Here is a 143075-nt window from a genome sequence, read left to right on the forward strand (position 1 = left end):
GCTGGTGGGGTGTGGCCAGTTGTTGGCTGGCTAAGCTGGGGGGGCGGGAGGAGCTGCAGAGGCATCACATCAGGACCACACAGGTGTCCCCTCATCGGGTAGTGAAGACCTGTGCAGTCGAGCCATCCTTATGTGGATGTTGGCAGTGATTTTAGTTTTCTGATGGTTTGGGGCCAACTTGAGGTAATATAGGTGAAAGGTTTTATTAATGCTAAGAAAGGAGAAAGGAAGGTGATGATGGGAGGCCCCATACAGTTCTGGAGTGTTGGGGGTGGTGACAAGGAAGGAACCAGCCATGTGACCAGCAAGTCAGAGAAAGCAGATCTTGGGAACTGGGAAGCATGAGGACCCTAGAGCCAAATAGGGTTGGTTTGGGCTGGAATTGGTTTGGGTTCATCATCTGCGTGGCCCTGATCTCTTTGGGTGTTGTTTTCATCTGCTGACTAGAGGGTTGCCCATTTTAGAGTCATTGTGGGCATCAAAGGGGAGGGTTTGTGTGGACTCTAGCACGATAGAGACATCCAATGACAACCTCTTCCCTGTTTTGCTTTTGCTTTCAGAAGGCATTGTGATGTAATTGTTTTGGGGCAGTAAAAGCATTAAGCAATTTAATATTAAGAGTCAGAATATAGGGCAGCCCGGGTGGCTCAGCGGTTTAGCGCCACCTTCCACCCAGGGCCTGATCCTGGGGTCCCGGGATCGAGTCCCACATCAGGCTTCCTGCATAGAGCCCGCTTCTCCCTCTGCCTGTGTCTCTGCCTCTCTCTCTCTCTCTCATGAATAAATAAATAAAACCTTAAAAAAAAGAGATAATATATATCATTGAGTGTATACCTTTGTGAATTTCCCAATTGGAACATTGTCTTTTTTTTAAGATTTTTAAAAATTTATTCATGAGATACAGAGAGAGAGAGAGAGGCAGAGACACAGGCAGAGGGAGAAGCGGGCTCCATGCAGGGAGCCCGATGTGGGACTCGATCCCGGGTCTCCAGGATCAGGCCCTGGGTGGAAGGCAGGCACTAAACTGCTGAGCCACCCAGGGATCCCCTCCTCTTTTTTTTAATTTTTTATTTTTTTTTAAAAGATTTATTTATTTATTTATGATAGACATAGAGAGAGAGAGAGGCAGAGACACAGGAGGAGGGAGAAGCAGGCTCCATGCAGGGAGCCTGATGTGGGACTCGATCCCAGGTCTCCAGGATCAGGCCCTGGGTGGAAGGCAGCGCTAAACCGCTGAGCCACCCAGGCTGCCCGGAATATTGTCTTTTTTTAAAAAACCAATACCCCATCTGTGTTCTAGCCCATGGGCCCTGAGGATCTTGAGCGTCAGTGGAGGCAGGAGGGTCCCAGTGAGCAGGGGAGACCCTCCTGTACGTCCCCACATGGACATTCTGTGAAGCTGTGTGGTGGCTGTGACCATGTGTGACCATGACGAGGGCAGGAGAGCAGCTGTTGGGACTTCAGTGTGGCTTCAGTGTTTTCTCAACAGAGAAAAGCATGTAGGGAGGCCATGATCCCTAGAGGCCGCCAGGGTTCGGTGCTTAGCAAACCTCATTCCCCATCTTACAACAGAGCCGCTAAGTAGGGATGTGCTGTGATAACCCATGTGCTGACGGGCCTGGGCCGCCTGGCAAAGCCTCTCACCAGGTCTCTGCGGACAGGCTGTGTAGACAGAGCGGGAGAAGCTGCTGGCACCCAAGTCAGCAGCAGCCCCCACAGTGCTGGAGAAAGAGAAGCAGATCCGGGCCAATGTATGCAGCACGGCACTGGGGCACAGTCATGGTGGATGTTTTACTGAGAGCTCTCATCAGGTCAAAGAAGTCACCGTCAGCAGGTGCGTAGTTGGCAAAACTGGGGGTGGGGGTGAGACTCGGCATAGTAGAACTCACGCTGTGAAGGATCTTGAGCAACGGACAAAGATTCAACGTGCACACACAGAACCCCTTGTTCTCTGTTTTTTTTTTTTTTCTCTCTTTAAGATTAAAAAAAAAAAAGTCACAGAGAGAGAGAGGCAGAGACATAGGCAGAGAGAGAAGCAGGCTCTCTGCAGGGAGCCCGATGTGGGAGTCAATCCCAGGACCCCAGGGTCACACCATGGGCCAAAGGCCGATGTTCAACCACTGAGCTACCCAGGTGCCCCCATCTGTTATTTTGGAGGGGATTGTATAGGGTAAGGATTTGGACACAGTGACTATCATGAGGATCACCAACTTTTATTCTATTCCCACATCAACCCTGAGAGAGAAATATTATCTCTCTTTTGCAGATGGGGAAACCGAGATGCAAGTTAAGTGATTCACCCAAGGTCACCCTAGCAGGTAGGTGGTGAAACCAAGACAAAGACCAGGTCTTTCATTGCAACCCTAACTCTCTCCCCTCTTCCAACCTTGGAGTTTTTTTTATTTATTTATTTATTTATTTATTTATTTATTTATTTATTTATTTATTTATTTATTGGAGTTTTATTTTATTTTATTTTATTTTTCAATTTTTATATATTTATTTGTTTGTTTTTAATTTAAATTCAATTTGCCAACATATAACCCCCGGTGCTCATCCCATCAAGTGCCCCCCTCAGTGCCCGTCACCCAGTCAGCCCCACCCCCTGCCCTCCTCCCCTTCCACCACCCCTAGTTCGTTTCCCAGAGTTAGAAGTCTTTATGTTCTGTGTCCGTTTCTGATATTTCCCACACATTTCTTCTCCCTTCCCTTATATTCCCTTTCAATATTATTCATATTCCCCAAATGAATGAGAACATACACTGTTTGTCCTTCTCCGATTGACTCACTTCACTCAGCATAATACCCTCCAGTTCCATCCACATTGAAGCAAATGGTGGGTATTTGTCGTTTCTAATGGCTGAGGAATATTCCATTGTATGCATAGACCACATCTTCTTTATCCATCATCTTTCGATGGACACCGAGGCTCCTTCCACAGTTTGGCTATTGTGGACATGGCTGCTATAAACATCGGGGTGCAGGTGTCCCGGCGTTTCACTGCATCTGTATCTTTGGGGTAAATCCCCAGCAGTGCAATTGCTGGATCGTAGGGCAGCTCTATTTTTAAGTCTTTGAGGAAACTCCATACTGTTTTCCAGAGTGGCTGTATCAGTTTGCATTCCTAATCTTGGAGTCTTAAAATGGAAACAATCTCTGGCCCAAGATGGGTCCCTGGACAGTTTTGCTTTCAAGATCCCCAATTTGCTCAATTTGTAGAAAACAGGCATATTAATTTTCTCCCCTTTTTTTTCCCTCAAGACAGTTGATACTATAAGCGAGGTCCATGGGTTAAGTCATTTAAAACTCTTTACTTCCCAAATAGCACCACATAAATAGAATATATGTTTAATTTTATTATTATTATTATTATTTTTTAGACAGAATGAAAAAAGTGGTGGAAGGGCTGAGAGAGAGGAAAACGAGAATCCCAAAGAGACTCCATGCCCAGCATGAAGCTTGATGTGGGGCTGGATCTCACAACCCTGAGATCATGACCTGCACCGACGTCAAGATTGTTGCCGAATGACTGAGCCACTCAGGTGCCCCCCCTCCCCAATATATGTTTAAACTACAATAACCTCATATTTTGAATAGGTAATACATGCTCATGGTATGAGATTCAAATTCTACCAAAAGATGAACAGTGAAGAGCAAATTTTCCTTTCAGTTCTTTCCCCCAGCTGCCTCCCCCATTTCCTTCCTAGGATACAACACTAAGCTTCTCATGTATCCTGCAAGAGATGCCTTTTCTTTACATACACAGGTAAGAACTTGTGTGCATATTTTTTTTTCTCAAATGGTGTCATGCTCCACACAGTTCTACAACTTGCTTTTGCACTTAATATACTATATTGAATTATGTGAAATTACTGATATCCTACCATTTTTGACTCTGCCGGAAATCTTTCAATATCAAGCATGCAAGGAACTGGTTCCGTCCTTTAAAAATAATAATGAAGGGTGACATACGTAAGCCTTCACAAATCCTGAGTGTCCACTCTCCTGTGTAACCAGTCCCCAGAGTAATAACTCAAATGTTATCAGCATCCAGAAGTGCCCCACAGTCACGACCGCGTTCAGAATTCTATATAAAAGCAGTCATCCAGTACGTTCTCTGATGTGCCCAGCTTTTTTTGTTGGTTGCATAATAGTCCGGGTTTGGAAGTCCCGTGTGTTATTTAACCCTATTGGTCCCAGCTGATGGACGTTAAGGCTGTTTCTAAGCTTTCACAATTGGGATCAGTGAACAACCCTATAAATAGAATGTATTTTTATTTATTTTTTAAAAGATTTTATTCATGAGAAACAGAGAGAGGCAGACACAGGCAGAGGGAGAAGCAGGCCCCTTGCAGGACGGGTTACCAGGATCCCAGGATCGCCCGGTGAGCTGATGGCAGACACTCCACCGCAGAGCCACCCAGGTGCTGTCCCTAAACTCCCACAATCTCCTGAAGCCGAGATCCTAATTCCTACTGCACACAGTGTCCGGAGGAGAAAGGGCCTCCTCATCAGGGCCTTTCCAGGGTAGGCCCTGCTGAGGGGAGGGAGGGGAGACGCAGGTGAAGGAGGAGGAGTTAGGACTGGTGCCGATTCCACAATCCATTGTCTTTTCTGCAACAGTGTCTTCGCTGAGACTTCATCTCAGGAAAAAGGTTCAATGCTTAGAAGCAGAAAGAAAGGTAGAAAAAGAAACGGTTTGAAGCAGCCGATACAATGGATGTAAAACCCTGAACATAATGCTTTTTTGGGTTCTTGTCCATCGTTCTGCTTTCCCCGACTGTCCTTTTTTGTCTTTTCCAATCACCATTTCCCTCGTTAAAATCACTTTCAGGCCAAGGAACACTTTTTTTCCTAAAGTCTTAAAATTCATTTTATTTTCTAAAAAAATTTCATTTAGATTCCGTTTGCCAACGTGTTAACACCCACCCAGTGCTCATCCCTTTTCTAAAATTCTAATCACAGTTTTTTTTCAAGCTTTCTTGAGATATGCCGGGCCGCCGCGTCCGTGGAAGGTGCGTGGCGCGTGGGTTCGGCGCCGGCCGCCGTTTAGTCCGCGTGGGGACGTGCCCCGCCAGGACGGCGCGCGCGTGCCCGGGGTGCGCACTGCACAAGCTGGTGGCTCGAGGCAGCCGCAGCCAGATCCCATCCCCCCCCGCCCCAGCCCCTGCCGCGCGGTTCTGGCCCCGCGGCCCCGCGAGGTCCGGTCCGGCCCGCCGCGCGCGTCCTGAGGTCGGCGGCCCCGCTCGGGGAGGGCGGCCCCGGGCCCAGAGCGCAGCCCCGCCCCCGCCCCCCCCCCGCGTGCCCGCCAGTCAGTCACCGCCCTGGGGCGCGGGCGCGGGGGGGGGGGCGGGGGCGGGTGCTCGGCGCGGGGGGGGGCGGGGAGGGTGCTCGGCGCGGGGGGGCGGGGCGGGGGCGGGGCGGGTGCTCGGCGCGGGGGGGGCCGGGCCGGGCCGGGCCGGGAGCTGGCGGGCGCCCCGAGGTTGTCGCGAGGAGCCTCGCCAGGGGTGAGCGCTGTAATCTGAACCAGCTGCGTGCAGACCGAGGCCCCATTCGCATTGTTTAACATACTTAGAAAATGAAGTGTTCATTTTTAAGATTCCTCCTCCAACTGGTCTAGCGCCGGATCCCTGAGAGGGGCTAAGCGGAACCAGGTGCTCTCCGAGCGCGCTCCGCGGCGGCCGAGGACGCAGGCTCCCGCTGCCCCTCCGCGACGGGCTCGCGCCCCCGACAGCAGCCCGGAGCCCCGGGGACGCAGCCACAGCCAGGGCCGCGGCTGCAGGCCCCCGCCCCCGCCCCCGCCCCCGCTCCCGCCCCCGGCCCGGCGCGGCCCCGGCCCCCGCCCGGCCCCCGCCCGGCCCCCGCTCCCGCTCCCGCTCCCGCTCCCGCTCCCGCTCCCGCTCCCGCTCCGGCTCCGGCTCCGCGCTGTGGACATGCCAGGACTCCAGAGGTAGGTGCCCCGTCCGCCCCCCAGGCCGCGGAAGCCTTAGGGGCGCCCGGCGGGCGGGCTCGGGCGGCGTCTCCCCGTCGGAGCCTCCCCCGGGAGCGGGCCCCGCAGCGGGGGGCGCGCGGGCCTCCCCAAGGGGCTCCAGCCGCGCTCCAGGGCCGCCCGCGCTCGCAGCGCCCGAGGTCTCCCGGGGGCGGGGGCGGGGGCGGGGGCGGGGGCGGGTCACCGGGCAGTGACCGGCCCGAGCCGGCGCGGCTGCCCACCCCAGGTCGGGTCTGCTCGCGGCCCGTGCGGGACCCCCAAAGGGCACACGCGACCCAGAAGTCTCAGGCCAGTGACACGTGGGGACGGCGGACAGAACATGTAAGCTCGCGTTTTGCGCTTCTTTACGGAAATCGCAGTTTGAGCCGGGGAATCCGTGAGCCTTGAAGGACCTCACCCAGGGGATACCTGCGCGGCTTTTACCTAGCAAACGCTCGAAAACGTCGCTGCTTTAGACAGACGGACGGTGGGGGGCGGCCCTGTGCTGACACACGCCCTGAGCCGCGGCTCGCCCCCTGCACCCTTGCACCGCGGGCCGCTGCACGAAATGGGCGGGCCTGCCTGTTCTCGAAAGTCCCAGGGACCGGTGACGAGCATCAGAGTCTCTCCTGGACTTTCTAGAAAGCCTTCATCTTTAGGGTTTCTGGGGTTGTGCACGACAAGGTATCTCTGTTCGTGAGAGGGGGAGAGCAGCAAGGTGGGAGTTCCCTCATTTTCAAAAGACCCATCTTCATTGACCCCGTGGCTCCTGCCAAGGCCAGGCTTCAGGCTGGAGCGCTCAGAGCAGACCTGTCAGGGGCTGCCCCCGCAGGGTAGGGCGTAGTGGGCAGACGGGGCTGGGGGGTCGGGGGTTAGCATGCCTTTTCCACTAGCTCCTGGAGCCTCCCGCCTTCAGTCAGGCTGTTCCGTCTCCAACATAAACGAGACAGGATTTTATAACCTGGCGAAAGGAAACTTCATGTGAAGAAACAGGAAAACATTGAAATTCATAATATACAGCTTGGAAAATAAATTTGTTATTGTTCTCTCATTCCTTCCAGATATAAATCTGGCCGTCACAAATATCAAACAGTCCTGGGATCTGGCTCTGCACTTTGTAAGGTCAGGGCTGTCTCGGGCATTGGAAGACCTGGCTCACGCAGGCACTCAGACAAGATGAGAACATGTGGACTCTCAGGGTCTTTATTCTCTGGATCGGGGGCTCGAGGAAGGAAGTGAGCCCGCGTCTTCTCGCACCACATCTCGGTTCTGCCCTCCCCGGAATGTCAGCTCAGTGCCAGGGCCCTCTGAGCCCTCGGGCTTGCTGGTTCACGTGAACCTTGTGTCACGCACTGAGTGGCATCTATCGAAAGTTCTTTTTATGGAGGGAGGAGTTGTAGAGTAGAGGTGTGCGCTGATAGTGGCAGGTCTTCAAGGCACCTCCTCCAGGAAGCCTTCTCAGACGGCCCTTTCCTTGCCCGCATCCTGGCTCACGTGGTGCTCCCGGGGCCTGTCTCTAAGTGCCCTTGCCAACGTGTAGAGATGGTACTGGTTCAGGTGGCACTCCCGCCAGCTCCCCAGGGCGGCGATGGGGTCACAGTTTGGTTGCTCTTCTGTCTAGGATCTGTGTTGGCAAAGAGCACTCATTTGGATGAATCATTACAGAACTAGGCACTAAAATAGCACTAAATAGCTCTTCATTTACATAGGTTTTTTTTTAAGCCATTGTCATCATTTTTTTTAAAGATTTGTTTATTCATTCATTTGAGAGAGAGAGCGCACGCGTGCATGAGCAGGAGGGCAGAGGAAGAGGGGGTCTCAATCAGACTCCCCTCTGAGCACGGAGCCCTTCATGGGGCTCAATCTCACAACCCTGGGATCACGACCTGAACCGAAATCAAGAGTCAGACACTGACCAACGGAACCCTCCAGGTGCCCCTACAGCATCGGGATCCGGTTTTGAGTTTAGGATTGGGTAGCATTGACTGCCCTTGGTGCAGTCGCACGGTGGGTCTCCAGGACTCTTCTCATCTTGCAAAACTGAGACTCCGTCCTTGTGAAGCACCGCCTCCCCCCGCCCCGCCCCTGTTCTTCCTTCCCCTGTGCCCCCCCCCCCCCCCCGCGTCCCTGTCCAACTCTCTCTAGGCCTTTAGCTGTTCATGGCCCTCAGGTAAACACACTTGGAGGGTATTTATCCTTCTGCGGGGGGTCGTGTCCCGAGCCCGCGTCCCCCGTCCAGGGGCTGTCCCTGGGGCGGCCTGGCTCCCGCCGCAACTCCCCTCCTTGGTGAGCCGACGAATATTCCGCTGCACGCACGCGTTGCTCACCCACCCCTCCGCCCCGGGACCCTGGGGTTGCTTTCAGCTTCGGGCTGTTGTGAATGACACTGCTGTAAACCCGGGTGTGTGGATACCCCGTCAGGGCCCCGCTTGCACTTCGTCTGCGTGTTCTCCAGGGCGTGGAATTGCTGGAGCCTATGGTACATGCGGTTTTAATTTCCCGGGCGGCTACCACCCAGCTGCACCATCAGACTTCCCCTCCGACTGCGCACAGGCTTCCAGTGGCTTCACATCCTTCCCAACATGTGCTGTTTTCTGCTTTTTTTTTTTAAAGAAAATACTGTATTTCTTTATTATATTTATAGAGAGGACAAGCAGGGTAAGCGGCAGAGGGGGTGGGAGAGGCAGGCTCCCTGTGGGGAGCCCGATGTGGGACTCGATCCCAAGAACCCGGGGTCATGCCCTGAGCTGAAGGCAGATGCTTCACCGCTGAGCCCCACCCCCACCCCCGGGCCCCTGTTTCTGCTCTTTTGATTATAAGCCATGCTGACAGATGTAAGGTGGCATCTACACTGCGAGGTTAAGGCATATTGGCCACCACGATTTTGTTGGATGGAAGCTTGTGGGTGCCGAAGCCTGGGAGGTGCAGGCTCCGGGAGGTTGGGGGTGGCGGGCCTGCAGGCAGCTCTGGGCTTAGGGGACTTCCCGCCGACCCCCGTGTGCCCCAGGGCTCGAGTGCTTCACGTGGGTGCCTGCCTCCTCCCTCGAGGGTGCTGTGGGCTTGGTCACTCCTGAACCCGTTTCAGGAAAAAGACGTTCCAACCTCAGGCAAATCTTGTGTGAGAGGTAGAGACGGCGCAGTCGGTCAGTACATTGGTCATGCCACAGGGGTGGGTTTCAGACTTTCTCTTTGAAGCAGCAAAGCCTTTTACCTAAAAAAGAAGAGTCATCTTACACGTTATCCCAACACTGGAAACCAATAGAAGAGGCGTGGTTTTGTTTGGGGCGATTGGGGGCATCTGGAGCCCTCTGACCTCTGCCCCCCCATAAATACACAGGGTGGAGTCCCCATTGCAGGATCATGGGCAGCATGAGACCCATGTTTGTTCCCAGACCTGGATTCTGGAATGATCATGGGTATTTATGTATCAACTTCTTGCTCCCCGCAGGATTCTCACCGTTACCATTCTGGCTCTCTGTCTTCTGAGTCCTGGGAAGGCACAGGTATGATTTTGACTTTGTTTATTATCTAGAAGCATGTTAAATATCGGAATGAGGGTGTCCAGCCCTGCGTTTTGGAATCCCAGGGTGGGGGGGGGGGCAGAGGGGGCGCCACAGCTCACCTGAGCTGAGCTCCGTCCCTGCATGCAGGGGGCAGCCAGGCTCTGAGAGGCGGTTGCCTGCCCCCGGTGACAACGTCGTCATCTGTAAGTGGCAGGGCTGGGACTTGAGGGCTCTGATCCCTAATCTGAGACTGGGAATGGGATCCTCTGCCTCCGTGATGTCTTTCAGGTCTTGATTCACAGTGTTGAGAAGTCAGAGGTGCTGTGGTGCTTGGGGGCGGCGGTGCCCTTCGTGCACGTGGCCCATGTGGGACTGTGTCTCCACAGACGCGCATCCCCAGCGGGAGGGGGGTCCTATGTCTGGGCCAAGCCCCTGGCAGGAGTGTGGAGGGCTGGGGGGGGAGGCTCAGGTGGGGGCCCGGACTTTACGAAGCCATGTCTATGTTAGCCTTGGGGGCTGTGGGTACATCCCTCCTGAAAACTCAGAGTGGCCTCTGTCTCTAGCTCAGAAATGAGTGAGGCCTCACCACGGAGCAGGGCTAAGGGTGGGGGAGTATATTTTTTCGCTTCATATTACGAATTTCAAAATAGATTCAGGCTATTAGGGATAGACAGGGTCTTGGAGGGGCCTTGGAGTTTGGTGGTCCAGCCTCACGGTGACAGACGGTGACATCCAGGCCCAGGGAGGACAGGGTCCCGGGCTGCACGGTGCATGTTAGGCCCTTTGCAAACATTGACACTTGGAACCGCCTGGAAGGAGGCACTGTCACCCCCATTCACGGGTGAGGAGATAAAGGCAGAGGAAGTTGTAGGTGAGAGGCTGATGCCGGGCAGGCTGGTGGCTTTGAGCCCTCACTGGCGCTTAGCGGGTAAGCCAGGCCCGGACATCTGTCTCACGGTTTCCCGAGCTTTATGGCACAGCCTCCTGGCTCATTGCTCCTTTTTTTTTTTTTTTGCCTTGAGGCCCTGAGCCTCCGGATCCCTCCCATGAATACAGGCTGACTCCATCATCTCCAAGCACCAGCCCATGGCCCTGGGAAGCCAAGCCCTGGGAGCTGCAGGGAGGGCCAGGGAGGGGATCCCCATGGTCAGAAGCATTCCTTCTCCACCTCGCCTCCGAGATCTGTCAGCCCCATGACATTTTTCTGAGGCCGTAAAGCTGTGCCTTGAGGTGCACGTGAAGACCACGACCCTTGGGGACTGTTGAGGCCTATTTCTGGAAGCATCTTTGTGTGGTTGTTGTGCCGAGATGCAAGTAGAGGGGTTTCCCCAAGTCTGCTTTTCTTACCAAACCCACCACTTTGCTGTGTGTGCAGCTTTCAGGGTGGAGGGTGCGGGGAGGGGATGTCACAGCGGGCAGGGTGCTCACCGCAGTCCCTGACAAGGGGTCACGTAGCACCTGGGGTAAGAGTGATTGCCCTTAACCGCAGTTGTAGCCATTCTTGGAAAGAGATGAATACAGATGTGCCTCATCCCCATGCAGACCAAGTGTGGTTACTGCCCTTCATAGCTACAGCGGGAGATAGCCCCCAAATCTGCTACAATTGGGGGTTTTGAAGCAATGGTGTGGGGGGCGGGGGTTAAAGAGTGATGCTCAGTGTACAGTGATGATAAAAAATACTAAGAAGAAGGGGGGCAAATAGGCCTTATAATAGGTGTTGGTGTTACAGATGCTTTTTTTTTTTCTTTACTTAATTTCCGGAACTTTCTGTGATATCCTTGTAATACTTTTACATTAAAAAACAAAAAACAAAAAACAAAAAACCCGAAGGACTACAAGCTCACCTCTGTCTCCTTTCTCCTTGCCTGCAGCAACAATGCACTAATGGCTTCGATCTGGACCGCTCGTCAGGACAGTGTTTAGGTACGGGGCCTCCGAGGATCCTGCGCTGGGGTGGGGGATGTTTGGTGATAGACCCGATGACAGGGCCATGTCTGTCTCGGCCGTTGCTTGACATAATGAAATCTGTGTTGGCCTGGATCGTGGAAGAAAACAGGGCCACAGAAGGTGTCAAGTCAAGAATGGCCTTTGGTCAATCACCTCCTTTGTGGGTAGTCCTGCGTGGGGGCAGGAAGGGCCACATGGATCCGTGTCCCCGGGGCTCTCCTGCATTCGCTTCCTATCTGCTGTAACCAATGGCCACAGATGTAGTGGTTTAAACAACAAAAATGTATCTCCCAGCTCAATGATCTGTGGATCATTATCTATGTTATTGGTAGGTCGGAGGTTGTATCGGGGTCTCCCAGGCAAACATCGAGGTCCAGCAAGGCTTTGCTCCTTTCGAGGAGCTCTCGGGGAGACTCCCTGTCCCTGCTCACTGGTGGTGTTGGTAGAATCCACTTCCTTTTTTTGGAAACATTGAGATACAATGGACACACCACATTGTGTGAGCTCAAGGTGTAGGACTCATTGGTGTGACACGCGTATGTGTCACGATGATCGCTGCCGCAGCCCCTGCTGCAGCTCCGTCACACCACACAGTCACCTTTTACGGTGAGAACGTGTGAGATCTGCTCTCTTAGCAGTTTCCAAGTGTGTCAGCGACCCTCACGGTGCTGTACGCGAGCTCCGCAGTACGCACACAACTTACAACCGAGACTTTGTTCCCCTCACCAGCCTCTCCCAGACCCCAGCCCTTGTCAGCCACCCTTTTACTGACGATTGTTATGAGTTTGGCTTTTTTGATTCCACATATAAGGGAGGTCGTGCAGGATTTGTTTTCCTGCGCCTGGCTTATCTCATTTAGCGTAACACCCTCGAGGTCCATCCATGGTGTTGGAAATGGCAGGACTTCCTTCCTTCTCTCTCTCTCTCATGGCTGAAAATGCCCACTGAGTGTGCATGTGTATGAATATGTGTGTGCGTGTGTGTACCTTGATATAAACACATCTTCACCTTATCCATTCCTCTGCTGACGTACACGTTGGTGGCTTCCACGTCTTGGCTCTTGTGACCTGCCCTGCAGGGAGCATGGGAGTGCAGGTGTCTCTTTGAGGTTCTGCTCTCATTTCCTTCAGATAAGTACCCAGAATTGGGATTGCTGGACCATATGGTGGTCCTATTTTTAACTTTTTGAGAAACCTCCAGACCACTCTCTGTAGTGGCTGCACCAGTTTGCATTCCCGTGGCATTCTGTTTCCCACGGTTGCAGGACTGGAGCCCCCAGGTCCTTGCTGGCTGTCAGTAGAGGACTTTCCCTCCTCATCCCCTGCCTCGTGGTCCCCTCCTCCATCTTCAGAGCCACCACTGTGAGTTAAGTCCCTCACAGGCTCTGGATCTCTTCTTTTCCCATTGTCACATCTCTCTGACTGACCCTTCTTGCCTCCTCTTCTGCTTTTAAGGACTTCTGTGATGACACTGGGCCCACCCACATAATCCCCCCACATCTCAAGGTCAGCCGGGTAGCAGCTTGAATTCCACCTGCTACCTCATTCTCCTTTACTGAGTAGCCTGATGCTGCCACCAGTTCCGAGGATGAGGACTGACATTTGGGGGCTATTCTCCTAGTACGTCATCTGGTGGAAAAGGTAGACCTGGACAGAGAGAACACCGTACGTGCTGGAATAACAATCATTGCCGAGTTAAGGCCAGAGCCATGGGCCCTACAGAAGTAGGGGAGGCAGTGATGTCTTATGTCAGGGGTCAATAAAAAAAGCCTTCATGGAGGCCACATTTGAATCTAGTATTTTTTTTTAACGTTTTATTTATCAAATGAGAGACATAGGCAGAGGAAGGTCCTGGATCCCCGGACCCCGGAGTCATGCCCTGAGCCACTCAGGTGCCCCTGAATTGAGAACTGAGGGATGAGTAGGATCCTGAGAAATGGCATTCCAAGTGGAAGAAACAGCAGAAGTGAAGACCGGGGTGGAAAGGACACTGCGAGTACAGAATAGTTTGCTGTGGCTGGAGCATAGCTCCTCTACCAGGACAATAAGGCAGCCTCACTTGCTCCCACCTGGGGGGTGTATTTAGCTTTTTGATTATATTTTATGGAAGCCAGGGCCTGTGTCTTCCTGGAGCTCACATCAGCTAAGACCCAGAGGAGAGACACATGGTGCCCAAAAGTGATGAGTGGTGAGGAACACAACCCTGCTGTGGAAAACCTGGGCGTGCACTTTGATTAGAGGCACTGGGGGACGGGGATGCGCCAGGGGCAGAGAGGGGGGCAGCGGGCCATTGTTTTCTGTCCCACTGGCCTTCTCAAGGGGCTCAGGCTTACGGCTGCAGATGGGGCATCTGAGCCTCAGCATTTCCCTTTCCTGATGGGCCTTCGTGTGCATTTCTTGGAGGAGCTGCTTGGGGTGAGCCATCGGGCTTCCGACATGTGTCCCCCAGGCTCTGGCCCCTGTGGAGTGACCCCAAGGCTGCGACAGGGCCCAGCGGGTAGGCTCAGATAGTGGGCTGCTATGCTGGAGCCAGAGCCCAGGGATCCCCTGCCCCATCCTTGCAGGGCCGATTTTTCTCAGGAACCTGCCTCCTGCTCCTGGCCCGATGAGCAGAACATTAGCCTGTCTGGAAATGGGCCTGTTGTGGGCTCAGTGTGAGCTGACCTGCAAGGAAGCCTCCACTTTGCCAATAGGTGGCTAGCTCTCAGCCAGGCCTGACGTCTTCCTGCGTGCAAGTGGCTGTCTCCCGTGCCCAGCTGTTATTTGGAGTAGAGGTGGGAGTAATGATTAGGTCTGTCCCCATGTTTCCCAGGGGCTCAGGGGGGCCGCTGAGGTGTTACTCACAGAGAGATCCTCTAGTTTAGTATTTATAGATTCCTTTTTCCTGTTTTTCCTTCTATTCATGTTAATTGATAGTGTTTTTACTTGGGCTTCAAATGGGGGTGATAATACATGTTTTGTGGATATGGCCCAAATGGTGATGTGGTCTCTGATGGTGATGCTCAGGTGACGCTGGTCAGTGTGATCCCATTTAGCCAGCATGTGAGAGTCCCTGCAGTGATGAACCAGGGACTCTCCTCAGCGTCTGGGAGCATGTGGTGGTGAAGAGTGTCTTGGGGTCTTTGGCTTAAATATGCAGCACATAGGGCATGGGCAGGGAGCTGCTAACACTCATCCTTTCCGTGGTCCTTCCAGATATTGATGAATGCCGGACCATCCCTGAGGCCTGCCGAGGAGACATGATGTGTGTTAACCAAAACGGCGGGTATTTATGCATCCCCCGGACAAACCCAGTGTACCGAGGGCCCTACTCGAACCCCTATTCAAACCCATACACGGGTCCGTACCCAGCAGCAGCCCCACCACTATCAGCTCCAAACTACCCCACCATTTCGAGGCCTCTCATATGCCGCTTTGGATACCAGATGGATGAGAGCAACCAGTGTGTGGGTGAGTAGCCTGGCATCTCCGGCTTCTGTGCTCTGGTCAAGTCCTAATCCCGCCACAGTGAAGTCCTCACTCACGAAACAGTGACTTCTTACTTTCTATGAAGTTCCTTCACGTTTAGCAGCCCGTGTCTCTGGGAACCCTCCCAGCCGGGAGTAGCTTGGATTGATGTACGTGAGGGTTCTTCATCCAGAGAGCCAGTTTTTCTTTATTTTCATCTGTCAGTCTCTCTGTCATCTATCTATTTAAAGACGAAGTTTATATTTTTTCTGTTTGATAAAAAATGCTTCTGGTTTCACTGAGTAAATCCCAGAGAGAAGATCTAGAAAGGACCAGCAGTTTCTCTGCAACACTCCTCACCCTCGAATGGAATGTATACTCTTGAAATAAAAAGTCCTGAAGGCCACAGCCAATTGTTCTGGAAAGAGAGTGGGTTCCTTGGGTGGGTGCCAATGTTCTTTTGGCTAAAATGAGCCTCACTGATGGTAATTCACAGCAGGAGTAGACCTCTGGGAAGAAGGCGACCAGAGGCTGTGAGGCCCCCAGGGGGTTGGCAAGCTGTTTGATGCCCTGGTGAGCTTTGGTATCTGTGGGCCAGGGTGGGCCTTGGCAGAGGGTTACCTGGGATCCACTCTTGGTTGCTTTGATGGTTGGACCAAAACCTTTGTAACTATTTCCAACTTTGGCAGATGGTCTAGAGTTATGATGGACTTTTTTTTTTTATCGTATGCACCCCATATCCAAGATCATTTTGAGCCTGAAGCCCCATTATAGACATATTTATAAATTACATACATGTCCTGTTATGCTAATATGGTTTGAGGAGTGTAATGCATCCGTTCAAAAATAGAACATTTTAGAAGATGTGATAGAAATAAATGTGCCTTGAAGCTCTGATAATTCCTTCTGATGTCCTCAAAGGTCTGGAGACCACTGGTGAACCTAGTGAGTTTTTTTTGTTGTTGTTGTTGGTTCCATTTCAGGGCTCTGAAGCATTGAGCTGTTAGAGAGGCTGGGTTGGTTATTTCGTGATGTCTTCTATACGTTCATGCAAATGAGTGTCAGTCACATTGCCATCTGGATCCATGCAAATAGTATGCAAACAAGTAGCCTGCAGAGCTGTGAGGGGAGAACTTCTCCATTCTTAGGGGTTGCGAGGGACATGGGTTGTGTGAGTGTGTGTGTGTGTGTGTGTGAGAGAGAGAGAGAGAGAGAGAGAGAGAGAGAGGCGGAGGAGGAAGAGAGTGAGAAGGAGGGGTGAGGCAGGGAGGGGAGAGCTGGTTGGTGGTCACTCTGAAGGTGAAGAATGTGGGGTCGAGTCAACCCAGAGATGCAGTTTGGTGGAGGAGGAGGTAGCACGCTTCTTTATTAACAAGCAGCAGAACCGCTGTAACTGGAAGGGACTTTACCAATTGAACTCCAGCCTCCTCATTTTGTAGGAAAGGGAGCCTGGACTCCAGCGAGTTTGTAGTGACAGAGGTAGAGTGGGAGTCCACTGGGCTGACTGCCAGTATCTACTTTCCTAACTTGGCCGCATGACCTGTCTTGTCTGGTAGAAAAGAAATGATCCTGAAAGAAATGCAGAGGAGAGATTGGGGTGGTGCTCCTCTTCCAGGATGCCTGCCCTGTGGGGCTGGATGTACCAAATGTGCAACTCTAAGGGAGGGAGGGGGTGTAATAACCCACTGGACTTCGGGAGGGGGCCCTCTGTGGTGCAGGGTGCCTGCCTGATGTCGGGGGCAGCCCCACAGGTCCCTCTGGGGAGAAGCTGGGACTGGCGCATGACCTCCTGAAGCAGGCCTCTCTCCCCCCACAAAGACTTCTTTCCAGGATTGCAGGGCCCTTGAGAACAGGGACGGGGCTGGGAAATCTAGTCTTCTCCCGGCCCTCGTGATGTCATGCAGCTTTATGGCTCCCAAGCTGTCACATGGGAGCTGCCGGGCTTTCATAGTGGCCCTTGTGTAAGAAGAATAGAACCAAGGAACCCTAGTGAGACTTGGCCTGGGGCCCACCCATCTCCAAAACGTTCAGCATTATGCATTCATAAGCGCTGAGTCCCTTCAACTTCCCTTCCATTTCCTGCTGCGCAGAGGTCCTTCTGGGCATTGTAAGAGGTGGCGTCACAGGGGCGGGGTGACCGAAGGGACCAGGAAGGGAGTCAGTTTCCACCTACTGTTCCCTCCAGAACAAGGAGGTGAGAGGTGGGCTTGAGAACAGGCAGGAGGGAAGCAAGGCCTAGGGATGGTCGGCGAGGGGAAGGTGCCAAGGGGGGCCATTGTTAATGAAAGAGGAGGAGGTGAGGACGGGGTGCTCACCACCGGGAGGAGGAGAATGTGGTCTGAGCTGGTGGAGAAAGCATGGAAGGAGCAGTGTGTGATTGGAAAGAACTGGGAAACGTTCCTGAAATGCAGGTGTCCTAGGGAGGAGGGCCACCTCTCCAAGGGAGGCTTTTCCTCCTCCCCATCAGGATGAGATGAATAAACAAGAGTGATGCCAGCAGTGGCATCACATCAAGAGCAAACACTTGTGCGGTGTGGTGCGGGGTGCTGGGACGTGTACACGTGAACTAACACGTTTATGCCTCACGGCCGCCCCACATGACAGAACTGTCACTATTCCTGTCATACTGGTCAGGCCCTAGAACCCTTGGAGGAGGCCAGGAAATCTGGCTGAGGCGCAGTTCGGGGGTGAGCTGGGATGTGAACCCATTAGGCCCTGAATGAGGCTCAGCAAGGTTAAGGTGTGTTCACCTCAGAGAGTCTGCGTTGGAGCTCTGATTAAACATGAGCGCCTTCTCTTGCCTTTTTTTTTGTTTTAATTAAAATTTTTGTCCTGTCACATTTTGAACATAGAGGCGGAGAGCAAAATGAGTACCACCTGTTTTCCATTCGATTGCTATAATCAGCCTCGCTGGTCCTTTCCCCTCCCCCAGTGGATTCATTAGAGCAAATCTCAGGCATCATATGACTTTACCTTTAAATACCTTAGAATATATCTCTAAGAGATACAGATTCTTTAAAATATATCGCCCCAACACTGTTATCAAACCTACAAAAGTCAACAATAATTCCTTTTTATTGTTCAATATCCAGATGGTGTTCAAATTTCCCTGGTCATGTCATAAATGTCTTTTTGCCCCTGTTGGTTGGTTAGAACAGGATACAGATAAGGTCCAGGGGTTGCATTTTGTTGACAAGTCTCTTAAATTTCTCTGGATCTTTCCTGTCTCTCTGGCCATGTGTTTTGTTGATGAGGCAGAGCGGTTTGTCCTGTACAGTTCTTTACCTTTGGGATTTCTCTGATCACGTTTTTGGGGGCGGGTATTCAACATACTTCTTCACGCCTTCTGCTTTTCCGTGAACTGGTAATGGTTAGATCTAGAGACCTCATCCAAGACTGCTTCCTAGGCAACATCCCTGTTTTTTTGTCTTCCTTCTGCCCTGGTTTGTCCTCGTGAACTGTGAGACAATCTGCTTCAAGAAGCAAAAGGGCATTTTCCCTGTGGCTTCCTTTCTCTGAGTTTTGGACTCAGTTTCAAAGAAGCTGTTTCCACTCTTGTGTCCAAATTAGCCCATGACCCCTCGCTGCAGGCCAGGCATGGCCGGCTCAGAGCACGTGTCCCCTGTGGCCCTGAATTTCCTTCTTGACTTCTCTCTTTTGGATTCTTCTTTGGAGGTGACTAGACCCTGTCCCTTCTGGAACAAAATCTGGTTTTGAGTCCCCCAACCCCTAGAAGTAAATCTGGATCACCCAGGACACTTGCAGAGTGAACAGCAACCCAAGAATAACAGCCCATGAGCCAAGAGAATTTTGAGTCCCCAAGAAAACTGTCATCTTGGCTCCGTGAGTGGGGTGGGACTTGTGGCTGGTGAGGGTGGGTCTTTCAGCTCCCAGGCCCCGGGAGCTCTCCCGACTGGTGCCGGTGATGGAGAACCAGAGGGATGCGGTGAGTGATCAAGGAGAAGGGGGCTGCTCTAGGGAAGCCTTACCTTACCTACCTAGATGCACCCAAGGCACAGACTGAAGTGAAAGCAAACACATCCCCAGGGCTGAGCTGCTGGAAGGCCTCACAGAAGTAGCGTGCTATGGGGTAACCACTGTGGGCGCTGAAGGCTCAGAAAGAGGGGAGCTGAGCCGAAGGGTTGGGGCACCCATGGGTGGACCTTTGGCCACAGTCCCTGACTGTTGGTGTCACTCATTTGTGCGTGTGTCCCCTTTGGGGCTAAGCTTGTCACCTCCCCGGGTGGACATTCTTCATCTGGCTTTGCCAATCAACTTGGCTCAATGGCAGATTTAGGGACTCCACCGGTGACAAGTGCTTGTGGAATGTTCTGTGGCTGTGCAAGCAGTTTTTCACTAGAGCCCTGCTCCCCCGGGGACCGCGGGGGCTCTCCCAGTCGTTTGTGAGGTTGTGAGCAATGACTTTCTTCTCCCTCCTGGCCCTGGGGATTTGTCATTGATTGAAATGCTTGGGCAGGCAGGTAGGGACATGCATGGATCCTTCTGGAAGATGGGTGGTGCTAGCCTGAGGCTTTCCTTGAGCTAGTTTTCCTGAAAGCCAACCTTTTTTTTTTTTCCAACATTCAATATGTTGAATGTGACTGATGGAAACAGAGCACCTGTTGGTGTCAGGCTGTGGCCGGGCCACAGCCCGGGGGGGCTCTCCCTAGAGTTTACGGTCAAGGAAGGGAGATGAGACACAAGAGAAGCAGCTGAAATACTAGGTGGCCCGTGGCAGGTCCCTGAGACAGTGAAGAGAAGGCAGAGATAGGGAGGTCATAGAAAGATTCATAGGGTCTGAAAATGTGCTGAAGGCCTCATTCTTTAACACCTTTAAAGTGACCTAGAACCGAGCTGGTGATGCACCCACCTCGCACTTTCACGCCTTTGCCCGGTTCTGGTCCCTTGGTCAGATTCTGCTCTGAGACCCCAGCAAATCCAGGTTCATTTAGACTCTGAACCCAAGCAGTGAGGAGTCCTTTCACCATGACGCTGGTCCCCAGTGGGTAAGGCCAGGCCAGGAGCACCTGTCACCATGTAGAAGTTCCTGCAGGCTTTCCCTCCGATTTCTTATACCGGCGTGGGCTGATTTAAATCACATCCTTGGGGACAAGGCCAGAGGGAAAGTGAAGGTGGCACCGGCCGCTCGGTTCTCCAGCTGCCGAGGGCACTGGGCATAGGCAGGGAGGAAACGGGCTGGGCTCAGGCAGGGGCTCCACAGGCGGCTTCGCTTTGCTGTCCTGGTGCACCAGGCTCTGCACGCTTGTTCACCTGTAGCCGGACCTTGCTACAGGTCTTGAGGAGCAGCTTAGCATCTCTGCACCTCAGGCTTTCCGTCTGTAAACGGGGAGAACGCTACCGGCTTCCTTCCATAGGCAGTTTGTGAGCCTTAAATGAGATTTTCATGTAAATGGTCAGGTGTGGGGGGTGGCTCATGGGAATGGCTCATGACAGGGCAGTGATCGTGATAACTGTTGTCAGTATTTCCAGTCCCAGCATTCCGTTAGGAATTCTCCTGCTCCAAAAAAAAAAAAAAAAAAAAAAAAAAGGAATTCTCCTGCTCCAAATCCCTAGTCCTGTTATTCTATCAGCGTTTATTATTTCCACTGGGTATTGGGTTTAATGGTGCATGACTTTTGGAGGATTGAGGGTTGGATCCTTGACACTGGTTGGCATTTGGGATCTGCAGGGAGACCTCAGCAGAGAACGGACTCTGGGCAGCTCTTCTCCCAGGGAAATGCAGGTGGTGCCTCAGCAGGTCTGCGGTGAGGCCTGAGGTTCCAGCTTCTTTGGCAGCTCCCCAGTGAGGCAATGCTGCTGGTCCCAGAACCACGCTTTTTAAGCAAGGCTGTAGTTCATCTGTCTATTCTTAGATGAAACTGCATTTAAAAATACATGAAGAGGTGCCTGGCTAGTTCAGTTGAGCATGTGACTCTTGATCTTGAGGTCATGAGTTTCAGCCTCACGCTGGGGGTACAGATGACTAAAAACAAAACAGAAAACAAAACACTTAAATGTTAAAACTTAATATTTATTTATTTATCTTAAAGATTTTATTTATCCATGAGACACAGACACACAGGCAGAGGGAGAAGCAGGCTCCCTGCAGGGAGCCCGATGTGGGACTCCATCCTGGGACCCCAGGATCATGCTGTGAGCCCAAGGCAGATGCTCAACGGCTGAGCCACCCGGACATCCCAAAACTTAATTTTTACGATATAATCCCCATATTGTTTGAATCTCTTAGCAGGATATATTATTTTTATTTAAAAATGAAAATACCACCAATTTTTTTTAAAGTGTAAATCAGGGCAGATTGTTTGGTAAAGGGACCAGATAGGACATTGAGAAGAACTGAACAGTTTCGCTATTTCTTATCTGTGGGGCAGACAGAGGTCACAGGGCCTTTGTATAAGAAGAAAGGATGGTAGGATAGTAAAGCATCTTAGCTTGGGGTCTGCGGCTAGAATTCAGGGGATCTGTTGTCACGTTTTTCACCCACTGCCATCTAGAGAGGTTTGTCACTGTTTTCCATTGAGTAGGCAGTAAGCTGTAGGCCCTGCGCAGTACTGGGACAGTATTCGCAGGGGAAACACATATTTATATGTCATATCACAGCTGTAACAGTTCTTCTGAAGTGCTTGAAGTGTTTGGCACAACCTGAAATACCGTTCTCACTAATCCCTCCTTCAGCACTGTACAATATGCTGAGCTGCTGTCCCGTCTTGGTGTTCCGTGCCCTGACCAGGGAGCACATATATGACCACGACATGCTTTTGTTGTAGAGAGATTTTGTTCAGTGCCTTCATTGTGCTGGGTCTCCCTTGCCATCCCGTGAATTTAATTTCCTGCCGCTCACAGCATTCTTCTGAGAAGGGGCCTGTGGGCTTCATGGGTCTGTAGAATGGGCATGCTGCCTGCACACCACAGTCCTCCGTTGTCTGGAGGAGATGCTCTCTGGGGCCTCCTCCAACTCAAAATGTTCTGCTTTTCTGAATCATCCCAGTCCTTAGGAAGACAGTCTGGATTTTCCACTTGTGCGTCCTGGTCCGGGGTGCTCACTGACGTGGCCTTGCTCTCCTCCTGTGCTCCAGCTGGCACGTGTGCTCGCTGGCGTCTGCCAGGACTGTGTCTGCCCTCCATGGACGAGGAATCCCCCCCTAGCCATAGCCTCAGCTGCCGGGCCTCCACGCGGGGTGGGCATCCGCTGCGGGCCACGCCCAGCCCTGGTGCGGTGGGGAGTGGGCACTTCCCCAGGGCCCAGCGGAGCAATTTTCTCAATGACCTATAAATTTTTCTTGGCTCTCACCTTATGTTCTCTGGTCTGGTCCCGTTTCTTTCAATTATCGTCTGTCCTGGAATTTGCCAGTTGTGTGTGGAGAGCAAGTGGTGTTGCAAGAGGATGGAGGAAGTGTGAGCCTTCAACAGCGGGATGCTTCAGCAGTGCCTTTGGTGGTCGCGGCAGAGGCGGGTGTCTGGCCGCATGTCTGGAGGGGGCCTGAGGGGGGCGGGAGGGCAGGGTTACCTGTCAGGGCGGGCCCGTGTGTTTGAAGTCCTGGGCGGTACGTACCCTGGTGCATCCGTAGATGTGTGATGCTTCCAAGGGTGTTGAAATAGAGGAAGGTGATCGGAGCCTCCCTTCTGTCTGCAGGACTAGGTGTACATTGCATTTGCAACATCCCGTTGATGGAAGTGGATCAAGTGCGCTGCTGGCCAGCTCTGGAAAAGAGCCACACGTGCAGGCCTTGAACCTGCGTGGCCGCTTCCGCAGCTGTTCTCCACGGTGCATGTGTGCTTGTGTGCACATGGCCCTTGCCCTCGCCCCAGCGTGTGCAGGAACACGGTGTCTTGGGAGCTCTTTGTGCCACCAGAAACACAGGAAAGGAGATAAAGGATATGTAGGAAGGCAAAGGATCAGTGTTATAGAGAGTGTGGGCATGAGCACAGTGGACGTGATTCAGGTACCACATGAGCCATCGCGCTCAGCCTCGGGGAGACATCACTCCAAGGCTCCGGGGCTAGTACCTGCTGCGAGGGAAAGAAGGGTGGTCTTTACATCCTCAAGGGACCTGGAGGGAGGGGAGTGAGGCCAGAGAGTGGAGGGAGCTAGTCAGATGTGGGCAGGAGCTCGGGCTTTAGATTGAGATACGTAGGGTCAGATCCCATCCTGTGGGTGGTCGGGTGCCGCGTGCTACATCCGTGAGGGGCCGTCTATAGGATGGGGTGAGAACGCGTGTCTTATGGGGCTGTTCTGAAGCTTGGCAAGGACGCCCTGAGTGCCTCGAGTGCCTCCTGGTCAGGGGCACACTCCCCGAACCATGGCTGCCGTGGCTCCCTCCACCTCTGCTCCCCTGGGAGTAGCAGCCCTGCGGCCTCACACCTAACCATCCCTACCCTATTCGGTGAGATGTGGGGCTGCACATCCTAGCTGGGGGGGGGGGGCTGGCAAGGGAGGAGGAGAGGCTTCCCGACTGTGAGCCCTGGCGATTCTCCCCCTCTGCGCTGTGACCCCCCCCCTCAGCTGGATGGGCTGCCTTTGGTCCGTCCTCTGGGCCCCTCAGCCTGAGAGAGCCGAAGGGTGACAGGGTACAGTGTCGCTCACTCTCCGGCTGCCTGCTTCTCTGGACACATGGACACGCAGACAGAAAGGCGGACTCCAGACCCCGTGTGAAGGGGGTGGTGCGGGTGGGCCGGGCCAGCCCCTCATCAGGGGACCCTCTGCTGCAGCCCCAAGTGTGACAGGGCAGGCAGGGACCCATGTGCCCTCACGAGGATGTGGGCATTGGGGTTTGGGGCCCCGGGTAGGGGCCTGGGGGAGGCTAGAAAGCTTCATGGCTGCAGGTGTGGTGCCGGCCGTGCAACCTCTCAGTGGGTGACTATCGAAGGAATGAGTGAATGAATGAATGAGTAGAAGGAGGCGGAGCGTGAGCACTGCTGCACCTGGCAGTGAGGCAGGAGCCCTCGCTCAGTTCCTAAGTCAATGGCTCCTGACTCGCTTGAGCACAGCCCTGTGCCTGAGGCTCCTGTTTGTCTTGGAACAGGGGCGCGTGCTTGGGGAAGGGTCCCGGCCGTGTCCCGGGGCTGGCAGGGACACCACATTCACAGGATTCCTTCCCTCCGAGGCCTCCGACATCAGACTGCGTGTCAGGGGCTGCCCTGCTCTTCCCCTCGGCTAGTGGGCGCTGGGCCAGAGGGGAGCCGGGGACAGCCAGTGCCGGGCCCTGCCCCAGACTGCAGCGTCCGGGCAGCCAGGGAGGCAGGGAGGCTTTGGGGCCTCGGCGGTGCCGTCTGCCTCTGCTTCCAACCAAGATACTGGCGGAGCCAGAGTGCCAGCCAGAGCTGATTCTTGAGCTTTCACTTGCTCCGCGGTCTCAAAACCTCCCCCAGGAGTCTGTGAGGTCAGACCCTGCAGGCCTCACATCCGGAATCAGTAGGAAATTGGTGTCTTCAGCGGTTCCCGTGGGAAGCAGGGGATGGTGATTTGGGGGAGATCATATTAAGCAATGCAAAGACATGGAAAAACCCTTGAGTCTACTTCCCTCCCGTTGGGGATAAAGGTAAGTCATCTGTTTTCTGCCTTGGAGCTAGGGAAGGGGACGCTGGCCCTGCTGGGGCTGCTGGGGCCACGCGGAGCACGACGGGGACAAGGCCATGAGGGCAAGTGGTGAACTCAGGGTGAACTGAGTGACCACAGCATCCTGTACCATGTCTCTGTCTCTGGCCCATGCCCCATAACCACGATTGGTAGGCATTTGCGATCATTTATTCGGCGACTGTATCAAGGAGGAACTTGTATTTTCAGCCCCGGATAAATCCTCACTGAACCAGCAGGAAAGCTTACGCGGTGACCCGTGTGTACAGGGTTCAGATGAGCAAAGGGGAACTGGCCGTGTGTCCCTTGTCCACGCAGGGCAGTTTCATCATTAATGGACTTGGATCGGTCGTTTATTGTGTATGTGCAGGGTCTGTGCTGCGCAGCCGAAAATCCGCCAGGCGCCGCTGCTGCCCAGGGTGCACACGCTTGCCAGGACGGGGGTCAGAGGAAGGAGGGAGCCTGACACCACTGGGCAGTTTGTGCCCAGCGTCACGGTACGGCACCCAAGGCGGGTGGGCGAGTCTGCGTGGGGACAGGTGTACATGTCCGCGTGTTCCTGGGGATAAACTGTCACTGGACACTTCTGTGGGGCAGACACTGCCAGGGGCTCGGAGGGGACATGAAGATGCGGAAGCCTCAGTCCCTGCACATCTCAGCCGGGTGGGGGTGTGCAGGGCTGGGGGCATGAACACAACCTAGCAGAGGCTTTGCCTGAGCCACAGGCCAGTGGGTGCTGGGAGCAGCATCCCCAGGGGCTGGAGGAGTGGCCGCACGGATTGGGAATTCTGCTCAGGAGTGGGCTGATGCCCCCCCAAGAGAACCTTGGGAGGACTGAGTAGGATCTACGCCCGGGAGGAAGGCAAGTATTTGTGGGTGAGGTCACAGCATGGGCACAGGTGTGTGGGGCAGGAATCCTGCTAAGGGCCGGCCTTGGTGCAGAACCTGTGGGTCATGCCCCTGCCATGATGCCCAGTGTGTGGCAGCAGCGTCAGGGTGGGTTGGCGGGGTGGGAGGGTGGCAAGCATGGGAGGAGAGTGTGGGAAGGCCAGAGGGAACTAGGCTGGGGGTCTTGAATGCCATGCCAATGGCTGAGGCCCTATTCTGTGGACTTGGGTTTTTGAGGGGTGGGAGCTGTGACTTGTGTTTGAAGAAGCTCCTGGGTCAGGCCCAGGGGTCTGGGGTCTCCGTCTCAGTCTTGCCACAAGTTCCGTGGGTGGGGGCAGCTCCATCCCTTCTCTTCCTGGGCTCAGGCTCCATTTCCCATCTGCAGGAGAAGGCCTGGCCCATGGTGTGGGCTGCTCGGGGCCCTGAGCACTCAGGATGTGGACTTGCTCACAGTAGGTAGGGGAGGGTGGCTTCTGGAAGCAGGGAAGATCTGGGGGCCTTGTCTTCTCGCCAGAGGCTTGAGGCAGAGAGTCTTACATTTCGTCTGTGCTCTGGGGCGTGGGCCACTGACTGGGCCAGCTCGATGCTGTGCCCTCCGTCCTCCGAGTCCTGGGGGAGCCTCCCTGGAGGCTGGGGGCAGAGTGTGGGCCTCCCCAGTCCCCCCAGTAAAGGGGCCTAGGGGGGATGGCGGAGAAAAGGCTCTGACCGCCCGAGAGTGCACCCAGTTCAGTTCAGGGCATGTGTAGCTCCCAGGGGGCTTCAGGCAGTCAGTGAGGCCCAAACTCCGGGGAAGCCAGACCAGCCCCTAGCTTCTGGGGGTGGGTGCAGCTGCTGCACCCAGGCCAGTCTGGGCGACCTGCCCCTCCACCCCGCCCCCCGGCTCCCAGGTGCTGTGGTCTGTTGGCCACCCCCAAGGCTGCAGGCCCCTGACTCCCATCCGTGGTCATTCCCACGTGAGCACCCCTCACTCTTGTAGCTGCACTCCCACCCGCTCATCACTGACTCTCCAGCGGCCCGGGAGGCAGGCTCAGGACTGTTTTCCACTTTACGAACACCTGGAAGGCTCTGAGACTGTTCCCCGTGTCCCCCTCCCCGGTCTGCGGGGCAGGCTGGCCGGCCAGAGAGCAGGCATGTGGACTTTCAGACCCTGCCCCTCCATGAGATGCCTCTGGGTGCCTTTGTTTAGTTTGTCTTAAATTTTAATTCCAGTTAGTGTAAATTCAGTTGTTGCAGGAGCACAACGGATGGGTTCGGCACGCATCACGGGGGTGCCCTGCCCTCTGGGATCCACTAGTGTGTTCTCTGAGGTCAAGAGTCCACTTCTTGGTGTGCCTCCTTCTATTTTTCCCCCTTTGTCCATTTGTTTTGTTTCTGGAATTCTACGTAGGCGTGAGCTCACACAATATTTGTCTCTGAGTTATTTCGGGTGACGCCACACTCTCTAGACCCACCCATGTTGTTGCAAATGACCAGGAGTCCTTCCTTCTTACGGCCGAGTCATGCTCCGTTGTATGTACACACCGCGTCCTCTTTGTTCTTTCATTGGTCGGTGGGCACTGGACCGTTCCCATGATTTGGCTACTGCTGGTAACGCTGCCATGAACATCGAGGTCCACAGATCCCTTTGAGTCTGTATTTTTGTATGCTGCGCCGTGATGGATGTGAACTATATCAATACCCAGTAGTGCAGTTGCTGGGTTGCAGGGCAGCTCTATGTTCAACTTCCTGAGGATCCTCCACACTGTTCTCCAGAGCAGCTGCACCAGATGCATTCCCACCAGTAGGTAAGAGGCTCCCCTTTCTGCTCATCCTCACCGACACCTATTGTCTCCTATCTTGTTGATTTTAGTCCTTTTGATGGGCTTGAGGTGGGATCTCATGGTGGTTTTTATGTGCTGAGGATGAGTGATGCTGAGCCTCCTTCCACGTGTCTGTTGGCCACCTGGGTGCCTTCTTTGGGCGGGTTGTTCTTTGCTTTTCCCAGGCTGCACTGGCTTCCTTTCTCTTCCCTACTTCAGGGCCTCCGCTCCTGCTGTTCCCTGGGCTGGAACTCTCTGCTGCCTCTTCACAGTGCTGCTCGTCCCCTCTTTTCAGGCGTCAACTCAGTTTATAGGTCTTCCTTCCTAAAGAGCCCTTCCTGGGCCACTGTGTCCCAAGTAACCCCGCACTCACTCTCCACCACAGCCCTTGCTATTACGTGTCACAAACCTGAGTGTGCACAAAGATCATCTGGAGGACTTCGAACAGTTCCTGGGTCCCACTCCTACTGATTTAGTAGGTTCAGGTTGGAGCCTGGGCTTTCAAATGATGCTAAGGCTCTGGTCTGGGGACCGTACTCCGAGGACCACTGATCGGTAACTATCTTTTAGTTAGTTAGTTAGTTAGTTAGTTAGTTAGCAAATTTTTATTGAGGTGTGATTGATATACCACATCATATGGATTCTTGGTGTGCGGCACAAGGGGTCCATTCTTGGCATATGGTACTGCCTTGTCTAGTTCACATCCATCACGGCTCAGCATTTTTTTTTTTCTGGTGCTGGGAAACTTTGAGATCTACTCTCTTAGCACTTTTTCAGATCTGTGGTGCGGTACTATCTGTGGTCACTGTGCTATGTGTGGCCTTCCCATGCCTAACTTATCTTATAACCAGAGGCTTGTACCTTTTGACCCCTTTACCCCGGAGCTGGTAAACACCAGTCTGTTGTCTGTACCCATGAGTTTAGGTTCGTTCTGTTTTTTTTTTTTTTTGTTTTGTTTTTTTAATTTAATTCAATTTCATTTATTTATTCATGAGAGACACACAGAGAGAGGCAGAGACACAGGAGAGGAAGAAGCAGGCTCCATGCAGGAAGCCTGATGTGGGACTTGATTCCAGGACTCCAGGATCATGCCCTTAGCTGAAGGCAGGTGTTAAACTGCTGAGCCATCAGGCATCCCAGTTTCCTTGTTTGTTTGTTTAGGTCGCACATATCATGTGGTATGTTTGTCCTCTCTGACTAATACCACTTGGCATGATGCCTTCATGGTCCACTCATGACCCGTATATATGGACAGACCATGACTTCTTTGTTCACCCTTGGATGGACAAGTAGGCCATGTCTGGTCGTGGCTGCATTTGTTGCTTTGTGTCTGTCCCGCCTCTCATTTCTGTGGCTCCTCTAGCCCCTGGCCCGACGCTGGTGCTGGACAAGTATTTGTTAACTGAGTATTGACTGAAGCCTTGGCTGTAATTGTCAATTGTAATCGTCCCACACCTTAAAAGGAAAGAAGTCAAACAAGGACAGTGACCCTGGGGGTGACTAAGTCTGCTCACTTTGCCTCTGTTCTCTGACTTTTTGTGCCTGAGCTTCACATAAAGGTGGGTGTGAACTTCAGCACAGGTTGCATGGACACCGTTCGTCACATCCCAGGTCAATGGTCTGGGCTCCCCAAGCTCAAAGGAGGGTTGTCAGAAACACAGCCAAACGCCACAGGACATCTCGGGGTGGGGGTGGGTGAGTCTGGGCGCCTGCCCCTCTGGGGCTATGCTTGAAGCTCAGCTCTGGCCTTGCTCTCCGGGTGGGGAGGAGCCCGCATGACCCCCCTTCTGTCCCGAGCAGATTTTGGGAGGAGGGGGTGTGGGCACTGGCCGCGGCCCGGGGCTTCCTTCTGTGCCCAGCACATTGGCCCAAAGGGAGGAAGGTTTGATTCTGGCCTGTCAGGTCCCTATTCTAGGAACCGCGGGCCCCAACCAAGGCACGCTGTGAGTCTCTTGGGAACCTACTGAGTAAGTGAATTAACGTTTTATGACTGATTTGCACACAACACTTCTCATTATTCCCAAATTGGTACTTTCTGAATTTGTGTCTGAGGCCTCCTCCTACCCTTCAGTTTCAAAAGAACAAAGTTGAGATTTTTGCCAGATGAGAATTGGGTTCTAACTGTAAAATTTGATCTTCCCTGGCAAGAAGAGCTGGAGATGAGATCTGAAGTGGTTGTAGAACCCCTGAAGGTATCATGGGGACCGTGTGTGTGTGTATGTGTATGTGTGTGTGTGGATGCGTGGGTATCGAGGGTGGGCTCGGGCCTAGCAGGCTGACACTTCACCCTCCGGTGGGGGCAAGACTCTATAGAGGACTCACAGGAAAGGGAGTGTGGGGGTGTGTTGGGGGGGGTGTAGGGGTGTGCGGTGTGTTGGGGGTGTGTGTGGGTATGTTGGGGAGTGTAGGGATGTGGGGTATGTTGGGTATGTTGGGGTGTGGGGTGTTGGGGGTTGTGGGGGTGCTGGGGGGGGTGCTGGGGTGTGTTGGGGGGTGCCAGTTCCTGTGGAGATGACCATAGGCCCCGGGCTGTGTATGGTGGCACGTGCAGTCCTGCCCAGGGAGCCAGGGAAGTCTACATGGGGGACATGCATGTATTGGCTGGAAGCCAGGAGAGGGGGGCTCAGAGGTGCCTGGGCAGCTCTCCTGTCAGGTCACTGCGGGCGAGAATCAAGCCCAGAGCGTCCTGGTTCCTCGTCCCAGGGAGTCCTGGTTAGTGGCAGGGTGCCCGAGGCAGGTCCCTCTCCAGTTTCATCTCCTCCAGCCCCTGGGTTTACAGAGAAGGGAAGCTCTGTCAGCCCTTCTGCCCTCATCTGAGCACAGCGGGTCAGTGGAGGAATCTGCAGACGGGGCCCTCAGCATTCTTAGGCCCCCACAGTTCAAAGAGAATGACTCCTTGGGCCAATCTCGAAGAGACTCTTCAATCATTTCTTGAATCGTGGCATTCTTCTGGCCCTGCTCTACGAATACTCCTCCCTCCGCCTCCAACCCAGTGACCTTCTGTCCCCTGGTTTCTTGGCTGGGAGTCTTGGTCTGCTGGACAGAGCACAGCAGTTTCAGGCATGGGGCCCTTCCCACGAAGCCGCTGCCGCACACCCTGGAGAGCCGGACTGTGCAGGAACAGCTGGGGCTTGGCAGAGGCTGATGTCGAAAAAACAAGGCTAATCATCTGCAAGCATTTGGTTCCAGGATGGCGTTTAGAGGAAGAATGTGCTGTCAGATAAGGCATGTCACCCATTTTGACACAAGCCGACTCACTTGAGGATCTGTTCTGAAGCATGTCCCGGCCACGTCTCACTGTTACTTTGCTCTCATGAGGCCTCCCACCTGGGTCCCGGGAGATGGGGATGCCAGGGATGGCCGGCAGAGATATGGGGTGCCTGAACCCTGGGGCCAATCGCCTTTGCTCTCCCCATTGTGCCTTACGCCCTTCTGGAACTTTCTTGTGCCTCAACATGGAAATGGGTGGGAAGAGCCACTTTAGACCGGTCCGTTCTGCAGAGATTCCCGGGAAACGCATTCTGCTCTCTCCCTTGGCGCTCTGGCACTTGACGGCAAGTACCCACATTGGGACTCTGCTTCAGCAAGGGCGTAGGGCACTTTGATCACACGAGTGTATTAATGGTGGTTGCAAGTCACAGAGGCCCAGCTCAAGGTGGTTTAAGAAGGAAAAAAAAATTAAATAGCAAAACGCATAGACGTGCACACGCGCGTGACCCTATGTGCCCACATGGTTTATGTTTCCATCACTGAAAAGTCCATGAGTAGAATCCGGCTCAGACTGAGTTGGATCTGAGGGTTCAAGGGCAGTTATATGGACTTGGGTTTTTCTCCCCTTTTCTCCTGTCTCTAAATAGCAAGCTTTCTGCGTCCTCAGGGAATGCTCCTCAAGAGGTAGGCCTGGCAGCTGCGGGCTTCTAACAGTTTAGGGACCGGGAGGGGGTGCCCCAGGCCCAAGGCCTGCAGCACGGGGATGCAGCAGGGCCCTGCTTCCAGCTCAGCACACTCGCCCACCCCTGAGCTCCTTGAGCCGCTGGCAGCAGGCGAGGCTGTCGCTTCCTGAGACCGCGGCCCACGGAGGCCACCCTGGCGAGGGACGTGGGCCTGAGCGCACACACTGAAAGGCGCTTCTCCTCGAAGAAATTCAGGCGGTGATGGCCCAGCGGCAGTTTGGGTGTCGGGTGCACAGGGCTGTGCCGGGGCTCCTGGTTTCCACATGGCAATGGAGGAAATGGAGGGCTGTCAGTCTGCCAGGAGCCAAGAGCGATGGGTAACAGGTGCACCCTCCATCCGCTGGCTCAGCCTGCACTCTCCTGCACCCCTGTGACACCGGAGGACCATCACCGGTAAGGGAGGAGGGGCCTTAAGCCGCTGTCCTCTGTGCTGCCCACCTGTTCTCAGGTGCCAGGTACGCAGGCTGCCCCTCAAAGGTGACCAACTTTCCCTGCGGTAACAGTCGTGAGGAGGGGCTCCTTCTTGGCCTCCTGCCCTCCGTGGTAGCAAATCTCAGGGACGGCCTTGGCTTTCTCATCTGAAACACATGGATCCTGTTTATGTCAGAAGTTTCTCTGCGAGAGTGTGATGTTGGAAGGTGCTTGATGGGTCAGGTACAAAGCCATAGGTAACCAGGTATTCCCTAAGACTGGTTTCCTTAGGGTCACTGACCTGTGCTCTTTCACCGGTGTCCTATGGGACACTTGCAAAGCGCAGGATGGCTGCCAAGAGCATCTGAGACTGGAATAATGGCCCAGGGGTGTACCCTGGGCCCCTGACTGAGAAAGAGACTCTCAAGAGCCATCGAATAACACTTTTCTGAACATGGACCCATTTCATGTTAGGAATGCAGTACTGAGTTTGCAGAAACAGACTGGAATCTTCCCTACAAGTGTTTAATGGAGAGGCACCCGTAGAAGGACCACAGGGCCTGGACTGGGATATTTGGGTCTCACCCCAGCTCTGCCTCTCATGAGCTCTGTGACCTGAGACCAATGTCTTAAGCTTTTTGCGTCGCCGTTTTCTCTTCTGTAAAATGGGAATAACAACTCCAGCCCTGCCTGTCTTGCAGAGTTATTAGGGATGCAGCAGATCCTTTAGTCCTTATAAAATCTACAGGACTAGAGAGGCAAACCAAGAAACAGACTTTTTTTTTTAAGATTTTATTTTTAAGTAATCTTAAAAAGCTCAGCACGAGGCTTGAGAGCTCACAACCCCGAGATCACACGCTGCATGCTCCACCAACGGAGCCTGCCGGGCGCCCCCAGACTCTTCACTGCAGAGAACAGGCTCATGGTTCCAGAACAGGTATGGGGAGGGATGGGGGACTAGGTGATGGAGATGGAGGAGCGCCCTCATGATGAGCAGCCGGTGATGTTTGGAAGTGTCCAATCGCTGTATTGTGCTCCTGCAACGGACATTACACTAACTACCTGGAATGTAAATAGGAGCTTCACAAAAATCTACAGGACTAATTGTCTCCAGAGCTTTAGAAAAACTTTGCTCCATTATCTATCTGGACGTATTGTAGCTGTTAGTCCGTGCTGGTAAACCACAAGCTGGATTGTGGAGAGGATTTATGCCATGTTCGCTATACACACAACATCACACATGTAAAAACCGGAAGCTTCTGACCTATGCACATGGGAGAAGCCTGCCCCAACCCCACGGGCCCATGGGCCTCTCCCCCGCCACCCCCTGCATTTCCTTCCAAGGTCGTCTGAGGCTCCTTTACTTCATTTGGCCTCGTGTTTCTGAGATTCCCATCTGGGTCCTTGCATGTAGCTGCAGTTCAGCTCTTGCTTTGTTTGGTGTCTTTGCTGCGAGGCCACACTCATGAGGGGTGAGGCCTCATGTTCTTAATTGCATTTCCTAGGCTACTAATGACATTGGTCATCTTTTATGTTTATTAAACAATGTTTATTTAAATTTAATGAACTAACACATAGTGCATTATTAGTTTCAGAGGTAGAGTTCAGTGATTAGTCAGTTTTATGTAATGCACAGTGCTCATCCCATCACGTACCCTCCTTCATGCCTGTCACCCAGTGACCCCATCACCCACCCCTCCAGTGACCCTGTCATTTCCTAGAATTAAGAGTCTCTTATCATTTGTCTCCCTGTTAATCATGTTGTAGTATATTTATTGGCCATTTGTGTTTCCTCTTTTTGTGAAATTGTCTGACCCTATCTTTTGCTAATTTTTCTATTGAATTCCTTTTCCTTTTTTGTACTTGTGATTTGTATGAATTCTCTATATATCTGGGTACGAATCCTTTTCCAATTGTATAGGTTGCAAATATCTCCTCCCAATTTGTGACTTATCTTTTCAGTATCTTTATGATATTTTTTGAGCAACAGACATTTCAATTTTAATGTAGTTGAGTTTATTAATCTTTTCTTTTGTAGTTAGTGTTTTTGTGAGGGCTTTTTTGAGAAATCCTTCTCCACCCTAAGATTATAAATATGTTTCCTGATGTCGCCTTTTAAAAGTTTTAAGGCTTTGCCTTTCATGTGGAAATCCTGGATTTTATTTGTTTAACTGGTGGGAAGCACAGATCCAGTCTCACTTCTCTCCATATGGACAATGAGTAGTCACCTCAACGATTTTTATCAAGCAGTTCCCCCTACCCCCTTACTTTGTAATGCCCCCCTGTTTTACCTGCCAGGTCCATACCTGTGTTATGTTTTTTAGGGTGAGGGAGGGGCAGAGGAAGAGAGAATCTTAAGCAGGCTACAGTCAGCACAGAGCCCGTTGTGGGTCATGATCTCATGACCCTGAGATCATGACCTGAACTGAAATTGAGAGTCAGATGCTTACCCAGCTGAGCCACCTAGACACCCCACCTGTGTTGTATTTTTCTGTTCTGTTCTTTCCCACTGACAATTTGTGCACCCATACTTCTCAGTGTTTATTATAGTGTTATAATAAGTCTTATTATCTAATAAGACAGGGTCCTGTACTTTCTTATTCAGGAATGTTGTTTTTCTTGCACCAGGTGCCTTAAAACAAAAACAGAAACACTCTGTAGAGATTTGGGTTATAATTTATCAAGTAAATCTGAAGTGATTCCTATATTTTATTGACTCTTTAAATCCTTGATCATCAAATCTCTTCCCTTTTTAAGGTCTTTAATATCTTTCAATAAGGTTTTATAATTTTCTCTGAACTGGTCTTGCACATATTTGTTAAGATTCATTCCTAGGAATCTTACATTATTTGTTGCTATAGTAATGGTATCTTTAAAAAAATTTAGTATTTCCTTTTGTTGTAGTATATAGAAATGCAATTTATTTTTAAGTATTGAACTTATATCTGGATGGATTGCAGAATTCTCTTATTATTTCCAATTCTTTGTAGAATATTTTGAGTTATTGTAACAATCACACTATCTATGAATAATGGGAGTTTTGGTTCTTCTCTAATTTTTATACCTTTAATATATTTTTCGTGTCTTACTGCACTGGCACTTGATATGATGCTCAATATAGGTGTGACAGTGGGCATCTTTGTTTTTTTCCTGAAGGTGGAAGAACTGTGCCTAATGACCCTTCATTAAGAATGAGTTTTGTTGAGTTTTCTTTCTTTTTTTAAAAAAAAATCATTAGTGGGTGTTAAATTTTATTTTTTTCTACAATTATTGAGATAATTATATGCTTAAAAAATCTGCTTATGTTGGGAATTACACTGATAGGTTTTATTAAGCCGCCTTTTATTCATGCCTGGGATAACCAACTTAGTCATAGAGTATGATTGGCTTAAAACGTATTCTGGGTTTGTTTGCCTAGTATTTTGCTTAGGATATTTTCCTCAATGTTCTGTATGTTAAAATGGCCTGTCATGCTCCTTTTTTTTTTTTTTAAGATTTTATTTATTTACTTATTTATTTAGAGAGCATGAGTGGGGGTGTTAGCAGAGAGAGAGGGAGAGAATCTTCAGTAGATTCCTAGCTGAGTTCAGAGCATGACATGGGGCATGATCCTGCAACCCCAGGATTATAACCTGAGCTGATCAGACACTTGAACAACTGAGCCACCGAGGCACCTCTGACACATTCTTTTGAAGATTACTTTTGCTGTGTTTGGTGTCAACACAGTAGTTTGGAAAAGTGAGATATTCTTCCTTTTCTCTGGAAGGCTAGAATGATCTATTCATGGAAAGTTTATTAGAATTTGCCTTAAGATCATCAAGATCTCTTGCTTTTGTTTTTTGGCTTGGTTTTTGTTTTTTCTATGGGAAGATTTTTTTAGCTACTGATAACAATTTTCTTAACAGTTATAGGACTATTGGAACTTTTTATTCCTTCTTAGGTCAGTTTTGCAAAGCCATGTTTTTCTAAGAATTTGTTCTTTTAAGTTTTCAGATAATTTGTGTCTTTTGGGGGCATTCTTTGTATTCTCTTTTGAATCTTTGCTGAATCTGTAGTTCTGTTGCTATTTTCATTCCTAATATTGCTCTTAAAAATGCTAAAGTAATATCCATTTTATTAGCCATTTAAAAAAAAAGCAGCTTTGGCTGTGTTGATCTCTATTTCTTTTATCACTTTTTTATTTCATCATTAATTTCTGCTCTTTTGTTTATTACCTTCTTTCTAATTTTTTGGATTTCTTTGTTCCTTTGCAAACTTCTTAAGCTGGATTCCTAGCCCACTAATTTTAAACCTTTCCTCTTTCCTAATATTAACATTTAAGACTACCTTGTTCTCTTTGTGTTCTCCAAGTTTGGATATGTGGCATTTTAATTGCCACTGAGTTCCAAGAGTTTTCTGATTTATTGTGATGACTTCTTGTGGTCCATGATTTGTTTAATGATAAATTTTAAATTTCACACATAATGGAGGTTGGTTTATTTATTTATTTTTGTTGTTGATTTATACTTAATTGCATTGTCAGTAGAGAATATGATCTGTGTGATGCTAATTCTGCAAAATTTGTTTGGAACACGGTTTAGTCACTCTGGTATCCATAGTGCCTAGCACAATGCCTAGAATGTAGAAATTGGTAAATGTTTGCCGAGCTAACGAATGATGAATGAATGTCTAGGGACCAGGCATTCAAGGAATTACCTCTTTCTGTGCAGCCAATTTGTCCATTCTATATTTCAAAGTAGCCTGGCAAACAAGCACCGGAACTATACCGGCCCTCCAAAACTGTCTTCTGTCCTACTCTCTCCCTTCCTCCTTTGGCCTGGGAAGCAGACACTGAGTGGGTGGGTGAGAGGCTGCTTGCAAAATTGGTAGCATGAGACCATCAGAGCTAGTCTTAAATGTAATGGAACTGGGTCATTGCTTTCTTGTTTGTTTCTCCTGTGACCTGGAGGAAAGTATTTCCTCTCTGATGATAATAGTCTCTAAAGACGCATATTAAAGTAACATCTCCTCCAAGGGAAATTCTTACCTCATTGAATCCCTGAAAGTAAGTATGCCCAATACCCCTGTTAAAGAAATGGCAAAAATGGACATAAACCTAGTTAGTGATGAGGCTGTTTGAGTCCCTGATGTGTACTTTTTGTTCCCAGTTCTGTCCATTTCCACTTCATTGTTATTCCTTAAAATAACAGGGGATAATACTTTGGACTTGACTCAGAGAATATAAGCATTTGACTGAATTCTGCTTCTCAACGGTCATTTGAAAACAAAGGATGAAAAATGCATATCCATTCTGTGCTAGTCAATAGGTGTTGGTTAAATGAATGAATGAATGAATGAATGAAAATTCCTTATGTTGATGAGTACATTTTCTCCTTTTTGAACCAACACCACTTTGCCATGTGAAGGAGAAAAGAGTGAATCATTAACTTCTCTGTCTACCTAAGCTTTTAAGAAGCCTTTCAAAGATGCCTATGAATAGGTCTTGAAAGAGAGGTAGAGGGAAATATTAAAACATTCTTATTTCAGAGTAAATATCAGGAAAGATGGCAATGTTTATATGTTATAAGAAGATTTATATATAGCAACAACATTCACATATTACAACGTGTTCATATACCGTAACAATGGCCATGCATTGTAATAATGTTGATATAATAGACACTTGACTCGGGGCTGACCAGAAAGCAGGTAACTCCGTTGTGCTCCCCATACTTTTTAAGCAGCATCAGGTAAGAAGCTCTTCCTCATCCAGGTCACCCTACCTAGAGTTTTCTTCCTACTTTGTAATAGTCTGGTCTGCAAAGACCTGTCCTCATTCTTATGCAGAGGCAAGTTGTAGGCATCTCCTCCTCATGTTTATGTCTTTTCCTCTTGCGTCCTCCAGAGGGCCTCCTTAGCTCTGCATAGGTAAGAGGTGTAGACTGTGATGACGACAGGAAACTCATCTGGAGCATAGAGGATTCAGATTCACCAGCCTTTCCAGATAGAAGAGACCTCAGACCTTGCTTCCAGAGGAGTAAACAGGCTGAGAAAGACTTGCTTGAAGGCCACCCTTGAGCTAGTGGAAGGTTCTGGACTAGAACCTGGCTTTCAATCCTTTTTCACCTTCTTCTAAAAAGTAGACTCTATTCCTCTCTTCCCTTTCTTCCTCCTCCTACTTGACATGAAGCTTACGTAGCAGTTAAACTTGACTGGGGGCCACTTTCATGCCAGGCACTGATTTAAAGGCTTTATTTGCACATGATCCTCACAAAACCCCAGGAGTATGTTCCATGGGGAAAGCCAGGAAACCAAGGCTTTTAGAAGCTAAAAACAAACAGAAAAACAAGAAAAATACTTGTTTCAAATCACACAGCTAAAAAAAGTGGGCCAGCAGGATTTGAAAGGGATCTAACTCCAAAGCCTGTGTTCCCACCAAACTGTGCTGTCCTTTGAATTGAATTACCGAGTCGGAGATGCACCATCACAGTCTAGACCTCTTCATTCCTGCGTCCTCACCCCGCTCCTTATCTCTTCTACCCTCCATCTTTCTCCCACTCTAGCCCCTTCCTTGGGATTCTCTGCTTCTATGTGGGGAGGCCCAAGTCTTGATCCCCTTGTGGAGAAGGAGGCTACAGAGCAGATGTGGGCTTTGAGGATAAGGGTTTATTAAGCAATTCAGGAACTTGCCATATGCTTCTTCACTGGGATTTTGTTTCAGGTCACAGGTCGACTATATCTTTGGGTAGAAACAACTTATACAATTTAGAATGAAATTAAATGAAGAAATAGGCTTCAATTTACAGATACTAACTTTTTTATTGTGGCAAAAACATATAATATGAATGCTCCATCTGGAACATTTTTAGGTGTACAGTTCAAGTGTTAATTATATTCACATTGTTATGAAACAGATTCCCAGAATGTTTAAATCCTGCAAAATGGAAACTCTATACTCATTACCTACTGACTGCCCATTCCCCTCTCCTCTCAGCCTTTGGCAGCCACCATTCTACTTTGTTTCTATGAGTTTGACTACTCTAGATACCTCATATAAGTGAAATCATACACAATTTATCCTTTTTTAAAAAAATATTTTATGTATTTATTCATGAGAGACACAAAGTGAAAGCCAGAGACACAGGCAGAGGGAGAAACAGGCTCCTTGCGGGGATCCCGGTGTGGGACTCGATCCCGGGACCCCGGGGTCACACCCTGAGCTGAAGGCATACACTCAACTACTGAGCCACCCAGGTGCCCCCCAATTTGTCTTTTTGTAACTGACTTTTTTCACTTAGTGTAATGTCCTTGAGGTTTCCATGTTATCCCGTGTGTCAGAATTTCTTTCCTCTTTAAGGCTGAATAATATTCCATTGCATGTGTATGCCACCTTTTATTTATCCATTTATCGATGGACATTTGGGTTGCTTGCACCTTGTGGCTGTTGTGAATAATGCTGTGAACATGGGTGTGCAAACATCTCCTCAAGACCCTGCTTTCAATTCTTTTTTCTTTAAGTAGCCTCCACACCCAGCGAGGAGCCCAGTGTGAGGCTTGAACTCATGACCCTGAGATCAAGACCTGAACTGAAATCAAGAGTCGGGGCACTTACCTGCCTGAGCCATCCAGGCGCCCCCTCAATTCTTTTATACGTATATACCCAAACATGTAATCGCTGGATCATATGGCAATTCTATGTTTAATTTTTTGAGGAGCTGCCATACTGCTTTCCACAGCATCTGCACCATTTTACATTCCCACTAATAGTGCATGAGGTGTCCAGATTATCTACATTCTCACCAATTTTAGTTCTTTTCTTTTCTCCCTCCCTCCTTCCTTTTTCCCCTTCCTTCCTTTTTATAGCAGCCATCCCAGTAAGTGTGAGGTAAGCAACTCTGTTTTGAATGAATATTCTGTGCCAGGCACCCTGCCTGGAGTACAGGGCTACAGAGATAAATGCAATGTGGCTCCTGCTCTTGAGCCACTCGGGCTCGTGGTTGGGCTAGTTCAGTGTTTCTGCAAGTATATGTACACTTGCACCAGCATCGGCTGGATGCCTGTTAAAAATACGGATTCCTGGGACTCTTTCTAGGCCTCTTGAATTTAGAGCTCTGTTAATGTTTAAAAACAAGCCTCAAAGGCAATTCTAACGCACACCATTGGGCTAGATCAGTATTTAATCTATCCGCACACTAAAATCTAACATGAACCTCTCCAGAGGTTGTGATATTTATCTGGTGTGGGGTGGGCTTCTGTGATACATGTTAGAGCTTCCCAGGTGGTACAAACAAATGTACAGTCACGGTAGAGGAACATTGTTGGAAAGGATGATTTCTAAATTCCTTCTGGTTTTAATATTTTGCCACGGGCAGCGTTTTATAGTTCAGCAAATACTTATTGACTTGTCTGTGCAAAGGCTGAGGGTCAGTGAGGGTATGAGGGTTGAGAGCAGACTGGGCTCAAGTACAAAGGCTTGTGTTGTGTCCTGGGCCATCCTTACTGACTACTAGAGTAACTTTAGGAATGTTTCCAAGTCAGGAGAGGGGGACAACATGGAATCCTAATGAAGAATGTCTTCAGAGAGGAAGGGGGAGGTTGACTGTGCCAGATAATACTGAGAAGTAGCAAGGATGAAGACGAAGCCATTGGATTTGACATTGTGGAAGTCATCGGTGACCTTGGAGAGAGCCTGTAGTAGGATGGAACAGCTGGAAGTCTGCTGGGAGGGAGTTAGAGAGGGAGAGGGAGGAAGAGAGGTAGAGCTGTGATCACAGACAGCAGGTGTACAGTTCAAGTGTTAATTATATTCAGGCAAACAAAGCTTGAATATAGATGTCCAGCTTCGAGGACGTCTGTGCAGAGGGGCACAGACAATTGTGCTCACTGGGAGTTACGGGAGGCCATTTATTTTTGTTTTTCATTAAAACTTCCTTCTCTACTGCTATTAACTCTTATCAAAAAAGCATTTGTTGAGAACCCAGCTGTGTAGACTCCTATGAGCAGACTCTTGACCCAACCATGTAGAATCAAGGATCACATTTTTTTTCAGGCTCACCTATGGTTTTTAAAAAAATATACAGAAGTCAAATTGTTGTGACTGAAGCTAACTCAGAGAGCTCATCAAATCATAAAACCTAATGTTATGTGTTCCAGAGCCATAAAGGGCTTAGGACTTTTGTGGGGGATCACTTGAGAGCCAATACACGTGCCCACATGCAGGAGAGGATGGCTGTGTTTTTATTTTTCTTCCTCATTGTCTTCATTTTTTTTCTTTTCTTTTCCCCTTTCCAGTTCTTTCTGCTCCTGTTTTTTCCTGCTCCTCCTCCAGCATTTTTGTATATTACTGTATATTATAGTGTGTTCTGCAAATTTACTGAATTTTTTATTAGTTCTTTTTTTAAAAAAAAAGATTTTAGGGATCCCTGGGTGGTGCAGCGGTTTAGCGCCTGCCTTTGGCCCAGGGCGCGATCCTGGAGACCCAGGATCGAATCCCACGTCGGGTTCCTGGTGCATGGAGCCTGCTTCTCCATCTGCCTGTGTCTCTGCCTCTCTCTCTCTCTCTCTCTCTGTCTCTCTGTGACTGTCGTAAATAAATAAAAAATTAAAAAAAATAAAAAAAAGATTTTATATATTTATTTATTTAGAACATGAGCAGAGAAGAGCAAAGGCAGAGGGAGAATCTCAAGAAGACTCCATGCTGAGCATGGAGCCCAACATGGGGGTTGATCCCACAACCCTGCGATCATCACCCAAAATGAAATCAAGAGGCAGACGTCCAACTGACTAAGCCACCCAGGCACCCCTGTTTATTAGTTCTAATAGTTTTTTGGTTGAATCATTAGGGTTTATTTGTTCTAATAGTTTATTAGTTCTAATAGTTTTTTGGTTGAATCATTAGGGTTTTCTATATATAAAATCATGTTGTCTGCAAATAGTGGGTTTTACTTTTTCTTTTGCGAATCATTTGGTTGCATTTTATTTCTTTTTCTTGCCTAATTGCTTTGGCTAGGACTTCCAATACTATGTTGAATAAAAGTAATGAGGGTGAACATCTTTGTCTTATTCCTGATCTCAGAGGAAAAGCATTTAGCTTTTCACCATTGAAGTGTGACATTATATGGGTGTTTGTTGTATATGGTTTTTATGTTTCTTGTGTTACATCACCTCTATACCTGCTTTGTGGAGAGTTTTTATCATAACGAACATCGAATTTTATGACCATATGATTTTTGTTCTTCATTTTGTTAATGTGGTGTATCACATTGATTAGTTTGCAGATATTGAACCATCTTAGCCATAGACTAAATCTCACCATAGAATAAATCCCATGTGAATAGGGGAATGATTTTTTTAATGTATTGTTGAATTAAATTTGCTAATATTTTGTTGAGGATTTTTGCATCTATGTTCATCAGCGATATTGGCCTGTAATCTTTTTATGTGTAATCTTACCTGGTTTTAGTATCAGGTTAATGCTGGCCTCATAAAATGAATTTGGAAGTGTTCCCTCATCTTCAATTTTTGGAAGAGTTTGAGAAGGGTATGTGTTAAATCTTCTTTGAGAAAGGGAGACAGAACATAAAGACTTCTAACTCTGGGAAATGAACTAGGGGTGGTGGAAGGGGAGGAGGGCGGGGGGTGGGGGTGAATGGGTGACGGGCACGGAGGGGGACACTTGACGGGATGAGCACTGGGTGTTATTCTGTATGTTGGTAAATTGAACACCAATAAAAATTAATTTATTAGAAAAATAAATAAAAATAAATAAATAAATCTTCTTTGAATGTTTGGTAGAATTTACCAGTGAAGTCATCTGGTCTTGGACTTTTGTTTGTCAGGAGGTTTTGGATTACTGATTGAATCTTCTTTTAGTATCAGTCTATACAGATTTTCTATTTCTTCATGATTCAGTGTTAGAAGATTACATGTTTCTAGGAATTTATCCATTTCTTCTAGGCTGTTAAACTTGTTGATGTATAATTTTTCATAGTAGTCTCTTATGACCTTTTGTGTTTCTTTGGTATCAGTTATAGCTTCCCCTCTTTCATTTCTGATTTTATTTATTTGAGTCCTCTCTCTTTTCTTAGTGAGTTTAGCTAAAGGTTTATCACTTCTGTTTATCTTTTGAAAAAATAAACTTCTAGTTTCATTGATATTTTATTTTATTTTTTTAGCTTCAATTTCTTTCTGCTCTGATCTTTATTATTTCTTTCCTCCTACAACAACTTTGGACTTTGTTTGCTTCCCTTTTTCTAGTTCCTTTAGGTTTATTGGGGAAGGGTCATAGGAAAACTCTGGGCCAATGTGCAACCATCCTTCAGGTCCACAGGGGAGACCACCTACATCTTTTGACTAGTTCCTGTTTATTTGTATTAGGGTCTAAGCTAAGCTGCTATAACAAAAAGACCTTCAACACACTAGTTTAGATAAGAGAGAATTTAAATATTCCCTTATGGTACAGTTCAGAGGCAGGTAGTTCAGGGCTAGTTGAGTGGCTTGGCCAAACTCAACATGTGGCTCTCACTTCTGGATCCAACATGGCTGCTCTGGCTCTCACCATCATATATACATTCCAGCCAGAGGGAGGAGATAAGTGACAAGGGTACCACACACTCATTATTTTAAAGTATGACTCTGAAGTTGTTATGCAATATTTTTGTTTGTGTTCCACTGGCCGGAATTTAGTCATATAGTCCCAGTTCACTGTAAGGGAAGCTAAAAAATCCAGTCTTTAGTTGGGAGAATAGATATCGGAAGACAGTATTCAATTGCGCAGCCTCTCCCACATCATATATCTAGATCCACCCAAATAGCTTCTGCTCCAGGAAGTCTGTTTCTCCTAGAAGTGATCTCATTCTTTGCTCCAGGACGACACTTACCATAATGAATTATAATTATCTAGTCCCTTATCTGTTCCCTACTAGACTATAAACAGACATGACCCACATGTCATTTATCTTTGAATCCCTAGTATCTACAGCTGTATTGGTTCATGGTGAATATATGTGGCATAAATGAATCCTGTTTAGCTTTCTATCAATACTGGGACCTAGGCACTTTGTTCTTTATGGGGGTTGCTAGAGGGGTCTGGCAAGTCAGTTAGTTGGTTGGCCCCACATGTAGTTCCTTCATCTCCCTGCCTTTCACATCAGAGAAATCAGGAGTTTTCTAAGGACCACAGAAGGGTGGATATAAAAGGAAAGCCCCTATTGCATGGGTGGGTAAACATGAAATTCTGAAAAGTGTTTAATTAGTTCAAATATTTATTTTATGCTCAAATGATAGAATACAACTCTTACCAAGGTGGAAGGGTGGGGGGAGCAGGTGTGGCTATTTCAGCCCTGTGCTGTTTGGGGTGGGGCCTTCTCTTCCAGACTTTCAGGATGTGTGGCCCCCCTCAGCCAGGAGACAACATCCCTAGTATCCTCTACCCAACCCCTGTGGCCCCTACATGTTATCGCCTCTTCCTCCTATGCCTTGAGATTTCACCTCCTCTTGAGTTTTAGCCTTAACAATTATTCGCCTTGTTCTGGGGTTGTCTGCTAGAGATGGGAGCAGGGTGGAGGGGTGGGGGCAGGAGAAGAGACATTGTAGGTTGTTCTCAGGATGAAATATCTATATTCTTAATCATTTGCTGGTCTATTGCTTGTAACTAGTCATGTTGAAAGAGCCAACTGTCACCTCCCTCCCCTGTCCTAGGCTTCAAGGAATAGGAGTATGTGAAGGAACTATTCCTCTACATCATTGATCAGTGTCAAGACCTGCCCTCACCTCCCAGATCTGGGACATTCCCAGGTATATGTACTCATAGCCCTCCGCAATGCCCTCCACACGTTTGTTTCTGTTCAGTGTCAATCTTCCCCACTGGTCTGCAAGCACAAGGAGGGCAGGTGTAGTGGCTCAATTTGACAGATAAGAGAGCAAATGCAGGTCAGTGACATGTACAGTGGCACCCTGGTTAGTTAGTGATGGAGTTAGAAGTGGTGGCAGGGTTTTGGACCTCAGATGTGGGGAATAAAACATGCAAATTTTATTATCATGCTCTGAGAGTTACCTGGCAGGGAATGTGTGTTGCTGACGATAGACTGGTTCCTTGGAGTGAGTTTGCACACCTGGGTATTCTCACAGGCAGCACCAGGCTGAGCTTTTGTCCTGAGCCTGAAAAATGGATCAGATTTCCTGGTTGTGCCCTAAGAGGCCCTGTTGGAGCCCGTCTTCAGGCTGGAATGAAGATGTATCTTTTCCCTCCTCTGGTGTTCTTCCTTCTTATGATTGTTGAAAATAAACTTTGTCCTTAACTAGATAGACATCCAGCTCTCCAGGAGGAAAGAGGAAATATAACTTACTGCATCAGGCCAAAGCACAGAGCCTTTGGAGCTTGAGGACACTTTCAAATCAGCCCTGGGCAAAGTCTGGGATGGGAATGAAGCCCCGGGGAACTCCTGGCTGAGGCCTGAGGCTTTACTGGAGTTGGAGCCGAGCCATCTGCCAGATATCCTTCAACCCATGGGAATGAGATGTAGGCTACAAAGGGAATGGGTGGTTGAACTGGTTTCCTCTGATGCCCTGTGCCTTACTCACTCTCCCTCTTGCTTTCAGGAAACTGTGAGAACGAAATACCTTCATTCAAATATAATTTATTTCCATACGCTCCATCATGGCAGGCACTGGGTTAGGAGCTTAAGATACAAATGTGAATAAGACCCAGTTCTGGCTTTAAAGAAACTCTGTTTAGTGGAGGGAGATGGGCCATACACCGCTCACTATGTAATACAATATGAAGTGCTATAAAGCTAGATGTGCTTAGCACATGTTTGAGTACGAAAGTAGGCTTGATGTGCTGTGTTGCTGAGGTGCCAAAAGAAAGCTATGACATTTCTAAGGAGGGGCTAAAAAATTCTGAAGAGTAGAGCCACATGATCATTTTTGTGTGTTGGATAGGTCTGCAGGTTGTGTTTAGTTTACTGTTGGGGAGAGACTGGAGGCCGGCAGACTAGTAACAAAGTTCTTTCAGTCATTTAGAGAAAAGACAGTGAAGCCTTGGAGTCTTCGGGGGGTGATATTAAGAAAGAGGGCAGTTTGCAAGATTTCCAGAAGGAAATTGTGTGAGAAGAGGGAGTTGGGGGGATTGAAGACTGGCTGAGGTTTCTAGCTCGGGATACTAGGACACAGTGATGCCCTTCACCGGGGACAGGGAGATCAGAGACTATGGCCCTGAGGGTGACAAGGAGGTCAGGACGTGGGGCAGGAATAGGCTCAGAGGGGGTGAAGAGGAGGAGCCTGTGGGGAGACACCTTGGAGATTCTTAGATTCAAGAGCTGTAGGATATCTAGACGGTGCTTGTGGAAGAGGGGCAGTGTGCATCAGAGGAAAGACACTGTCCTTTCTTCTAATTGGAATCTTTTGCACTTTTTGTCATCACTTTGGGGCAGTATTTCTAAGAACTTCATTAATATTCTGGAAACTAAGTTTACTCATAGGAAAGCAAACACCATCAGCACACTGAAGGAGGGGAGAACTTCTGAAGGCACACAATGCTTTTGCCCAAGGCGCCATAGCAGCAGGCACTCAATTGCAGGGTGAAATTGAATAATGGCTATTTCTGTATAGCAGGAAAGCCTTCTGTCTGGTATAGACTGTGCTGCAGACTTGTTTAATAAGACTCCAGAAATCTGAATAGTATATAGTAACCCATGGATTTGACTGTAGAGAAATATCCACGTAGGACTCGTTGGCTTGATATTTGAACACTTCAGTTCTCTCCTGGACACTCTTGAACAGTCTTTGAAACTCTGAACAAGGGATCCCTGGGTGGCGCAGCGGTTTGGCGCCTGCCTTTGGCCCAGGGCACGATCCTGGAGACCCAGGATCGAATCCCACGTCGGGCTCCCGGTGCATGGAGCCTGCTTCTCCCTCTGCCTCTGTCTCTGCCTCTCTCTCTCTCTCTCTCTCTCTCTGTGACTGTCATAAATTAAAAAAAAAATAAATAAATAAATAAATAAATAAATAAATAAATAAATAAATAAATAAATAAAAAAGAAACTCTGAACAAGTTGCACGGGATACAGGACTAATTATCACTCATGATAATCCAGCACCTTGTTATGCAAAATGTGGCCCCTGGGCTGGCAGGGAGCTTGTTAGAAATGTGGAATCTACCAAATGGGAACCTGAACTTTAGCAAGCTCCCCACTGACTCATATGCACATTCAAGTATGAGAGGTACTGGTCTGGCACAGCAAGTTTCAGATACAGTTTTCCATTGGTATCCAGATACAGTAGCTAAACAGCTCTCCAAGCCTCAACCCCAGATGTTTGGATTAAATTAGGTAATGCTCTCAGGTAGTAGGTTTGGGAACCACAGGTAGTAGCTAGGTTTGGGAACCACTGGCTTGTATAGGTTCAAAAGTCCTTCTCTGTTGATGGACAAATGGCACGATTTTAGTAAATGGAAATCTAATGTGAGCTCCATGTTTGCCTGGTTTACGATCATGATATGAACTAAAGCCTCAATCCCTTAAAAAAAAAAACATGTCTAGACTGGCAGTGAGCAGCCTTGGCTCCTTACTGTCAAGACAGTTTGATTCATGACACTCAAGAAGGCAGATATGTGTCATCCCTTCCTCATCCCCTACCCACCACAGCTGCTGTGACCATTCACGCATTGGCAAAAGTTGAATGCGCTTGGCCAATTCTCTGCCTGTTTTGAAAGCAGCTAAAGTCAGCTGATGTTTACTGAGCACTCTGATGAAAATAATTACCCAGGACCAAACAATGTGATCTCCATTAGTTGCATAGTTTGTTTCTGTAGAAGACCACAGCTAGAAGGGGCCTTCCAGAATTCTCCTCCATGCTCTCATTTTATGGATAGAAAAACAGAATCCACAGAGAGGTCAGAACTTGCATTCCCAGCTGGTTTCATCCAAGAGGAAAGGATTCTCTGTTGTTTGGAAGAATGGACCACATATTTGTTACCTAATTAGAGGCAAAACATGCACAAGTTTTGTATCCTAAGCTTAATATCAAGCATCGAGAAAAGTGCTGGAAATACAGAAAGATCTGGTTCCTAATTGTTGCCCAGGACCCATCAGACACATGGAGCGCAGATGTCCTGGGATTTCAACAAGCGAGTTCTCGAACGCTGAGGTCTTTAATTAAGCAGGTGTTTGGGAAGGAGGTCCTGTGGAGCTTCCAGCCGTGGCTGGGCTTGTCTCGCTGAGAAATGGCAGTGACCCAGTCCAGCAGCGGGCCTGAGACTGGTTTCAGTGGGAGGCCTAAGAATGTGCCATTGTTACTTTCTTCTTTCTTATCAAAAGCCCCATTAGCTTGAGCAAGGAAGGAATAAAAATGGGCTGGGAAAACATGTTGTTTCACTGGGCAAAAATTTACTACCAAGGAAATGATTTTGCCATTTCCAAAAAAGGCTTTTGAAAAGGTATAGCCTTCCAAATACTTCTGGACGGTCTCCCCCTGTGTCACCCAGTGAGAATGTTTTCCTTTGGCCAATGACTGTTCTCACATAAGAACAGAGACATTCCTCTGAGGTCGTGTACGCAGGTTCGCCAGGGTGACCCCCTTGCTTGTTCACAGTATCGGAGAACCGAAGACACGCAGGAGGGAGGAGCCATAGGTGGGGTAAAGGCTGATCCCGCTTTGGCTGTGGAATTCAGTGAGATGCACATATTCCTGGGCGTCTGGACGTCTGGACGTCTGCAGTTACAGACTTGTAGATGGACCCGGAGATGCCAAAGTGCAGAGAGGGAGACTGACCCCCGTAAGGGAACGTACCCTGCCCTTTGGCACTTGTGTCCCCATCTCCTGCTGGGTGTCTACTGCTCCGGGGGCGGGGAGTCCCTGGCTCTGGCTACGGTGGAACGAATCCTGCCCCGCAGCCCGCGGAGCCCCAGTGCTGTCATTGTGCTGTCTTTGGTGAATCCCCGGTCAGAGCCTGCAGAAGCAGAGGCTGTGCGTCGCCCCTTTCACGGCTGTTAGAAATAGCACCTCATGTGGGAGGGGGGAATAAAATCCCCCAGGGGTACCCTGCCTGTGCTGGGTGGTGGTGATAGGATCTGCGCACACTTTAACCTATGGGCCCTGCTTCGCTCCATTTGGCAGGACATGGGAGGGTCTGGGAGGCTGATGAACTTGCTCCGTGGTACTTACTTACCAAGTCCGGAGTCTGGATTCACATCTAGCTCCGCCTGCCCCCGAAGTTATTTTTTACGCACTAACCCTTCCAGGGGAGGTCTTGGCCCCTTGGTCTTTTTCCCTCTTAGGCTTTGGGGCGGGAGGGGGGGCAGGATGGCTTAGGAAATGTTCTCCTCGTGGGCAGGGATGAATCACTGGTTTTTGTTTTGCATTGTTTTGCAGTTTTTAAAGGACCTTTAATTTCAGTTAGGATGTGTGCTATGAAAACGGTTTAAGTGTTTTCCCTTTAACTTTCAGGAATGAATGTGGAAATGGAAATGCGTGTTGGTATATGATAGCTACATTCACATATAACTAATAGGTGGCATACACGTGCGTGCTTTTTATATTCCATCTGATTTATGCATATGTACAGCAGCATGTTTAGTCTGTTGAGATCTTTATATAATAAACCCATGAACCAGCACTCAGACTGTGGTCCCTCCCCGTGGCGTTGCCTGAGTCAGCCTGGAAGACTTCATTTGTTTTGTTGTCCGGGTTGTCAGGCGGTTGCCTTCTGATGTCTTGCAGCCAGTTTCTCCATCTGCCGCCTCCGTGAGATCCCGCCTGGACCTGACGGACATCCTTCTTCCCACTGCCTTAGCGCACCTGATACTTTCTGTCTGGCTGAGGACCTGAGATGCAGCTAGCCGTGGGAAATCCCATAGGAGCATCCCGAATCTGTGGGCCGCTGTCCTGAAGTGGGGGAGCTCCCTGAGGCCAGCGGCCTCGTGAGGGGGCGTCAAGGAGCTGATGGATTTTGCTGACTTTCAAAAGTGAGCAGTGGTTTCAGATTGAGGATGTTTCCAGTGAAAGCCACTCTGGAGACATGTGAAGGAAGGGGTGCCAGCCCAGGCAAAGCTGCAGCACTTGGTACAGAGGATGGTTTCTCCTGGGCAGGTGCAGCACTGGCTGTGCTGTGCCACCAGGTCCTGGAGACGTGCGTGACCTCTGTCCTCTGGTTCCCAGGGCACTGGCCATGTGGACCCCAGACAGTGCCGCACCTGTGGAGAGATGAGCCATGGGGGCGCTGATAGAGTCCTCCAGGTGCCCAGGGAGTTGACCAGGGCCACAGCTCCCAGGAGTCAGCCAGGGGGCGGGCCCAGGACACCGAGGACACAGATGGTCCCCTTCTTGGAGGGAGGTGGAGGGACAACCCTCCAGCCACCCTGGGGCTTTGGGAGGCCACATACGTGCACACATTGAGCCATAGTGAGGGAGGGAGGGAGGGAGGAAGTAGATAAAGCACTGAATGAACAGAGCACACTGGTTTGGGAGACTCTTCATAAGGGTCCCACAGGGAAGAAAGTAGCGGGCGTGGCGTGAGCATGACAATAGTGATGCCTACTCAGGGTGCCGTAACTTGTGATTTTCCACGGATGCAGAAAGAGACGCGTTACCAAAGAATGTCCCTGGAGTGGTTCAGTGTCGCTTTCCTCTTCTGTTGTTGAAGTCTGATGTATGTAATGTAAGCGACTGGGCTTGAGCTGGAACGCGTGGTGAGTCACTGTGCCCTGGAAGATCCCCACAGCAAGAACCTTCTGGTCTCTGCTCCACCGGGTGTATAACCTAACCCCGGTGGTTTTGTGGGTTGTTTTTAAAGTCCACACACCCCAGGACGCTGGCTGGGGCAACTTATCTGGGGACTTCAAGGCCATAATGGGTGTTGTTCATGTGTTCATTCATTCGTTCATTCACTCATTCATTCATTCACCAAATAATCATTGAACATTTACTTGGACGCAGCAGGACACTAGGTTATGTTTTCAGGATATAAAGGTAAGATGCACCCTCCAAAAAACTCCAGGGACTTGTAGGAGTCTCCAAAAAAAAAAAAAAAAGTATATATTGACATTTCATTTGATGAGCAAGTGAGAGTTTAAAATACAGTTTTTCCTTGAACGTGTGTCAGCAGACATGCAGTTATTCTAATCAAGTGAATTCTTTAACTCCGTAAAAGCAGGGGAGGTTTTTTTTTAAACAATGAGTTTTAAAGATGCGGTTTGTAGGCTCACCTAGTTTGCACGCACCCTCGGGAGTGTGCATGTGAGCCGCGTGCCTGCCGGAGCCCGCTGGGCCCACTGGCGAGGCTCTGGTTTTTCCCTGCAGGAGGCCGCCGCCGCCACATTGTGTGTGTCACAAGTTACACAAACACAAGAGTCTTGAGAACCTGCTCTCACCACGTCTGATGGCTCTTGTCCCCTTGGGTCTCTCTCTCCCTTTAATCCTCTCTGGGCGGGAAAAAATGTGCACAGATTCCTAAGGCCATGCTGTTCCCAGGGCACAATTGCCATCATCCATCACCCCCTGGCTGGAAAAATGTAAACATGTGCTGGCTGATAGTGGTGTTATTTATTATCATAGTGTTCGATATGGATTTGGGCAGGAGTGGCTGCCGGCCAAGCATTATTCGCTGGTCCCCCTGGGAGGCTTCGTGGGGTGGGCAGGACTGGGGGTGGAAGGGAAGCCGAGGGCAGAGGCAGGAGCTCTTGCAGACAAGAACAGGTGGGGGTTTGCCACAGAGGCTTGCCACAGGGGCTGCACGTCGTCATGGGGCCGGGGGGCGTGGAGGCTGCCAGCACCTTGGAACCAGGTTCTTGGAGCCTTGGTGCCTAGAGGACTGAAGCCTGGTTTCACCCGATGCCCACACCCCTGATCATTTGGGGTGGGGTGGAGATTGTGTAATGGTGTCAGGCCGATGTGCCGCAGGTGACCCGCAGGTGTCACCTGGGCCCCCGAGGCCGTGGCTTACCTGACCCATGGTTCCACTGAACCCGTTGAGGCTACCTCTTGTGCTCGCAGCAGGCAAGACTCTGGGCCGTCGCCCACGTGGGGCCCCAGGCGCCCCCACGGTCTGTGAGGTGCAATGTCGAGAGGTAGACAGTTTTCCAGGAGGGACAGGAGAGGCGGTGAAAGCTCAACCCTCTTTTCTGCACCTAGGTATCACCTTCTTCAGCTCCCTCTGGACCCGCACTGTTCTTGCGGATATGACCCTTGTCCTTCCTGCCACAGAGGGCTTTGGCGTAGGTGGGCAGGGAAGCCTGGGCCCTTAGCTCAGATCTTACTCTGTCAGCACAGTTTTTGCATCTGTAAGTAGGAGGTGTGAGTCCTTCTCCCAGGGCGATTGTGAGAATAAATGTGGCAGCATGTGTGAGGTGTCATATGTGCATGTGGCATCTGCACACAATACACTGCAGATGGAGTACACACAAGACTTCTGCAGGCCACATTACATACCACACATGCACATGACACACATGTGGCCTGTGTACACCACATAGGCATGCTGCACAGGCTTAGTGAGTAGCTTTTATTTTTTTTTTAATTTTTTTCCTAGACTTTATTTATGTATTCCTGAGAGACACAGAGAGAGGCAGAGGGAGAAGCAGGCTCCATGCAGGGAGCCTGATGTGGGACTTGATCCTGGGACTCCAGGATCAGGTTCTGGGCTGAAGGCAGGTGCTTATCCACTGAGCCACCCAGGTGTCCCTCAGTGTATAGCTTTTAATAGTATTTCCAATTGCAAGTGGTCCTTTTGGAGGAAAAGATGGAGATGAGCCAACCCGAAGGCAGTAATGAGGGGAGCAAAAGGCAGGTGCCCTGAGGAAGCACAGACAGGAAGGCGGGCTGACAAGGAGGGGAGGCGCAGGTGCAGGGCCGGGCAGAGCCGGGCGCTTGAAGGGTCACGTGCAGTGAGTTAATAGATGAATGTGTAGGGAAGCCAAGGGATGGCTGTGGGCAGGTGGCACTGCGTGGAGGGCAGCGGGTCAGCCCTGGGGGCTGCAGCTGCAGGGAGACCACAGGGCCCCGTGAGGCTCTGTGGCAGAGCAGGAGGCCCAGGCTGAAGGATTTCCGTGGACGGAGGGTCCGATCCCACGGCTCCACCACTCCCTTGCTTGAGCGGGAGCTGTTCCCACGCAGGTGCACCACAGACCCCTTAACACCTGAGTGAATGCGCCCATGGCCAGATGTGTTTTCACATCGAGTCATGGTTGTTTTCAAGGTGACCTGCCTTCAGAAAGGGATAGGACAGGAGGCTAGACGAGTCCCCAGGGATGTGTGTAACCTTCGTGGCCGTTTTCTTCTGTGGATCTCCAGGCAGCACACGAGGTCTGCCCCCCACAGAACAGTCAGGGCTTCCGTGTGGTATCCACCAGGGAGGCACCTCCATCTCCTTGGATGGAGCCTGTAGCCGGTATCACCTTCGCAGCGGGACAGGGAAGCAGCTGGCACCACCGGTGGCTCCAGGGCTCTGGGTAAGTGTAGGTGACCTTGTCTGGAACATGTTTGTGTTACAGATGTGGACGAGTGTGCAACGGATTCTCACCAGTGCAACCCTACCCAGATTTGCATCAACACAGAAGGAGGCTACACCTGCTCCTGCACCGACGGCTACTGGCTTCTGGAGGGCCAGTGCTTAGGTAACCGCTCTCTGGGGCTTGCAGGGACTCTGGGAAATCAATGGCTGCGGGTGGCGTTGTAGAACCAGGGCCCAGCCGGCTGGCCTGAGGGTGCTGGGCTTCTCTTGGGTGGGGGCCAGCGGGGTAGGAGCCTACGGAGCTTGTCCGGCCCTTTTCAAACCACCTGTGACTGTCACTGTCAGTGTCAGTAGCGGAGTTTTTTTTTTTTTTAAGATTTTATTTATTCATAAGAGACACACACAGAGAGAGAGAGAGAGAGAGAGAGAGAGAGAGAGAGACAGGCAGAGGGAGAAGCAGGCTCCATGCAGGGAGCCCGATGTAGGACTGGATCCAGGGACCCCCGGATCACGCCCTGGGCTGAAGGCGGCGCTAAACCACTGAGCCACCAGAGCTGCCCAGTAGCGGAGTTTTTGAATGTAATGTTTAAGGGCCCACAGTTGGTTTTCCATAGACTCACTTCCTGTCTTCAGGACGTTGGCATCCCAGGCAGGAAGTGATGAGGGGTGAGGATTATTCTATCTTAGGTCGACATCATAGTGAGGGGGGGAACCCTTGCTTAGTCACAGAAACATTCCAAGTCCCAAATAAGGATCAGAAGATCCTGACACTCCCCCACCCCCAATACCCACCCCCCAGCTGTGGTCTTTTTTTTATTCCCAAGGAATCAGTCATTGCCAGTTGAGAATTTTGCCCCTTGCAGTTGGCATCTGCTATCTGATCTCTCGGTTTATTTTTACTGGAGGGTGATTTTCCTTTCTTCCCCTCTGGTTTTGCTCCAGCCAAGTGAATGCATTCATAGCAATTGCTTGCTGTCACTTCAATTCTATTTCTAGGGTGTGATTTCTAATGCTGTGTTTCCTTGGAAAAGCCTTAGCAGTGTAAGTTCTCTAAGACACTGTTCTGATGCCCGAAAAATCCATCCTGGAGGAGCCGAGAAACAAATCCAAACAACATCATGGAAACAAAAAGAAAGAAAGAAGGTTCTTTTTCTCCAAGACACTCCTGATTAAGACTTGAGTATTGGTTGGCTCTAGAGCCCTGCCCAAAGCATCTTGGGGGCCTGACAGGCTAGACTGGACTTGGCGGGATTCTCCTTCCTGGGCACAGGCACTGAAGGGCGGGCTGCACACGGGCATTTGTGAATATGATGGTCACTGCATTTTAACCAACCTTAGCGATGATGGAAAATTTGATGCTACTGATTTGAACATAAGCAGATCAGTGTGAGTGAGTTATTTGTGTGGGAACTTAATATGTCGGCTCTCAGAGCTGGAAGGGATGTTAGATATTATGTCATCCAATTTTTATAGAGTTGGAGACTGAGACTCAAAGAGGGGGAACATTTTGAACAAAGCTGAGGTGAGTGAGTTGGGCCTGAAATCTGGCTCCTCTCTCTCAGTCCAGTTTTTCCTCCAAGGGAAAGGGGAGGCTAGAGAGGACTGGGCAAGCAGGACACGGGCCCCATGAAGGAGACTTCAGGGCCGGGGGCCCCTTCCCCATCTGAGGGGGACCAGGACCTGGGACACCTCCCCCCTTGGGAGGGCTGTTCTCTCCCAGAGGGCTTGAAGCTTTGGGGGGGATGTTCCTGGAGCCCTAACGTGGTACCACGTGCACAGCCTGCTCACACTCCACATCCTAAGTGAAGATGTCTCCCAACTGTGGCTTAGCTCATGCCTTCTCCTGGCCACATCTTCTTTGCCTTCCAAAACCTGGATTCCATCCCCGTCTACCACCCCTTCTGTGCACCTTGGAGGCTCTCGCAGAAAAAAGGAGGCACTGGGGGCTGCTTTTCCTGCAAGGTACCCTGAGGCAGAGGGGGGGCCCTTGCCGGCCTCAGTGACTGTGCCCTGACCTGGGAACAGTCAGGACCAGCAACTGTCAGTGTGCTTTCCCAGCAGGTGCTGCAGAGTACTCGGTGGGGTCCTAAGTTCCAGGTGGTTGCTGCTCAGATAGAGAACAGAGTCACAAGGGCTAAGCATGGCCTCTGAGGGGCTGAGCAATAGGTTAGGTGGAGGTAGGTGAAGGTAGGCTCGTTTGTGGCAGTGCATGTAGAAACCAGGTACAAGGACAGGTTCTGAAATGGTCTCCAGGGCCCTGGCTGGATTCTGGTTCCAGAGGAACCGGGGACCCAGGAGAAAACCTCTGGGGGAGATGGGTATAATGTGATAAGGCCCAGTTACTGCCGCAGTTGGATCCACTGGTCACAGCAGGTGCCTGGACAGGTGAGGACTTGGTCTCCCTCTGTGGGTGTCACTTGAGGCATCCCATCCCACAAGAGTGAATCCTCTTGCCCATCAACCCATTCACTTGGGGTAATGGGGACTGCTTTCCCAATGACATCAGGCTCCCCGTTGACTGGCACATGTCAGCAGCAAGGACAGGTTGCCCAGATCTGCTAAAAGCAACCTCCATTCACCCACAGAACTGCTTGCTCAGGGTGAGCCAGCCATGGCTGGGAAAGGTGTGCTTGCCCAGAGTTTTAGTTCTGCTCGGTGCAAGCAGGAGATCCAAGGTGAAGCCTGGAATCCTTGTATCACTGGATTCGTCAGTCTCCAGACTGTGGTGCTGCTGCTTGCCAGGGCCCGCACTTGCTCTTATTCCTGAGAGCTAGACAGATACGGCTAACAGCTGGCGAGAGGTCTGTTGGAGCACAGCTGTGCACTCCTCTTGCACTCTCAGCCACTTGTCCCTTCCTGAGGTGCTGAGACATCTCTTCAGAGTCTTAGAGTAGACTCTTCATGTTGGGTAAATCTTAGCATCGAAGATTGGAGTTGGACAGAATCTTGGAGGCTGTCTTGCCCCACATCCTTGTCTGAGCAGACATTTCTTCTACAACTTTCCAAACAGGTGCAGGTGTTCATGGGACTGAGACAGGTCAGGAAGGGTGGTGGGTGGATGGAACCTTAGACCCTGGAGTGCATCACCATCCCTGACATTCAGTGGGTCCTGGCTTCCCCTTAGTTCCCCTTCCTCTGATGGTCCTGCTCTCGAAGAGGTGGGCAGGCATGATGCTGGGCGTGACCCCTTGATTGGGAAGAAATGTCTCACCTTGCTAGTGTTTCTCTTTCCAGACATTGATGAGTGTCGCTACGGCTACTGCCAGCAACTGTGTGCAAATGTTCCTGGATCCTATTCCTGTACGTGCAACCCTGGCTTTACCCTCAACGAGGATGGAAGGTCTTGCCAAGGTATGTGACGCGAACGATAACTCGAACACGATGTGAAACACTAGACGCTGTCTGCTCCAGAGTCTGACAGTTTCTGTGGTGTCTGTTCTTGCTCATGGTCATTGTGCTTACAGAACCTTGAGGTCCAAACTAAGGTTATGGGAAACATCTCAAAAAAGCACCACAATCATCCATCAACTGGGGCTTATGATTTCATGGATTTGCTTCTCTCCATGTGTCTACTTTCCAGAAGAGGTCTTGCCAGCTTTCTGGGCTAATTGGAAATTTTCACACATGTCCTATAGCCTGAGTTCAATTTTTGATGCTTGGGGGGCGGGGTGGGGGCTGTGTGTCAGGAAGGGCTCTTGAGCCTTGGTGAATTACACAGTAGACACCCTCTGTGCAGGGGTTTCATGTGCAATTTCCATGGCTCTCCCTCCAGTTTTCCCTATGACCCATGCTAGCAGGGCCTGTGCCTTAGCAGAGTCCAGGGGGTGATGATAATTTACGATTCAGCATTCCCCACAAAACCGAGTGAAACAGAGGCCCCTGGGGGCTCAGCGGTTGAGTGTCTCCCTTTGATCCTGGGGTCCTGGGATCGAGTTCCACATCGGGCTCCCTGCAGGGAGCCCACTTCTCCCTCTGCCTGTGTCTCTGCCTCTCTCTCTGTGTCTCTCATGAATAAATTTAAAAAAAAACCAGTGAAACAGGTTTGTTTTTGTTTTTGTTTTGAGAGAGAGAGAGAGAGAGCAAGTAGGGGGAGGAGGGGTAGAGGGGGAAGGCGAGAGAGTTTCAAGCAGGCTCCCTGCCCAGCCTAGAGCCTGATGTGAGGCTGGATCTCACCATCCTGAGACCGAGCCCTGAGCGGGAGCCAAGGGTTGGACATGCAGCCACCTGAGCTGCCCAGGTGCCCCGAGACAAAGGCCTTCTCGGAGTTTTACATGATCACTTCAAATACTGATAAGTGAGAAAACACAACACATGCCTTCTGCAGTCTCCATCTGGAGGTTTCTTCTGCCCAAGAAGTGAATGGAGGCTCCAGGCCCAAGGAGTCAGTGCCAGAGCTGCCCGGCCCCGCCCCGGCTGGGCCTCTAGCCCCCTGCCTGGCTCTGTCCACCGTGGAGGTGGGACTGGAGACGCAGAATGAAGGCTTTGTTTGGAACTTGCCACCAGGTTCTGCAGGGCCCATTTCCTTGTCACACCATTTGAGGTCTGGCGGAAGGCTTGGCGCCAGCTGGTTGGAAGATATTATGTTTCCATTAGCTTAATCGTATCTAAATCATTGGGTAAACAGGAAGGCATCAGCCCTTAAAGGGGCTGATCCTGGACTCTTTGTAAGTCTTTCCTCCAAAGCTGGTTCTGCTTATTGTTCCAGAAGTCTCCACCGAGTTCCTCTTGCCAGGGGAGGCGATTTTCTTCTGAGAACCAGGCGGGCCCTGGAGGTTGAGGGAGCTGATGGGACAGGGGGCCCTTCCTCCCCCCGGGCCCTGGGTGCTGGGAGGAGCACATAGGGCAGAGGCGGCTTCTCTGCGCGGGGCCGGGCTGGGAGGGCAGTGTGGCTTCCACCCAGAGGCTGGCGAGGTGCTTCCAGCACCCAGAGAGAACAGCTGACGCCCGGTGTCCTTCAGGCATCTCAGGGACAGGCCTGTGATGAGACGCAGGTGAGACACCTGGCGGTGCCAAGTCCACAGCGCGCCAAGGCCTGCACACCGGCCCCCAGCCACTGGGACATTGCGTCAGCAGTGTCCTCGGCCTAAACAGGGTGTTATGTTCTCTGTTCAGAGTCCTGGAATCCTCCTGCTTCATTCAGCAGGGCACTCGGGTGTGCGGGACCTAGGAGGCACAGGGCTGTGGGACTGTCGCTCCACAGGGGCAGCTGAGAGCTTAGAGAGCCAGGCCACAGCTCCCTCATCCTGGTCAGCGTGTGGCCGGAAGCCAAGGACACCAGCCCTAAAACTGGGCAGTGCCATCCTGCCTGGACTTTACTCCAAGGCCCACCGCCACGGCATTTCCTGGCTTCTTTCTGGGGTGCAGAGCCTCCAAGCTCTGTTGGGGAGACTGGGGTCTCACTGGGCCCTCCCTGCAGAGCCCCGCTTTTTGTTTTGTTTTGTTGTTTCTTTCTTTACTCCCTCTAAAAGCTCCAAGGAGGCAGGAGTTGTGTGGGCCCAGGACCAGCTCTCCCCATTAAGAAAAGTTCAAGCTGTTCCCTATGAAGGTGTCTCACTCTGAAAACACCCAAACTGCTGTCCAGAGCCTTAAGAGGTTGACCTGGACTTCGAAGGGGATAGAAACTCTCTCAGCTGGGACTTGGGTCATTGGCATATAGGGCTAGGGAGAGGATGTGCTTAAAAAGGGTCAGCCAGTGCCAGTACAGAAAGGGGCTCCCTCCTTCCCCTCCCCTCACCCCGCTGAACTCTGCAGGATAACTCATGGGTGTTATGGGGGGATCCCCAACTCAGGCTCCAGTTCCAGCTCTGGTCTTGTCACTTCAGGGACTTGGGCATATCTCCCAACCTCAAAGCAACCTTGAAATTATTGATGTATCAGGGATGTACAATCAAGTGCACATTAAAGGCACATTATTTCATAAACGTTGCCACCTGTAGACCCCCATGCAGCCATCACCACACTCAAGGTGATGAAATATTCCATTATCTAAAAGGTTCCTTGTGCCCCTCTGTGGTCCTCTCCTTAACCTACTGGGCCTGTAAGACAGGGCTGTGGTCCTTGGAAGGGTTTGGCACATGTGAGATCCTTTGGTCCTAATGAATGACATTGTTAACAAGCCATTGTCTCAGCTCAGGCTGCTGTGATAAAATACCAGACTGGGTGGCTTAAGCAACAGGAATTTATTTTCTCATAGTTCCTGAGGCTAGAATCCCAAGGGCAAGATGCTAGCACAGTCAGGCACTTGTGGGGGCTCTGTCCCCGGCCTGCAGATGGCTGCCTTCTTACCATGTGCTCACGTGGCTGAGGGAGCAAGCGTTAACCCTCTGGTGTCCATTCTCATAAGGGCACAGTCCTATCGTCAGGGCCCCGCCTGTACGACCTCATTTAACCTTAATTACCTCCCAGGTGCCCATCTCCAAATATAGTCATGTGGGGGTTAGGGCTTCAACATAGGAATTTTGGGGAGGGACGCAATACAGTCTCTAGCAGTGATAGACTTGTTACTGGAAGGGTCATGGTTATTCGTTGACTTGAGATTTTGAGGTCAGTGGTGGTGAGGGAAGAGCCAATCAGCAAGATAATGCAGCAGGTGATGAGAAAGAGCAAGTGTCACCTGGAAACTCCTGTGGCTGAGCCTTGGAGCCTGGCCTTCCTAGGGGGAGTATGTGGCTACATGCATGCACATGGGTCTGATGTGTACACAGGCCTTCCAACCCTTCCAGCCTCTGAGCACAGAGGCCCTGGTCCTCCAGGGAACCCTCTGGGGTCTGCGCTCTGGATCTGGTGGGTCCTGGCTGAGATCTTTGGAGCCTGGGAATCTGGTCTCCTGGTGTCAGCAGATTTTTTTTTTTTATAAATTAATTTTTATTGGTGTTCAATTTACCAACATACAGAATAACACCCAGTGCTCATCCCGTCAAGTGTCCCCCTCCGTGCCCGTCACCCATTCACCCCCACCCCCCGCCCTCCTCCCCTTCCACCACCCCTAGTTCATTTCCCAGAGTTAGAAGTCTTTATGTTCTGTGTCCCTTTCTGATATCTCCCACACATTTCTTCTCCCTTCCCTTATATTCCCCTTCACTATTATTCATATTCCCCAAATGAATGAGAACATACAATGTTTGTCCTTCTCCGATTGACTTACGGTGTCAGCAGATTTTGTGGCCGGTGCGTTTTCTGCCTCGTCAGTGGGACTGTTCTGTTGTGAGGATGGCCAGTGATGGGTTGTTGCTTTCCACAGACGTGAACGAGTGCGCCACTGAGAATCCCTGCGTGCAAACCTGCGTCAACACCTACGGCTCTTTCATCTGCCGCTGTGACCCAGGATATGAACTTGAGGACGATGGCGTTCACTGCAGTGGTAACGGGCTTTGGCGTTTAGTGACTTCCATCTCTCCTAGGGGGCTGAGGGAGGCGAGGAGAATAAGCACGTCCTCTACAGGTGTTTCCTCTCCTTTCCCAGACGCATCCCCAGTTTGGGGTATTTCCCAGGGCAGTGGGGTCATGACCACACCAAGCAGAGATGAGTCACTTCCTGGAAGATGGAGTAGGACCCCCTCCCTTATTACTTGGCTTTGAGTGCAGAAGCCAACGGAGCTACCCTTAGGGTCTGACGTGGGGTGAAGAGGGAAAGGAATCACCTGGGTTTGTGTACTGGTTTGAATTATCTGTCCCTACCCAGCGCTGACGAGTCCTGGGGTAGTGGAGATGGTACTCGCAGAGGGAAGTGGTGTCAGTATAGTAGGTCTCTCATGGGGGAGGGTGGGCGGGGCCCTGAATGAGTGAGATCATGTGTGTAAGGGAAAACACTCCGTGCACCTCTGGACGTCTACGGATGCACACGGCCTAGCTCCAGGCCGGGCACACAGCGTGCACACGATCAGCGGTGCTCAAAGCAACCGTGACTGAATGTTGAATGAATGAATTCTTCATCATTTGTGAGAACATACTGTGGCTCTGTCAGCCTTTCATAAACCCCTTCCAAGACCAAGAAGCTGTGATTCTCCTCCAGCGCTGTCTTATGAATGCCGTTCTGGATTCCTTAGGAAACCTGTAATGAGAACCTAGTAAGCTCCTACACGCCGTGAGAGTGGGGATGGCCTTTCACTCCCATGAATCCTGGTGGCCTCCTGCGCGGAGCCACGGCCAGCTTGTTCTTTCTTCTGTTCTTCCTGCTTCCCCTTCTTTTCTTGTTTTTTTTTTTTTTTTTTTTTTTTTTTGTAAATACTGTTTTAAAGTCAACCCCGTTGCATCCACTTTTGGCCCTGTGAGCGATTGTGAGTTGGCACAGTCCAGATCAACGAGATGTCCCGCTGTATTCTTCAAAATAAGCGAACCCTACCCGAGGGCGTGAAAATCTTTGTCCTGCTGAATGGAAAGTTCCTTCATCCTGGTTTCACTGTGACGGGAACTGACCCAGGTCGTGAATGAGACTGGTCTGGTAGCTTCACCGAGGCCCGGGGTGCTGTGGGGACAGAGCTCTCTGAACAACCGAGCCCCCCTCCCCAGGGCCCAGGAGGCCGGAGCCCAAGCAGCAGTGGCAGAGAGCTTGAGGCGGATTAAATGTCTGCCCCAGAAACGAAAAACGTAGCTTCAGGCCTGAAAAGCTACTTTCCTCCTAGATTTCAGTTCCTCCCATGGCCCCCTAAGGACTAAGAGTGGGGAAAGGTTGGCGTTATGAGGGGGATTATTTGTTTCTCTGGGAGTCTGTACACATCCACGGGTGTTTACCGACCATCTGCAGGGGTGGTGCCAGAGGGTGGTGGGAGACGGATGGAGCTGTTTCAAATCCTAGCTCCTTTCAGTGCTTTCCTTGGCCAAGTCACTAGGGTGGCCATAAAGATGAGAAGAACTGGTGACCTGTGCTGTTCCATGTTAATTTACTTTCTCAGGCAGCCTGGGTGGCTCAGCGGTTTAGCGCCACCTTCAGCCCAGGGCCTGATCCTAGAGACCCGGGATCGAGTCCCATGTCAGGCTCCCTGCATGGAGCCTGCTTCTCCCTCTGCCTGTGTCTCTGCCTCTCTCTCTCTCCCTGTGTCCCTCATGAATAAATAAACAAAATCTTAAAAAAAAAAAAAAAAAAGAAAAGAATTTACTTTCTCTGGGCAGAAGGGTAAGAGACTTCTGGCTACTCAGAGACTTTTACATCCCTGGTGGTTTGGGAAGGATTTTCACATGACTCATTTACCAGAAATGGTCCTCTTCTCCTCCATGACACCCACCTTCCACCTTCCTAAGACTTAGAGTGACCCCTGGCCACCACAGGCTGTCGGGTTGGCCCAGGATAACAGTGCGACACAGGGACTTTGTTTTCTGCATATCCCCTTTCTCTGCTCCTCCTCTTTTGCAGGAACTGTAATTCTCAGTGCTACCGAGGCTAGTACGGCCCATCTATGCAGCACCAGCTCCTTTCTGGCTACATCCTCTTATCTCTCGGGGACTTGCTAAGCTGAGCTGATCCGGAAACCATGGCAGGTTGTCACGTCAATGAGTGAAAGTGGCCTCAAGGGTGCTCCTGTCCAGAAGCCAGGGTTGTATTTGAGCTTTTTGGTGGAGACAAGAGCCAGGGCCCTGGTCAAGCCCTGGGGATTGCAGATCCCAGGATAAACCGAGTGGGCCTGGTGGGGCCCCTCTCTAGCCAGCAGGAGGTGGAGGCAGGTGCTGCCTTCTCTGTCTGCCCTGGAGCAGCCCCCAACCTTAGAACTCCTCAAATCTGCTGATTTTAAGTCCCAAGCATGATCGCTGAGGGAGACATTACAGCATTGTGTTGACCAATCATAGGATCTGGAAGCCGGCTGGCTGGCTGGCTTCAAATCCCAGCTTTCCTGCTTACTCGTTATCTACAAACTTAGTCAAGTTACCTAACCTCTGCAGTCCTCAAGTTTTCCTTTATAAGATGTAGCTAGTGATAGTGCTTCCTTCATGGGGCTGAGGTGAGGATTAAACCAGATGCAACATGGGGCGCCTTGCATCAGTGGAGCATGTGACTCTTGATCTGGGGGCTGTGAGTCTGAATCCCATGTTGGGTGTAAAGGTTACTTAAAAATAAAATCTTTTTTTTTTTTTTTAAATAAAATCTTTTAAAAAAAGATTCATGAGAGACACAGAGAGAGAGAGAAGCAGAGACATGGGCAGAGAGAAGCAGGCTCCATGCAGGGAGCCTGATGTGGGACTTGATGCCAGGACCCTGGGATCACATCCTAAGCCCAAGGCAGACGCTCAACTGCTGAACCACATAGGTGCCCCTTAAAAATAAAATCTTAAAAAAATAAAATAAGATGAGGCACGTGAAGCCCTCGGGAGCTACAGGTTTTGCCACCACTTGTGTGGGAGATGTGGATGGAATCTAGGAACATAACAGAGATCCTGGAGGATACTCTCTATTGAGGGGCTGAGCCCGGACTGGGAGTCCTGCAGGGCCCCGGGGAGGGGGGGTGCAGGAGGGGAGCTGCTGGAAGCAGATCCTGCCTAGCTGAGCATGCTTTAACGTTTCATGTCAGCGTCCCGGGCCTGCTGGCTCCTAGGCCCTGCCCAGAGACCGCTGGGAGAGACGGCAAGGCGTTTCTCCTCCTCTGACAGGGGAGGCATTAGGCACAGAACACCCGGGATCAGCCAGTGGGGGACAAGCCGCCTTGTTTGCACTGACACCCTCCCTGGGTGATTCCAGCCTCCAGTGGTCTGGGAGGGAGGGAGCAATCCGAGGACATGTCACATGGGGGAACTGGTGAAAGCAAGTTTTCGGGAAACAATAAATGAATGTTTTCTTTGGCCCGCGTATCGAATGAGGCTCAAATGGGGGCTGTGTTGCCAAACTCTGTGTGTGAGGAGGAGCTGGCTCCCCCGAACCGCCCTCTGTGTCTGCTGCCACAGCCTCCAAGTTCAGTGGCTCCCGCTTCCCGTGGCCCCACGACCTGCTGGGGCAGGCGGGTCTGGCGGGGAGGATGCACTCACCCACCCCGTACCACTGCGGACTTTTCTCTCTCAAGGAGATTTTTGGACACCGTGGACATCCCCTGACCTCCTGGATATGTCCCTCTTAGTTGCGATTTTTAGAAATAATATTGTTTCTCAATTTTAGGGTGACTTGAGGGCCACTGGCACTAGTGAAGTGGCCCTTTCAGAAGACTGGGGTCAGGGGATGTTTCTTGGGGTCAGGGGAAGAGCTCTGCACCCAGAAAACTCCAGTGGAAGTGGCAGTCATATTTACCTGCTGGGCAGAATGAGTCGGTGATGAGTAGATAGTGTAGCTGAGCCAGAGAGAGTGTTGGAAATTGGGAGACAGGCTTCTGCTCCCTGTCGGGAAGAATATGCTAACAGTTAGAGCCGTCCACATGTCAGCAGGTGTCCTCGTGGGTCATGAGCTCCCTGTCACCTTAATGTGCAAGAAGTAAACTACCAACCTCATAGCAACAGACATGCCACCATCTGTGTCAGGAGAGTGTGAGAGCTGAAGAGAAAACCAGTGACGCCCCCAGCCCCGGGTGGTCTGACCGACTATGAGCAGCAGGTGTGACTTGTCGCCCCCAGATATGGACGAGTGCAGCTTCTCTGAGTTCCTCTGCCAGCACGAGTGTGTGAATCAGCCCGGCACGTACTTCTGCTCCTGCCCCCCTGGCTACATTCTGCTGGAGGACAACCGAAGCTGCCAGGGTGAGGCCGTCCAGAGGGTCCCAGCTGGGGTGGGGGTCACCCGGGAAGGAGGCAGGATGTGGGCAGGAGTGGGTTCCAGGGGCTCCCAGGGCAGCAGGCTCTGGCCGGGATTCCTGGCTGCCCGATCCCATGACCCATTCTCTGGCCTCAGAAAGGACACGGCTACTTCTGCTTCTATGATGAACTCCACAGACATGGGTGGCACCCCAAAGGGCCGGTCCGGCCGCCCCAGGAAAGTGTCTATGACCCCTGGGAGGACCCCAATTAGCGTTTCTCTACTGATTCCGGGAGCATGGCCTCCAGGGGAACTCACACGACTGACTGCCGTGTCCCTTTAAGAGTCAGGACCCCAGGCTGGGAAAGGGTGCATCTCCTTCGATGGCTGCTTGGGCAGATTCCTCAAGCCCCACGGCCCACCTGCTGGGCCAGTGCAGGGGCAGGTGGTGGCTGAGCCTTGACCCATTTCCGCTCCTTGAACCTTCCTTACCTGAACACCAAAGGCAAGGATTCCCCATGTCATGTCAGTGCTGGGCAATAGAAATGTACAACCAGTTACAAATAGGAGTCTTATGCGAATTTTAAAAAAATAGGTACCATTAATTTTAAGAAGATATTTTATTTTATATATTATTTAATGCAGTATGTTTACAATATGTACTCGATATAAAAACTGATGAGATACTGCATTCTTTTTTCGTACTGAGCGGTGGAAACCTGTGCGTGTTTTCTACAGACGGCACATTTTAGTTGTTGGCGGCCACGCCTCAGGGGCTCAGTAGCCACCTGTGGCCAGTAGCTATCGTACCAGATGATGCGCGATTCTATAGTAAAGGCCCAGGCGACCGACCCCCACAGTGCACACATCTCGGAAGGCGCTGTCCCGTTTTAGCCTCTCCTCTACCCTGCATTTCAGATATCAACGAGTGTGAGCACGGAAACCACACGTGCAACCTGCAGCAGACTTGCTACAATTTGCAGGGGGGCTTCAAGTGCATCGACCCCATCCGCTGCGAGGAGCCATATCTTCGGATTAGCGACAAGTAAGTCCTGGGAGAAACAGGAGTGTGGGGAGGGCCAAGCTCCAGAGGCTGCCAGCGCGGCGTGAAGGACAGCGGTCCTGCTGGGGAACTGCACTGCCCAGAGACTGCTGATTGCACACACCCACAACCCAGGACATCTTCTGCCCTCCTGTCTTCCCGTCAACATATTTACTACCCCGAGTGACACCCATTCTTTGCCCTGGAGACAAAGGGATGAGTCGGACCCATGCGTCACGTCTTGTAGGAGCGCAGCATCCCACAGCAGTTTTCAGCCTGCAGGGTGCCTCCTGCCCTGAACAAAAGCTGGCAAAGGAGGACAGGGCCCAGCAGGTGGGGGTCCGTTGCAGACGGCTTCGTGTGTAGCTAAGAGCCGCTCTTCCAGCCGCCCTGGGCCCTTTGAGGCTGAGCTGAGTGTTGGAAGGCCCCCCACCCCAGCTTCCAGGGCTGGTTCTCCCTGGGATCCTGCAGGCCACCCTCACCTGTGCCTGGGGCGTGGACCCAGTTCAACTCACAGCCCGCATGCCCCACATGAGGTCCCCCGCATGCCACTGGAAGCTGCCTGCCTCTGGGACCTGTTCCCTCACATTCCAGCCACCCCCTTCCAGCTCATTTCCTTGCTCCTAGGTCCTGTCCTCCTGCCAACCTGCGCAGGGCTGACCCTCACCTCTGCTCACACTCTGGAGTGCCCAGCCCCCTGACTTGCATGCGCCCCTTTCTGCCATGTGGAAGGCATTTCTCCCACCGCCACACAGATACATCCCAGATCTTGGCACCACTACCTCCCCCCCTGACCCCCCCCCGGCTATTTGTGATCCTCCTCAGCTGCCAGTCATCATGCCCTCCTGCAAGCTTCTTCATTTAGGGAGCAATTCTTTCTATGGGACACCTGCCATTCTAAGGGGCCATTTGGGTACCAGGGACATTTTGACTTGGCTATTTTGATCAGCCTTGAAAAAAACCACAACTTTAGTAATTATTTTTATACATTTCTTTATTAGATGTTTGTTGAGCTCCTGTTACGGGGCAGACACTATGCCAGGTGCTGTGGTTTTTGCTGTTATGATAAGGGAGGAGAAAGACATTTGGCACATTGTCCCATAAGTGAATACGTGATAATGGACTGGGATGGGTGCTAGAAGCAGGAGGAATGGGAATTTACGGAAGGAAAATGTCTAGACTCGGGAGTCTAACAGCCCCTCTGAGGCAATGACATTGGAGCTGGAATGGGAAGGTGAGTCCATGTGAACAGAGTATAAGAACAGAGGGAACAGTATGTGCTAGGGTTACAAGGTGTTGGTGAGCTTGGTGTCTTCAGGGGACAGAGGAGGTCCAGGGGCCTGCAGCCCTACTGAGCGAAGGGGGCAGGGGTGGGAGGGAAATTCACAGAGGCCAGACCCCATTGGTCATATAGGCTAAGGTGGGTGTTTAATTTTTAGTCAAGTAGCAAGGGGAAGGGGTGACCACTGGAGACTCTTCAAGCAAGATGAAAACAGATCTGGTTTTTGTTTGATGATGGGCACTCTGACTGCTATGTAATGGCCTGAAGCGGGAGGGAGTTATTAGAAGGCCATCCCAGAGGTCCAGGTGAGACGATGGTGGCCAGTGATTAAGCAGCTGAGGAAGGGCGCTTGGATTTGGATGGTGTCTGGAGATAGAACCAACCAGTGTTTGGAAGCTAGATGGGAAGCCTGAGGAGAGTGACAGGAACAAGACAAGGCTGACTCCTAGTTGTGCCCATCAGAGCGTGTCCTGACAGATGTCCTCATCCCGTGGTAGCTCTGACCCCTGGGGGGTCTCTTGGGGGGAGGTGAGAGATGGGGTGCCGAGGGAGACATGCAGGGGTGTCCACAACAGGCAGCCCTTGGGAAGAGAATCGTGACATTGTATTACAACCATGCCGTGCTGGTGTTTCACATTAGCCACTTTGTAGTAGAGACATTTGTGTCCATGATTTACTTCTCCTCTTGGAAGATGGACTATTTGAGGTCAGGATCTCATTTATCACTACGATTCCAAAGCATCTCACACGGGTTCTAATACATAGCTAATTTAGAGAGTTCAGAGCTCTTGTGTACCGAACGCCAAGATGAGGTGATGCTCTACACAGAGCAGGCCACGTGCGTGGGGAGTGCACAGGGACCGCCCGATTCCTGCCCATCTAATGTGCTTCCTCACTTCTAGAATTTCGTTGTGAGTACACATGTCTGGGGAAGTGAAGGGCTAGGTGGCCAGTGACGTGTCTTGCCCAGTAAATGTGCGACAAATGTAACACGCATTAGAGAAGGGCCAGTGTTCTGCGAACCAGACATGTGGGGTTTCTGCCCTCATGGCAGGACTATCTGATTGGTCAGAATAGGCCATTCTCTGGGAAACAGGGAGTTTCACCTACACTCTGGTGAGTTTTTAGAGGAGACCCAGGGGCAGAGAGGATCTACAGGTACAGCATGCGGAAGATAAAAGCAGGGAGGCTGGCTTTCCAGTGTCTTAGTGAGGAAGTAGGTATAAAGGAGCATCTGGAAAGGATTTGTCACATTCTCACGCAATTTCCCTCCTCAACAGCCGCTGTATGTGTCCTGCTGAGAATCCCGGCTGCAGAGACCAGCCCTTCACCATCTTGTACCGGGATATGGATGTGGTGTCGGGACGCTCCGTCCCTGCTGACATCTTCCAAATGCAAGCCACAACCCGCTATCCTGGGGCTTATTACATTTTCCAGATCAAGTCTGGCAATGAGGGCCGAGAGTTCTACATGCGGGTAAGAGGGGATGGTTACCATCTTCCACCATGCTTGTGTTGTTAGCCTGCCACATGCTTCTAGAAACAGGAGAGCAGCTGAGAGGGGCAGGTGTGAGGAGAGAAAAGGAGAGTAGGGGGCAGTGAAGACCTCAAGGTTCTGATTCCTGTTACCTTCTGGGCAGCTCTATGAAAACTGCTTCTCCTGGGTGAGCCCCTGGGTCCTCATTGCACAATGAGAAGTTAGGCTGAGATGCAATCTTCTGCCTGGAGGAGATGCTCCCATATCTGGTTGTCCATCCACTCCTTTGACAAATACTTACCACCTGCTCTGTGCTTCCAGCAACTGAAAATGGGGTAGCAGAGGAACCATCCCCCAGATCCCTGCCCTCGTGGCGCTTACGTTGCAGGAAATGTCATGGTGTCCTCATAGAGGTGGGCACCATCTGTGGCGTCCCAGAGTCACCATCCTGGCTCTCTCCTTTGCAATGAAGTAAAATGAAATGAAACCAAACATTAGGTTACTTCCATGGCACCAGCCGTGTTTCAAGCACTTGGTGGTCACCTGGGGCAGTTGTGTTAGCTCAGGTGAGGAGCATGCCTGTTGTTGCAGAAAGTTCAATGGGATAGCCCTGACTGTGTCAGGAAAAGATTTTAGGACACGTGTCCCCCAACATATTTGCTTCTTTGTTAATTCCTGTGCTGCTGTGCTCTTGAGCTTCACCTCTGGCAGTGCTGGGGTGGACGCACCTCTTTGGAGACCCTCCGCTTAGAACGATGCTTTTCATGTTTCGGTGGGAATTCGGGCACTGGCCCAGCAAGTGGATTCTGGAGCTTCCTGTCCAGAGAGTCTCTTCCAGATGATGGTGGTTGAGGCCTACCATGTCAGCGTCCTGTGGTCACTGTGACAAATCACCACAACATGGTGGCCTAAGATGACAGACGTTTATTTTCGCATGGTCCTGGAAGCCGAAACCCTGAAGTTGCATTCACGGAGCTGAAAGCAAAGCTCCCAGAGCCACAGCCCCTCTGGAGCTCTAGGGGAGAAGCCCCGCCTTGCATCCTGCAGCTCACCACCGCAGCCAGCATGTCCCCACCTGTGGCCCTATCACTTTAGCCCCTGCGTCCTCGGTCACAGTGCCTCGGCTTCTTCGTGCATCATGTCCCCCTTCTCCGTCCAGCTCATGTAGGATTGGATTCAGGGCCTGCCCAGATAATCCAGGATAATCTCCCCATGCCCAGGGTCTTAATTTAGTCACAGGCTAAGATCCCGTTTCCTTTAAGGGAATATTTACAGGTTGAGGGGATTAGGGCCTGGCATCTCCAGGGGCCCTTCTTCAGCCAGGGATCCGCATCTCTGCACATGCAGCGTGCGGCCCCTGGGGGCACTGTGGCGGGGTGGGGGGAGCTCTGGCCCATGGAAGCTCGCCCACTTGGAAGGGGTTCCACCTGCCCCAGGGCCTGGGAGAGGACCACCAGACCACCACCTCCCTCCCTCCTGGCGGAATCTTCCCATCCTTGCCTCAGGGGCTGGGATGGTCTAAAACCAGGGAAACCTCAGAAGCAGTGGTTGGAACAGATTTGCAAAGGTCCCCGGGGCTAGTCCCCTGGTACCTGCAGCCTCACTGAGATGCTTTTGGCAAGACCCTCCTAGGACCGGGTCCCAGGTGATAACATGGTCTAGGAGCCAGAAGCCTTGGGAGAAGAGGGACTGAGCTGAAGGTAGAGGAGCTTCTGCAGGATGAGGACGGAGCTGCATTTGTGTCTGTGCTTTCTGTGCTGTCCTGCAGAAACCTGCATCCTGGGAGCTGCTCTGGTCCTGCGGCCTTTGGGAGCATAAGCACCCAACCCCCCACCCCCGCATCCTCCAGTTCAGCCTCTTGCATTTGTACAGACACAGAGGGTCCCCATCACAGGGCACAAAGATGCCCCTTTTGGGGATTTATTTTTTTTATTTATTTTATTTATTTTTTTTATTTATTTATGATAGTCACACAGGGAGAGAGAGAGAGAGAGAGAGAGAGAGAGAGAGAGAGGCAGAGACACAGGCAGAGGGAGAAGCAGGCTCCATGCACCGGGAGCCCGACGTGGGATTCGATCCCGGGTCTCCAGGATCGTGCCCTGGGCCAAAGGCAGGCGCCAAACCGCTGCGCCACCCAGGGATTCCCCCCCTTTTGGGGATTTAAAATACCACCAGTGATACCTCTTGCCTTGCATTTTTTCCCTCTGAGCAGAAAAGAAGATCATCAGAAGGTGAGCTTGCCTGGGCAGGATTTCAGTCGCTAGAGCACCACCTGCTAGGATCCCTCCAGCCCCACGCGGTCCCCGTGTGGCTGCCTGTATGGGGTCCCCAGTGGCAGTGGGGGAAGCCGACTGTCCTGCAGGCGGAGTGGACAGGAGGGAGGAGCCTTCCCGGAAGCTTCCCCTAAGGACTTAGATGTCAGGGCCCCTCAGGGACCCTTGAGACTCACAGCACTGAGCTGTAAGCTGGTGCCCTCTGCGACACTGACTAGGGCCCGCGTTCTTCAGTATTTACTCAGAAGAGGCTGTCGGGCCTCTGAGGCTGAAGGAACTCAGTGAGGGTTTGCGCCCCAGGAAAGAGAACAGGCACCGTGATGGGCCCTGTGCAGCCCCGGACTCAGGGGCAGGGAGACGGAGAAATGTGCCTGGGAGTGGGCCTTCCACCCTCAGTGGAGCCAGGCTGACCTCTTCCCTTGCTTTCCAGCGCTCACTAGCTGTGCGGCCTCAGGCACATCACCTAACCTCCCTGGGCCCCAATTTCCACATCGGTAGAGAGTGGATCATAGTATTTGCTTTGGGATTAGATGGGATCAGCTACTTAGCCCAGTGCCTGGGACACAGAGCGACTGTTTCCATCCCACTGGCAGCGTTAGGCGAAGCTAAAACCCTCAGCGTCACTAACCCCCTCACATTGCGGCTCCAGACCTGTGCACTCCTGGGTGCTGTGAGTTACCCCCGAAGGGCTGGCAGGCATTCCGAGCTGCTGTGGAGTTGTCTCCTCCCACATCCAGACCAGCTGCTTTCAGCAGAAACCTTACCCCTCTGCCTCTCGTGCAGTGTAGCTTCTCCCCTTCCCTGACCAGGGGTGAGGATTCTGAGCCAGCTTTCCCTCCCCCCCACTGTTCACTGTGCTGCCTCTGGCTCCTCCTCCAGGACCCGGGGGTGCAGCTGCTGGGCGGGAGCATTAGGGGGACCCGATTCTCACTAGACTGTTGCCTTTGTAAGCAGGCGTCAGTGCTGTGTCTGCGTTACGGGGATGCTTTGTGGCTTCTTTGGAAGTTCCCCTGAAGATGTTGCCCTGGCCATTCCCTGGCATGGGCATCAGGGCCCCTCCATGGGGCCATTGGTCACCCCGAAGCACCCTCACCATCCTCTGGCGCTCTGTCCTGCACACACCTCCCAGGGGCGGGGAGGAGGAGGTGGCGCCTCGACAGGGCAGGTGCCCCAACAGGTCACTCCCAGCGCCCCTCCCCTTGCTGTGGTTCTAGGTGGTGGGGGTGCCCTGTGTAGGCTTCTCCAGGACAGTTGGGACTGTTGTCTGCACTCCTAATGCCAGGGGAACCACAGCCCTGGATGGTTCCCATGACCCCCATCTGGCTTGAGTTGGGGGCTGGGAAGGGTGCTTAATGCAGCCTGGTGGTAAGGGGGCCCAGAGAGACAGAGCTGGCCGGGGGGGCCCCCCCTGCAGGTGGTGGGTAACAGCTGCAGGAGCCCCTGAGCAGCAGGGCGCAGCCAGCATCACGCCCAGTGCCATCCCTACGTCCCTACGTCACTCCCTTTATTCTTCCAACCATCCTGTGGCTGGGGCCTGATGTGTCTGTGTGACTGTCCCAACGTCCAATGTGGGCCTGAAGCACAGAGAGACAGAGGCTGTGTCCGTGGTCTCAGAGCGAGGACACACTAGAGCAGGACTTGAATCCCGCAGGCTCATCTCCAAATCTATACCCACTCTGACATTTCTCCTTAGGATGTGCAGTATTTTCACCTGCTCTTCTAGCTTTGAGATTCGGCAGAAATTGAGATGACTTTAACATCCAGTAACGGTAGAAAGTGTTCAATAACCAGTTCAAGTGTTCAGTAACTAGTCTTAGTTATTTTACATTGATAGCATTGATTCTTTTTTTAAGATTTTATTTATTTAGTAGAGGAAGACAGAGCAGGTGTAAGCAGGGGAGGGATGCAGCGAGAGGGGGAGAGAGAATGTGAAGCAGACTCCACTCCCAGCATGGAGCCCAACGTGGGGCTCGCTCTCATGACCCCGAGATCATACCTGGGCTGAAACCAAGAGCTGGGTGCTCAACCCACTGAGTGCCCAGGCGCCCCTGAGAGCGCTGCTGCTGCAGCTGCCATCAGGAGACCGTGAGCTCTGGGCCCTGGGCATTGGCAGTACTGGACGGAGCATGGCGTGTAGCTGGGGCTTGCTGGCCCTTAGGCCTTCCCACTGAGATGCACCAATTGCCTTACAAGCACACAGCACACGGACCACATACACCCACGTGGACGCCCGGGCTCATGTGCATGCAAACACACACCCCTTCCACAAGCACCGTGGGCAGCCCATCTCACCCAGAGCCCCAGACAGGGGACTGGGGACTGGGGACCTTGGCCAGGTGACTCAGGGACACAAGTTGGGCCAGGAGGAGGAGCACGGTCACAGGTTCAGACTGTGCCAAAGCACGTTTACTCCGTGACACCTGGACCAGGTGGCCGGTCCCGGGAATGGCCCCACTTGCTGAGGTCAGACAGTGCTGCCGGGCAGCTGGCTCCGGGAAAGGCCCGATGATGCTGAGAAGCAAGCCAGGAAGACACACATGGTGGGCAGCTGGCAACCTCTGCCATGGCCCACGGGACTTGTGCCTTCTCTTGTCACATGCGTGGATTCAGCAGCGTGAACTGTGCAGCTTTGAGCCAGGCACTGAGAGTCCAGAAACAAACAGGATGTGGCCTGGGGGAACCCACACGGGGTGGGGGGAGGACAAATGGCCAGGCAAACATGGACAATGTCAAGTGGTGGTTCTTACCTGGAGCCGCGGCAGAGGAGGGTCAGGAGATTGAGATGTACGGAGACTGTATCAGAGACTGTGGTGGCCAGAGCAGAACAGGGGGTGGGCTTCAGACACTGCCACCTAGTTTGGTGATCTATGTACACTGTAGGGCCATATGGATTAAATAAGGGATGTGCCCAAGGTCAAAGCCGAACGCCAGGGCTCCTAACCCCTCCCCAGTCATCATCACCGTTTTGCACCAGTGACCATGAAGCCAACCAATGAGCAGGGGCTCTGGGGAGGCCTCTTTTCCTTGATGCCCTTGGTTGTGCCCCAAAAGCCTAGTGAGTCGTGGAGGCAGCTATCCTCAGCCTTCCTGACAGGTGCTCGAGGGCTCCTGTGTGCTTGTGGCCCTGGCAGGCATCAGACCTGCTGATCCCTTAGGGTCACTTCCCAATAGAGAGGCAAGAACCCTCTTATTCTCTGGAGACCTTTACCAGGCAAGCCCAAGGGAGCACCTTGGAGGTTCCCAGTTGCTCTGTTCCCCTCCCGGACCTCAGCCTCCCTCCCAAGGGCTGCCCGTGCTCAAGGTCCTCAACCCTTGGCCTTTGTTCATGCAAACAGCACAAGCTGCCAAGGTATTTGTCTATGTAAATGCCGTGGGCATTTCCCTCTGTGGCTGTCTCTTCTAAAGTGCTGGCCCTGTGCCCCGAGAAAGTTTTGCAAGAGTCCACAAGGAAGTCTGCACGATCCTCTGCGCAAGGAGACGCCAACTGTGCTGATGCTGATGGGAACAGAGGGAGCAGATGCCAAGAGGAAGTTTCAGTGACGTCGGGCTGATGATAGCCTGTGGACAGGGGAGGTCTCGGTTCCTGTCTGCCCCGCCCTTGCCATACTTGAGGCAGCTCTTGGGGTTGGTAGAGCTTCATGGGGAGCCCTCCTTTTGTGGAGACAGATGAAACACTTGGTGTGGCTTTAAACAAGCCAACCATCTCGATTTTGCAGGCCTGCTGCTTTCAGTTTCTGGGCACAGTGTTGGGCTCTGCAGCCTCTCCTATTCTCTCACGCCATTCCCTCCCCAGGAGCCTGCCATCCAGCCCTGCACGGACCATGGGCGTCTCTCCCTAAGGGCCGTGCTAGGGAGAAGCAGCGAGGCACACAGCAGCCTCTTGTGATAGTTGGGGTGTGGTGGGAAAGGCCTGGTGTCTGGGCTCGGGCAGCACCTCTGCCCCTGCTGGTCAGGTGACCCACTAGGCCTTGGTTTGCTTATTTAGCAAACAGGGAAACAATGAGACATGGCTGTGGGATGGCAGTCCTCATCCCCAGATGGGGTCCTGGGCTCTTAGAGCAGCACTTCCCACTATTGATGTGCCCCGTGAATCAAGTGGGGAGGAGTCCTGCTACAGAGTCTGGCTCGGTTCTCAGGTGTCAGGTGGGGCCTGAGATCCTGCATTTCTCACTGGCTCCATGCTGGTGCCAGTGGTACTGGTCTGGGGACCACACCTTGAGTTAACCAGGCCTTTCGGGGCTTTTTATAAGGATGAAATACATGCAGGGCTCAAGCAGGCCTCACAGATGGCAGGGCCTCAGTGGATGTCTGCCCTTTTGCTCGGGCTTCTCAGAAGTTTTAGAGCCCGATTCAGCAGAGGAGAGACGCTCACAGGAAATCATTAGGGCCTCAGCATTGGGGTCACAGAGGGGTGAGGCTGGAGGGGCGAGAGGCTGTCTTGTGGGAGCTCCGGCAGGGACTACATGTCAGAGGCCCCAGAAGGTCGATCAACATCCACTCGGGTGGGTAAACTTGGAACGAGTCCCTGGAGTTGTTGGTTTAGGAAATGAGTGTCCTGGGTGCATCGGAGGCTGGGTCGGCTACACTCCCTCATTTTAGAGACGAGGCCCTGAGATGTGAAGGGACAGCCCCCTGCTGTGAGCTGTTTCCTTCAGGATAATACTCGCTGAGCACTCACTGTGTGACGGGCCCGGGCTGGGTTCCGGGGATGCAGTGGCAAAAACCCTGACCCCAGCGCTTGTCCTACAGAGCTCGCAGTCTGGGAGGGACTAGACGTCAGACCTAGACCAGTCCCTGTGGACGACGACGCACGATGACAAGTGCTTCCCACCCCAGGCAGACTCGGTGCAGTGGTGGGGGGTCACCAGGTGACCCGGACTAGGTGGGGGGATGCAGAGAAGGCTTCTCCAAGGAGGTGACCTTGCAAGTGAGCCCTGAGGGCTTAGCAGGACCGAGCCCGCTGGGATGTGGGCAAAGTCCGGGGAAGAGAGTGACTCCACAGGGATGCAGCTGCGCTGCAGTGCTGTCGGGGGCGGCAGGGGGGTGAGGGCGATTGGGGCTGCAGGGGCCCCTGCTCTGGGGATGGCACGAGAAGCCCCACACCCCTGACAACAGCTGTCCCCCCTTCTTTGCTGTTGATCAGTGGCGTCTGGGCTGCAGCTCATATGCCCCTGGCGCCGGCCAGGCCTTCTCTAACCAGTGTGCTCGCCTCTGTCCACAGCAAACGGGTCCCATCAGTGCCACTCTGGTGATGACACGCCCCATCAAGGGGCCCCGGGACATACAGCTGGACTTGGAGATGATCACTGTCAATACTGTCATCAACTTCAGAGGCAGCTCTGTGATCCGACTGCGGATATACGTGTCGCAGTACCCGTTCTGAGCCGCGGGCTAGGGGCCCTGACACTGCCTCTCACCAGCACCAAGGGGACAGGAGAACGGGAGGAACGAGGGGGAGAGTGGAGTGAGGTGGAGGTGCCGCTTCTCTTGCTGGCGGCCCCCAAGGAGACGGCCCTGTGTCCTGACCCTGCCTGTGGCGTGGCGGCCCCATCACTCCGAGGGCCATGCTTCCCCCACTCCTTACAACACAGTTATTGGAAAGTATTATCGGCACCCTGACCTGAGATCCACGGTGATTTTTCAAGGTCTTCAGTTTATTTTCATATTTTCAAAGGAAATAGGTGAGGTTCGCGGGGGTCTGGGTCCTCGTTCAGAAGACTGTGAACAGCTTCCTGCCACCTCCTGTCGCCTTCCTGCTTGTCTCTGGCTCGTTGCTGCCTTGCTGGGTCCCCCCGAACCCCGGGACGTGGGCCATAGCTAGTTTGCTTCTTGTCCGTGCAGAGGAGGATGGCAAGAAACCCCAGCGGGATCTAAGGGCTTTTAAGAGTCTATTTCAAAACCACATGTGGTATTTTCAGCCAGAAAAGAAGTTGTTTTCTTTAAGTTTGTGTAACTGTTTAATCCTTTCTTGTGCATTTTGAGTATTTTTTAAAGAAATTAAATGATAGAATTCCTTAAAAAGGCCTTAAGACACATGTTATGTTCTAACTTCCCAAACCCAGTCTCCTCTCCTGTTTAGCCCAATGTTCTCTTCGAGGATCCCTTAACCTTGCTTTCTTTAGAATTTTTACCAAACTGGGTTGGAAGGCAGAGGTCTCTAAACAGATTAAATATTTGAAGAGATTTTGTGTTTGGCTTGTTTTGACTCATCGTGGATGGTCTGGCATTCGGGGTTGGTTGGTTGGTTCTAGTTCTCTTAGAACCTGCTCATTGTGTGTCGGTGTGGAACCTCCCGGGAGAGTGGGATGGGTCCTTGATGGGGGTTTGGGGAGGTGGGGGTGCGGGCAGGGCAAGGGATGCTGCCAGCTTCAACCTGAATCCTACTTCATTCAGTTAGAAAACCAGGAACCATCCCTCTGTCATGTAGATTATTTCCAGGTGCCGTCCCAGGATGCACAGGTCATGCTGTTACTTCTATTTTTTTATTTTTTTATTTTTTTCATTTTATTTTATTTATTTATTTTTTAATAAATTAATTTTTTATTTTTATTTTTTTAATAAATTAATTTTTATTGGTGTTCAATTTACCAACATACAGAATAACACCCAGTGCTCATCCCGTCAAGTGTTCCCCTCAGTGCCCGTCACCCAGTCACCCCCACCCCCCGCCCTCCTCCCCTTCCACCACCCCTAGTTCGTTTCCCAGAGTTAGGAGTCTTTATGTTCTGTCTCCCTTTCTGATATTTCCACACATTTCTTCTCCCTTCCCTTATATTCCCTTTCACTATTATTCATATTCCCCAAATGAATGAGATCATACACTGTTTGTCCTTCTCCGATTGACTTACTTCACTCAGCATAATACCCTCCAGTTCCATCCACATTGAAGCAAATGGTGGGTATTTGTCGTTTCTAATGGCTGAGGAATATTCCATTGTATACATAAACCACATCTTCTTTATCCATTCATCTTTCGATGGACACCGAGGCTCCTTCCACAGTTTGGCTATTGTGGACATTGCTGCTAGAAACATCGGGGTGCAGGTGTCCCTGCGTTTCATTGCATCTGAATCTTTGGGGTAAATCCCTAGCAGTGCAATTGCTGGGTCCTGGGGCAGGTCTATTTTTAACTCTTTGAGGAACCTCCACACAGTTTTCCAGAGTGGCTGCACCAGTTCACATTCCCACCAACTTTTAAATCAGTGGTCCTCAGTCCTGACTACATAGCAATGCAGCTTGTGGCGCTTTTAAGAAAAACAAACAAACAAAAAAAAAGAGAAACAAAAAAGAAAAACAATAACACCTGATTTCTTGGGCTCTGCCCCCAGACATCCTGATTTAGTTCATCTTTGACAGAGCCCAGGCCTTGCGACTTTTTTTCTTTCTTTCTTTCTTTCTTTCTTTCTTTCTTTCTTTCTTTCTTTCTTTCTTTCTTTCTTTCTTCTTTCTTTCTTTCTTTTTTTTTTTTTAGATTTTACTTATTCATGAGAGATCCAAAGAGAGGCAGGTACACAGGCAGAGGGAGAAGCAGGCTCCATGCAGGGAGCCCAGTGTGGGACTCCATCCTTCGCCCTGAGCCCAAGGCAGACACTCAACCGCTGAGCCCCCAGGCGCCCCCCATCGGGCATTTTCCAGGGATGTTACAACCCCATCAACAATAAATGGCTCCAGAGGCCTGGCATAGCTCAGGAGAGTCAGGACGGTTTCCTGCAGACTTGGTGGCCCTTGCCTCTCTCGGCTCAGTGGGGCGCACAGTGAGGAGCAAGGGGATGGCCCTGAGCCGGGGCACCCCTGGCGTGGGAGGTGGAGGGGTCAGGAAGAGGTGTGGAGCCTGGAGTGCAGCTGGGTGCTAGGAGCGGGGCGCCAGGCAGCTCGGAATTACTGCCCTCGACTCAGCACAGCCCCGGGGAAAGGTTTCCTTGGACGTCAGAAGGAGACTGAAGGCCCGTGGCATCTTGGTGACTGAGGACCCACTGGTTTCAGAGGTGCCACATTTGGAACCAGACCTGCGTCTCTCTGGGGCTCACCTTTTACTTGTCCACGTCAAAACGTGGCTTCCTGCTTCTAAAAAAATAATAATAATAAGCAAGAGAGGCTCCTAAAAGCAGGCTGCAGGGGCTCCTCGAACCTCAGAGGCTCTTCCCAAACGTGGTCTGATGGGTTCGGTGTAAATGGATCAGAAGCATGTGGGATCAATTTACCTTAAAACACGCTGGGGCCTAAAAATTAAGGGGAAAACATCCTGGGGCAACGTTGTGTATCAACGCCAAACCCAAAACATTCCGGAAAGAGAGAGGCTCCCAGATCCTGAAAGCTGTTGGCTTCCCCCACCGCTGGGGAAATCTGCTCATAAGGTTGTAAGGTCGGGGATGAGCTTGCTCTGAGTCACAGCATTGCGCTTCCCTGGCGTCCCATGGGCGGCTGCTCCTGGGGGTTCGGTCCCGGGCCCCCACCTGAGCCCTTGAGGACAGGCTTCCCGTCATCCGGCTATGCTGAGCCCGTCACAGGAGCCTGCTTGGGCCGCGCCGTCAGGCCTGAAGAATGAAGCCTCCTGTGGCAGGCGGGGCGCTGCGTAAAGAGGAAGCACACCTGCACACGTCCTTGGGTTCCCCGCACATCTTCTGGGCTCTCCAGGCATGAAAACTGCCATTCAGCTGCTCTAATCCTAAAGCCTTGTGATTCCTTGAAACGTACTTAGGGGATGACGGCCAGTATTTCCATTAAACTGCAATCTCAGTTCCACGGTGGTTTGCCAATCGTAACATTTTCTAACTGGCACAGGATCCACCCACCTGTTGCCGCTCAGGCCCGGGAACATCCTTAGAAATTTTCTTAGGCAACCGTCTTGGCCCTGGGGGTGTTATTGTTCCAGACGGTGAAAACACTGGAGGAAGTCTGATTACTTCATTCTCAGCGGTACAGACGTCGTTTTTGCGGCCTGCTTGTTTATTGCGGTGTGCGCACGTGCTTCAGCGGGTGAGCCATGAGGGTCCCCAGAGAGGCGACCCGGCAAAGCAGTGAGTATTCTCGACTCCCCTCTCGACACACACGGAATCCGGTTTGCAGAAAGGTTTCTTCCTTGGGGGGCGGGGAACATGCTTTGGGGGAGCAACCGCCCACCCAGCTTTGGGTCAGCCGTTTGGTTCAGAGAGATGAACAGACGGTCCACGGACAAGATCGTTTCCTCAGGGGATCCCTGGGTGGCGCAGCGGTTTGGCGCCTGCCTTTGGCCCAGGGCGCGATCCTGGAGACCCGGGATCGAATCCCACGTCGGGCTCCCGGTGCATGGAGCCTGCTTCTCCCTCTGCCTGTGTCTCTGCCTCTCTCTCTCTCTCTCTCTCTCTCTCTGTGTGACTATCATAAATAAAAAATTAAAAAAAAAAAAGATCGTTTCCTGAGGGATTATGCTGCCCACGAGATGACACGGGAGTGCAGTGTGACCGGTGCCTGTGAGCAGGTGAACAAGGTGATGAAATAGGTTAGATTGTCAAGATTATTAAGATGTGTCTATTCTACGTGACAAAAATTCTTACGAACATCTTTAGATACATATTTGAAATGTCCTGCAATACGCCTCTGCTTACAAACATTACACACCTTGAAAGAAAACAAAATCAATGTCAGGTGAAAATTTTCTTTCTTTTTGATAGTTTGTACTTTGAAAACACTTTTTTTTTTTAACTGATGGATTGACTCAGAGCGTGAGTAGGGGGAGGGGCAGAGGGAGAGCAAGAAAGAGAAGCCCCGGCAGACGGCAGACGTGGCGCTGAGTGTGGAGCCCTGCATGGGCCCCGATCTCACGGCCCTGAGACTATGACCTTAGCTGACGCTGAGTCTGGCTCTCAACCCACTGAGCTCCCCGGGTGCCCCAGATATACTTTGTACCTTGACATGCAATGATTTCTTTTCTAGAAAAAAAAAAAAAAAAGCAAACATTTGTTAAAGCTCTTCATTATTTTGGAACTGGCTGATGCTCATCAACCACAAATACACCAATTTTTTTCTTATTGGTATTTTGTTCTCGAATTTCTTACTGCCTGTATTTAACAAATGGCTGATATCTTCATTAGAATCCTTGCATCTTGAAAGAGGAAAGAAAACCAAAAAACCTAGAGGCTTCGGGACAAAGGGAACATGTAGATGCAGGATTTATCCCCTTGGTAGCTCTTGGGTTGACAGTGCCAGTTAGAGTCTTTGACTTGCTGATGCCTCCTCACTAAGAATCTTTGCCTGCAGCCATCAGCGAAACAAATCATAGGCATGAAAAAACTGGTTTCAACCCTGGAAGCATTTACCAAAGTGCCATCTTTGGTGTCTTCTCACCAAGGGGAGTTACATGGTCACAGGCAGCATTAACAGCATTCCTTCCTCCCTTCCCTCCCAATAATGTAAGATGAAGGTAGCGCTAAGACACGTTGATGGCAAACGTCGAGGGCATTATGACACCAATGTATAAAGGTTAATTAATCAGTGATGTAGGGCCAGAGAGTCATTGTATAGCCTGATGTCATGTAAAAGCAGTTTTTATTTGGGGAGGATTGTTTTGGTTTCAACCTCATCTTTTCTCTAATTCCTGCTGCCCACCCTCCTGCGGAAGGCACATGACATGGAAACCAGGCTCATATAACGAGATAGTGACTCTACTTTGAAACAGGTGCCTTGAGTTCTTCTGTATCTTAAGGTACAAACCATGTGTGGTTTATCTGTCAAGAGGAGCATGGATTGCTGTTCTATTTGTGAAATATAACGTCCCCTGCTCTTTAAAATTTTACCGAAAGAGCCAATCATGGATGTGACGCCAGGCCATGGCCTTTGCACAGAACTTAGCCCTTCACGGGGCTAAGTCCCCGTGAAGGGGACTTGTTGTCTTATGGTTTGGTTTGGTTTCTGTCTGGTTCTGCACTGAAAAATACCCCATGGAGATTTGCACCCCACCCCCGGCATTTCCACGCAGCATTTTGCCCATCTTTCAGAACAGCAGACTTATGCACAGTCAGGTAATGCTGCTGGATTTTTATGTGCAAAGGCACTATTGACTTCATAATCTCCTTCTTCCCGTAAAATCATGGCTGGTCCAGAGGATCTCTTCAGCCCAGAATTGATGCAGAGGTGGGGACAGCTAGATACCCCTGCTTCTTGCTTTTTCTCTGTTGGGACTTTGGAATGCATTTTCTTCTCGGGATCCTCTGTACCGTTTTTAAAAAATTCCACGACCCCATTTTTCATCATAAAAGCCAAGACATTTCGCAACTGGGTGGTGAAAAGCTCCCAGGTAGCCTGCGAGGATTGGAGGACAAGAAGGCACACCTAAAAGGAGTGGGCGGTCCCATTGGAGCAACATCTCCAGAGGGGGCTGGGTTCCTTCCTGTTGACACCAAGCCAGGGCTCCGCAGACACTCGGGGCCCACAACCTGCTCTGCCGCCCGTCCCTCCAGCTGCACCTGCGTCTTGGGGACTGCATCCAGCCTCATTCTTAATTTTCACCAGGTTTCATTCAGCTCGCCAGCAACCTGCTGAAGGCTGAGGTGGGAAGGAAGGGGAGGATCGTGCTCTTGGGGCAGGTTAGCTGGTTGCTCCTTGGGAGGTTGAACCACGTCCTTGCAGAGCTTCTCAGTTGAGGTCGTGGGCTTGGGGGAGGAGTTCTTTGCCTCTCTCCCTTCGCTTCCCATTTCTTCCTCGTCCTGTCTTCTTCACCTCCACCCCCACCATCAGATCTCCAACCCAAAGTCAGAGGGAGGCAGTCAGGGTGGAGTCCCATCCAGGAGAGCACAGTGGCAGCCTAGGGGCAAAGTCCAGCTCTTTCAGCCCCTCTTGTGTCCTCTTCACAGCCACAGAATTTCTCCCCAGTTCCAGAACATTCCTTCCTGAATAGAGCCAAGACTTGCTCCCCGCCCCTCCTTCTCCTATTATCGTTGCTCACACACACACACACACACACACACACACACACACACACACGCGGAAAGTGTCTTCATCTGGTGAGCTGACCCTGAGTCTTCCTTGTGGCTGCTCTTCACGAGGATTCTTCCTCAAAGTTTCTTCTGATTTCCGGTGTCTCCATTCTAGGGTCAAGTTCCTTAATTCCAACACCCCTTGCCAGGAGCCAGGCCACCCCCACCCCTGCTCATTCCCAGAAATACATTTAAAAATTTTTTTAATTTATTTATGTTTAAAGATTTTTTTTTTTTATCCATGAGACACAGAGAGAGACAGAGAGAGAGAGAGAGGCAGAGACACAGGCAGAGGAAGAAGCAGGCTCCCTGTGGGGAGCCCGATGGGGAACTCGATTGCAGGACCCCAGGTCACGACCTGAGATGAAGGCAGATACTCAACCACTGAGCCACCCAGTCATCCCGAAATGCATTTTTAAAAAAATCTTTCTAGCCCTCTCTTTGTCCCTCGTCCACCATGGCATCTGGTGGCTGGACATAGTGCCTGTGTTCATCACGAACTCTGGGAAAAACTGGAGTCCCTTTAAATATAGGGCAGTGCACAGTGTCAAGAGACCAGGGCCCCTGGGCCAGCGACAGCCCAGCGCTTGATTTGTAAACATGGGCTGGCACTGTGTACAATCTGTGTATTCACAGATTACAGAATTATTCACCCAAACTATTCCAAGATGGTGCATAGGGATGTGTGGGGGGGGGGGGAGGCTTCAGTTTTTTTGTTGCTTTTTAGTGTCAGAGGTAGAATTTGCTGATTCATCAGGTGCATACAACGCCCTGCGCTCATCCCACCTCGGGCCCTCTTTAACGCCCATCACCCAGTGACCCCATCCTCCATGACCTCCCTCCAGCGACCCTTGGTTCATTCCATATACTTGAGTCTTTTAGGGGTGCCTGGGGGGCTCCATCTGCCCTCGGCTCAGGTCACGATCCCCAGGACCCAGGATCGAGCCCCATGTCGGGCTCAGCGGAGCATCTGCTTCTCCCTCTGCCTCTCAAAATAAATTTTTTTTTAAGAGTCTCTTAACGGTTGCCTCCCTCTCTTTTCATCTTATTTTTCCTTCCCTTCCCCCATGTTCATCTGTTTTGTTTCTTCACTCATACGTGGAAATTGAGAAACACTGGGTGCTTTTATGGACAGGAGCCTTTGGTTGGACTACCGTATATCCCTGCAAGCCTCAGCCGCATCTCACTTTTTCATGGTGCAGCTGATGTTTGGCGGTGACCTAGAAAATGACCAGGAATTCCTCAAGCTTGGGAAGGGAAGGGTGCTGAGGGGACCTGTGTGGCCTGAGCAGAGGGCGAGGTGACGCGTGTGCAGCAGGGAGTGACAGAAGCCGAGACCGGGTTAGTACATCCGGATTCATGTCATCGAGCTCGCACCTCGTCGTAGAAGCCAGCTCTGCATGTGACCCCGGTCCCCGGCGGAGGTGCTACCCAGTGCTCTCGGGTAGAAGGCTTCGCATGCTTAATAAATTAGGGAATCTGAATCTCCTCTTTAATGATTCATGCTTGACATTAGAAGATCAAAGGCTCTGAAAAGTTCTGCAATGAAAAGGAAACATTTAATTTTGTATAAAGGTCAACCAAACTTCTTTGCAAGGGACACATCTCCCCCACTAGAACCACCACCAACACCCCCAGGAACAATTTTCTCTAGAGCTGGGGACTTGCTGTTGCCTGCTGTGGGAGCTATGGCAGGGCTCTTAGTTCCCATTGTTTTGCTTCTTAATTAGGAAAGGGACATGGTCTAATTTTTAGCAAGATCATTTTGGAAATGGTTTGTGGAGATGAGAGAGAAGTCAAGAAAATCGTTGCAGTTGTTCCCTCCCAACGGATCTGTCCGAAGAGTGAAGCTGACTGTAGTTTCTCGCTCGAGATGCTTGATGACGTACACTGTGGCCACGGGTTAAGGTTCAAACACCTGAGTGTGGTTGAACGAGCCTTCCAGGGCCGGGCCCTGCCTGTGCATCCAGCTCCACCTCCCATCACCTGCCCCCCTTTATAACCAATTCTGAAACCCCCCCCCACTGAAACCGGAAAGGCTTGTGCCCTCCCTGCAGGTGTTCAGGTGAGAGCAGTCCTTCTTGGCGTGTCCTCCCTTCACCCCTGGCCAGACGCCTGTCTATGGATCGGTATTCACCCTGGAGGCCAGTCCCTCTGGGAGCTCTCCAGACCCAGGCCTGACTCGGTGGCTGCACTGCCCGCCCACCCACCCCGGTCCTGTATAGAGAAGGTGGCTCCTTGTGCACGACCCGCGTCTCTCAGGCTGTGATTTACTAGGTAAATTTCCAAACTGCAAACACTTTTTAGGCTACATCGCATGGCTCATCAGTCTAGACTTAAGGGCTGGCACCCAGCCTGCCATAAGGTGGGTGTTGTTGTCATTTGAGGGAATGTGATCATGGAAACCGCTAGAGAAAATGGACAAAAAAAGGGAAAAAATTCAGGGGCATTGCAGTAGTTGGAGTCAGTAGGGTCTTGGTGACCTATGGAGTGTGGAGCCTAAAGGACCCCTGAATCGGGCTATTGAATACTTCAGGAGGAGGGGTGTTGGTGGTGGAGGAAGATGAATTCCATATATATATATATATATATATATATATTTTTTTTTTTACTGAGGTATAATTTACATACAGTGGAGTAAATAAATGCATAGATCTCCACAACACAGACATCTTGAACAGATGGAGTATGCTAAGCACGAGAAGGCTGTAAGACACCCAGCTGGAGGTGGTCTGAACATGGTTGGAAGTGTGTTCATGTTGGGGCGCCTGGGTGGCTCAGCAGTTGAGCGTCTGCCTTTAGCTCAGGGTGTGACCCAGGGGTCCTGGAATCGAGTCTCGCATCGGGGTCCCTGCAGAGAGCCTGCTTCTCCCTCTCCCCCTGCTTGTGCTCTCTTTTCTCTGTCAAATAAATAAATAAAATCCTTAAAAAAAAAGATAGAAGTGTCTGTGGAAAGAGAAAAGTTGGCACTGGAGATTGAGCTCTGGGGATCCTTCTGAGAAGCAGCCTTGGGGAGGTGGCACCATGGGGATGAGAAACCAGGAGACCCAGTCTTTGACCTAGATGATCAGATAGGTTCGGCCAGCCCCTCACAGAGAGTCAGTCACTTCCTTGAATGAGTGATGAGGTGCCTATCCCCAGATTATGGTCTGCACATAACACATACCAGGAAAGAATGCTAAGATAAACAAAAGTGACTCATAGCCTAACATGAAAACTGAAAATTGCCAATAACCATGCCACCTAGGAGCTTCCTGAAGCAGTAGAGTCATTTTCTAGTTAACCCATTAGGCAAATAAATGTTCTTGGTTGGAGGTTGGCATTCATTTTCTCTCCAAGTATACTGCATTTAATTAAATGTATAGGAAAAAAATCTGTTGGCCTAAGGAATTATGGTAGTGTGGCGGGAGGAGCTCTAATCTGGAAGTCTAGACATCCTGGGTTCTTTTTTCCAGCTCTCTCTGGAAAAAGAGAACTCGTCTAGGTTCTCTTGACATAAGGCAAGTCACGCAGCCTCTCGGACACTGAGAAACTTCTTTGGCAACCTATAGAAAACTTTAACCCTGAATCCTGTATTTAGTTAACTCCCTTTTTTTCTCTTTTTTAAAAGATTTTATTTTTTTTTTTTTGAGAGAGAAAGAGAATTCAAGCATGAGTGGGGAGGAGAGGCAGAGGGACAAGTAGACTCCTGGCTGAGTGGGGAGCCTGACTCGGGGCTTGGTCCCATGATCCTGAAATCATGACCTGAGCCAAAATCAAGAGTTAGCTGCTTAACCTACTGAGCCACCAAGGCACGCCTGCTCACCTCTTCAACAAATTTTTATTCAGCTTCTACTCTGTTCTGGCTCTGACCTGGATAAGAATCCCTGTTTTCACAACTCTTTTCCATGGCCCCTGACCAGATAGCCGTCACTTTCAATTCAAAGCATAATTCTTTATGGCAGAGGATGGAAAAGTAAGGTGGACACCACTCAGGTTCATATATATATATATATATATATTATATATATATATATATTTTTTAAATTTATTCACAAGGGACACACAGAGAGAGGCAGAGATATAGGTAGAGAAACAGGTCACCTGCAGGGAGGCCAATGAGGGACTTGATCCCAGGACCCTGGGGATCATGACCTGAGCCAAAGGCAGACTCTCAACCCCTAAGCTCCCCAGCTGCCCCCCAACTCAGGTTCTTTATAGGAATTTTGCTCTTAAATTCAGACACCTAGGCGTAATTGTATTATTCTGGTGAGGCAGGAGAACCACTGGGATTGGAGCTGAACAGAGCTGGATTTGGGTTCCCATTCTGCCACTTACCAGCTTGTGACCTGGGGTCAGTTGCTTAGGTTTTATGAACTTCATTTCCTCATCTGTTAAATGGAAATAATGCTCCCTTCTTATTTTGAGAAATAAGATGATGCACGTGGAAATGCTTGGCGCTTCTCTTCCCTATTATCCTAGCAAGTAGCAATTGTCCATGTCTTTCTTCACCTCAAATATTCTAAATATCTAAGCCATTTGCCTGAGCCACGACTCAGTTTATAAACAGTTATTGGAATTTGGAGGATCAGAGTGATCCCATTTGCTTCAGCATACCCTTAGCAATTTCCATTTCATTTCAGACTTGAAATCATCTTCACTTTCTTTTTCTTTTTAAAGATTTGTTTGTTTATTTATTTGAGAGAGAGCATGCAAGCATAAGAGCAGGGGCAGGAGTGGGGAGGATGGCATGGGCAGAGGGAGAGGGAGAGGAGAGAGAAAATCTCAAGCAGACTCCTTCCTCCCTCTGTCTCTCCTTCTCTTTTTTCACCCCCTCTCCTTTTCTTTCTTCCCCAAACTTATCTCAAGTATTTTTTATATACCAGGTCTTGTGCTAGATCCTTAATCCCAAAAGAGCTTGTGCTTCTTTCTCCTTGGACGTCCTTCAAAGACTCATCTCTCTCTTGTCTTTCTTACTCATCTCCTTACTTTTTTTTTTTTTTTTTTGCTTTGGTTCTTCCTTCTTTCCTGCCTCTCTGTTTTCTCCTTTTGAAGGGGGTCTTTGTTTTATTGGTAACCCAAAACCCAGCTGTGGTCTCCTTGGTCGATGAGGTCTAGTTATTATTGCCTTGAACTCCTCATTCCATGCCCTATGGAATTCCAGAGCCCTTCCCAATTTCTAAAAATTCCCATGGGAGGCGGAGGGGCTTTTATTTTCATGGCTACCTCAGACTCCAAAAACTGAACTTCTCTTGAATTCGCTTGGTTGACAGGCCTTTTTATTATGAACCCAGTCCCTTGCTGAGTTGACCCTGACATAAAACTCTGCTTCTTGATTTGATTTCCACAAAAACAAGATGAGAAAACACTTTAGTGGATTGAACAGGGCCCTCCCCTCCATTCATGTCCACTTGAAACACCAAAATGTGAACTTATTTGGAAATAGGTTCTTTGGATATGTAATTAATCAAGTGAAGATGAGGTCGTATTGGACTAGGTTGAGCCCTAGATCCAATGACTGATGTTCTTATAGGAAAAATAGAGGGCATTCAAAGATACACAGAGAGCAAGAAGGGTGAATATGAGGCAGAGCTGGAATGACGTGGCCACAAGCCAAAAAAGCACCTGAGATTTCCAAGAGCCATCAGAAACTAGAAGGGGCGAGGAAGGATTCTTCTCTGGAGCCTTCAGAGGGAGATTGGCTCTGCTGACACATTGATTTTGGCCTCTGAGCCTCCAGAAATGTGAGAGAATAAATTTCTGTTGTTTTCAGCCAAGTCTGTGGTACTTTGCTACACAGCACCCCTGGGAAGCTAACACAAACACTACTTTCATTGGGTGTGTAGTCAGCTTTACCGAGGAGTTGAGTGAGAGGGGAGATGAGACAGAGGAATACACACTTTAGCTCTCTGTCCCTGCTGTTTCACTGGCTCCCTCTTCCGTGCTCAACCTGCCTCCGCGTCCCTTCTGCCCACAAAGTCCCCAAACTCCAAATCCACTTAACCCTATGATGCAGAAGCCTAGCTCTCAAACTCAGCCCCCAGCTGGCCATTCAGGCCAAAGTCCTTTCTGGTGCTCAGCTGCATGAAAATATGTTGCAAGGACTAGCAGCCCCTCTCAGGAGGGAGGGGATTGAAAAAGCCACCCCTATTCCCCTTTTGGGAGACATTTCTTTTCCATTTCCTGTTCTTCAGCCTGCTAGAGACAGTGGGGTGGCCTTCTTTACCTGCACTCACCCTTAGAATGCTCAGGGCATGGGTTGTAGAAATCAGAGGGATTTTTCCATCTGTGAGGACAGTGGATGCTGTCCCTGGCACCTTGGAGAGACAAGGAATGCCAGAGGTCGTCCCATCCTTGAGGAACGTTCCAGAAGACTGCCCTTAGTTTTCCTTCTTTCAGAGCTCTGTTCAGCTCTGATCTCTCCCATATTCTAATAACAATCTTTTACATTCCACTTCTTCCTCTTTTCTCTCTGTTTCCTCTTCTGTGTGTCTACTTTTTGAGAGCTTTAAAAATGCTGTCACCCTTAGTATTCTATTTTTTCATGCTTACAAATTTCCAAGACCTGTGGGGCAGTATTATTTTTTCCAATTTTTCATAGGAAATAAGGAAAACCAAGCCCAGAGGTGGAGTGAATTGCCCCAGATCAACTGTGTTTAAATGACAGAGCTTGCCATGCCTTTCTCAGAGTGGTGGTGAGGCTCAGCCATTAGCCTGGAAAAATCCATTTAATTTAGACTAGCCATCTCCTGGTTAGCATGAGAGCTCTGGATCCATAAGCTTGGTTTCCTTTAGATGCTCTCTGTTTTAAGAACTGATTTCTAGCCTGATTTTAAATTAAGTTTATTTAATGGTTTGAAGAACTCTGTGTTTTGACTCTGGTTTCAGAGAAATATTCTTACTAGGTTACACGAATATTTTGAAATTCAGTCCTTACTTTTTTTTATTCAATAAAAGTTTGCACAAACAATGCATCCCACAGGAGAAACTTATGCCAGATAGCAGATGTTTAACACGTTTGCTTCAGATATTGGAGTTCATGGCCTCTTGTGCTTGTTAAACCAAAAAATGTAAGAGCACAGAAATGATTTTTAATATCTGCAAGTGCTGCAAGGCCAGGCTGGATTCTGGGCAATTGCAACATTTCAACAACATTTTAGATCACAGGTTTTTCACGTGTGCATGTGTATGTGTATGTGTGTGTGTGTAGAATTTTTTTTTTACACAATCCAAGCAGACAGTTCAAGGAGGGGAAGCATAAGCTCTTTAGTTTTGACTCAATTTCAGTTCATTTTGGTTGATCTCTGCAGAAATGTTCAAAAATTTCCTTTTCTAGTTCTGATGTTAACTCTGACTTGTAATCACACAGCTGGGCCTGCCATTGATTAACCAACCATTTATTGGTAAGTCTTGGGGTTCAGAATGCCATCATACTGGTAATAGCCCTCGTCTGCTGGGGACTGACTGTGCCAATCATTATGCTGTGTGTTTGCTCGCATTCTGTCATTCAACCTTCACACCCATCACCTTCATGGCTATTATTTTGGTCTCAGCCAAATAGCTAGCCTCTTAGTGGGCTAGCCATCTCCCTGCCATTTCCACTCAACCCAACAGCTGGAGTGATCCAAATAAAAGTTAAATCTGTTCATGTCATTGCTCTACTCCAAAAATTCCAATGGCTTCTCAGCCTATTCAGAATAATAGCAGAAGTCTTTACAATGGCTCATGCTATCTCTTTTACCCTGAACCCTACCTATGCTCCTCTGTCCTTGGTTTCTCCTTCTTCCTCTCTTTCTCTTGCTCCAGTTGCTCTGGCCCTCTCACTGCTCCTTAAATATGCCAGACAAGTTTCTTCTGTATGGTTCATTAGTACAGCAGAGGTTAAAGCACACATATAATATTATGTCTATGAAAGTAGGAAAGTAGAATAATAATTTATTTCAAACAATTAATGATAAGATAGTGCTCTATTGATGGGGGTTTAAAAGAATACCTAAGGCCCCACAAGAACTTGTTTTTTTTTTTTTCAACAATCTTTGCTGTAGGAAATTTGGCCACAGATAACTTTTCCCTTATAAATGGAAGAAGTCAAAGTTAGTGGGCAAAGCATTTTTATCCCAATAGCATCCACTTATTATTGGGAGATTGTTTCATTTTCACCTACTACACGATGTTAAGGGTTGGGAGTGTTAAGTTGTGGACACCTAGTACCTGCAACTAACTTATTGAACTATTGAATGAGTAATGATACCCCAAAACTAAGGCCCCCTTGAATAGGTGGAAAATCAATAATTTCGGGAGATTTGTTTCAGATAATTGAGAATATACCTTTTGAAGCACTAAACCTTTAAAATAATATTAGTCATTCTGATGGCTTTTAAAAATAAAATATTATCCACTTTCTTGTCTTGGTAGCTTAACTATGCAATGTGTAAGTTTTTACTTGATAATGATTTAGGATTATCATTATAGACATGGTGGCTACTCTCTGCTGTATTATAATACAGTGTATAGATCTGTTTGCCCCTATATGGAATGGCCCCATATTCCATATTCCATTCCAATGGATTCAAGAAACCCTCATGTCTTCCTTGTAAAATTTTATGATAGGCATTTAGGAAGGGAAAAAGGAGTCACAAATGGGCAATTTCCATCCTGAGAGTTCTGTAGGAGCCTTAGCTGTGATGATGCCTCAGAAGAAAGGTTAAGTTTATGTGCTACTCATAAGTGAAAGGGCCACTTTCTTCACCATCATCTCCATCTTGTTGCTTCTGCAATAGCTCTAACAGCTCCAAAGCATTGGCCACTTTCGGAACTTGGGACCAGAGACACTTTGACACACTGTCTGGACCAAACAGAATAACCAAAGAGGATGGATGGGTGCTGGGCACAAGTTCCATTTACTTCACATCTTGTTTCTAGGAAGCTTATAGGAGGTTACAAAATTGTCATTCAGCCCAAAGATCCACTTAACCTGCCAATGTAAATCTTTATATATACACTCCACTATTGTGAAGTGATCTTAATCATTTTAATTCACACATAGTGCTTTAGTTTACAGAATGCTTTGATATTTTTTCTTTCACTCACTGAATATTTGTTTAATATCTATACCACTGTCCCATACATTATGGTTTGACATTAGAAGTGCAAAGATGAATATGCCCTGTCCCTCTTTATTTTCTTATTTTGATCATCATAATGACCCTGAGAGGTTGTTATTATTATCCTCATTTGCAGGAAAGAGATTGAGGCTCAGGGAGGTTATTGGGCTCAGAGAGGTTATTCCCTCAGTGAGGGAACTAACCAACCAACCAATTGGTTCCCCTCACCCCCGGCCCCCAGTACCTTCTGCTTTAAACAAATACTGAGAGGCAAGCATGCAAAGCAAATTAAAATGTATGCAAATCACAATCAAATGAACATACCAAAGACCCAGCTCCAAAGAATATTGTAGAGACCCAGTTTTTTTGAGAATTCACGTTAAGTGCCTTGTTTTTGGGTGACAGAAACTACACATGTGTTCACTTAGACAAAAGATGTAATTTGTGGATTTATAATCGGTATGGCTTATGTACTAAAACAGTGGAAAAAAACAGGGTACATCTTCTCTTGGGACTGAATGCAACCAAAAAAATCTAGTGCCTTTGAAACCTCTTATACCATTTTAACTTCTCTTGGAATATCTATATCATTCTCCTTTATTATATGTTGACTTTTCCCTTGGAGATATGGCCACCAATGGATCTTCTGTCACTAAAAAGAGGACTCTGTGCTCCTTCCTGGTTATGGTTTGAAAAAAAAAATTCTAGGGAAAGATTCTGATGGACGTTCGTTGGGTCAAGTGCTTCTTGTGAGCCAGTCAACTGACTGGGATGGTGGGGTTGTGGGGTGACATCATGGGAAAATATAGCAGTTACTGTGAGAAGTACATGTTTGGAGAGGGACAGGGTGGTTCTTATGATCAGAATATAAGTAGATATCCACTTTGAGCACCCTAAATTTAATCCACACATGTATTTTTTTTCTAAGAACTAACCTATTCAATTTTGGGAAAATAAATATTTTCTGGACTCCATCTCAACACTGTACTGTGTTTAAAGGAATTAGCACAATGCCAACAGGTATGAGCAGGAAAAACTCATGTAGAAAAGTTAAAGAATCCTTGTTACATTTAGCCAGTCCTGAGTAAAGAAGGAAGGCAGAATTTGGAGATGGCCCAGAGCAGTGAAAGCAAACTAAAGATAGGGAGATGGTGACTCTAAAGAACATAGAGAACGACAGTCCCAAAATGACATTGATTTTCAGGCTTGGATGAATCTTGGAGGAAATAGGAGGCAGGATGTAGAAACTCTTGGAGCTAGGAAGGTTATCCCTCTTTTGGCTACTCTTCTCATTTGAATAGGTAGATGCTGGGAGAAGTAATCTGCCCAAGGCACAACGCCTTAATTATCTTATCAGTAAAAATAATGACACCAACACTTGTTTATTCAGGGAGAGTATTCTTCTGAGGGAAATTGGGATAAAGTTACCAGAAATTGAACAGTACATTTTTTTTTCCTGCTGGGCCAACCTTTGCCAGAGAGTAGGTATAAATATGTAGATGGAGGATTAAGGGGAGACATGTGATAAAAATGGAAAATGCCGGGGATCCTGTGGTGGCGCAGCGGTTTGGCGCCTGCCTTTGGCCCAGGGCTCGATCCTGGAGACCCGGGATTGAATCCCACATTGGGCTCCCGGTGCATGGAGCCTGCTTCTCCCTCTGCCTATGTCTCTGCCTTTCTCTCTCTCTCTGTGTGACTATCATAAATAAATAAATAAATAAATAAATAAATAAATAAATAAATAAATAAATATGCCAGGAAAGGGGACAAAGGAAACGTTCTAACTTAATGGGTTTAGAAAGTATACTGTAAAGCCCTCACGATCTGTATAAAGCCAGTTTACTCAGGACAGTCCTAATCCTGTGAATCTTTTCCTGGTTTTCATATGCTGGGGTTGGCCACAACCTGAGGGCTGTCCCATGTAGCTGACCTCTTTTCAAAAGTCTTAGATCAGTGGAGTGGCCTTCCCAACATCAATTCTGTCCCATAAGTAGTAGCAGTCAGGTTTGGGGAATTGACTTTAACTGAAAAGGCAGCCCTTTTTAATAAAAATGTTATCTTACCCTCCATGCCAGTCACTGGTTCAAGAATGAGCAGGCCACCCAGTTCTGGCCAAAGAGATAGGAAGAGACATTTGCTGGCATTTGGAAAAGTTGATCTTTCAGGAGCAGTTTGGGGGAATTCATTCTATCCTCCTTATCTGAATTGAAGAAACAAGGTCTGATTGTCCCTGGAAGCCATTCTACAAATTTGATGGAAGTTGATTTAGGATAAAGCTTACATAATCTAGAGCAGAGCAAAGAGAAGGGAAACATTCAATGATACACCATGGGATTGCTAAAGCAAGGAGTCCTACCTACCCCTACCTTTGCACTTGCTTTTGGGTTAGCCCTCCTAAGATGTAGAGGCTTAAAACAAGAACATTTTATCATTATTTAGCTCCCAAACACCATATGGGCAGGGCTCAGTGGGGAGGGCTCATCTCTGCTCCACAAGGTGTTGGCTGGGGCAGCTCAACTAGCGGCTGAAGGATCCATTTCCAAGATGGCTCAGTTGCAATCTGAGAGTCTTTATCCTTGGTTCTTTCTGTGTGGGCCTTTCCCTGTGGGTCTCTCCACAAACTGCTTTGGTTTCCTTAGAGCATGGTGGCTGGATTCCAAGAGCAAGTATCCAAAGACAGCCAAGGAGAAATTGTACTGTTTTTTATGATCTAGCCTTGAAGGTCCTATTTCCGTATTTCCACATTCTGTTAATTTCCAGAGTATTCTCTTGGTCAACCAGTCACTATGGTTAGTCTACCTAAGGGAGAGAGGACCTACGGCCCAACCTCTGATGAGAGGAGTTTCAAAGAATTATGAGCATGATTTAAACCACCATACAAGTTAATCTATTTCTTTATTTTTATGACTGTTTCAGGTTTTTTTTTTGTTTTTTGTTTTTTTTTACTTGTGACTGAAAGTATTCTCATTGGTCCAGTTAGTGTCATCTCAGTGGCTGGTAGCACAATGTCCTCCATTAACAGCTTTCAGTTACAATGCCAATTGTAGCACAGTTTCCAATAATTTGTTACTAGCAATTTAATACCAAGATTTTGAAACTATTTACTTATTGTTCCCTTTTCTTTTTTTTTGCAAATTGGAGCAGAATCAAGGTTACCACTATAATAGCAGAAGAGTCATTTATTTTAATTCTAGTAGACATCTCTGAATGGGTGATAAATGAAAGGAATCAAAGCAAGGATATGGTACGGTGGAACGATTATTCTAGGTTAATCTAGAATAATAGAGTATTGGCCTGGCTGCCTCGTTTAGTAAGAGTTGGAGGGAACTCTAGATTGTCTGTTCAGGGTCAAATTCTTTTTCTTCTCCAGTAAGCTAGTGAGGTTAAAGACTTGTGGTCACATTTTATATTCTCATTCTAGTTCTGTTAGTATTTCTATGGGCAAGGAAAAGAATAAAGGCATTCTTCTTGGTCATCCGCATTGTCCTGCCCCACAATGAACTCTCATAAAGCAAAGTATGGTTAAGTGTCTACTGTGTTCTTAGCACTTTGCAAGGCATTGCATAGATCAGGATAAGATGTGGTTCTCTAGGAGCCTGCCAGCAACCTGTGCCTTGTGTGTGGAAAATCTGAGCTGAGCTTATCAGATGGCTGGAACCTGGAAAGGGACATTTGGGTCATGGGCCCTGACCTCAAAAGTCTGGCAGAGTTGTCCTCAAGGCTGCCATTGTGGAACTGGGTGCAAACTGCAGCTCTGAGGGATTAGAGACTCCAAGAAGTTGGTTAGGATGTGCAGGAGAGCAGAAAGAAGCAATCTCCAGAAGATGAGGGGCAAAGGGGTGTCTGAGCTGCCTTGTGTCCTGTCCTTCCTGGGGCTATTTGCTTAGATTCCTGAAAAAGTATATTCCTTTGTTTCCTTGCCCAGGGTACCATGCTCTGTCTTTTACTTGAACTAATTTGAGTGGGTTTCTGTGTCTGGTAACTATCAGAGCTCTGGCCAGAACAAGTCAAGAATTTGTAGAGGAGGTGGCAATTTCAATGGGCCTTGAGTCGTGAATTGGATTTATGTAAACGCAATTCCTATGTCTGGACTTCTCAGTTTGCTGACCAATCCTGTGATTTAATGAGAGGAGGTTGACTTTTAGAGTCACACACAGCCTTAGAGTCAAATCCCGACTCCTTCATCACTTCCTTGTGATCTGGGAAAAGTTACTTTTCCATAAATTTGAACAATAATCCCCACTCTGCAGGGCTGTTACAAGAATTAAATATATATATATGTGTGTGTGTGTGTATATATATGTATATGTATATACACACACACCATTACACAGTACTTGGCATATGATAAATCAGCAGAGAACAGCAGCTATTATCATTCCAAATATATTTGGATGGGAGGAGGGAAGTCATTTTTAACCCTATTCTCAGTAATGCAAAGTGGTTTTGATTGAGGCGTTTTATATTTCTCCACATTTTATATGGTTTTATATGTGAAGCATATGTATATGTTAAGTACACGTATAAGGGTGCAGGCATGTGTGCCTGCGTATGTTTGGTGAGGGTGTTGTTTGTTCCCCTTGGCTCCCTTTGCCTATTGAAGTTGTATTCACTATGTTCTCGGACTAGTTATTGTTATTAATCATACATGCGGTATGAGATGAACAGGGGTGGTGAGTTGGTCAGACTGCCAAGCAAGTTCATGTTTTGCAGGAAACGCCAAATTGTTTCCTTAGGGGATGTTTTTCAGGAGTGGGAGAGTATGCTTCACTGGCCCTCACAGGCCCTGTCCTGTCCCTAGAGTGTTGTCACCTCACAGAGTGATACAATAGCTGTTTAAAAGCCAATCATGGAGCAGTTTTGCTTCAAGTGTGTTTTCCTGGTTGTTTTTCTTTTTCCTTCTGGTAAGTGAAGCTCACATCAAATAGGAAATGGATTGCAGACCTCCCACATTTCCTCAAAAAATATCCCAACTTCATCCATCCCCTCATAAACTAGAAGGGTGGGGGAAGCTAGCAAAAGGCAGGGAGTCATGGGGAAAGAAGGAATGGCTGGAAAAAAAAAAGACTGTAAAGTGTTTTGAGGACACCTCCCTTTCCACCAGTGCCTCTAATTTATATAAAGATCAATGCATACTTAACAAATTAAGATGCAACTGTTATACGAATACATCTTTGGACATGTGGTTCATCTGCCAACCACATTAATTCATGAATTCTCCTTATGGACTTGGAGCAATTTTAAAGAGAAGGAAAGAAAGTCTTGGCATCCTAAACTGCCTGGGGATTTTGCTGGGCACATGAGTTTTCCTAAAACTCTGATGAAAACAAAAATCACAAATGATAGCCTTCAAAATTTCAGTTGGCGAGTTTGAGTCGCACTTGTAAACAACCACTAATGTTCCGATGTAGTCTTCCGAAGAGTTTTTAAATTTTTCTTTTACTGCTGTGACAAATGTTTAAATTTCATGTCTGAACAAAAGGATAGAAAATGTCAAACAGAACTTTACTGGGTGTGTGAGGCTGTATCCTCTTATCGACCACTGGCCACCTTGTGACTTGAGAGCGGGTGCTGGGCACACTGGGTCTGGAAGTCTGGGGCCACAGAGCAGTAGGGGCACCTCCTTCACGTCCCCACAGAAAATCATGGTGGGGTGGGTATGTCAGCAAACTATTGGTGTGTAATAGTCCTAATATGCCAGGACATAAAATGACAATCCTCTATTATTTCTCATGTGTCCTGATGGTCAGCTGGGGATTAGCTCATCTAGTCTGGGCTTAACTGGAATGACTCTGCTCCGTGTCTCTCATCCTCCTTGGACCAGCCGGCTGGCTCAGGCAAAATCTTCTCATGGCATTGGCAGAAGCACAAAAAGGCAAGCAGAAATATATGAGGCCTCTTCAGCTAAGCTCACAACTTTAATGCTCTTAGTTCTGTATCACTTTATTGGCCAAAACAAATCAAATGGCTGAACCCACATTCAAGGGGCAGGGAAATATATTCCTCTCCTTGAGTGGAAGGAAATTCAAAATGATGGCAAACAGGATGGGTACAGTCTGGAATGAAAAACTGGGGTGAATACTGTAATCTACCACAGAGAAGGCCTATGACTAGGACTGTACCCTGGGTGAGCAAAACCAGCTTGTCTGCAACTGTGACAGGCCAATTCTGCTCTGTAGTATCGATGATGGTCATCAGAACTTGAGGCTACTCAGTATTTCTCCTAAGTCCTTTAATTTTGGTTCCACTTCCCCCACCCCACCCAGGCAACCTTCTGATTTCACTCAGCTTTCCATATGGTTGTTTCTGCGGGGCGTAGGGTTGGGACCATAAGATAGAAATGTCTGGGACCTACAATGATTCTATTCCTCATTCTATATTCATAGACAGGCCCTATTAATACTAATAGACCCTAGTGTCTAGTTTGGTCCCTAGTGAGCTTGACTGAGACTTCTTCTTCAGCAGAGTTTAACTTATAAAGCTAAGGGGAAAAGAAGCAAGTTTCTAAGCTTGGAATGAGGAAAGTCAGCTTCCATACTATAGTAAAGTCATACTATGAAGCCAGTGGGCTTCTAAATAACTACCCTGTCCTGGGGAAACCTCCACCAGTGTGCAATTTTACCCACATGTTTTGTAGTCCTATATATAACACCAGCACTTTTTCTTTCATAGGGGAAGTGAAGAAAGGTACAATCCATGTAATCTTCTTATTGGGCAGCCAAGTACATGCATGGCAAATCATAGGGCTGCAATCTGGGAAGCAGAACCATTTGAGTATTACTAATATAAGAGTAAGATCTTACAGAATTATGGGAGAGAATTGGGAGATAAAGGTCTGGAAGTGAGACTGAAGGATCAAAGTCTAACCTGTCTCCAAGAAGACCTGATGCAGGTGAACGTAGAGAGTCAGAACTCGCAATGCATCCAGAAAGCTGGGCATGCTTAGCCACTCAAGAAGAATCCACAGAAGAGCTGTGGAAAAGTCTTTGGACAGCTGTCAACCGGTAGGTCCTCAGCCAAGCTTTGGACATGGGCCTGGGATTCAGGTAGTCAGCAGGGCCAGTGGTTAGGGAGAGGAGCAAGACATGGGAAGTAAGGACATGCTGGAACCTGACAGCATCTCTGTTTTTCTGCCACTGTGATTATGGAAATCTTTCAACAGTAAAATCTCTGTTTCATTTATACTTTCCAAATCTTGTTCAAATTCCTCTTTTGGTCATTCTAACAAAGAACCATATATAGAGAAAGAAATTTTGGAAAACGTAGCTCCAGCTTAAGCTTAAGCAAGTTCATGCAGTTTAAGGCCCTGTAGATGGAGCCCAGGAGAATGCTGAGCCATTCACTTTAGGTTTGAATCATTTCTTCCAACTTCACAGGAAGTAGGGATTTAGATGTTTCTCTGCTTTGTTCAGTTAGTCTGGGGGCATTTGTTCTGGAATCCTGAGGCAGTTTCACATGATGTGCTCCACCTGTCTTTCATCCTCTTTGGACCAGCTTCCCACCGGGGTGAGTTGATGTTGTTGCTGATAGAAAATCCTTTTTTTTTTTTCCTGTTTGGGAGTTTGGAGGAGGAGGACGGTAATGTGTTGGGGAAGTGCTTTGGGGCAAGGGCATTGAGAAAAGAGGCTTTCATCATTCTAGGTCTCAGTGGAGCATCTTTGACCAATCATTTTCCCACTGTTATGTTAGCTTTACTGGGTACCAATTAGGAAAGAAGAAGAGGGGGGAAGGAAAAGAAAAAGGAGGAAACTCACCCCACTGCAAACAGTCCCATTTATTCAGCATGTGTCCCAGTGATTAGCACACAGCCTCCCTGGGGAAGTAGTCAAGAGCCTTCAGAGCTTATCTTCTCACTCCTATGTTCCATCTTTCAACAAACAGTTGGCCCTTGAATAAAGCAGGGTTGGGGATAGGATACCAGCCCCTTGAGCTGTCAAACATCTGGGTCTAGCTTAACTACTCCCCTAAAACTTAACTACTAACAGTCTACTGTTGACTGGAAGCCTTACTGATAACAAAGTCAATTAAGACATATTTGGTATGTCATATGTATTATATGCTATGTTCTGATAATGAAGTAAGCTGGAGAAAAAAAAATGCCATTAAAAATCATAAAGGAGAGAGAATACATTTATAGCACTGTACTGTAAAAAAATCATGTATAAGTGGATCTGTGCAATTCAAGCCCATGCTGTTCAAGAGTCAACTCCATGCTCCACTCTGAGTGAGGCTGGACTTCCTGTAGTTCACCTAGAGAAAGTATTCAAAGAGCAAAGAGATTTACAAGGGCTCGTAAAGATGACGAAGATGATGTGATGAATCTGATTCTGTGCTAGCTTTCAGGTCAAGAGGTCAGCATTTTAGGATTTCATTTATTTGTCTGAGAGAGAGCATGCACCTGAGCAGAGGGAAAGGCAGAGGGACAAGGAGAAACAGACCTCCTGGAAGTCTGATGCGGGGCTTGAGCCCAGGACCCTGAGATCATGACCTAAGCCAAAGGCAGCCACTTCCCTGACTGAGCCACCCAGCCACCCCAAAATGTCAGCATTCTGACCTGGTGGCCACCTGAGAGAGCTCAAAGAGCTGCGCATCATAAAGATATTTATTTGTCCACTTGGGGTGAACTTAACGTCTCTGTGACCTTAGTAGCTTTGCTAAATTTTCACATTTCATGTCTGCCATGCAATGCCGAGAGCCGGAGACAGCAGTTTTCTGGTGTCTGAACCCGGATGCCATCATTTATGGCGGGGTTAATCCAGGTAAGGAAAACTGCCTGCTGGGAGAAAACATCCCTACATGTTAGTGTTTCACACCATAAGGTTTATTTTTCATTTATATCACAATCCGGTCAAGGTTAGCGGGTGGTGGGGGGAGCCTTGGTCTTTGAAGTCGGTCAGGGACCTGGACTCCATCTGGTCGCAGTTTTGGCTTTAGCAATGGTCTAGTGTGGCCCAAGAGCAGGCAGAGGGAGAGAGTGGGGAAAGGCTCAGCAGTTCTTAACGGCCTAGACCCAGAAGTGAAACTCTACCTCTGTTCAAATTCCACTGGTGAGAACTGGCCGCAGGTATGGGGGGAATGGACAACATAATTTGGCTTCATGTTCAGGAAAAGGAACGGAAGTTAGATGAGCATTCGAGGCCCTGCTGAAACGTCACTTTCCCTCTGAAGCAAGCACTGGGGACTATTCCTGGTGCACCACAGGTGCTCAAGATCATCAGTTGTACAAAGCACATGGATGAATGAGTAACTATGTACAGGCTTCTGTTTTTTAAGGCAGAAAATGAAATGATTTTGGGGGAAGCAGAAATCTGTCTGCCATCCCTTTTTACTCATATGACCACTTATATTTGTGGAATTTCTTCACAAGTGCTCTACAAGTTCATATTCTTTTAAAGATTTTTTTTTCTTGTTCAACAAATATTTTCTTGTTCACCTTCTGTGCATCAGGTGGTCTGCTAGGTGTTCAGAAAGTCATAATTCCTGTCTATTGTTAACTCAAATAGAATGCGTTTAGTTGGAAGAGGGATAAGACGCCAACAATCACCCTTGTTGTGTAGATGCTATGACAGAGACATGGATGCATGGTGGGCGGAGTGCTGAGGTAGAGTCCCCAATTCACTCTGGGATGGGTGTTACAGAGTTTCACTTTTCATACTGCAGCTGAATGAACAGGAGTTTGTCAACTGATGACTCACAAAATAAGGGTGAGTGAACAGTCATGCAAATTTGGCAAGTTAGGGAACAATTAATTCAGAAGGTCAAAGTGTGTGGTAGGGGGAGTGGAAGGTGGGGCTGAAGAGGTAGGGCCAGACTGAGTCACCTAGCATTTTATAAAGAGCACTAAAGGAAGGATGAATACGAAGGGACAGGGATTAAGTGATTTGTCTCTATCAGATGAAAGAATAGAAATAACAAACTCTGAGCAGAGTGTTATCCACATCAACCCAATTATTGTTTTCTCCTCAGATCTGCTTCAAAGAATAGAGCATGTTAAACATTAAAAAACCGTTAATGTTTAACATTAAAAATCAACAAACCAAAGCCACTCGGAATGTTGCAACACAAAGAGAGGCAGACAGTAGGCTCCGTTCCTATGAGGTAGCCTTGCTTCCAAGACACAACAGGAAGAAGGTCCATTTCAAGGAAAACACAACAAATGGTTTCATTGTTTTCAGAGAACTGCATCTGTCAACAGGAGTGGATTCCTCTAAGAAGGCCTTTTTACATGGAAGATGGACAGAAGCAATGAACAGTTCAGGCAGTGCTTTCTCTTGGGACTTCTCCATCCGTGGGGAGGTTGTTGAGCTTGTTCAGTTAGGGAACCAAGTTCTCAGTCCAATTTAATAGGTATTACTGAGCATTCACACGTTCACTCATCCTTTGTTCACTCAGCACATGCAGATGACACTTCTGTGCCTTGCACTATGATGTCTGGGTGCAGGTGACGAAAAGAGACGTAAAGGTCCTGGACCCTGATAACTAACACATCCACCTAGAGCTTGCTGGCCGAGGATGTGCTCTACTTCAGGGTGTGAGATAAAAGAAAATAAATACTGGTCTCTGCCCCTGGCTCCTGGTTCAGAGCTCCTAAAACCCATGTAAATTTCCAAGTCATAAGAGCACAAGGAACATCTTTCGTTCTAAAGGAGTGACTCTGTGTGGGCTGCTGGATGGCTCCTGGATGAGGGCTAGTCACCAGAAAGACCAAGCCACAGATTAGAAACTTGGAATTTCCCACCTATTGCCCTCCTCCCCCTAAAGAGGACAGAGTGGCTGCAAATGGGGTTAGTAAGTGATTACGCTTATGTGAGGAAGCGTCCATAGAATCCCAATAGTGTGGGGTTGGGGAGCTTCCCGGTTGGCAAACACACTGAAGCTGGAGGGGTGGGACATTCCAACCTCATGGGGACAGAAGATCCTGTGTTGGGGACCCTCCCAGACCTTGCCCTATATATCTCCTCATCTGGCTGTTCATTTGTACCCCTCATCATATCCCTTAATAAGCTGGTAAAAATAAGGAATATATATCCTTGCCCTATATATCTCCTCATCTGGCTGTTCATTTGTACCCCTCATCATATCCCTTAATAAGCTGGTAAAAATAAGGAAGCGTTTCCCTGAGTTCTGTGCGATGCCCTTGCAAATTGATTGAACCCGAGGAGAGGGGTCACTGGAACCTCTGATCTATAGGTCAGATGCACAGGTGATAGCCTGGGCTTTTAGCTGGCACATGATGTTTGGGGGGTGAGGTGCGGGGAGTCAGTTTTGTGGAACTGAGCCCTGCACCTGTGGGATCTGGTGCTCTGTCTGGGTAAGGAAGGTCAGCATTGAGTTGAACTGCGGGACATCTAGCTGGTGTTGCAGAGAATTATGCCATGTGGGGGAAACCTCCACACACTTGGTGACCAGAAACGTCAGAATGAAAGTGTTTTGCACAAGGAGTAAAGGAGACACAGGGGCAAGAAAACCACAGGAGGAAAGAATGGAGTTTTCCCCTACAACAGGTGGGAAATGGAGTTTTTCTAATACAAAATGTCAGGGAAAATATGTATATTCTCTTCCTCGCGTGACCACAGCACATCATACACATACATGTACATCCCTGTGCACACACACATATCTTATATAACACATATTTAAGAGCCTTGGAGTCTGAAGTCCAGAGTCAATCTTGATTCTATTCTTGGGCAACCACTATTTGTTTGAGTCTCAATATTTTCAACTGTAATACAAGGACAATAACAGCTACATCATAATTGTGAGGGTTAAATGAGATGACTCACGGGAGCGCTTTGCGTAAACAGTACAGGACTCTGCAAACATTGGTAATAGTGAAATTATTGAAGGTGGATGTATGAGGACTTTCAAGCAGTGTTTATCAAAGTGTGTACCTTGAAACACTAATGGCCCAGGATGGCAACAGTCATTTCTCAAGAAGAGAGCTGTGTGGTGCGTAGGGGAAAGTTGCAAAGGCTGCAAAGTTTACAGCCACCCTTTTAGGGTTTCTGGGGGGCACCAAGAATTAGATTGACACAGATTACCCACAGCAAGCCATGCAGTTTTACATGTACACAGCAGCCCTTGTCAGAAAATAAGGATCACAAGCAGTGGGAGCTAAACATTCATATACTGAGTTGGACAAAGTGTCCTAAATAGTGAGGAAGGGGCTTGAGCTGAGGCAGCTAACGGGGAAGCGACTAGGAAGGTTTGTGTGTGTTGATTTCCATCGCGGTGATCCCCTGTCTCTGCTGATAAGAACGCTTCTTCCCTCCTGACATAGGGAACATATTTTTCATTTGGGAGTTTCATCTTCTGCTTTCAGGAAGGAATAGGAAGGTCCGAGTGATCTTGTATCTGCTGTTCCTCAAGTGCTTTTAACTTTAAATAACCCTTATGCTAAAGTGGCGTATTTTGGCCTGCCACCCTTCAGGTCAAATGAACTTGGCACCTAAACACAGTTCTTGGGCCTGGAAGTGTGCGACTCTCACGGAACATAATTATGCTGTGTCTCTTTCCCCGGATGAATTTGGTCTCAGTGTCTACCCCTCCCCTCCACTGCCATTCCAGCATCTCTGGGGCCTCAGAACCCACCTACCCACTTTGAGAAAGACTGTACCTTAGTGTATACCTCATCAGCCTTTCAAGCCCCGAGCCATTCACTCATCAACGGATAATCTAGGCATTCGCTCAGCAACTCTCCACGAACAAGGCTGAGACCCCGCCCGTGGGGGGCTATAGCAGGGAGGGCCAGGGGATTCCAGCATAGTATTCGTGGCCAGGCCTCCCGTAGATACCTTTAGGTTCCCTTTCGAGCATACCTGTGGCTGGCAAGGTGGTAGTAGAAGCAAAGCCACAAGAGGGAAGAGAAGCAGGCTGATGCTTTAGCAATACAAGGCAGCCAAGAAAAGGTTCTTCTGTTTCCAAGAAAAGGGAGCAGCCTCTGGCAAGAAAGGCTGTTCCTTCCTCCCCATACAAAGAAGTTCATCAGGCCAGTAACTTTCCCCTTCCACCTCTTTTCGTTTTCAATCTCCTCCCCCCCACCCCCATCCCCACCCCCACCTGGGAGCCTTGCACTCTCAACTCAGCGCGGCTCCAGGTAAGCCTCTCCGGACCGAGCAGCCCGGGATAGGGGAAGGAGAGTGGGCCGGAGGGCGCAGGCCCAGCGCGCCCAGGTCCTCGGCGGGGAGGCCCCGCCCCCGGCGCGCGTCTCCCGGGGTGCTGGGCGGGCCTGCGGGGCCGGGGCCCGAGCGCACCTGCGGGGGGCGGGGCGGGCCTGCGGGGCCGGGGGCGGGGGCGGAGCGCACCTGCGGGGGGCGGGGCGGGCCTGCGGGGCCGGGGGCGGGGGCGGAGCGCACCTGCGGGGGGCGGGGCGCACCGGGGGGGGCGGGGCAGAGCGCACCTGCGGGGGGCGGGGCGGGCCTGCGGGGCCGGGGGCGGGGCCGGAGCGCACCTGCGGGGGGCGGGGCGCACCGGGGGGGGCGGGGCAGAGCGCACCTGCGGGGGGCGGGGCGGGCCTGCGGGGCCGGGGGCGGGGCCGGAGCGCACATGCGGGGGGCGGGGCGGGCCCGCGGGGCCGGGACGGGGCGCACCTGCGGGGGCCGGGGCGGGGGCGGGGCGCACCTGCGGGGGGCGGGGGCGGGGCGCACCTGCGGGGGGCGGGGCGGGCCCGCGGGGCCGGGGGCGGGGCGCACCTGCGGGGGCCGGGGCGGGGCCGGAGCGCACCTGCGGGGGGCGGGGCGGGCCTGCGGGGCCGGGGGCGGGGCCGGAGCGCACCTGTGGGGGGCGGGGCGGGCCCGCGGGGCCGGGGGCGGGGTCTCCGGGCGTGGCGGGCGAGGGCGAGGAGGCCCGGGGCTGGGCGCCCGCGGGAGGCCACGGCTGGGTGCCCGCTGCGAGCAGGAGGTAACCGGCCTCGGCCGCGCAGCGCCGCCTCGGGCCGTGGGGCGGGGGCGCCCGGGGAGCCGCGCGTGGACACCCGCGCAGGGCGGCGGGGACGCGGGTGCCGGCGGGGTGGGGGCGGCGGCTCGGGCGCGCCGCGGGTCCCGGCCTCCGGGGGGGCTCGGGGAGTGAGGGAGACGGGGGGGGCCGGTCGCCCCCAGCCCCGCGGGGCGCCCTGCTCTGCGGTGGTCGCGTCCTCGACTCTGGGGAACGTCGCCCGGCTTGGGGGTCTCGCGGGCGGGCTCCGGGGAGCCTGGGGGAGGCTGGGGCCCTGAGGGGCGCGCCGGGTGGGCAGGGCGGGGGCGACGGAGGGGCAGGCCGGGCCCGCGCGGGGACCGCAGGGAGGGGGGCGCAGCGGCGGGGCGGGGGCCCTGGGCGCCGGGGGAGCAGCTCCGGGCCCTGGAGAGTCCGATTCCCCGAGTGTGTGTCTCCGGGATGTTCTGAGCCTTCGGAGGTCGCAGAGGAGCGTTAAGATGTCGCTTCCCTCTGGCTTCTGTCTCTTTAGATTTGGCTTCTGTCTCTTTCAGTTGTTTGTTTTGTTTTTTTTTTTTTTCATTTGCCGTCGCTTCCTTGAAATAAAAGGAAACGGTACTTGTGGGGGTATTGCCCACAGGTAGACGCCCAGATACAGGCAAGACGGATGCCAGCCCCGAAGCACTGATTTCCTTAAGAATACTTAAAATACAGCGTGTGAAAGGACTGCTTTGGGTTTTAGAATATTATTCCAATTCTCACTCCAGGTAGGCATGTAGGAGAAATTTTTCCCCCCTGATTAAATACGATAAAATGTAGCCTGAAAATATTGAGAGTTAACAACAACATCCTCTTTTGCCAATTTAATGTTTTGATCTGTAACTTTATTGTGCTTAAAACCTTTCTTGTGGAAGGAAATTAATACTGCTTGCCTCTGAGAGCTGGGATTGGAGAATTTATCTTTCATCTCTTGTGTTTTGTAGTTTTTGTCAGTGACTATGATGACCTTCATAACTGGGTGAAAAAGTCTTCATAAAAATCTGTTTCTTTAAACCTTTCAAGAAAATATTTCAAAAGTATCCCTGGTATTTTATTGGTTCCACTTGGATTATCATTGTATTCATGAATAAAGCTAACAAATTGGGAGATTAATTCAGGTTGAGAGAAAAGGAGTGAGGTTCCTGTAGGACATCTGGCAGACCTGTTTGGTTGGCAGATGTATTAGTATTGGGATTTTCTGAAGTCCAGAATTGTAAATGTTAGAAGCTTGGCGGATTTGTGGTTGTTGTCCCGTGGGAGTGGAAGTAATTATTCAAGAGAGTAGAGTAAGAAGAGAAGACCAAGGATGGGAGACACCAACATTTAAGTGATGCAATGCATAGAGATGGCTGTGGAGAGTGAGGAGGAGAAGTCAGGAAAGGAGGAGGAACATCTAGCGGACAGTGGTTCATAGATGCCTGGAGAGGAAAGAGTTTTCATCAGGAGAGAAATCTGTCTCAGTCAGATGAGTCAGGGGATCTGGAAGATAGGAGCTGATCAAGTAAGTGGCTTTGGTGGTTAGGATAGGAGGTCAACTGACCTCAGCAAACACAATTCAAGCAAAATGATAAGGATGGAAGTCAAATACGAATGAATTTGAGGAGTAAATAGAAATGAAGAAATAATAAGGAGAATAGAGTCCTTATTTTGAGAAACAAAGATTAGGAGACATGACAGGGTGGTAGAGGGGAGCTGGTAGTCAGTTTGGAAAGAATATAAGGACAATGGAATATGTTGCAGTGCACCTCAAGCTGGAGCAAGTAGCTGAGCATATTGAGTAGAACTGTTATAAGAAAGATTTTTCTCTTCCCCCCCATTCAAATTATGACCACCATCCTGGTGGTATTTTGGTCTGTTGGATTCAGGTGTTACCAGTGTTAAAGTGACACTGTCACAAACTGTTGGATTGCGCTTCACCTGCACTCCAGGACTGTAATGCTCCCAGCTTACACTGAACTCGCATGATTCTTTCTTGTATATCTCAGCAATTCTTACTATCTCTTGTAGAAATCAGACATGTTGGTTAGATCAGAATTCATGAGGCATATGTCAGGGGCTTTGCTTTGATTATTATTATGCTTTCAAGGGAAGATGCTCGTAGGTGAAAATTTCTTTATAAGGAGTTTTACTTCCAACACCATTGAAAGTTTAATTTTTCTGTTGCTGTTCAGACATGTTGTCTTATGTGGATTTATTTCATATTTTTGGAATATGAAAGTAATAGCTAAAATGGAAAAGGCGAATAATCAAGTGCTTCCGAGGATATAGAACACTTGGAACTCTTTGTACTCTGCTGGTAGAAGTGTAAATTGGTAAATCATTTTGAAAACTTTGTGGCTGTATCAACTACAGCAAATCTTATGCATAAACTATGTTCATACTGGACCTGACAAAACCCTAGAAAGTGCAAACTAGCCTAAAGCAACAGAAAACAGATTAGTGGTTACTTTGGGGATGAGGGCAAGGGGAAAGGTAAGGAGGGACGGATTGTAAAAAGGTTATGAGGAGACTTTTGGGGTTGGTGTGTTATTTTCTTGATTGTGAAGATGCTTTCACCAAAGTATACATATGTTTGAGTCATGAGATTGTGTATTTTAAATATGTGTAATTTACTGCAAATCAGTACGTAAACAAGGCTGTAAAAAAAGTAAATAAAATAATGGAAGGAATACTTAGTATACTAAGTATACTTTTCCTTTCTCTTCTTTTCAAAAAGATTTTATTTATTTGAGCGAGAAAGAGAGAGCATGAGCAGAGGGACAGGGAGAGGGAGAGGAGGAGGGAGAAGCAGATAGACTCCTTACTGAGCAGGGAGCCCAGTGTAGGACTTGATCCCAGGACCCTGAAGTCATGACCTGAACCCCCAGGATCCTGAGATCATGACCTGAGCCAACAGCAGACGCATAACTGACTGAACCACCCAGGCACCCCTATTTTTTCTTTCAAATACTGTGGTGATCTGGGGGTGATGGGATTATTGGTAATTTTTTATTTTCTTCATGTTTGTCAGTATTTTTCACATTTTCCACCACGACCATGCATTTCTTACTGTTTAAAGGAGAAATTATTTATTTCATATGTACAAAATAGTACTTTTGACACATCCATACATTTAGAGAATATAAATAAAATAAAAGCCACTGTACTTATATCATGTTTTAGAGATTATACATCGTCAGTATTTTCAAAGCCCTGATTATATGTTTCCCTCATGTCTTTATCTTTCCATGCTCCTTGATTTTCTGTATAGTTTTATTATGTAGATATGTATTCATAAATAATGTCTTGTCTATTCCATGACTCCTTTGGTACAATATTATATTTATGAGACTCATTCTATTGTATGACTTTACACTGTTTATCCGTCTTCCCATTTATCTTCCAGTTAATGGCTATTTAGAGGTGTTTTCAGTTTTCTTTTTTTAAGTTTTGCTTTTTGCCATTAAAAGCTGTTTTGTTTTGGCCATTTTTTTTTAAGACTTTATCCATTTATTTGAGAGAGAGAGAGCACAAGTTGGGGGAGAAGGGAGAAGCTAACTTCCCACTGAGTGCAGAACCCAATGTGGGGCTTAATACCTGAGATCATGACCTGAGCCAAAGATAGATGCTTAACTGACTGAACCACCCAGGCACACCTGTTACGGCCATTCTAATGCACGTCTCTTGGCCTAAGAGTAGAGTTGTGGATCTTCAGTTCTGCCAGATAATACAGGACTTTTTTTTTTTTAAGATTTTATTTATTTATTAATGAGAGACACAGAGAGAGGCAGAGACACAGGCAGGGGGAGGAGCAGGCTCCCTGCAGGGACCCCAGTGTGGGACTGGATACCCAGACTGGGGTCATGCTCTGAGCCGAAGGCAGATGCTCAGCCGCTGAGCCACCTGGACGTCCCCAGAATTGTTTTATAAAGCGGTTGTAACTGTTTATACTTTCACAGGCAAAGTGTTAAGTGTTCACTTTGTCTCCTTACTCAACATTTGAGATCTTTGTACAACAACATTTGTAATTAAAAAAAAAAACACATTTTATTTATTTAAGAGAGAAAGTGAGTGAGAGCAGGGGCAGAGGAGAGGGAGAAGCAGGCTCCCCACTGAGCATGGAGTCCAGTGTGGGGCTTGATCCCAGAACCCTGGGATCATGGACCTGAGCTGAAGGCAGACGCTTAACCGACTGAGCCCCCCAAGGGCCCCAACAACATCTGTAATTATCTGAATTGTTTCCTTTCAACACTAGGGTGGGTGAGAAATGGTACTTCACTAGAGGTTTAATTTAGTGAACCTCTACTTCACTAGAGGTTTCATTTCCTTAATTATTGATGATATGGAACCTTCCATAATTCCTCTCTAAGAGATATCTGTTTATGTCTTTTGTCTATTTTTTTTTAGTTTTATAAATTTGATTTCTAGAAGTTGTATTTATTTATTTGTGGTATTATAAATAGTATAGTTATGCATATGGCAAATATCTTTTCCTCAGTAAGTGGCTTGTCTTATCTTTTACTTTGCATAGTTTTATTTTATGTAGTTTTTGATGGATGCATTCTCTAGTGTGGTTGAATGTATCAGCCTTTTCATTTATGGTTTGTGCTTTTGGCATCTTGTTTAACACCTCTGTCTCTTCCTTGAGGTTGAAAGAATATAGTGTGATATTTTTTCTGAAAGCTTTAATATATTGCCTTTTGTATTTATGTGTTTAATCCTTGTGTGATTGATATTTGTGTGGTGTGAGGTGGGTGTCCAGTTTCACGTTTTTTCCCCGTATTGGTAATCAGTTTTTCCCAGTTTTTCCCCTTAGTTTATAGAATATTCTGTTTTTTTTTTCCAGGGATCTGTAAGCATCGTATGTCAGGTTTTCATATATGTGTGTGTATGTTTCTTTCTATGGTCTGTGTATTCTTGCTGCCATTTTACTTACTTTATTTGTGTAAAGAGCCATGATACCTACGAAAACGAGTCACCTACTCATAGTTTGTTTAAAATTAGACTCCTCTTCAAATTAATTTTTTTCTAAAGTAAACTTTTCACTTGAATATATATATATATTTTGTGGTTGAGTTGTAAGAGTTCTTTTTTTTAATAAATTAATTTTTATTGGTGTTCAATTTACCAACATACAGAATAACACCCAGTGCTCATCCTGTCAAGTGTCCCCCTCAGTGCCCATCACCCAGTCACCCCCACCCCCCGCCCTCCTCCCCTTCCACCACCCCTAGTTCATTTCCCAGAGTTAGGAGTCTTCATGTTCTGTCTCCCTTTCTGATATTTCCTACTCATTTCTTCTCCCTTCCCTTCTATTCCCTTTCACTATTATTTATATTCCCCAAATGAATGAGACCATATAATGTTTGTCCTTCTCCGATTGACTTACTTCACTCAGCATAATACCCTCCAGTTCCATCCACATTGAAGCAAATGATGGGTATTTGTCATTTCTAATGGCTGAGTAATATCACTTGAATATATTTTTAATCTTAAGTATCTACCATAATCAGCTGGGATCACAAGTAGTACTGAAGTTACTTTTATTATTATTATTATTATTATTATTATTATTATTATTTTAGAGAGGAAGAAAGGGCAGGAGAGGTAGAAGGAGAGAGGGAATCTTAAGCAGGCTCCCCTCCCAGCACAGAGCCCCATTGGGGCTCTATCTCTCAACCCTAATGAGATCAAGACCTAAACTGAAATTAAGAGTTAGGTGCCTAACTGACTGAGCCACCCAAGTGCCCCATAACACTGAAGCTACTTTAATGTAGACTATACCAGACTGTCATTTGTTTTAGCAAATCCTGTCCTAACTCACTAGAGTTCATTTTAACTTGAAAAATAAATACAGAGATTTCATTTTGGGAATATAGTTAATATATTTGGAAAAGCCTTCATACTGCAAATAACTAAGAATACTGTATTTAATTTTTTTAAAAAGGTACTTAGGAATGACTATGCCAAAATGTAAAAGAAAGCTGAAAATCTGAGACTCAAGGAGCCCTTAAATCTTATTTGCTCTGAGAGCATTTGCTAAACGGGGGGGAGCTTGATTAGATTTGGTTAAAAACTTGATGAATTTGTAGGACTGGAGGCATAGTTAGCAGTCAGCCCCAGGCTTATTCAAGGCCAGCTAACCAGAGACTCTGCCCTTAATTATGGGATTTCCAAAGGTGTGTGGTGTCAAGGGTGAAAACTCATTCTACCTCTTTTAAAGATCTGCAAGGAAAATTACCTTGATGTCAAATAAAACAGGGAAAGAAAACCTGTCTTTGGGAAGTTGTAACCACCAGTCCATGGGCAGTGGTAGGGGGTGGCTCACGTCACCTCCATGGTCCAAAAACATTTTAAGATGAAATTTTAAAAATATCTTATTTTTCTTTAGATATAATTCATATATCAAAAAATCCACCCTTTTCACAGTTTAGTGGTTTTTCATTTATTCACAAACATATGCAATACCATCATCTCTAATTCTAGAACATTTTTATTTCCCTAAGAAAGAAACCTTGTACCCATTCACAGTCAGTCCTCATTTCCCCTGTCTTCACCAACCCCTGGCAATCATTAACGTACTTTCTATTTCTATGGATTTGCTGATTCTGGGCATTTTGCATGAATGAAATTATACAATATGTGGTCTTCTGTGTCTTTCCCTTTTCACTTAGTGTAATGTTTTCAAGGTCTATTCATGTTGTTACACAAATCAGTACTTGATTTCTTTTAATGGCTGAATAAAATTCCATGGTGTGGATATGCCATATTTTGCTTTTGTTTTTCCATTTGTTAGTTGATAGACATTTGGGTTGTATCCTCTTTTTGGCTATTATGAATCATGCTGCCATGAACACTTGTGTACAAGTTTTTATGTGGATATACGTTTTTCATTCTTGTAGGTATAAGAGATCTAGGGACTGGATTCTTGGGTCATATGGCAATTCTGTGGTTAAGTGTTTGAGGAACTGCTGAACTATTTTCCAGAGCAGCAGCCCCATTTTTTATTCTCACCAACAGACTGTGGGAGTTCCAGATCCTTTACATCTTTGTCAACACTTGTTTTTGTCTATTGTTTTGATTATAGCCATCCTAAGCGTACATGGATTAGTAGCTTATTGTGGTTTTGATTTTCATTTCCCTAATAACTGATGGTGTTAAGCACTTTTTCATGTGTTTATAGGCCATTGATCTATCTTTGGAGAAATATCTATTCACATCCTTTGCCCATTTTTAAATCAGGTTCTTTGTCAAGGTATGAGTTTAAAATGGTCTTCTGGGTGGCTCAGTTAAGCATCTGACTTGATTTTGGCTCAGGTCTTGATCTCAGGGCTGTGAGTTCTTTAAAAAAATAAATAAACAAAATGATATGGTAAACAAATGCAAATATTATCTGAGAGTATAGTTTCATCTTTGGGTTAAAGAAGTTCTACAAATAAAGTTTCAAGGTCGCTGAATAATTTGTCAAAGATAAACCAAGTGCACAACCCGAGCAAGAATCAGCAGAAACAAAAGATAGAAGTAAACTTACAAAAGCTTACATATTGGAATTACCAGTCATAGATTATTAAAATAACTATGATGGAGGCACCTGAGTGGCTCAGTTAGTTGAGCCTTTGACTGTTGATTTTGCCTCAGGTCATGATCTCAGGGTTGGGAGATCCCTCCACCCTCAGCAGGGAGTCTGCTTGGGGTTTTCTCTCCCTATCCCCCTGCCACTCCCCCTCAAATAAATAAATTAAAAATAACTATGATGGGTTATATTTAAGAAAATAAAAGACAAGTTGGTTTTTTTTTTTCAGTTGCTTTTGAGGTTTCCTCTTTATCACTGGCTTTGAACCATGTTATTACGATGTGTCTTGGCATAGTTTTCATCATACTTCCTATGTTTAGTGTGTGTTGAGAGGTCGAATTTTATTTTTTCAAATATTTTTTCTGCCTTCCCCAGTCTTTCATGGACTTCAGTTAGGCTGCTTACAATTGTCCTATGGGTCACAGATGCTCTTTTTATTTTGTCTTTATTCTTTTTTGCTCTTTGTTTCATTTTGAATAATTTCTTTAGCTATACCTTCAAGTATATTAATCTTTTCTGTTGCAATATATAGTCTGCTTTTAATCCCATCCAGTGTATTTTCCAACTCAGGTATTGTAATTTTTGTCTTTAGAAGTTGGGTACTTTTTTGTATGTTTCATGTCAGTTCTTACCTTTTTGAACATATAGATTCAGTCAGAACTGTTTTAATATCCTTAACTGTCTGTGTCATTTCTGAATGGAACCTAGAACTGATTGATTTTTCTCATTATTTTTTTTTGCAAATTTGGTAATTTTTTATTGGATGCCAAATATTGTGAATTTTATTTTGTGTGCTGGATATCATTTAGATTTTTCTAAAAGTGTTTTGCTTTGGGACATAGTCTTTTTGGAAATAGTTTGATCCTTTTGAGTCTTGCTTTTTAAATTTGTTAGGTAGAAGCGGCTAGCATTTAGTTTACGGCTATTTTTTCCTCACCAAGAATGCAAGGCTCTCCTGAGAATCCTATCCAATATCCTGTGAACTGTATGGTTTCCCCAGTTTGGTTGGTAGGGACAGGCATTATTACCAACCTTGGTGAGTATTGGTATGGCTTTCATAATCTTTTCTGGCCGTCTTTGCCCAGACTTATGCAATTTGCTTGCATGCATGTTCTGACCCGTATTCTGCTGAATACTGGAGTGGGACCCTCTGCTGATGTCTGTGGCTCTCTTTGTGTGCACCTGTCCGCCCTCTATTAGGCGACCATGCAAACTGTATTTGCTTTATTCTTATTCACATCAGCATGTTTCCTTTGCTGCGTTCCTCCCTCATAGTCTCCAGTTCATTTTGGATGACTCAAGGCCATCAAGTTTAAGGATCTTGTCTCCAGAAGTAGAAATCATTTTTTTAAAGATTTTATTTATTTATTCATGAGAATACACAGAGAGGAGAGAGAGAAAGAGGCAGAGACACAGGCAGAGGGAGAAGCAGGCTCCATGCAGGGAGCCCGACGTGGGACCCGATCCTGGGTCTCCAGGAACATGCCCTGGGCCGAAGGCGATGCCAAACCGCTGAGCAACCGGGCTGCCCAGTAGAAATCATTTTTAATCAGTCCTCCCACAGTCCTTTCATGATGAATGTAAAGTATTTGCAGGCTGACTGGGGTCAGAAATGTGGTTTGATGAGTTTAAGAGTTTTTATATGAGCTCGTTGTTCTGCTTTGTTCCCTTATCTGTCAACTACATATTTGCTAAGTTCCTGCTATATTCCCAGCATCATATAGGGTGCTGAGTGTGAAGTAGAAAGTGAGTATAATATTTTTTCTAAAAAGTTTATATCCTAGAAGGGGAAAGAGAACAAGTGTCACACATGTCAAGAAAAATATAAAATTCTTTTTTTTTAAAGTTTATTAGATGTTTACAAATGAGAGAAATTAGTATGGTCTGAGTAGTCAAGGAATACGTCCTTTAAACTAGGGCTGAAAAGGGATTTTGAAAATGTATAAATTTTTAAAAGATTTTATTTATTTATTTGAGAGAGCATGAGCGGGGGGAGGGATAGAGGGTCTTGGGATCAAGTCCTGCATTGGGCTCCCTGCATGGAGCCTGCTTCTCCCTCTGCCTGTGTCTCTGCCTCTCTCTGTGTGTCTCTCATGAATAAATGAATAAAATATTTTAAAAAAATGTGGTACAGGAATAAACAGACCAGTTGAAGAAAATAGAAAATATAGAAATAAGCCCAATTGTAGAAGTTTAGTCTGTAATAAAGACAACATTCTAAAATCGTAGGAGAAAATAATGGGATTTTAAATAAATGGTGTATGTGATACCAGAATAGCCAATTGGGGAAGGTAGGATTGGATCTCCTTCTCATACTGTGCACCAGGCTGTTAATATAGAAGGTGGTAACTCTGTTACCACTAAGTATTAGAAGAAACTGGGTGAAGTCTTTTATGACCTACATATGTGAAAAACGTTCTGATGACTCCAAATTCAGAAGCAAAAAGGGGAAACATAGATTAAGTATAACTACATCTGTAACTACTGTACTAACTACATCTTTCTTTCTTTTTTTTTTTAAGATTTTATTTACTCTTTTATTTACTCTGGCATCCCCAGACTCATCTGTTTCCATATATATGTATATGTATGTTTGTATATTCCCACACATTCTGTCTCTCAGTAGAAAATACCATAAAAAGACAATGACAAGGAACACCTGGGTGGCTCAGCTGTTGAGCATCTGCCTTTGGCTCAGGGCGTGACCCCGGGGTCCTGGGATCGCATCCCGCATCGGGCTCCCTGCACAGAGCCTGCTTCTCCCTCTGCCCATGTCTCTCCCTCTCTCTCTCTCTTCCTCTCTCTCTCATAAATAATAAAATCTTTAAAAAAAAAGACAATGACAAACTGGAAGAATGTTTGCCACTTATATCACTGACAATGTGTTAATCTCTCCGATATATAAAAGTCCTCTAAAACTGAGGCAGAAAAAGATGAATAGCTTTACAGAGAGATGGGCAAGAGATAATGAACAGCGAGTTCATAGAGCCAAATACAGATTAACCTTATATGAAAAGGTGCCCACCCCATAGTAAAAGAGATGCACATTACAACAACACAAGATACCATTTCTTTCCCATCAGATGGGCCAAAGTCCAGCATTTTGACGAATACCTTCTTGGTGGCTGTGTTTGGAAGCTGAAGCTACTGTATTACATTGAGAATATGCAGATTGTGACCTGCTGAATGGGGAGGAACAAGCCTCCTATAGGGATTAGCAGGTAGCTCCCTCACCATCTGAGCTCCCACTTTGGGGAAGTAAAAACTTATGGGGCCTTCTTTTCAAAAATTTTTTTTTAAGATTTGATTTATTTATTTGAGAGAGACAGATACAACGACAGAGATAGCAGTGAGAGAGAGCACTGACAGGGAGAAGAGGGAGGAAAATGTACGTGGGGGTTAACCCCAGGACCCTGGATCGTGACCTGAGCTGAAGGCAGATGTTTAACCAACTGAGCCACCCAGGCGCCCGCCACCACCTCACCCTGGTTGATTTGCTTGAAGGTGCCATTTCGGTGCACCCACACAAAGGAAGTAAAGTCAGGAGATTTGTTACTTAGAGATCTCAGCCACAGAAGTGGGGAGGCAGAGATGGATTAAGATTTGCTGTGAATTGATAACGGTTTAGTCTGGGTGATAGGGATATTCTTATACCCATTTTGTCTTTTGTATACATTTGAAATTTCCTGTGAAAAATGTAGAGTTTAAGAATGCACAAGTGAAGAGAGTGCATTTGGAATTGTGTCACTGAGGCCAAGGCGAGCAACTGGACATGAAGTCCTTACACAATTTTATGTGCCTGATAAATTTACAGCAGACTCTCAGGGCACTTGACTGGCTCAGTTGGTGTAACATGTGATTCTCGATCTTGGGGTTGTAAATTCAAGCCCTATGGTGGGGGCAGATATTACTTAAAAATAAATTTTTTTAAAAAAATCTAACTCCCTTTATTTCTAGTTTATATTATAAGTGGTTTAGTTAGCTGGTGTCTGTGGGTGTGTGTGTTGGGGGGGTAATACAGTGTTTAAGATATATTTTTCTATTAGCGCAATTCTAAACTTTAAACCAACTTATAAAGTATGCAGTTGTTTATTGGCCCCATATAATCCCCCATCATCTTTTGGATAACCAAAAGAATTGACTTGGAGGAAGTGAAGTTGTTCTCACATGTCCTGGGAGTGCCATATTTTCTTGCAAAGTTTGCTTGGGCATTGATTTGGGTATACCTGGCAAAAAAGAAAACTCAGGGTGGAGTTTTTTTTTTTCAAATTTAATGTTGGGATTGTTCATTTAGTGATTTTTGAACATGTTGTTTTAATGACTTGTAAGGCGCTTAATTAGGTCATATAAAATTACATGTAAGATGAAAAACCATCATCTTCTAAACCTTTTTGCTTTGTTTTCCTCATTACATCTTAGAAAGATAATGGAATTAATTTAGTGGTACCTAATGCTATTAAACATGATCATGTTAACTTTTCTATTCTACCAACAGATTAATATTAAAATTGGAAGTTTGTATCAATTGCTGAGTATTGGAAATTGGATGTGATGGCAGCAGAATTTATAAAGAGTTGCTGTAGAGGATGTTTCTATGGAGAAACAGAAAAGCACAATTGTGAGTTTGGCTTCTTTTGGCTTCAACAAACAATTAATGTATTTTTTATCTGTGGCATTTCATAATATAAAGGTGAGTCAGACATAGTCCGTAACTTCACGGGGGAGACAGAAACAAATATGAGGCACACTAGGTAAGTATTAAAGTACCCTGGGGCAAGGCAGGGGTGGAGAGTGAGAAATTCAAGGTTCAACCAGGCAGAGACCTGGGACATCACCACCGACTGACAAGAGGATGGTGCTTGGTATGGGAATCTGCAGAGTATGTCAGCAGCGGGGTGGGAAGAAGGAAGTAAGAGAAGTGAGCACTAGACCTGAGGATTTAGGTGGATGAAGTGGTACAGGCAGAGGCAGGGAGGGAGGTGCTGCATGTGGTTGGGGGCAATACATGCTGGCAAATGTTTCCATTTGAACAAAGACAATTCCTAGTTTATGAACATGTCTTAGTGCACTAAGACATGCCTTTCACAGGTGAGTGACGTTTCATCTCCTCAAGAATCCATGTTTCTGAAAGCCTCCTGGGGAGTTCCCTTTCAATCATAGGGTCTCCTCACCTCATCAGAGTTATGACCGGAACTTTACTTTTCTCTGGCTTTTCCTTGTATTCCTCCATCTAGAGTATAGCTCCCTCGTATGTCTGAGTACGAGGGCTTCTGTTTGCATTAAAACATTCGGTAAATTCCTATGCAGCAGTATTTGTACTTTGATAATTGTACATAAAGATGAGCTCTGGGTGTCCCTTGCATCCATGTCTTAAGTCACCAGCTTAGGAATCACATAGCATTTGAGACAGGGACAGAAGAGGTCCCAGAAGCTAGCACAGGGAGACCAGCTATTATATTAGGGTAGAAAGACATTTTATCTTGTGATTGGGTGAAGGTTTTTGTAGACTTGGAGGCCTTTAGCTTCTTTTTAGAATTCTTTTATATATTTGAGACTGATGTTTACCACCAGTACTGACAACAAGAATTGATTTGTTGACAATATTTTTAAGTGACTGGCCTTTTCTTGAAAGATTTCTTGAAAGAAAGCATTGTAGAATTAATTACAGAATAAACTTGTTATTGCTGGGAGAATTAATGCAGATTCCTATCAAGTGCTTGATAGGACCTGCAGGTAGTAGTTTCTGCATCAGCAGTTTGTTCTAAAACAATTAAGTACATACCAAAGCATGCTAACTTTAGATTATTAAATATAAGTCTACATTCATATTTGTGATTTTTCTTTTCTTTTCTTTTCCTACTTCTTTTACACACAGTTTTCATGGAAAGAGACTTTAAAGCAGCAGTCTCAGCGGGTCAAGATACCACGGTCCGTGTACCTCCGTTGACTTCCATCTCCGTCAAGCCCCAGGTTGGCTGTACTGAGGATTACTTACTTTCCAAATTACCATCTGATGGCAGAGAAGTACCGTTTGTAGTACCGAGGTTTAAGCTCTCCTATGTTCAGCCCAGGGCGCAAGGAACTCCTTCACATCTGGAAGAGCTAGAAGGTAAACAGTGACACAGGATTTAAAAATCAACACACGTAGCATTTGAATGCTATTGTTTCCATGATTTTGCTCTTTTATACCTTGAAAGATACAAAAGTCTTTTATGTATGAATTTTACATTTTATGTTTTGCTCTTTCTGTAGAGGAACTTAATGTATAATATTTTTGAAAGGCCTCATTATGAAATCTGATCAGTCAACACATTTGTGTTTAGATGTGGCCTTTTTAAAAAATATTTAAAATCAGTTAACAGTGTTTTATTAGTTTCAGAGGTAGAGTTTAGTGATTCATCAGTTGTACACAACACCCAGTGCTCATCCCATTATGTGCCCTCCTTCATCCACTTACCTCCCCCATCCACCTCCCTTCCAACGACCCTCAGTGTGTTTCTTTCTTTTTTTTTAATTTTTATTTACTTATGATAGGCACACAGTGAAAGAGAGAGACAGAGACACAGGCAGAGGGAGAAGCAGGCTCCATGCACCGGAAGCCCAACGTGGGATTTGATCCCGGATCTCCAGGATCGTGCCCTGGGCCAAAGGCAGGCGCTAAACCGCTGCGCCACCCAGGGATCCCATCTTAGAGTTGAGTCTCCTGTGGTTTGTCTCCCTCTCTGATTTCATCTTATTTTTCCCTTCCTTCCCCTATGATCCTCTGTTTTGTTTCTTAAATCCTACATATGAGTGAAATATATGGTATTTGTCTTTCTCTGACTGACTTATTTCACCTAGCACAATACTCTCTAGTTTCATCAACATTGTTGCAAATGGTAAGGTTTATTTTTTTTGATGGCTGAATAATATTTCATTGCATATATAACTTCCTAGTCTAAATAGCCACTTGAGTGGGATAGATTCATTGGGTAAATTTTGGCTGATGTCATTAGAGGTCAATGGAGTAATGATGATAAGAAGAAACAGCATATAATTCTTGTATTTTAAAAACAATTTGCTTTCGTCCATTGAAACACTATTACAGGGCAGCCCCGGTGGCGCAGCAGTTTAGTGCCACCTGCAGCCTGGGGTGTGGTCCTGGAGACCTGGGATCGAGTCCCGTGTCGGGCTTCTTGCATGGGGCCTGCTTCTCCCTCTCCCTGTGTCTCTGCCTCTCTCTCTCTGAATGAATAAATAAATAAATCTTTAAAAAAAAAAAAGAAAGAAACACTGTTACAAGGTACCCCCCCCCAAAAATTTTTCTTGTGAAAAATTTCAAAGGCACAGGGAAGTTGAAATAATGTAACAGTGAAGGTTCCTCAGGAAGTTAAAAATACAGCTCCCCTATGCCTCAGCAATTGCACTATGAGGTATCTACCCTGAAGATACAAATGCAATGATATGAAGGGACCCCCGCACCCCAGTGTCATAGCAGCAATGTCCACAATAGCCAAACTGTGTGAGGAGCCACCATGTCCATCAACAGATGATGGATAGAGAAGGTGAGGTCTATATACACAGTGCTATAGTACTTCAGCCATCAGAAAGAATATTTACTATTTACATTGACATGGATGGAATTGGAGGGTACTATGCTGAGTGAAGTAAGTCGATCAATTATTACATGGTTTCCCTCATATATGGAATATAAGAAATAGTGCAGAGGATCATAGGGGAGGGGAGGGAAAGGTGAAGGGGAGTCATCAGGGAGGGAGATAAACCATGAGAGACTCTAAGTTCTAGGAAACACACTGAGGGTTGCTGGAGGGTAGGGGTGGAAGGGTGGAGTAACTGGGTGACGGGCATTAAGGAAGGCATGTGATGTGATGAGCACTGGGTGTTATACACAACTGATGAATTATTCAACACTACATCTGAAATTAATGATGTATTATATGTAGGCTAATTGAATTCAAAGTTTTAAAAAGAGGGTAAAAAGAATATGATGGTGAATATCTGTATATCCACCACAAGGAATCTATCATTAATATTTGTACTGTGCTTAATCACATATCTAGATCTCTATTCCTCTGTTATTAACCCTTTTTGAGTCAGGTGGGGGATGGGTGGAAAACACATTTCATGGTAAATTGCAGACATTAATACACTTCCTTCTAAATACTTAAGCATCTGTGTCATTTACCAGAGTTTAGTATCTGCTTATATTTTTATTCTTTTGACATAAGCCTTATATGCAACAAACTGCCTCAGTTTTAAGCTTGTATTTGTTGAGTTTGGATAAAGGCATGTACAGTGTAATCCAAACTCCTATCAAAATCTAGAATATTTTTCCAAGTATTTTTTTCTGCCCTACCCTTTCTCCCTTCTCATTCTAGGATTCCAATTAGACATATGTTGGACCATTTTATATTGTTTTACATGCCTCTCAGACTTCTTTTCTGTTGTTCAATGTTTTCTCCCTTCTCTTTTCTAAAGATTGGATATTATTGATTTTCAAGTTCACCATCTCTTCCCTCTGTCATCTCCTTGCAGCTGTTAAGCCCATCCAGTGAATTTTTATTTTAGACCTTGTATTTTTCAGTTGTTGAATTTATATTTGGTTCCTTTTTGTAGGTTCTTGTTCTTTGCTGTGATTTCATTTTCTTCTTTTCATTATTGTGAGCCTTTTTGCTTTTATATCTTTGGGCATTAGCATCTTTATCTGCTAATTCTAACATCTGAGTCACTTAGGTTTGGATTCTGTGATTTGTCTTTTTTTTTTTTTTTTTTGGAGGATAGGTCACTTTTCATGTTTCACAGTGTTGGATGTTGTGTTGTGGACACTTTAAAATCTGTTACATTGCTTTGAGAAGAGAAGGGTTTTTGTTTATTTGTTTTTCTTTTTCCTTTCTTTTATCAAAGCAATGAACTTGGTTGGGCTATGCTGTAAATTCTGTGTCCTTGGTGACAGCTCTTATCTCAGCTTGTTTTTTTTATCCTTAGTTGGATCTGTCCTGCATATGTGTGGCTCCGGGATCAGAACAGATATTTGAGCAGACTTTATTCACAGAATTTGGCGCTTGGAACTCTGGTTCTTTAGGTCAGAAGGAGTGTGGGTTTTCTATTGGCGCTTTATCTGTCCTGTGCTGCATCAACTGTGGCTTTTGTTTAGGTTAATAGTCATTAAAAACGGGTGTCCATTCCCTTTCTTCCAAGGGTCAATGCTGTCCTGGATATGTACCACTTTTTACAACTCTCTGGTACCTTCAGGGTTTTGTTCATTTTGTTTTTGGTCTACAGTGTACTTTTGTTATCTATAGGAGACTTGAGTTTAGTGGGATGATCAATTAATCTATCTTTCCTTCTTTCCTTCTCTCCCTCTCTCTTCCTTCCTCCCTTCCTTCCTTCCTTCCTTCCTTCCTTCCTTCCTTCCTTCCTTCCTTCCTTCCTTCCTTCCTTCCTTCCTCTTTCTTCAAGGAAAGAGGAACCCTGTGCTTGGCCCACCACTTTGTCTTGCATATGTCAGCAGTGTCTCTCAAAAATAGTGTTTAAAGGCTCTTGGCCACAGGATATCCCAGTCTTTCTCTTGTACTTGTGACAGCATTGGGATTAAACCACATAAACAGTTTTGTAATCTGTTTTATTCATATCACACATTGTGAACACGTTTTCATATTCATTGCTTTTTAATGGCCCCATAGTATTAAATCAATAGATGTACCATAATTTTTTAATGAATTCTGTATTCTTAAACACTGAGTATCTAATATATTATTTTCATAATCAGAAAATAAGAAATACCTGGCAATATAGGATAGGCCTTCTTTTGTCTTTTCGTTTTCATTAAATCACTAGAAAACAGATTGCTTTTTTTTTAAGATTTTATTTATTTATTCATGAGAGACATAAAGAGAGAGAGAGAGGCAGAGGGAGAAGCAGGCTTCATGTAGGGAGCCCAGTGAGGGACTTTATCCCAGGACTCCAGGATTATGCCCTGGGCCAAAGGCAAGTGCTAAACCGCCGAGCCACCCGGGGAATCCTCAACAGATTGCTTTTTGATTTGAATGATTGGCAATGAATGAGGAAATTGGTTAAATTATAGGCTCAGGGAAGATGTGGCAAAGCCATCTGATTTTGATCCTAAGGGAGAGAAAAATTACTTTATTAGACTCAAGAAAGTGTTCTGGGCATCTAATTCTAGAAGTCAGACATGTGCATGCTGTATATGTATATGCCCGTGTGTGATGGGCTGACAAGGACATTTTGAGAGGGAGATAGGGCAGGCCATTGTCAGTGATGGCTGAAATTATGTGTCAAATATCTGAAATTGTTTTGTTTTATTGCTTGCTTAGTGAGGGGTCTGATTATAACCATCACTTACTACTTTGTAAGATTCTATCATTAACATCTTTCTGTGCTTGCTTTGTCACACATCTACCTATCTATCCGTGAAGAGAATGTATTTTGAATAAACACTGAAATTTTAAGTAGAGCTTTTGAGAGATGTAAAGTAAATGTCACTTATGTTTGGTTTTATATGGCACTGTGGTTCTGTAAGTTGAGAGAACTTCCTCTTGAACTTTAATAATGGTATCACTGTATACTGTTTGAGGGGAAGGTTGGGATTCTGTAAAGGTAAAATAAGATCTGAATATTCTTCCTTAGATATAGCCTATAAATGTAGTACATCATCTTTGGTGCTACTACTCCAGACAGGGTATTGTGTCTAAACAGACCTGTGGCAGTGCTTGTGTGCTGAATGAGAGGGGTTAGTGTCCAAGGTGGACTGGTTCCTTACCAAGCTCTCTGGCCTCATAACTCCATCTTGGCACCCCTCTGCCTGTGAACTGTGCTTGGATTACACACACACAGTTATTTGACCTAGGGTGAGGATAAGATCTCCCCTCATAACCCCATATTTTCTTTATCTTTTCTGAACTCAGTGTGAAGCCACCTGTTTTATTGTTTAACTTAATTCAGAAAGTATTGGTTTTACTGTGAGTTCTATTTTAAATAGGACAAAAAAGAAGAAAAAGATGGTAATCATTTAAACACTTAAAAACTTTATAGCATGTCTCTATATTTTTTCCAATGTGATTCTTAACTTTGAAAGGAATTTGATAAATGGTTTTACCTGTTTCAAATTGCAAAATACACACATATAGAAAAAGGAGATAAACAACTATGTATCTCTGTGATTTATTACAAAGCAAGACACATGTATGGTCACTACTCAAGTAAACAAATACCACCAGCAATGTGTAAAAGCCTTCATCTTCCCTCGTTTCCGTCATCAGTCCAGAGTAATCAGCATCCCAACTGTGATGATTATTGCTTTCTTGCTACTCTTACTTTCTACCAGCTAAGCACATATCCCTAAATGTTGTGGTTTGTTTTTTTTCTGTTTTCTGACCTTTATGTAAATGAAATGACATATTCAGCATAGTCTTTTTGTTTATGGGTGCTTTCTTTCTTTCTTTCTTTCTTTCTAGCTTTTTGAAAGTCTTTTTTTAGAAATAATAAATTTATTTTTTATTGGTGTTCAATTTGTCAACATACAGAACAACACCCAGTGCTCATCCCGTCAAGTGTCCCCCTCAGTGCCCACCACCCAGTCACCCCCACCGCCCACCCTCCTCCCCTTCCACCACCCCTAGTTCATTTCCCAGAGTTAGGAGTCTTCATGTTCTGTCTCCCTTTCTGATATTTCCTACCCATTTCTTCTCCCTTCCCCTCTATTCCCTTTCACTATTATTTATATTCCCCAAATGAATGAGACCATAAAATGTTTGTCCTTCTCTGATTGACTTATTTCACTCAGCATAATACCCTCCAGTTCCATCCACGTTGAAGCAAATGGTGGGTATTTGTCATTTCTAATGGCTGAGGAATATTCCATTGTATACACAAACCACATCTTCTTTATCCATTCATCTTTCGATGGACACCGAGGCTCCTTCCACAGTATGGGTTCTTTCATTCAACATAATTGTTCTGAGATTCATTCACATTGTCAGTAGCTTCCATTAGTTTTAACATCTGTACAGAAAATATATTTATTTTTATTTATTCTAAGTGGCATGGTATGCAGTCATGTTTCTGTATAGCACACATTTATTTTTATTAGTACGTATAGATTACAGTTTATTTCACTAGTGATAGATGTTGAGAGTTTTTCCATTTTTGGCCATGATGGATAAGGATACTTACAAACATTCTTTTTTAAAATTTTAATTACCCAACATATACTGCATCATTAGTTTCAGATATACAGTTCAGTGATTCATCAGCTGCATGTAACACCCAGTGCTCATCACATCCCGAGTTCCTTCATGCCCATCCCCCAGTTGCCGCATCCCCCAACCCCTTCCCCTCCAGCGATCCTCAGGCTTATGAACACTCTCATACACGTCCCTAGGTGCACACGTGCAGACAGTTCAGTTGTGTATGTGTCCCAGAACGGCATTGCCATGTCACAGGGTATATATATCTCAGCCTTCCTAGAATTTGCCAAGTTTCTTTTCATGGTGATTGCCTCAGTTTATATTCCCACCAGCAGGGTTTGGTAGATCACATTGTGCTACTCTCTTGCCAACACTTGCTTTTGTAAGGCTTTTTTATTTTAACCATCCTGCTCAGTCGGTAGTGGATTCTTCTGGGAATTTTAATTTGCATTTGCCTCCTAACTCATGAAAATTGAGCACCTGCTCATGTTTTTTGGCTATTTGGGTAGCCTCTTTTCTGAAGTGCCTGCTTGAGTCTTACAGCCAATTTATATTTGGACTTGTCTGTCTTTTTCTTATTGATTTGTGAAAATTCCTTGTATATTCTGGGGTATGAGCCCTTTGTTGGTTCTATTTGTTGCACATGTCTTCTCCCACTCCGTGCATTACCTTTTCACTTTCTTCAATAGAAAATGGAAAATTTCAATTTTAAAGTAGTTCAGTATATTAACAAAATTTTGTGATAAATGCTGTGTTCCATTTAGGAAGTTCTTTCCTGCTTTAAGGCTGTGAAAACTTTCTTATAAATTTCCTTAAACATACAAGTTTTATTGGTTTGCTTTAACATTAATTTAGACCCACAATCCACTTGAAATTAATATTTTGTGATTTTTTTTAGTTGGGGTGAAGGTATATATATATATATATATATATATATATATACCAATATCCAGTTGTCTTAGCACACTTTAATGAAAAGATTTTCCAGTGCCACAATGGTTGTAAATCCAATGTCCACAAAATAATGAGTGTCTCTCTCTGTTCTGCTCAATCTTATTTTATTGTGCCAATCTTCCATTATTAATACGTAGGAGCATAGATCTTTCCATATTTTTTCCTTTTTGAAGATTTTTTCAGTTGTCCTAGATCCTTTGTGTTTCCATAAAAATATTCTCTAATCACCTTTTTGTTGGTTTCTAGCTTTATTGCACTGTGGTTAGAAAACCTTAGTCTGTGATTTCAGTCCTTTGGAATTATTGAGAACTGCTCTGTGTATATCTTAGCTTCTGGTCAATTTTTATAAATGTTCTGTGTATTTGTGAAAAATGATCTTTTACTTAAAAGATGTTCTTTGTGTAAGTAGAATAATAAAAGAAAACTCAGATCACAAAATACAGAATTGTTAATGGGGCAAAGAAAAATGCCAAAAATTTACCAGACTGTCTTGAGAGCAGGGTTCACAGCTGACCCCTGGCAGAGTGCTGTGTGCAGAGCTCAATAAACGTACTTTTTTTTTAAATACTCCAAACACATGTGATTTAGTATTACTTGAGACAAAATTTTTTCCCTTCACCTTGGATGCAACAGCTGTTAGCAAATAACTCTAAGAAGAAGGTCTTATATAACTTTAGAAACACTTACTTTCAGCATCTGCCAGAGCATCTTTTGGAGATCGAAAGGTAGAGCTTTCTAGTTCATCCCAGCATGGAGCCAGCTACGATATATACAACCCATACTATCGATATCAGCACATTTCACCTGATTTGAGCCGACGCCTTCCCCCTCGTTCAGAAGCAGTGAGACTATATGGATCAGGTATGAAAAATATTTTGTATATTTTCCTCTTTAACAAATGTAGAAATCAAATTAAAACCCTGGAAGAGATGATTCTTATCAAAAAAAAAAAAAAAAGAGAAAAGCAGGCTTCAGAAGTGATGGGATAAATGTTATAACTTCTCTCTGGTACTCTACCTAACGTAAAAATTGAATGAATTATATGGTTGGGAGTTCCAAATTCCATTTTATTTGTCCTTTTTTTAAAGTTTCATTTTTTTAGTATCATGTATCCATTTAGAAATTCTGCAACAGATATTTATTAGCTTTTTTCTTCCCTGCTCTATTCAGTGAAAATTGTAAACATACAACCTCATGATGAAATTATAAGTGTAAACAAAGAAAACAGAAAATGCCTACATGATCATAGAACTTTCTTAGTTTAATATTTGAGGACTGTATCAATTTTAGACTGTAATGTACACATCTGATTGTCAAAATTCTGTTTTTCAAGTTTAATGTATACAGCTATCAACATCTGAATTCAAGGTGAGGTGCTGAAAACAAAGCAGAAGTATTTATTTAAGTATTTATTTCAGTGCTGTATTAGGATGCACAGTATTCTGCGTTCCATTCTTTAAAAAGTATTCTAGTTTGGGGGAAAACTAGAAGTACAGACTAGAAATATAGCAGCACTGGAATTCAATATTATTTTTTTAATGTGGTAAGTGCTCATTACATAGTTGAATTGCATTTAGCACAGAGGACCTACATTCTCTTAGATTATTCCTATGGGATGAAGAATTGCAATGTAAACAAAAAGAGTTCAGTTTTTCCTGCTTGATATTTGATATGGTTTTGAAATGTGTTGTTTGATTTATGTTGGTTTCTGTTTGGAACAAAAGTAAAATAATTGAAAAACATTAAACTTTAGTAGAAGACTTTCTTCCTTTTTTTTTTTTTAAAGATTTTATTTATTTATTCATGATAGACATAGAAAGAGAGAGAGAGGCAGAGACAGAGGCAGAGGGAGAAGCAGGCCGGGAGCCCGACGTGGGACTCGATCCCAGGACTTGATCCTGGGACTCCAGGATCGTGCCCTGGGCCAAAGGCAGGCGCTAAACCGCTGAGCCACCCAGGGATCACCAGAAGACTTTATTTCTTAAATAGGTTGCATTTATATGCACTCCTATAGAGATTTAGTTTATGGTGATTAAGTAAAATTCCAATGTTTCTTCTTTAAAGAAAATTTTCCATGTCTCTTTGTAGATTGTGATTTAAGGACCAGCAAACTTCCCAGTTCTTCTGGGCTAAGCAAGTCCATGTTTGATCTTACAAGTTCATCTCAACGGTTCATGCAGGTGAATTATTGATATAAATTTAATTGTATACGATTATTTTTAAGGTAAAAATTGAGAAATGTATGAGTTATGTTAGAAACAACATATGTGGATCTTTTGTAGATAAATCTGTAGTAATATCTGAAGAATTAACACTTTGCATTTCCCACGTCCATTTTTACAGGAAGGTCTCAGCTGAATGCTAAAAGGCAGTCTTTTTTTTTTTTTCTTTAAATGAATCTTAACATCTCTCTATTGGTATGTACTCAGGCAATCTTGAAGGCAGTTGGAATTTAAAATGGTATGGTTATTGATGTGCTTATTGATCTAACTCTCCTTATTGAACATAGCTACCTACTTAGTAAAAATTAGTATTTCTACTGAGATACAGGACTTTTGTTATATATTAATATTAACACAGCATTCTCCTATTTTTGAAATAGAATTTTTGTTGTTTAAAAAAGTTTCTTTTAAAAATATAAGTAAATTGTAATTATTATTAAAAATTAGAAAATAGTTAAACAGAGTAAAAAGACAAATCACCTATATTCCTGTAACTAAGAGTAAAAACACCATGAAAATATTATTATATATACTTGTGGGCTTTTTTCCATGTGAATGTATTTACATATATTTTATTAAAAAGGAAATGTATTACAAAGAATGCTTCATAATCCTCAGTCAAGTTAATTTTTTTTCAGAATTAATTCTTTATAGCAGCAGCTCTTTAATGTGTATCAGAATAGGTGGGGGAGCTTGTTGAAACACAGGTTGCCAGGTCTCACCCCCAGAGTTTTTTTTTTTTTTTTAAGATTTTATTTATTGATTCATGAGAGACCCAGAAAGAGAGGCAGAGACACAGGCAGAAGGAGAAGCAGGTTCCGCATGGAGGGCCTGATATGGGACTCAATCCCAGGACCCTGGGATCACACCCTGAGCCCAAGGCAGACGCTCAACCACTGGGCCACCCAGGCATCCCACTCCAAGAGCTTTTGATTCAGTAGCTCTGCACTGGGACCTCAGTTTGTATTTCCAACAAGTTCCCAGGCAATGTTGATACTGCTGGTTCAGAGGGAACTCTGCTTTGATGACTGCTACTTAATAGGTTTTTAGGTAATAGGGCTCTTTCAAATATATTCTTATTTTTACTAGTACTTTCAAGTAGGAAATGTGGTAACCTCATTATAAAGCCAAACCCCAAATAACAAAGGCTTTCCCCATATGTAATCCAGTAAGTTATTTAAGATTTTCCTGATAACACACACAGAAAGCTTTTTTTTCTCTTTACTGCCTAAAAGAGGGAAATTCTGACCAGTAACACTTGTCAACATGGTTAGCATGTGGTTTGATACTAAGGTGGGTGTTGGGGCATAAGTGTCAGAATCTTAAAATTTGATGTGTGATATTGGACTTAAGGGCAATTTTTATCTCTAGAGACATGATTCATGGTCCAGTGTGCCAAGCACTTCTTCTTCAAGGAAGAATTCCCAGGGCAGTAACAGAAGCCTGGGTAAGGAATAAAGTTCCACCTTTTTATATTCTTAAGGGAATTATTTCTACCAAAAAAAGAAAACCTCTAGATGGTTACATCTGTTATCTGCGTATAAATACCCAGGTTGGATGGCCCATTATTCAGTGCTCAGGCATGAATGCATCTTAAAAAAAATGCGAAGCTGTTAAATGCCTTTTGTTTGTTTTGAAGTATTCTAGTGAAGGAATTTCCAGAAGCATGATTAAAGCCATATCTGTGTTACTTGGGGGAAGTTTATCTTAGTTTTAACTTAAGTCTCTCAGTCTATATTTGAGTTAAATTTTTAAGCCATGTACTTTTTACAGTAGGCCTCCCCCAGCACTCTAATAATAACATTGAAGTGTGACTTCTTTTTTTATTAAAGTGGCAACTTAAAAAAAGTTATGGCATTTTTCAGTTGTGCTCCTAAAATTGGATTGTATCAAAGCGTAATTGGATTAGAAGGATTGCATAGCATGTCAAATGTTCTTGTCTTTTTACAATTCAGATACAATTACTTTGTCAGGAGATGAAAGAGATTTTGGGAGATTGCATGTGAAAGTGTTTTATAATTCTTCAGTAGAACAGATCTGGATCACAGTTTTACAAGTAAGTTAATTTAATTAATACCAACTTTTCTTACAAGATTGAATGTTTTTGTTACAAACTTACGGTGCTCTCTCTAGGGAACTGGACAATACTTTATTTGGAATTTAGGATTCTGTAGTATTTTGCAGAAAACAGTATTTTAAAAAGACTAAAGAAAATAAATCTGTAGGTATGATGGAATTGTGGTTTTTAACCTTAAGAAGAAAATTGATATGATATCTAGAACATTAAATGTCAAATTATTTTAAGGTAGAAGAAATGAGATCTCAGTAGACTAAAGTTTACTTTTATAAGTTTGTATTTAAGTCATTAGCTCAAAAACATCAAATATTTGTATTGCCAGGGTCCTTTTTAAAATTCAAACTGTATTTTTAATTTTTTTTAGTGCAGAGATTTAAGTTGGCCTTCTAGTTTTGGAGACACTCCTACTATTTCTATAAAAGGAATACTTACATTGCCCAAACCAGTGCATTTCAAATCTTCAGCCAAGGAAGGCTCTAATGTAAGTGGCTGTGATTGAATTTCATTTTAGGTTTATTTTGTATTAGTCACGTTAAGCCATGTGAAGACTTGGAATAACAAAGTGTTTTATTTTGGGGAAATAGCAAAGTACATATTCCTTACTTTTTAAAGACAATTTTGAGTCTCAAAAATACTTGATATTACATTGTCTAATGTTAAGATGCATTTAAAAAGAAAATCATAATCACTAAAGTATATACAAGATAAACAATTCTAAGAAGACCATCTACTTTTCTCGTATGAAAGGAAAATGAAGGTCTATTTTCATCTTCTTTCTCCTACCCCACTTTGGCTTTGAGAAATAATTGCATGATTATAATAAATTTCTTTTAAATATTTCCAGTTATTATAATTGGAAGACTAATGATCCTGATTTTGGTTTTATAGGTTTTAGATTTCACGTTAGTTTATTTTTTTATTTTTTTAAAGATTTTATTTATTTATTCATGAGAAGAGAGAGAGAGAAAGAGACAGAGACAGGCAGAGGGAGAAGCAGGCTCCATGCAGGGATCCCGACACGGGACTCGATCCCGGGTCTCCAGGATCACGCCCTGGGCTGAAGGCAGGCGCTAAACCACTGAGCCACCCAGGGATCCCAGATTTCACATCAGTTTAAATATATCTTCATTTTTTTCTTCTTATCTGTCTTCTCATTACTGCTTTTCCATCCAATGAAATGTATTTTCTATAAGAATGTATGATTTAAAAATAAAGTAATTCAAATGGCTAATAACCATGAAAAAGTTTACTCTAGTAATTATGGAAATACATATTTAAATTACACATTGTTCTTTCTTTTCTATCCTTCTTTGCTTATGAAAATTAGAAAAAAATTTATAAGTACTCTAGAGCATAGAACTTTATGGAAGTTATTTTGACAAAACACATCAAAGCTTTGAAATATTTATATGCTTTAATATGCCTTTACATGATGATTCGACTTGGAATGTGTTCCATGGAAATAATTTAAATATATAAAGTATTCTTGGCAGTTTTATTCAAGGGGAATAATTGGAAAACTATCTAAATGTCTTATATAGGGGAATGGTTAAGAAAATTCATGCTACATATATACCATGTGCGTTTGTTTCTTTGGGTAATAAAGTACCACAAATTGAGTGGCGTAGAACAACAGAATTTTCTCTCTCACAGTTTTAGAGAAAGTCTGAAATCAAGGTGTCAGCTTGTTGGTTCCTTCCTTCAGCAGTGAGGGAGAATCTGTTCCATGCCACTCTCCCAGCTTCGGTGATGGTCAGCAATCTTTGACATTCCTTGACTTCATTCTATGCTTCCATCTTCATGTGGCATTTTCCATCTGTCGCTGTGTCTTCACTCCACTATGGCCTCACCTTAACTTCACTAGTTACCTCTTCAAGGACCATATTTCTAAATAAGGTACATTCTGAATTACTGAGGGTCAGGGCTTCAGCATATCCTTTTTGAGGACAAATTTAAACCATAACACCATGTGATAGAATACTAGGCAGCTATAAAAAATAATGTTTAGGAAGAGTTTTTTAGGACATGGAAAAATATTCTTAATAAGTGAAAAGGCACTAATCAAAATTGATGTACATGTCTTAGTATCTCACTGTGAAAATATGCATTAGAGAAAGTCAAGATGGAAATAAATCTTAAATATGGTTATAGTGCTGATATTGAAGATGGATCCTTCCTGAATTAAACAGTTTCACTTTTTTATTTTCAAATAAAACTAAGCTTAGGAAAAATTGCTCTCCTATTAATTCTTGCATGGAATCTTACTTTTAAAATTTATTATTATTTGTCAACTTGTTTACCCCTTTACCCCTATTGTAGCAAAGTGTGGGACAGACCAGCACACTTGCATTATGTGTAAGCTCACTGCATTTCAGTTTTAACATTACATATTTTATGAATACTCTATTGGTGGTGTGATCCTGTGCCTTGAGACTCAGAGAAAAAGATAGCTCCAGTGGTTGGGAGGCTCTCAGAAACACAATTTTGACTATACAGATGTAAACAATTACAATAAAAGTGAAAATGTTGGGATCCCTGGGTGGCGCAGCGGTTTGGCGCCTGCCTTTGGCCCAGGGCGCTATCCTGGAGACCCGGGATCGAATCCCACGTCGGGCTCCCGGTGTATGGAGCCTGCTTCTCCCTCTGCCCGTGTCTCTGCCTCTCTCTCTCACTGTGTGCCTATCATAAATAAATAAAACAAAAAAAAATAAAAAAAAATTTTTAAAAAAGTGAAAATGTTGGCACAGCATCTAAAATATGGATGTTAGTTGCCCAGATATTGTGTTTTTTCAAAAGGCAAAAAAAAAAAAAAAAAAAAAAAAAAGAATGCAGTAGAAGGGAAGAAGGAAGTAGATAGCAAAAATCAATCTTGTGTTAAGAAGATGTTAGTTCTTGGTAAGACAGGGCTTTTAAAATATTAGGAGTTATGGAAAGAACGTTTGAATCTTCTGAGCACGGAAAACACTGACTTGCTGCCTAGGGTGGATATATGGGAGAAGGTAGCACTTTTCAAGGAGATTGATTTTCAGGTTGCAAAGAATGGAGCAAATGTCACAGGAGGAGAAATCAGAGCCCAAAGTAGGTGGGAAGAATATTAGACAAAGAATAGAAATAATTCAAGTCTTTTAATATGAACAGTTAGATTTGGGGTACTTGCTGAAAGAGCACACCTGAGATTCTTGAACCACTTATTAACTGTTGAAAAATTGTGGAGAAAAGCAGGAAAGATACCCCAGAACCAAAGATGGAAAACAACCCAGTTTTCGAAAAGAAAAGCTATCTTCTGCTAAATGTGGAATTAATATTGACCTGAATTCCTTAGTAATTAAAAGGGTGATTTGATTTGTGACAGTAAGAAAGGCAGTATCCAGGATAAATTCTGGAAAAACAACTCATGGTCATTGTCATTTTGACTTACATTGAAAAATATTTTTTGTTGCAAAAAAAATCAGATCCTTCCTAGATGATAAAATGTTACTTTCTCTTCTTTTGTACTGGCATATCATCTTTTCTTTCCCCATTCCTTTTACTTATTATATTGTTTTCTTATTATTATTTCTTATTATTTCTTATTTTCTTGTGGGTTTTTTTTTTAGGCTATTGAATTTATGGAAACTTTTGTATTTGCCATTAAACTCCAAAGTCTACAAACTGTAAGGCTCGTATTTAAGATTCAAACCCAGACTCCCAGGAAGAAAACCATTGGAGAATGCTCACTGTCACTCAGAACTCTCAGCACACAGGAAATGGATTACTCTTTGGATATAATACCACCTTCAAAAATTTCTGTAAGTGATAATAGTATGTAATGTTAAAACTGTTTTATACTTTTAGAATTATTTTGTGGATGAGTTTTTGTTGGGACATTCTAGAATATATTAGAGGGTTGGGAAGGCTTTCAAGAAGTAATAATACTGTCATTCTTAATACTTTTTAAGTAAATGATAAAAGGTTAACAGAGACCCTTTGCTTTCTCTGTTGAAAAATACCCTTAGGGTTACCTTCTCCTGTACATTTTTTATAAATGTTTCATACTTCAGGGAAAATAATCCTGAAGTGACTAATTGATAATTTAGTTATAGCAAGAAAGAATCATAAATTCCAAACTCTGAGATTGCCTTAAAATAGACTAGGAAGGTGGTTTAATCATGAGTAAGCTAAATGTCCATAAATTGGGTAAAATGGAGGTTTTTATAGCTGGATTTGTTTGTTTTTTTTAAATAACTTGATTATTTGTACTGTGTATTGATTTTTGAGACCTGATTTTAATTCTTTCAACTAGCCAGCTGAACACTGTTTTTAGATTGTTTAGAAACCCCTGATAATTTAATTATACAGTTTCTGTGTCAGGATAGCAGTTACAGAAATCAGTCATAAGCTTCTGTAAGGCCAAATCTATATGTGATTTTAAGTTTATGTGAGATTTATATTTTACCTACCTTAAAAAATATTTAATGTGATTTAAAGTGGTTCTTAACCCTGGCTACGCATTAGGATCACCTGGGGAGCTTTACAAATATGCCCACACCTAAACCAACTAAATCAGAATTTTCTGGGGGTGAGGGGAGATGGGAGGGAGCCAGAAGCTGCTGTTTTTTTCAGAAGCTTCCCAGGTGATTTTACTGCGCAGCCTGGCTTGAGAACCACTGAATTAGAGGGGTATTAAATTAGGGATTAAAAAATGAAAATGGATTTCTATGATTGATCAAAAAGTGAAAATTTCAGGTAGTTATTTCTTGTATGTTATTTCCTGTCTTCATCTCCTATGTGTTCTCTGTACAACATTCATTATAAGTTAGAGTTCAGTTGCTTGTTTTAAATAAAACTAGGCTCAGACTTCCATTTTATTGTGCTCTTCATAAGGGCCTGTTATACTCTTGACATTGAATATTGGTACCCAGGTAGGTATGAAAGAATAAATGAGTGAAAGCATGCTCTATTAGATTATTTTTATATTCTGTTTAAATATAGCAAATTTGCCTCATAACTGGGACAGGTTGGTCACTTGCATCTTTGAAACTAGCTTGGTAGATGGTAATCTGCAGCCGTGTTTTACAGAAGGCACAAATATACTATTCCAGTGGGTAATTCATATAATAAAGCTTTAAAGACCAGTAGAGTGGATCAGAAGATAACTCAGCAAAGGTGTTTTCTGGGGAAAATTGAGATGCTATCATTTTTATCTGCTTTGGAGAATCTGAAAGGATGGTTTTGGCTAAGTTTCTACCAAATTATTTCCTGTATTAGAGGTCTTACAAATGTTTGTGTATCTGTTGTGTGCTGGGTGCTAGGGATACAGAAAGGCTGATGGCTTGAGGGAGCTCGCGAGGACCCTGGACCAGTGAACTTGTGTTATCGGTGAATGTTTTATACTATTGGCTAATGCAATAATAGTATGCTTTGTTTCCTGTGTAAAATTGATATTCGGATTGTGAAAGTGACAGAGCCAGATTTCCACACCCATCCTCCATACTGACAGCTATGTCACCGTAAACAGCAGAACTTTCATATAGAGCTAATGTTTTCCTTACTACAGAGTTGTTGACCTCGACAAATAGCAATGGAAGTATTTGTTTGAGAACCCAAATTTCTGTGTCAAATAATGTGGAAGAGGTTTGTGTGAAGAAATAGCTGACATTTATAGACACTTAACCAAACAACTGATGTGGTGTTAGGTGATTTTTTAATTTTTTAATTTTTATTTTATCTAAATTCAATTAATTAACACCTAATGTATTACTGGTTTCAGAGATAGAGGTTGTGATCTCATGACATCACGTGCCCTCCTTCATGCCTGTCACTCAGTTACCCCATCCCTCCGCCCCCACTCTCCTCCAGCAGCTCTCAGTTGTTTCCTAGAGTTATGGGAGCTCTTATGGTTTGTCTCCCTCTCTGATTCCGTCTTGTTTTATTTCTTCCTCTCTTCCCTTATGATCCTCTGTTTTGTTTCTTAAATTCCATGAGTGAAACCGTATGATAATCGTCTTTCTCTGACTTATTTTGCTTAGCATAATACCTGCTAACTCCATCCATGTCTTTACAACTGGCAAGATTTCATTCTGTCTGATGGCTGAGTAACATTCCATTGTATATATATAGACCACATCTTCACATCTTTATCCATTCACCGGTCAGTGGACATCTGGACTCTCTCCATATGCTGTTAGGTGATTGAATGCTCACACCAAACTTATGAGCTTTCTGCTCTTGTTATCCCTACCATAGCGACCAATATGTTGAAGCGCTTGCCTGGTTTTCTCTAGCCAGCAGTTGGTGGGCTAGGATTTGGGCAGAAGCTTTGATCCCAGGGCCAGCTCTCTTAGCTCTACCATGTATCGCTCCCGCCAAGGAGACATCACCAGACAGATCACGGTCTAATTATGCTTAACTTTTTACTTTCAACAGTAATTCTAGGAAGGCTCAGGTTTTTTTGTTCTTTAAAACATGATACATAATAATGTAAGACCAGAGATCATATCTTATATCCTCCACAGTGTTCTGCCCATTAAAAATGCACTTAATATATACCAGCTAATTGGAATTTTAATTTTGGGATTATTGGGAGATGGAAAACCACTTTGAATAGTTTTCCACAATCCAAATTGATATACTGGAACATACTAAGTGAGTTGAATTCTGAAATGGCATTGGCAAGTTAGAAATGGCAAACCCTTTGCCAAATGCTGCTCATTTTTGTGAGAGTGAGCACTACCCGTGTGTAACACTAAGGGAAGTTTTCCCACCATTAGGTGTTTTCATGTGAATTATCACATTATGGGTACAAAACCATAATAACAAAAATTTTTATCCATGGTTTCCTTGGCTTTTGTAAACAGTAAGTAACTGTTATATTTATTTTTTTTAAATGCCAAGAGCAGCAGCATTTTTTTAAATCAGCAAAGGCTTTATTTTATATATGCTACCAAAGAGATGTATGGATCCATTCTTATTCTGATAATAAAAGCAAAAATAGTACTTTCACTTATTTATCAGAATTCAGCATTTGTTGGGGCGCGTGGGTGGCTCATTTGGTTAGGCATCCAACTCTTGGTTTTGACTCAGGTCATAATCTCATGGGTTGGGAGATCAAACACCCTGTCAGGCACCATGCTCAGCAGGGAGTCTGCTTGACATTCTTTCTCTCTCCTCCTGCTCACACGCATGCACACATACGAACACTCACTCTCTCTCTCTCTCTCTCAAAATAAATAAATCTTAAAAAAAATCCAGCATTTGTTGCCAAAATAGACGAGTTTGACCATGATTTTAACTTTTTAAGGGGAAGTCTAACCTCAACAGTTGGATTTATAAAGTGGTTCACTTTTCATCGTCTATCTCTTTATTTCATATGACATGACTAATTTAATTGTATTTTTAAAAATGTTTTTAAATGAAAGTATGATTGGATAGTTAAATTAGTTTCAGGTGTGCAGCATGAGGATTTGGTAATTCTGTACAGTATTCTGTGTTTACTATAATAATTGTAGTTACCATTTATCACATGTGACGCTGTTATAGTATTCCCTGTGCTGTACTTTTTATCTCTGTGACTTATTTATTTTATAACTGGAAGTCTGTACTTTTTAATCCCCTTTATCTACTTCACCCATCCCCCCACCCATGTCCCTTCTCCCGCGGTTTTCTGTATTTAAGAATTTGTTTTGTTTTTTGGATTCCACATGTGTATAAAACCATATGATTTTTATTTTATTTTTTTCTTATAAACTTATTTTTTATTGGTGTTCAATTTGCCAACATATAGAATAACACCCAGTGCTCATCCTGTCAAGTGCCCACTCAGTGCCCGTCACCCAGGCACCCCCACACCCCGCCCACCTCCCCTTCTACCACCCCTAGTTCGTTTCCCAGAGTTAGGAGTCTCTCATGTTCTGTCTCCCTTTCTGATATTTCCCACTCATTTTTCTCCTTTCCCCTTTATTCCCTCTCACTATTTTTTATATTCCCTAAATGAATGAGACCATATAATGTTTGTCCTCTGATTGACGTGGATGGAACTGGAGGGTATTATGCTGAGTGAAATAAGTCATATGATTTTAAAAAATATTTTATTTATTTATTCATGAGAGAGAGAGAGAGAGAGAGAGAGAGAGAGGCAGAGACACAGGCAGAGGGAGAAGCAGGCTCCATGCAGGGAGCCTGACATGGGACTTGATCCTGGGTCTCCAGGATCAGGCCCTGGGCTGAAGGTGGCACTAAACCACTGAGCCACCCAGGCTGCCCTGTGATATTTTTTTAAATCTTATTTCACTTAGCATAATATTCTTTAGGTCCATTCATGTCATAGCAAATGGCAAGATTTCATTCTTATTTATGGCTGAGTGATATTCCATCATATGTATAAATATATCTCACATCTTTTTTATCTTGAGATGACCAGTTTTAAAATGCAGGATCAGGGATCCCTGGGTGGCTCAGTGGTTTGGTGCCTGCCTTTGGCCCAGGGCGCGATACTGGAGTCCTGGGATCGAGTCCCATGTCAGGCTCCCGGCATGGAGCCTGCTTCTCCCTCCTCCTGTGTCTCTGCCTCTTTCTCTCTCTCTCTTTGTCTATCATAAAAATGAATAAATAAGTAAATCTTTAAAAAAATGCAGGATCATGTTTTAAGGAAATGCCCATGATTCAGTCAATGGCATGTACTTGGAAAAGTTCTTTTTCAATGAGTCATGTCAGTTACTGGGGAATACTAGGCAATTACCAAATATAAATCTCTTCATGGAGTGTCATTCAGCTGTTTTTTTTTTTTACCTTCGTTGGCATCAACACTCACAAAGATTTTTGTGCCAGTCTATTCCGAGCCCTAGTGAGGTCTGTTAACGCGATGCTCTTGCTTTATTCCCATACCTATTCTTCTCAGCACATTAACAGTAATGTTTTTCTGTTTGGATGACTTTATGTTTATTTCTTTTATTTTTTTACTCCAGGGACCTTGAAATCCACCTAAGTAGGCTGGCTTGTGTTCCGTTTCATGAATTTACTTATGTTCTTCTGCTAGCAATAATGAAGAGCACATTTTAACTTTTCCCCTCTCTGAATCTGCTTCATTGCATTGTTTTCCTCAGGTTTTCTTTGACTTTTTCCTTATTATTTGCTATCTCATTACTTTCACTAGCTTCCTTCTTTCTAATGTTCTTCTTTGGCTGGCTTTCACTCAGCATAGCAATTCAGCCTTTAACCTACACATTTGTTGCTTGGAATAACCCTTTTTCTTCTAAGTTGGGTAGCACCTACTGTCGTGTCTACAATTGGGAAAAATAATGATGATTCTCATATTTGAAAGTTTTTATTGTAGTTTATGTATTAAAAATAATTCAAATGACTGAATTTAAGTGTTTTGGGAGTGTGGTTTTTTGGTGTTTATTTCACGGACATTTTCTTTAGTATCGCTGCTCAGGAATTTAATTTGTTTTCAATTTTAATTGTCTTTTGACCACCCTGATTTTAAAGGTGTGTATGTACATAGGTGTGATTTGGATTTTCAGAATCCATGAAAGTGAGTAGCTCATATTTACAGAATCCATAGCATTTATCCAAACCATCTTTTATATCATAGCATTGTGTGTCAATAAAAAGCTTTCAAAACTTCTTACTATAGCTCTTTATTTTTTAATTTTTGAAGTATCTGCAAAACTTTATTCTTATTTACCAAAAGGCACTTTTTTGATATCCAGGTTTGCCATGCAGAACTTGAACTGGGGACTTGTTTTCAAGCTGTAAATAGCAGAATTCAGTTACAAATTCTTGAGGCACAATACCTTCCAAGCTCTTCGACACCTCTCACTTTGAGTAAGTATATCCGTGGTTCAAAGTGGAATCTTCAACTCCTAACTCTGGGAAATGAACTAGGGCTGGTGGAAGGGGAGGAGGGCGGGGGGTGGGGGTGAATGGGTGATGGGCACTGAGGGGAGCACTTGACGGGATGAGCACTGGGTGTTATTCTGTATGTTGGCAAATTGAACACCAATAAAAAATAAATTTATTATTAAGAAAAACAAAAAAAAGTGGAGTCTTCAGAAGATATTAGTAAAAGGTAACTTTTCCTACATGTCTTAGTAATTGACATTAAAATCTTAGTTGCTTTTATTATGGAACTTAAACACTTTTTTTTAAATAATTTCACTCAGCATAATACTTAAACACTTTTAACTTAAAATTACTTTATTGGATTTCACATTTTAGTCACTGTGACAACTTTAATCCATGCTCTCTTGGTTTTTATCCATTTGATCATATTCCCTATTTAGTTCATTAGTTAATATAGATTGAGTGTCCAGAGGACCGTCAGATACATTTCACCAGCCTAGATAATTTATCCTTTCTATAGGTCTATACCCTCTGTTGAACATTCTAACTAGAAGCTTAATTTTAAAAACCTAAAAATATCAAACAGAAACACTAAAACACTTTTCCTTCCCTGTTCCTTTGGGCAGAAGAAGGGGTTCTGATACTTTGTGTTATCTAGGCCTGGTTCACATGGCTGTTCTCTGAGCTGGAAGTTTGAGGTCAGTTCTACCTGAAGGGCTAAGAGTATGGTATGGTAAGAGCGCTCCTTTATTCTTCTATAAGAGAGAATATCTGGATGTCCACTGTAACTACAAAGACTAACAATAAATGCAGTTGGCCATTCAGTTCAGGAAGCTAAGAAAACCCCAACAAACACAGAGGAAAGTAGACCTAAAGAATTAAAGGTAAAGTTGAAGTTGGTAATTACGAAGACAACAGCAAAAGACATAATCAGTAAAACCCAAAGCCCTTTCTTTGAAAAGATCAATAAAATAGACAAACCTATAGTGAGTTGGATTGAGCAAAAAATAAAACATGAACAAGGAAGAGGATAACATTGCAAATTCAGAAGAGGTTCAATAATAAATAATATCATTTAAAACTGCCAATTCATTTGAACATCTATATAAAATAACTGATTTTCAGAGAAAAGAAAATGTTGCCATTCACTCCAAAAGCAGGGGAACATCTGAATAAAATGATAACCATGTGTAGGTAGTTAAAGAATTGCCTCTAATAAAAGCACCAGGCCAAGACGATTTTACTGGTGGAGTCTACCAAATTTTCAAGGAACATTTAATTCCTATTTTATATAAGCTGTTCCAAAGCATGAAAATCAATGGAAAAAGTAACTTGATGAGGTAAGCATATTCTCGTATCAAAACAGAAAAAATAGTGCATAGAAAAAATAGCTATGGACTATTACCACTTGTGTAGATAGATGGAAGAATCATAAAATAAAAATAAGCAAATAAAATCCAACTTGGCATGAAAAGAACAAATCACCAGGACTACACAGGGTTAGTTCTAGGAAACAAGGCCATGAGAGAAGTCTACAGATGTGGTTTATTACACCAACGGGTGTCTTTCGTTAACCAAAACTGCTAATTGGGATTATCCACATCTGCATTTTCTAAATCTCATGGTCCGACTAGCTCCTCACTTTACAGCTGCCTCCTTTCTGGAAGTTTGCTCACTTTCTTGCTGCCCTGGCAGCCTCAGCTCTCCCTTGTGACGACTCATACTAGGCAGACTGCACCCTCGGCCTGAACTGTTGGCCCGTGTGTTCATCAGACTGGGCAGTGTGCTTAGGTGGAAAGCTTCAGAAACCTGAATTTTACCCAGTACAGTTCCCATCTTTTAAGACTTGACTCCCCTTCAGTTTCTTCCTGTTTTTGATCATTCTTTAATGTCTTGTACAGTGTTTGTTTGTTTTTTAAATTTTTCTCAGAGTTTATCATTATGTATGGGAAGATGAGTTTGTGCAGCTATTGTACCATTACTGGAAGCTGTCCATCTCAATCTGTTTAATGAACAGATTTTCTTTAGTGGGCATCTGTTGAACCTCTAGAGTCTCAAGCAAAGAATTGTACCTCTGTAAAATTGGGAAGTAGATTCCTCCAGCTGTCCAAAGAGTTGACCCCTCTCTTTTTCATGGCATTCAGGTTAGGGGAAGATTAAATTCCTTCAAGGTTGCTGTAGTTCTTTGTAAAGTGTGATTAAAATTACCAAGTTTACTAGCAATGTTTTCTGTTATACCTGTAGCTCATCGGATCTTTATAAGTGGTTTATATCTATTTTCACACCAAATATAATATATAGGTATATTATCTTTGTATGGCACTTAAAATAAAATTTTGCATATCACAACTTCTTATTTTTTTAGGTTTTTTTGTGAAGGTGGCAATGTTTAGTTCAGGAGAGTTGATTTATAAGAAGAAGACCCGCTTACTGAAAGCCTCCAATGGAAGAGTAAAGTGGGGAGAAACTATGATTTTTCCACTTTTACAGAATGAAAAAGAAATTCTTTTTCTCATTAAGCTTTATAGTCGGAGCTCTGTAAGAAGACGACACTTTGTGGGGCAGGTTAGTAGGGAGTTTTTTCCCTTGATCCTTTCCTTGCACTTTTCTATG

General features: G+C 46.6%; 2 protein-coding genes across 9 annotated transcripts in view; both read left to right on the forward strand.

The window, feature by feature from the left end:
• Positions 1 to 5863: 5863 nt before the first annotated feature.
• On the forward strand, positions 5864 to 76831 carry FBLN5 (fibulin 5). 3 transcript variants are annotated; one of them, XM_055333687.1, is made up of 11 exons: positions 5864 to 5950; positions 9417 to 9471; positions 11343 to 11394; positions 14613 to 14867; positions 52972 to 53094; positions 56166 to 56282; positions 60172 to 60291; positions 64458 to 64580; positions 65494 to 65620; positions 68180 to 68374; positions 73247 to 73562. In XM_055333687.1, the coding sequence occupies exons 1-11, from the start codon at positions 5934 to 5936 to the stop codon at positions 73545 to 73547; spliced, it is 1485 nt and encodes a 494-aa protein (XP_055189662.1). In that variant the 5' UTR covers positions 5864 to 5933; the 3' UTR covers positions 73548 to 73562. The 3 variants fall into 3 exon arrangements, with proteins under 3 accessions (XP_055189662.1, XP_055189660.1, XP_055189661.1); XM_055333685.1 differs by lacking the exon at positions 73247 to 73562 and adding an exon at positions 75870 to 76831 and having other exon boundaries at positions 5868 to 5950; positions 68180 to 68375; XM_055333686.1 differs by lacking the exons at positions 5864 to 5950; positions 73247 to 73562 and adding exons at positions 6186 to 6310; positions 75870 to 76831 and having other exon boundaries at positions 68180 to 68375.
• Positions 76832 to 79622: 2791 nt separating this feature from the next.
• TC2N (tandem C2 domains, nuclear) overlaps positions 79623 to 143075 on the forward strand; it is a 70599-nt gene continuing 7146 nt past the window's right edge. Inside the window, exons 1-11 of one of the 6 annotated variants that reach the window (XM_055333692.1) lie at positions 79623 to 79665; positions 117677 to 117799; positions 119057 to 119290; positions 127035 to 127202; positions 128430 to 128521; positions 129935 to 130010; positions 130519 to 130619; positions 131005 to 131121; positions 134237 to 134428; positions 140330 to 140444; positions 142828 to 143027. In XM_055333692.1, the coding sequence (XP_055189667.1) occupies positions 117733 to 117799; positions 119057 to 119290; positions 127035 to 127202; positions 128430 to 128521; positions 129935 to 130010; positions 130519 to 130619; positions 131005 to 131121; positions 134237 to 134428; positions 140330 to 140444; positions 142828 to 143027 (1362 nt within the window). In that variant the 5' untranslated portion in view covers positions 79623 to 79665; positions 117677 to 117732. Of the gene's footprint in view, positions 79666 to 82042; positions 82210 to 104730; positions 104779 to 105496; positions 105582 to 106301; positions 106358 to 117676; positions 117800 to 119056; positions 119291 to 127034; positions 127203 to 128429; positions 128522 to 129934; positions 130011 to 130518; positions 130620 to 131004; positions 131122 to 134236; positions 134429 to 140329; positions 140445 to 142827; positions 143028 to 143075 lie in introns of those variants that run through there. The other 5 variants (XM_055333694.1, XM_055333690.1, XM_055333693.1 and 2 more) reach the window with 5 other exon arrangements.

The sequence above is a fragment of the Nyctereutes procyonoides genome, unplaced genomic scaffold, assembly GCF_905146905.1.
Source record: "Nyctereutes procyonoides isolate TBG_1078 unplaced genomic scaffold, NYPRO_anot_genome, whole genome shotgun sequence".
Taxonomy (NCBI): domain Eukaryota; kingdom Metazoa; phylum Chordata; class Mammalia; order Carnivora; family Canidae; genus Nyctereutes; species Nyctereutes procyonoides.

Coding starts and splice junctions, on each gene's coding strand:
- FBLN5 (XM_055333687.1), top strand. Junction 65,621..68,179: donor TATCTTCGGATTAGCGACAA/GTAAGTCCTGGG, acceptor CCTCCTCAACAG/CCGCTGTATGTGTCCTGCTG. Junction 68,375..73,246: donor GGCCGAGAGTTCTACATGCG/GGTAAGAGGGGA, acceptor CTCTTGTCACAT/GCGTGGATTCAGCAGCGTGA.